Source organism: Lotus japonicus, chromosome 5 (genome assembly GCF_012489685.1).
Source record: "Lotus japonicus ecotype B-129 chromosome 5, LjGifu_v1.2".
Classification (NCBI taxonomy): domain Eukaryota; kingdom Viridiplantae; phylum Streptophyta; class Magnoliopsida; order Fabales; family Fabaceae; genus Lotus; species Lotus japonicus.
Genome location: NC_080045.1, coordinates 46205585 through 46334493, shown reverse-complemented (window position 1 = coordinate 46334493; position 128909 = coordinate 46205585). Strand labels below are relative to the sequence as shown.

The window sequence follows — 128909 nt, the reverse complement described above, 5'->3', positions numbered from 1 at the left end:
TGTGATATTTGTTTTAACACTCACTGTGTGGGTTATTGTCCTTTTCAGGAAGTACAGGTATCACCACCACCATATCAATCATATTGTTCCCCATAACAGGATATGATTGCTATGCTTGAGGATACCTTGGTCCAATTCATGCAGATTTCAATAGTTAACCAAAAGAATACCGAGACTTCCATCAAGAACCTAGAAAAACAAGTGGGGCAGCTTGCAACACAACTAGCTGAATATGATAAGGTGGTTGTGGAAACAAAAGAAAATGAGGAAGAAAGTGAGGAAGAAGAGAAAAAATCACAAAAAGAAGAAAATGGTCCGACCCTTCACCACTTACCGACTCCTTCAAGCCCTCCAAAGGTAAAACATGAAGTGGATGAGGTAAGCTTTGAAGATTTTGATAGTGTATCACATCACCAATGCAATGATGAAATCATTAATGTTGAGCATATAGGCTTTGTGTTCGGTGATAGGTTTGATGAGCATATTGCATCAAATTCATCGAAGAATTGTAAATTTGCAGTCATTCATATGCATGTAAATAGCTTGGCATGTGATTTGAATGTAGGTGAATTGAGTTGGACCGTGAAAAGAAAGAAAATGAATGAATTTTTGATGGCTTGGAAGGCTTTTGGTAGAAAATTAGATGAAGTCCAAGTCAAACGACCTAAGAAGCGGAAGGGGTTATATTATAACCCTTGTTTGTGGTCACCATTATAGTGTTTGCGTCAAGCTAATGACGTTAAACAAGCGCTTCTTGGGAGGCAACCCAGTGTTTTTATTGCTTTTATTGTGTTTTTGGTTTTATGTGTGTTTTTAGAACTAGGTTAGTGATTTTGTGAAGCTTTGTTTAACTGTGTGTTTTAATGTGCTTCACAAGCTTTGATAGATATATTGAGTGTGTTCATAGGCTTTGGAAGCAATGAAAATGTTAAACTTGAAAATTGAGGGTGTGACTTGTGAAAATGCATGAAAATTGAGTGAAAAATTGGAACTCGTGATATTTCTTTGAAAAACCTGAGTTTAAGAGTTGCTACAGGTCCAATTTGATGTTTAGCACGCATATGGATGATTGGTTTGTATGGTTTGAGTGTTTTGAAAATTTGGGATATGAGGTTGTGAGTTTCAAGTGAAAAACTAGTCCCTCCTACCCATTTTCTGCTTAAACAATGAGATTATTCATTCCAATCCTTTGAACAAGCTCTATTAAGCATTTTCATGTTGATTTGTAAGTGTTAGAATAGTCTTATGTTCAACTTGGTGAGTTTTGAGGTCCCCTTGTGCGATAATTCTTGAGTTAGTGCGATTCTTGATCATGAGTGGTGATTTAAGGGAATTGTGTACTATAATGTATTCTAAGGTCTTAAACAAGTTTTAAATGATGTTAATACATTACTTTGAGGCCTAGCATGAAAGAAATGTAAGATGCTCTAATAATGAGGAATTGAGTTGTGAAAATAGTGCAAATTGAACCTTTAATGGAACCTCAAGTGACTTTTGTGCTAGATGTGTTTGAATTGTCAATTTTTAGCTATGCACAAGATTCTTAGGGTATTTGTGTGTGTTTGAACTAAGTGGCATGTGCTATAAGTGAATATATCAAATTATGGCCTGTCAAGTTGTGAAAAAACATGGAAACTTGTCTTTGAAGACTTGGATTGTAAATCTTTGATGAATTATGCTTGATTGTTAAATTTTAGGGCTTGGACAAGTTTTAAATGATATATGAATGTGAGTGAATCAATTGGCATGATCGGGAAGTGTAGAACTCAAAATTGGACCGATCGAGTTGTGGGTTTTGAGTTTATTTGAGTTTTTACACTGCACAGGGCGCCCAGTGCCCATCTGATAGGGCTCAGCGGCCTCAAACTCTGATGCCGACCGCTCAGCGCTATGCAGAGGCCGCTCAGCGCCACCCCCTTATCAGCAATTCACTCTTTTATTCAAATGAGCATAACTTCTTCATTTCTTATTGGATTTAAGCCAATGACCACTCTTTGGAAAGCTCTTGAAATCTATTTTCATATGGACTAGGATTTGACTTGTTTTAATGCTTTTATCTTCTCATTTATCCCTTGTACTAAACATGTTTTTCAAGTGACTGTTAGGCAAATTAACAGGAAAAACATACAGTTTGGCCTGAGGACAGTCCAATTATCATGGAGGGGGGGGAGAGATCAAGTACTTTAGTAAAGAGCTTGGATTCAAAGAATTAACATCACAAGGGAGTCCACTTCACCTTGGTTTTAGTTTCTTTTTGATAGTATAGTTTATATATAGCACTTGTGTCCCGATTTTCATGATTCTCTGACTGTTTTCAATACTAGCATGACTATTGTGAGAACTGCTTGATATGTGCTATAAAAACTGAATGATTCCAAGAGTGAAATTGTGATTGCACTCATTGATACCATGACTTGATATGATTGCATGATTTATTTGTAATTCTTGAAGCATACATGAAAATTACTTGAAATCAGGGAAATTTGAAACTTTTTAGCCTGTGAGGGAGTGTTCCTATACACTGTGAGTTGAGAGAACATCACTGAATTATATGGTTAACTTTGTTTGAGTCTCTTACGAACATTGGTTGCATGGAATTTCTGGGAAAGGATCAAGGCATATTTTGTTATGTACAAATAGCTACTTAGCCAAATAGCCTACCTATGTCAATTAAAATCCATTTGCTACCCCTTTGAGCATGAAAGTTGAAGATTTGTGTTTTGTTCATGATTATAACCCTAAACCTAAAAGAAAAACAATGACTTTCCTAAGCTTGATAGGCTAAGAGAGCATTTATTAGTGAGAGTTTTATGCAAGTTGGGGGGAGAAGGCTATTATGGTTTGTATATTGTGTCAATCTCTTTGTAAGTACTTTGAAAAATGTTCATGTTTATATGCTTCAAAATAAATCAAAAAGAAAAAGAAAAGGAAAAGGAGAACAAAAATGAAAAAAAGAACAAAAAAGAGAATAAAGAAGAGATTGATGAAAGATAAGGGTTAAGTTCAATTGAAAATGGTGAATGAGAGTTAGTTTAAAGCAAGTTGAGGGGAGTGAATATCATGAAAGTAAAGTGTGATTGCTCTCTTTCCTTGTTGAGTTTCTTTGCATATCCTGAAAAACCAAACTCTTTGAAGCCTAGCATCATTACAACCCTATAAAGACCTTAGTGACCTTGATTGAACATGTAGCTTTGATGATTGTGGAGACAAGTAACAATCTTGACTTCTGTGATTCAGTGATGTACATGAGCGAAACACTGACCTTGCCTGATTTACATGTTATATCTTGGCTTGATTGAGTGATTCCCTGATCAAGAGTAATTGATTGTATGTCTATTGAATTCCAGGTTGAATAAGTAGTTGTATTAATGTTTTGCATTCTCTTGTGGGCATCATGTTTCTCTTTTGGATCATTGATTCAATCTTTGTGAGATCTTGCAAATTGAGCTTTGAAAAAGTTTTAGTCATGCTTGTTTGATTAAAGTCTTTACCTTTTGTTTGAGGAAAAACAAAGTGCTAAGTTGGGGGGAGTTGATAAGTGCCATTTTTACGTATATTTGAATTCATTTTAGGCACTTATCTTAAGTGATTCATGAGAAATCCTTATTAGTTCTCCTCATCTTGATTGGAATTTGTTATTTGATTGAGAATTAAGCTCAAATGTGTTTTATGATTGATTATATTCTCAAATTTTGATGTAGGGTCTAAGTTCTCAAGGAAAAATGTATATTTTCATGAGACTTGAAGAATTTTTGGATCATCAAGGTGCCCAGCGCTTGTCAGTGGCCGCCCAGCGCCTATGGCGGTTCCAGAAACCCAACCTTGAAGTAACTGGGCGCCCAGCGCCCATAAAGGGGCGCCCAGCACTCTGCACAGATGCAGAAATCATTATAAAAGGATTTTTCTTCAGTTTCAAAAGGGGACTCGATTTTGGAGACTTAGAACATAACCCAAAAACAGAGAGAACTTGAAGGAGATCATCAAGGAAGGTCTAGGAGGCTAGAGAGAAGGCTTTGGAGCCGGTTTCATCGCCGGGGAACCGTCACGGATTCGGTTTTTCATCGTTCTTCTTCTCTTTTATGATTGTAAAGCTATCCATGGAAATGGATAGCTAATTTCTCATTTGTTGGGATTAGAACTAGTTGTTTTGATGCTCATGTAATCTATTTGATTTCCTTTCATGCAAATTTGATGTTTCTATGTTAAAGAATCAATGGTTTTCTCTTTTGCTTCATGCTATATCTTAGGTTGATCCCCTTGGGTATTTTGATTGATTCAAACTTGTGTAGGGAACTCACACGTTCTTGAGTCTGAACTAGAGTTAATCATATGTATCTTTACCATGATTCAATGATTTTACCTTGTGCTTTATGCTTGTTTTGGATTGATCACCTAGAACATGAATTTAGGTTTAATAGGATGGTGGGAACTAGCTATTTAAACCTGAAATAGGTAAAATCATCTAATGATTCTAAGGTCTAGGGATAGGGTTAGATCATTAGTCCATTCAAACATCCATGCTTAATGCTACTCACTATTGTTAATCGATCAAGGGATTGAGGGTTAATATAGCTGAGTTGATAATCTTCTACGCCAGGGGACTGGGTAGTAAGATAAGAAATGGTGGGAGGAATCAATTTCATAGAACTATATTTGTATGTGAATCAATAGAATACATAGAGGTCAGACAACGAAACTCTAATCTCAGCAAAACTATCTACCTTGGTGAATCCAACTCTCAGTGTTATCAGACTCGGACCGGTGATCGACTCGGTCGAGGCACTGGGTCAATGAGTCAATGGTTCAACCACTGGGTCACTGGTTGAACCGTTTGACTCGGTCGACACTAAAAAAATTAAAAAAATTCATAATACCATATGAAAATGTCACAAATACCATACACACAAAAGCAACAAGGAATGTTTTACCACAACAAAATGTCACAATTCACAAATAACTTTAGTGTAATTGAATTTTATTTATATATTATTTTGATAGTGTTACAATTAAATCTATTACATAAAATAATAATGATAGTATTACAGCTTATTGTAACTAACTTGATGTAATTATTTTGATAGTGTTACCATTAAATTTTACTTATTTAAACTAACTTGATGTAACTAAAAGAGTATATATGTATCCACATAAAATTTAGACAATATACGTTATATAACATATTTTAAAAGCACAACAATGGATTTTTTTTTACTCTGCATACATCTTTTTTGTCAATTTTTTTACCGTATATGGGTGTATATTTACTCACAAATATGTATGTATTATATCATTTGTTTGCTTAATTGAAAGAAAAAAAATCAATTGTTTTTGCTTTGACCCAGCCCATGGAGTACGCAGCCTACTAGGCCGTAAAAAATGGCCAAGGGCATTAGTTTTTTCTTTAAAAAATTTCAAAACCCTAAATACTCTCTTATCCTTTCTCTTGCTCTATTTTTCTTCCAGCGCCGTGATTCTTCTCCACAGCACCTCTTTCAGTTTTCTAACTCTCTTCTGCACAGCACCACAAATCATCTCCCCATGTCCCTGCTTCCTCTCTCTCTCTCTCTCTCTCTCTCTCTCTCTCTCTCTCTCTCTCTCTCTCTCCCCCAAAATGCCCATACGACGTTCAAAAGTGTTCCTGCGAACGAGCGGCCTTACTCTCATTTGAAGACGGAGCCAGCCACGGAGCACGGGCAAGTGCCCAGGGTCACCGGGCGGTGGCTCCGCCACTGTTCTTGAGATCACCTCTTTGTTCACTGATGATGGAACCAAGTGAAACATCATTGACAAACAAGCTTTGGTAGCGGAAGCCCCAAACTGAGTTCCACTGTGCATTGTTCTGGATTTTTTTTTCAACTTTCCGGTCCAACCGTAGCTCCGGGTCACCGGTTTTTATACCGACCCGGACGGTTCAATCCAGTTCAAGGCGAGCCGATTGCATGCCCGATCCGTTGCTCGACTCGAACCGGTCAGGGGTCCGGTTCCCGGTTCAACCGGTCGAACCGGCCGGTTCGAGCCGAGTTTAATAACACTGCCAACTCTTTTTATCTTCTTGATTTATGTTTTTATGTTCTTAAACAAACAGTCAATCTCTTTGTAAACCATTATTTGAGTTTGTTAGCTATTGAACGGCATAAGTATTACACCTCCCTGTGGATACGACAAAACCCTTTACTATACTACAATTGAGTCTTGAGAGATTCAACGTAGAGTGGTAAAAAATCTTTCAACACCTACGCCTAGGTAGGAGTGCCGGGGGATCTCCCCGAGGAGGGTTGCCCACCAACTGAGATTTTACTAACCCTAGAAGGATTCGAACCATCGACCAATGAGGATGTGAGTTGAACACGGAACATGAAGCAAGTTGTGTCAACTCGTGAATAATAACAACAAAAGAACCTCTCAAAAAAAGCTAGACACAGAGGCTTGATTACTCAGTTTTCATTGGAAATTCTCAAGTACCTTGGGCTTGATTACTCAGTTTTCATTTGAAATTCTCAAGTACCTTGGGAAATCTCGAGTTTCCAAAGTTGACACCATGACAAAACAACTTTTCCTTGCAACTCGAGCTTTGCCCATGGAAACTCGTTTTCCAAGCATATTTGCCTAGGTTTGTCTTGGTAAAATCATTCTTGCATGAGAACTCATGGTTGCCCCATGGAAGCTCGGTTTTAGGCACCATGGCATGCCATGTCAACGCAACTTTTCTGTGAAACTCAAGCTTTGACCCCTAGAAACACATTTTTTCCATGCATATTTGGCTAGGTTTGCCTTAGAAAAATCATTTTTGGTGCATGAACTCTCAACTTTTAATATGAGAACTCATGGTTTCCCCATGGAAGCTCGGCTTTTGGAGAAATGGCATGGCATGGTAAATCAACTTTTCCTTGCAACTCGAGTTTTGCCAATGAAATCTTCTTTTCCATGCATATTTGTCAAGGTTTGCCATAGGAAAATCATTCTTGATGCATGAATTCTCAACTTTTCACATAAGAACTAATTATTGCCCCATGGAAGCTTATTATTGGGCACCATGGCAAGACATGACAAAGCAACTTCTCATTGCAACTCCAGTTTTGCCCATGGAAAATATGCATATTTGCATAGGTTAGCCTTGGGAAAATCATTTTTTGTGCATGAGTTCTCAACTTTTTCACATGGGAGCTCATGGTTGCCCCATGGAAGCTCAGCTTTGGGAACCATGTCATGGCAAAGAAACTTTTCTGGTAAACTAGTTTTCCATGCATATTTGTCTAGGTTTGCCTTGGGAAATTCATTCTTGGTGCATTAATTCTCAACTTTTCACATGAGAACTCATTTTGCCTCACTGCTGGCATGGCATGGCCAAGCAACTTTTAACCTCTTTTCTTAAAAACTGGGTGATCTAAGTAATCAAGCTTCCGTGACTAGCTTTCCTCGTGGAAACTTGGATTTTTCACGTGAAATCTAGGTAATCAAGAGTCTGTGACTAGTTTTCCTCGTGAAACCTAGGATATTTCACATGGCAACTCAAGATTTCTCAAGGTACTCGAGAATTTCCAATGAAACTTGGTTAATCAAGCCTCCATGTCTAGCTTTCCTCGTGAAAACTAGGATATTTCACGTGGTTTTACAAGGAAATGTGAAATTGTCCCTACAATTTTAGTGGTCGTCAATTATAGCCCATGTAAAATTGATCATACCTAAAATGGTACCACTTCAACTTATGCTCCCAACAAAATTAAATTAACAAACTCAATCAAAATCATCTTATTGTGTTCTAAGTTTAGAAAACAAAGATTGTAAAAAAGTACTAATACTCTTAAAAGGGGAAAAATGACTTTTTTTTCAGGACCAAAACTATTTCAGTATAAAATAAATGGGGAAAACGTATTCACCTCTTTCAAAATTATAGCTTTTAATAAATATTCTGCATCTTCAAATAAATTAGCGGGTGACTCTATACACCTGCTTGCCCTACGCATTGTTGCACAGCACAATACAACACACTTTTCTCCCTCTCTCCAAAACTAAACCTATTGCACACAGCTCTGCTGCACATTATCATCATCAGTAAATATCATTTAAAATATTACCTTCTCTACCTGTCGTGCTTGCACTGCACATCACGCTCTTGCTACCCCAAAACCTGCGGCACATCATCATCATCACCTACTCCCTTTCTCTATTTGTCTCTCATTCCTCTGTCACCCTCCTCTACCTCCTTCCCTTCCCCATCAAGCCTCTGCCACCACTTTTAATCATCTTCTCCTTCATCACTCGACCAAATGAAGAAAAACAACCTATCAAGCTCGCACATTCACGAACCGCAACCACCATTCACGACTCGCATCTTTCTCTCTGCTCCTACACACCCCACCCGCACCAAAACCGCTTCGCTTCATGGTTTGAAGGTACACACAATATATGGTTTTTTGTCACAAACATGTTGAACGAGATTTGAGTCAATTAGGGCTGAGATTTAGTCCTCACTTTAACTCCCCATCTCATTCATGCACTTTCATGTTTCACTCACTTTCAAATAACTTGGTCGCCACTTTGTCTCATTTTATTTACTATTTGTTCAAGTTTATTCCCTCACTTTGTCTCTGTTTGTTAATTCTTGTTCCAATTTGGTCTTTTTCCCTAACCTTGCTACTGTCCTTTCGAAAAATAAGAAACTGTTCTCTTAGAAAAACTCTAGTTTCCACGTGAAATATCCTAGTTTTCATGAGGAAAGCTAGTCACGGAGGTTTCATTACACCTTTTTCATTGGAAATTCTCAAGTTTCCACGTGAAATATCCTATTTTCACGAGGAAAGCTAGACACAGAGGCTTGATTACCAAGTTTTCATTGGAAATTCTCGAGTTCCCTTGGAAAATTTTGAATTTTTACGTCAAAAATCCTAGTTTCTACATGAAAAATTCTAGTTTCCGCATGGAAAGTTAGTCACAGATGCTTGATTACCTATATTACCCATTTTTGGGAAATTAGGTTAAAATTTGGTTGGCCATGCCATGCCATGGAGCAACCATGAGTTCCAATTTGAAAGGTTGAGAACTCATGCACCAAGTATGATTTTCCAAGGTAAAGATTGGCAAATATGCATGGAAAACAAGTTTTCAGAGGAAAAGCCTGAGTTTCACGGAAAAGTTGTTTTGCCATGCCATGGTGCGCAAAACCGAGCTTCCATGGGGCCACACTCAAAAATCTGATTGATTGATTTGTAAAAATGTTTTATACCATGGTCCTTCGGATGAAAGATGGAGCAGAATCATTCAAGTTTGTTATGGGCCTCACTCCTACGTGCTTGTTGCTCCCTCTCTTCTGTTAGCGAGTTTGGGTTCAAGGAGTTTGGCTGGTCCGGGAACCATCTCTCGCTTGTTTCCGCTTCCTGCGGGTGTGAGGTTTGGGTTTGGGCTTTCGGAGGGCGCTGAGGCTGTTGATTTGGTCGCCTCAGTTAATGATGATGTTGCAGTACATGATCCTTCGCTTCAGCCGCTGTTTTTGCCGGTGCCTCCTCTTCCCCCGGGTTTGGCTGCTGGGGGGGCGGAGGACGCTGGTTCGGCGTTTGAGAAGGGGCTTGCTGTGGTGGTTCCTGCTCTTCAAACCCGTCGGTGCGGGCGTCCTAAAAAGGATCCCCCTGCTTGCCGGAGGATCCGTGTTCGGTCATCGGCTTGTGAGGAGGTTCGGGGTGAACTTGAGGTAGTTCTCTCTTCTTCTCCCTTGTCGTTGTCGGGTTCGGATCATGGTAGTGGTGGGCGTTACTTCACGCGGTCGAAAAAGACGTGGTTAGTTGGAAAAGTCTTGGGGTTAGAGTTTGAGGGAAGCGATTTTGAAGCTATTCGAGGTTTGGAGAAGGTTTATGAAGAACACTTCAAAACTTGATTTCTTGTTTATGTCTCCCGGATGTGGTTGGTTAGTCCTTGGGTGTCCTTGCTTTTGTCTTGGATGGGGTTTTTCGGCATTTTGAGGTTTTTTGTGTGGTAGTCGGGTGCCTCGTTTTATTTTTTGGGGTCTTCCTTGCTCCATAAGGGTTTGTCCTTATGGGTTTTTTTGTGGATAATAATATACAATCATTTATTTTTCAAAAAAAAAATGTTTTATACCATCAGTGCGTAAAGTTAATCTCATATCTTTTTTATAAGCTCGATTAAAATCGATTAAAAATATTAAAAAGAAAGACAACATAAAATGCGTGCGAGGGTGAATGAGGTAGAAATGCAACGACGAGTTCAACTAAAATTAAACGAGATAGAGAAAGTGGAAACCGATCTAAAACTATCTTGGACCTCTCTTTCCTCTCTATTTATCTATCTACTGAATACAAGAAGAAATGAAAATGGAAAGAAAAGAAACTGCTTAGAATTCAGATACATACATAGATCTAACTAATACCTACAAAACACGCTTCCTCCCTTCCACCTTCCACCACCTTTTTTGTCGTCGCATTTTCTACTTAGCTCCCATGTTAAAAGTTGAGAATTCTTGCACCAATAATTATTTTCCCTAAGCAAACTTAGACAAATATGCATGGAAAACAAGTTTTCATGGGCAAAGCTCGAGTTGCAAGGAAAAGTCATTTTGCCATGCCATTTCGCCCAAAACCGAGCTTCAATGGGGAAATCATGAGTGTCCATGTGAAAAGTTGAGAATTCATGCACCAAGAATTATTTTCCCAAGAAAAACTTGGCAAATATGCATGGAAAATAAGTTTTCATGGGCAAAACTCGAGTTGCAAGGAAACGTTGCTTTGACATGCCATGTCATGATGCCAAAAACTGAGCTTCCAGGGGGCAACCATGAGTTCCCATGTGAAAATTTGAGAATTCATGTACCAATAATGATTTTCCCAAGGAAAACCTAAGCAAATATGCATGGAAAACATGTTTTTAGGGGAAAAGCTCGAGTTGCAAGGAAAAAGTCATTTCTATGTCATGCCATGGTGCCCAAAACCGAGCTTCCATGGGGCAACCATGAGGTCTCATGTGAAGAGTTGAGAATTCATACACTAAGTATGATTTTCCCAAGGAAAACCTAGTAAAATATGCTTGGAAAATGAGTTTTCATGGGTAAAGCTCGAGTTGCAAGAAAAAGTTGCTTGACCATGTAATGTCATGGTTCCCGAGACCGAGCTTCTATGAGGAAACCATGAGACATGTTAAAAATTTAGAATTCATACATTAACTATGATTTTCCTAAGGAAAACCTAGGAGAATATGCTTGGAAAACGAGTTTTCATGGGCAAAGTTCGAGTTGCAAGGAAAATTTATTTTGCCATGGTGCCCAAAGCCAAGCTTCCATGGGGCAACCATGAGTTCCCATGTGAAACATTTTGAGAATTCATGTACAAAGAATTATTTTCCCAAGGCAAACTTAGGAAAATATGCATGGAAAACTAGTTTCCATGGGGAAAGCTCGAGTTTTAAAGAGAAGTTGTTTTGCCATGTCTTGCTCTGGTAGGGATGGCAATATGGGCTCAGCCCACCCCGCCACTGTTTTGGAGCAGGTTAGGCTGAAAAATGTAGCCCAAAAAATGTTAACCCCCCCCCCCCCCGTTTTGGCCCGCAATTTAACGGGTTGAAGGAGGGCTCGCCCGCTGGTTTCGTTTGTTTTTTTCCCCTGGTGTGGTGAGGGGTATGGTTGCAGTTGTTGGGCTGATTTTTTTTCTCTTTGTCATAAAAATTATCCTATGCCCACAACCCAAAACAAAGTGCAAGTAAGAACACTAAGAAAAATCAATGAATAATCAATAGAAAAAATTAAAACAATATAATAAATGATAGAATGAGCTAATGAGGCTACGTGGATGGTTCAGGGTTCTAATTTTCTTCTACTCTGTCTTTGTCTCATAACATGATAAGTTAAAAAACCTAATCTTACGATATGAAAAAGGAAAGCAGTTGAGGAGAAGTGAAAACGCACTATTGTCCGCTGTCATTGCGTGTTGTCGTCGTCCACTATTTGCCGTCATCGTGTACCGTCTGCCGTTATCGTTGGTGCTCCCTTCATCGAGTGTGTTTGTAAGTGTTAAAAATTCTAATGCTACTTTCACTAATCTAACATGAATAACTCTCTTTTATTTTTTATTATTTTACGAAAGGTCCATAATTTTGGGTAAACTTTTGTGCATAACTAGCATCTATACAAATAATTTTTCTTGGTGTAAATCCACTACACCGCCTCTTTGTTTCTGGAACTGTATAAATCGCATGGTACTGGCTAAGAAAGCATTCGCAACTGGATCTAGAGTTGTGGTGTCACTTTGCATTTCATTCATAATTAACTCAATTAGGCCCTGGATTTCAGCAAATTTGATTTGTGGGTTCCCCTTCTTAAAGAATTAAAGATACTTGTTTTATACTTTTATGAAAGCTGATATTGTTCGCTTCTTTCATGTGCAATTGGTCTACAGAAATAGAAAAACAGCATGGCCTTATCATATTTTAATATACAAGTATGTCTAGCCAAGAAATAACTGGCGTGCATTTCTATTTTAATATGCAAGTAACAGTATGTCTAGCCAAGAAATAATTTATTTATGTCATGACTCCACGGTTCTATATATAGTTCATACGATTTCTGGTGTATTTAAGTGGCTTTCCCTTTTGTTTTTCCATTTCTCCTTGCTCTGTTTCTCTACTATGCACCTATTTCTTGGTGTTTTGTTATTGTACTTTGTTCTTTCTTGGGCACTTCTTGTGCTTTTAATAAAATTTAGCTTATATCACTTTGTTCTTGTACCTATCTGAAGAGTTTTGTTGTTAACTTTGAAGTTATGCGTACTTGTAGGTACTGTGAAATGGAAGAACTTAATATTCCATTAGCTTTGCATGGGAAAAGTGAATATTTTAACGTTGATGATGACGATGATGATGATGATGACGATTATGATATGGATGACAATGAAGATGAAGTTCATGAACCTAGTAAGAAAAAGCCTAAAACACGATTTAGTGTTTGGAAACACGAAGTTAGAACCAACAAAAGAAGATGGAATTGATAGGGTAAAATGTGTTGAATGTGGACAAATATACAAGGGTGGTGGTAAAGCTTATGATACTTCACATTTAAATCGTCATGTTGTTAGGTGTGTGAAACTCCACCATGAAAATTTTGATCAGATTATGGAATATATGCAAGGGAAATTGAAATCAAGAAAGATTGATCCAATGGTGTCACGTGAGATGTGTGTTAGGGCAATAATAGAGCATGATTTGCTTTTTAAGTTTGTTGAGTTTAGGAGAATCAGAAATTGGATAAGGTACATGAATCCTGAAGAAGTTCATATCTCTAGGAACACTTGCAAGGGTGATGTCTTAAAAAATTTCATGATAGAGAAAGAGAAACTTAAAGGAGAAATGTCCAAGATTAATTTTAGGATATCTTTGACCTCTGATTTGTGGACATCATGTACTACGGAGGGATATATTACTTTGACTGCTCATTATGTTGACACTAATTGGAAGTTAACTAGCAAAATTCTCAACTTTTTCCATATGCCTCCTCCTCACAATGGACATGAGTTGACTAAGAAGATTCTTCATTTTTTAAGTGATTGGGGCATAGAGAAGAAGATTTTCTCTATTATTTTAGATAATGCATATGCCAATGATAAATTGCAAGGTGATTTGAAAAAACAACTTTGTCTCAAGAAGTGGCTCTTGTGTGACGGGCAATTCTTTCATGTTTGTTGTCTAGCACATATTTTAAATCTGATAGTTCAAGATGGGTTGACAGTGACTAATTCTACATTACAAAAGATTAGAGAGAGCGTCAAATGTGTGAGGGGTTCAGAAGGTAGAATGCTAAACTTCAAGAAATGCATTGAGGAGGTTGGTGGTGTTCAAACATCGGCGGGCCTGTGTCTTGATGTTTCTACTAGGTGGAACTCAACATACATGATGCTTGATCGTGCTCTTAAATATAAACGTGCATTTGAAAATTTTGGAGGGTATGAAAGAGATAATGACTCTTGTCCCACAGAAGAAGAGTGGGAAAGAGGAGCAAAAATTTCTCAAGTCTTATTGCCTTTTTATAAGACTACCACCTTGATTTCTGGAACATCATATCCTACATCCAACTTGTACTTTATGCAAGTTTGGAAGATTCAATGTGTAAGACCCAAGATTTTAGAATTAAATAAATAATTAATTTCCAACTCACGCATAGGATTCTGTGTAAGCGTGAGGGGAACTTGACTTGTGTTTAATGTTTGGATTAACGTTATGAAGAAGAAAGTTCAGGAAATGGTTAAGAATAGTTCTATAGTCGCTATAGGTTATAGCACGAGTTTCATTCACTTCTGCCTTTGGGCGAAAACGTTAGTAAAGGGCTAATCTGCTCTTAAAGCACTGTAGAAACGAATTCAAAAATAATTAGAGGAATATAAGAATTTCTCTTATTCCTTACCACGACAAGTGTTTCGACACGAAACCCTGGAATGTACGAATGATCGATTTCAATCCTCGAAAGTTTTCCGAAACTGAATCCCTGATAGCTCAAGAACCTTAAAGTAAACTGTTGATGAAGACTTTTTTCTATTCGGAGCTTCAAATGAAGATTCCACACGCGTACACCCATTTCTTTCGATGTTTCCAATCTTTCTTCAGAAGGAAGTTTTCTCATCCGACATCAACTGCAAAAAGTAACTTTTCGGGTTAAATCGATTAACACCGTTAGTGAATCGTTTGCTTAAATTCTGAGAAACCTGTTTCGAGTTCTGGAATTCTGCCGCCGGATTCTATCTTATAATTCACAGAGGAATGTGCAGGAAAAATCTGAATCACGAAATTTTCATTTTCCCGCGTTTTCCACTTCCTATAAATAGGTGAAGAATAAAAAATTCTTCACCATTCAAGCACCAAACCCGCGGCCAAGGAGGAGAGAAAGGGAGGAGAGACTTTCGCCAATTCTTGCCTGATCGTCGCACTGTTCATTGATATACGTAGGCCTCGAGGTACTGATGCTTTTCCTTACCTCTGATCGTAAATTATGTCGCTTTTCTCTATGTCTTTTTGTGCTCAAAGTTTTGAGTTTTTTGTAAAACTGTCTAAATAACTTGATTTCTCTGTCTAAACTTATTCCCTGCATGCCCATGAGCATGTTTAGCGGATTACATTTCCTGAATCTCGTCGAATCGCTGCAGAACTTCAATTCTGCTCAAAATACCCATTTTATGCTGAGGTTCCGCTTTTTGAATCAAAAACTCTCGACTGAGCTTAGCGTCAGTAGGATTAGTCGTCATAAACGTCGTTGGTATCAACCTCATCCAATTTATTTTTCGAAATTCCGATTTTGAGTTTCCGAGCTAAAAATCTTGACCAAAATACCCCTGTTCTAGTTTTCGATCCGATAATTTTTCTGAGAGTTTCCCTGGCCTAGATATCGCCTAAGAATACCTATGAATTAATATAGATCGAAGAAAAAGTTCGGAAACCCTATTTTGAGAAGTGGCCGAAACTTAGTGTTATGGTACCTTGTCCAAAAATAATTTTTGGGTTTGTATGGCCTGAGCTATAGCGTAGCTCTTTCGATTGTTGAAATTTTGGCTTTGGTTTCGTGTCATTCCGAGTTCTGTAGCTCAAGTTATGCGCGTTTTAGCAAACAAAGTTCTGTTGTCAATTCGTGCCAAAATAGGAACTCTGAAGCTTTAAAAGCTTTCTTTCCGGTTTCAATTAGTGTTATTAGATTGATTACTTCTAGTAGGTCTTGTGTTGATGATTGTGTTTCCTTGTTCTAGGTTCGCAACTTCCATGCACAACTTCTACTCACGAAGGTAAGGGTAACTCAGTTTTAAAGTGTCTTTGAGTCTTGCCTGCTTTTATCGCACTGCCTGCGTTTGAGATGAAGATGTTTATATTGATTGGCATTGGATTATGATTATTATGCTAAACTGGGAAAATGTTTTATGGAGGCTTCGGCCGAGTGAACTTATTGAGACGTGTGTCTCCGTTTTCTGAGAGGCTTCGACCGTTTATTGGTTTCTGTCATTGAACTGAGTTGATATGCAATTGAGTTACTCTGAATTGATCATTTGCTGGGCATTGTTGTTGACTGACTTGGCATATAGGCTTTGGTCCTTAAGGGCAATGAGGTGGGTGTGGTCCCGCGTGATTGTCCCGTCTTTCGAGGCGTTATAAAGTGGCAATGAGGTGGGTGTGGTCCCGCGGGATTGTCCCATCTTTCGAGATGTTCTAAAGAGGCGATGAAGTGGGTGTGGCCCCACGCGATTGTCCCGTCCGTAGTGGGGCTAAGTGGCGATGAGGTGGGGGTGGTCCCGCGTGATTGTCCCGTCTTGTGAGACGATATTGATCGATCCATTTTGGTAGAAGCATATAGTCGCATTATAGGACACTAACATTCGATGGTATTGATGTTTGATTTGATGCTATATTGTTCAATGAATCGTCATTTAACTTGATATATGATGTTAGTTTAATTATCACGTTATATGATTAAGTTCGAATAACATGTTTTCTCTTTCATATATGGTAATGGCATGGAGTTAACATTTTCTATTTGCTACTTGTTGTTTAGGCGCTTAACGCTATTAGGCGATGGAGATCCTTCCGCCGAAGCTTAGCTGCTCGAGTTGGAGATCGGGTTGTAGGCGGTGGAGTAGAGGTGTAAGAAGCAGCTTTACTTCTCTTATTGTGGACTATGTTTGAGTCTCCTTTTCTATATGAGAACTCTGTTATTAATGCTTTCGCCACTGTTAAAGTGCGCATGTTTATTCTGAACCTTACTTATGGTATTGTAAACTATTATTATTGTATATTGGGAAACAAGTTATTTAAATAAAGTTATGATGTGTTTCCAACCCTATGGTATTTAGTCATTTTCAAAAAAAGAATACCCTTGGATTTTAGGGATTGCAGAATAGTCCTTAGACTTTGTTAGGTTACTTAATGTGATTCCTCAGTTGAGAAATTTGGGCGTTATACAATGTGTCATATATGATTGTTTAAGAGATGAAGATGAAGTCATAAAAAAGATGGCTAAAAAGATGAATGAAAAGTTTTTGAAATATTGGGAAGAGTATACTGTTGTGCTTGCATTGGGAGCTGTTCTTGATCCAAGGGAGAAACTTGATACATTGAGTTATTGTTATAGTAAAGTTGAAGCTAGGGCTTCTACTTGCGAAGAAAAGATGGATTTGGTGAAGAGAAACTTGTACATGCTATTTGATAAGTATTCTAGCAAAGTGACTTCTTTGGAATCTTCTCAAACTCCAACATCTACTTCTAGGGTGTCTCAAGAATCAAAGACTTCACTTCACGACCTATCCTACGTGTTTAATGTAAGTTATATGTATTTTGAACTTGTAATGTAATTATTTAATATTATGTAATTTACTTGTTCTTCGCATGGTTTACTTATTACATATGATAGAAACTTGATAGGCAAAAGAAACAACAACGCTCTAGGATTGGAAAGTCTGAACTTGATACTTATTTGGATGAAGCAACATTGGATTTTGGTGGAGGAGGTATGGATGTGCTCAAATGGTGGAAGGATAATACGAGTCGATTTTCAAATCTATCAATAATGGCTCGTGATTTTATAAGCATTCCAATTACTACAGTGGCTTATGAATCTTCATTTAGCATTGGCTCACATGTCCTTAACAAGTATAGAAATCGACATTTATCAAATAAATGTGGAAGCTTTGATATGTACTCGCAATTGCTTGCTTGGTTTTGCTGGTGAAGGTAACCTATCTAATTTGAATATAATTATTTGGCTTAGTTTATTATTTTTATATAAGTTTTTAAATTTTATTTATTTTTGTAATTTTAATTTCTAGATGGTGATGATGGTGATCATGATGGAAGAGTGGAACCACCCAAGGCGACGACATTCAATCCTAATGATGTGGAAGATAATGAATGATTTTCTCATAGTTTAGATTGTTGAATGTGGTTGTTTGTGAACTTTGTACTTTTTGGCTTGTACTTTATGGATGGGGTGTGGAGTGGAGTTAAGTCATGGAGACATGAATTATGATTTGTGTTGTCCGTTTTGTATCTTTTGGTTTGTACTTTGTGAACTATGGTGTGTGGAGTCATGTCATGGAAGCGAGGACTATAATTTGTTAACTTTAATTTATGATGATGGTTGGATTTGGGATATTAAATATGGATGATATTAAAACTTTGACAAGTTCTTATTCTTTGTTGGTGTGTCAATATGTATCCTTGACTTGAATTGTTTTTAAATACATTTTTTCCCAGGTTCTAATCTTTGCATTCTATGTTATTGCTTTGTTGGTGAGCATAGTTGTGCCTATGCTCTATATACATTCTTTCTTTTTGCAGGTTTTTATTATTTGCATTCTTTTTTATATATTTATAGTTGTATCTATTCAATTGTCAAAAAGATTTTTTTATTCTTTGTTACACTGTTATTATTTGCATTCTCTCCTATTATTTAGAAAAAACAAAACACAACAATTATTTAAGATTTTTCTACTAAAATGATTGCTTTTTGTTTCCTTAACATAGTGGCCCATGGGCTGGCCCGCGAGCCCGCCCTTTGTCATCCCTATGCTCTGGTGCCCAAAACCGAGCAACCATGGGGCAGCCATGAGTTCCCATTTGAAAAGTTGTGAATTCTTGCACCAAAAATGATTTTCTCAAGGTAAACTTAGGCAAATATGAATGGAAAACGAGTTTCCAGGAGCAAAGCTCGAGTTTCACATAAAAGTTCATTTGCTATGCCATGCCTTGGTGCCCAAAACCGAGCTTCCATGGGTGGGGGGGGGCAACCATGAGTTCCGTGTGAAAAGTTGAGAATTCTTGCACTAAGAATGATTTTCCCAAAGGAAAACCTAGGCAAATATGCATGGAAAATGAGTTTCCATGGGCAATGCTCGAGTTGTAAGGAAAAGTTGCTTTTTCATGCAATGTCATTGTGCCAAAATTCGAGCTTCCATGGGGCAACCATGAGTTCCCATGTGAAAAGTTGAGAATTCATGCACCAAGAATTATTTTCTCAAGGATAACCTAGGCAAATATGCATGGAAAAGCGAGTTTCCATGAGCAAAGCTCGAGTTGTATGGAAAAGTTGCTTTTCCATACCATGTCATTGTGTCCAAATTCGAGCTTCCATGGGGCAACCATGAGTTCCCATGTGAAAAGTTGTGAATTCATGCATCAAGAATGATTTTCCCAAGGTACACTTAGGCAAATATGAAAGGAAAACGAGTTTCCATGGGCAAAGCTCGATTTCACAGAAAAATTCCTTTGCCATGCCATGCAATGATGCCCAAAATCGAGCTTCCACGAGTGGCAACCATGAGTTCCATGTGAAACGTTGAGAATTCATGGACCAAGAATGATTTTCCCTAGGAAAACACAGGTAAATATGCATGGAAAAAAGTTTTCATGGGCAAAGCTCGAGTTGCAAGGAAAAGTTACTTTTCCATGCCATGCCACTGTGCACAAGTTCGAGCTTCCATGGGGCAATCATGAGTTCCGATGTGAAAATTTAAGAATTCATGCACCAAGAATGATTTTTCCAAGGAAAACCTAGACAAATATGCATGGAAAACGAGTTTCCATGGGTAAAGCTCGAGTTGCAAGGAAAAGTTGCTTTGCCATGGGGTCAACTTTGGTTTCTACATGTCACTGGATTCAGTCAAAAAATCATATAAAATACTCTCGGTGTACATATCCAATGAATCTTTGGTGGAAATTTTTAAAATATGCTCCTTGACGTGCACCTAAAGTTCCATGGCAAATGAGTTATCCCAAGATATTTTCTTGCTAGATTTACCTTTATAATGTATTTGGCTTTATAAATATATATAATTATCTATTTTAGATGTTAACTTTATAATAGGTGAATTTGGTAATTTATTTTTCAACCCACATGTCACCCTGAAATGACATCTTATGTGTAATTTAAAATCCTAACCACATGGGTAGTCATGTCGAGTTAAAATCTCATTTTTGTTATTCCTTTAACCATTTGCTTCCCATTTCGCATCATTTCTACAATTACCCTAATTTGACTCTCTTCAAATGCACAATTTGTGCACACACTCATTGTGTGGAGGGCTATGTAAATTTGTGTGGACTGGTTACGACGGCGCGCCCTAAGGTTGGTGCCACTGCCCTTTTCTCAAGATCTGAGATCGCAACATGAGCAGGAGGAAGACAGACTTGGAGAGTTAGAGTAAAGACGCACTTCGTCCTCATGCTTTGGACTCGGCGTCTTGCAGCCATATGGACTGGTTAGGGCATCACGTCCTAAAGTTGGCACCACGCCCCTTGCTTGGAGGGACTATAGGTCGCTTGACGGCACCTTGTTAGGGACTAGGGTGATCTGTTAAAGTCTGGGTCGGACCTGACTTATGACCCATTAAGCTATTGTAAGGCTCATTTTGTAATAGGATTAGGGTTAAGGTAATTGCCCCTCTATAAAAGGCAAGACATATTCATAATAAATCAGGTTCTCTCTTCAGCTTAAAAATGGCTACACAAAACCCTAGATCTAGGATATACAAGTCCATGAAAGAACAATGTGGTTGTTTCATACTGTAGAGCTGTGCATAGTTGGTCTCTTTGGAAATCTCGCGTGTGTAGATGAGATATGTTATTGTGATTAAATTTTTCTAAGCTTGTAACTAAGATGGGTGTGCAGACCATGGGGAGTGATTTTTTTCACACTTTGGAAATCAGACCGGACCAAACGTCCGACTGATTGGATGAGGAATTGATCATGTCACTAATTCATTTGAAGAAAAAAAAAATGATAGGTCTCAAAATCAATCAAAATCCGGTACTATTGAACCGGCCAAAACCGGTTTGGACAGTCAATTTTTTAAAAAATTCTAAATAATTTATAAAAAATATGTTATTCGAATCAGATTCAAACCAACTGAGCAATTGAACTAAACTCGGTTTTAAAACCTGTTTTGAACCACATATTTTTAATTGACGTAACATCATTTCATTTGGTGGGATAGAAATGAGATCAATTTGAGAACAAAGGATCTAAATCTTATTTCAACACCTCTTAAGCAGTCCATTTGACCGGTGAATGCATTATGATTATGTCATTCACCAAAAATTAAAATAATGGAAAGAAATAAGACGAGGGAGGGAACATAAATAAATTGAAATTTGAGTAAAAACAAGGTACATTTTTATTTCATTCCACGAAGTTTGACTTAAACGTTCTTCTCAATAAAACTCACTCTAGTATGACTAATGGAAAGAAATGTCAAGGATAATTTATCACCATGAGAAACTCCCAAGAGATGGCGAACACTTGGGAACGTGAGCCCAGTGGCACGGCATCACGTCTTTTTCTTGGATCATTGATCAAAGAACAAAACGAAAATAACTGGAACCATAATTTCTGACAATGTAGCCTTCTATATGATCCCCCATTAAACAGAGACCAAAAATGGTCACCTGTGTTTAGAGCGAAACGACTTACACAAATAGACCAAGAGGCAGAATAGTCCTTGGCTAGAACTTCAGCTTACAACCATGTTGAACTCAGCTTTAGAATAGGTTGCTTCAAATTTTCGGATCGGAAAGAAGAACCAATTGTCTAATGCTAATGAAATCCACATAACACAGCCATCCCATTGCAACAACTTAAAAAATCATATATTTTATTCTTCATCCGTGCTTGAAGGAAAATCCACATGAAGAAACAAGGCATACGCAAAACAAACAAGTTAGTTCTTCCTGGGGAGAGAGGTTTTAGGCTTTGTGATTCTTTGCCATCTCATCAACATCAAGTTCCACTTCCAACACTGGTGAATCCTTTGGCATGCTGTAATGACTGCCAATGGAGTAGAATATATCAATAAAAACAATAAATAAAAAAATCCATCCACGTTTGTGCGTAATAAATTAGCCTCAGAAATCTAGGTCACCTGTTCTGTACTCGACCATGGTCTACTGCGTTACGCAGGCAGTAAATGACTCTGCCCACAATGTCTGTCATCTGAACCGGACCAAACGTTCGACTATCATTTGCTTCCTGCCATTTGGGTTGGAAGCATTAAACAAAATTATTCCTTGTTCTACAAGCAATCAAGGAGTTGAAAGCACTACAAAAATATAACACCAGATTCTACGAGCATTTGTGGAAACAATCACTTCAAGGCTAAGAGGTACCAGTTACTTAGAAAATTTCAAAGCTGTAAACCACTAAAGAGATATCAAGGAAAAAGGACTTAAAATATCATCCAAAATGAATTACATTCTCTGTTGTTGGTTCCTAGTTCCTACTTATAAGTCACTTTTAACTAATTCACACAGATTACGAAAATTAGTTAAGATTAGTTATTACTTGGTCTCAAATTAAAATTGTTAATTTTCCTAAGTTAGCCTTTATTGAAAAACTAAGAATTTATTGGTAAGGGTCAGATAATTGAATATAGCGCATTAAATGTTAAGGGGTAAAATTGAAAAAAAAAAACTATTTAATGTTTCATTGATTTTTAAAGTGGCTTATATTTAGAGACATGAAAAGCTTAAGATATGTGACTTATAAATTGGATCAGATGGAGTAGTAAAATCTAGACACAAAAATCATTAGAAGAAGAGTTATTATATCTATTACATTGAAGACGCTATTCTGGTACTACAAACAAAGTGATAACAGGTTATGAAAGAACCAAAATATGAGTTATCCACTTGAGGAACCAAAGTCACAAGCATCTATAGACCATCAGCAGTATCATATTCATAAGCCGAATTCTAAAAGCTGCTAGAGTGAATTTCCATGCCAAGCTAGGGTCTATTTCATTTTTCTGTCTTGAAACGGGGGGTTTAATGGCAACTGAAGTCCAGATTTTGTCAATAGTGTCGGGATCTATTGACACAAGTTAAGAATTGGCTCACACAATCTAAAAAGTAAAAACTCATTACAAATGAACATGTAAACCTTAAATACTTGCATATCAGTGATAATTAATTGCTTGACTACATGATATTTTAATCTAAACTTTATATTTCGACCGGTTGTTAATGGAAGATGGCAGAAAGCCAAAAACAGGCCATATTTGACCACACTGAGGACAGATGGTGGATTGTGGCGGATGGCGGCTTGCTGGAATTCCGCCATGGCACCGCTATGGCCGATATTTGACAACACTGATTTTGTCATGTATACAATCAGTGTTTCAAATTATGAGACATTCATAGTGATCCACTTAAAGATAGCACAATGATAATAGTAAACAATCCATGTAAATCTTATGATTAGTTTATGAAAATAGTAAGTCATCCATACCTTGGGTTTGAACTTTTCATTTTCAGCAACTACCCAGCACTGATCCTTCTCAAGAACAAATGGTTCGTCCTTTTCGTCAGTAGAAGCCATTTCATAACCCTCAACTGCAGCTAATCTTCTAACTAAGTAGTTATCTGGTTTCCAAGGGTCCTTCAAGACCACAACATCTCCTACAAAAACACGCCTGTCAAAGAAACATGTCTATCACTAACAAAAAAGTGGAGATGGGAATACAATAAATAATGAGATCCAGATGAAATGTCAATTGCCACTCAATCACTTATTAACTTTTGTAGAATGCTAAAGAATAACAACAAAAAGGAGCAAGATCTAATTTCCAAATTTTTAAGTTGACACAGTAAGTTGGCAATCTTTTTGCGGGGGGAACAATCATGCTTAGACCATCCATAAGCTTCAAGGTCAACCTCTAAATAATTTCAAAAAGTAGATTCTCTATCAAAAAGGGGGAAAACCTACAGAAGCACTGCACATGATGAGAATGAAGTTTGTCACACCGTTATCTGCTAAAACCAAACAAGTCTCTGGAAATGATCTTGAGGAGTGCTACCAACATACTCTTTTTAGGACACACTCCAACACACTCATTGTGATTGGTTTATTGTTTGAAAAGTCAATACATTTCGCTCCTAAAAAAATGTTTTAACTTTTTTAAAAAATAAATCAATCATTATGAGTGTGTTGGAGTGTGTCCTTAAGTCCATTTAAGGAGTGTGTTGCTAGCATTTCTCAATGATCTTTACCACATTCAATGTATAACATGTCACAGAATCACAGATAAGAACCAGCTAAGAATTTCAAATTCAACTGACAAATCCTGGTAAACTAGCACTCGGTTTAAGTCACAGTAGCAGTCTCTTAAAATGAAAGAATTTTAATAAGCTTTACAAAGAGTCAAATTCATAGTTAATTACTAGTGAAATAGTCAAATCGGTAATGTCGTTCATACTGTTACGACAAAAAGGTAGACAGCCAGCCATAAACTGTAGACAATGGAGTATAGAAGCAATTATGATGATATATTTTCCAACCACTCAAGAATGATTCTGTGAACAGAAACAGCCACTCTGAGGAACTAATCTACATGTCTCACTTATCAAGAAGAAACCATTATCTGAACAGGACCAGAATCAACATTTAAGAGTTCCTCATAATATCCACTTACTAAAGAGAGTGGCCTCGTACACATGGCTCAAAATATTCTAGGGTCCAGGAAGGGTTAGATGTACGCAATTTTAATTCTAACCATATGAGCAGAAAGGGTGTTTCCACAACTAGCACCTAACCTATAGGCTACAAGGAAGCAATCTTACAGTTGCACCACCTACCAAGACTCACCCTTGTGTGTTATTGATTACAACAACAACAACAACAAACAAAACCTTCTGCTAGATGAGAATCTGTCATACTTTTTATCATGGGAGCTACCTCAACTTCTCTAATGATTTCATTTCTAGCCTAATAACTTCTTGTGTGATTACTAATCATAACATTTTCATCTCTGTATCACTGACCTTACCACAAAACATAATTAGCAAAATATAATGGAAATGGAAAAAGTTCAAACCAAGAATTACCACATCACAAGGAAGGGATGGAATCAATATCTACAAATTTTTCATGAGTAATCAGGATTATAACAAAGATTGAAAAATTTGGATGACAAAGTAAAAGCTTTCATGAAGCATAAAAATGAACTGCTATAGCATGTAAAACTTGAGCAAAAGCATTCATGGAGCATAAAAAATGAACTTCTATAGCATGTAAAACTTGAGATAATAAACTGAAAACGTCACACTTTCAGGCATAACTTAAGTCATTAAAAAATCATAAAACATTTATAACCAATGAAGCACAGACAGACACAAATACATCAAATTCTAAAATCTGTGCAACATGGACACGGGAAAAGATTCACAATTCTTACTATCATATATATAAGCTTCGAGATTTACCATATCTTCATATACTTTAAATGTTCAAAAATGAAATACAAAATTGGCGCAAATGCAGTTAAATTATGTCAAAAGCACCCTTGCATAACTTTTTTATCAACACTGCTATCTGGTACGATTAAAGTATTAACGAAACACACTGCTATGAGGTTTACATGCTATTCGAAGTTGTCTAGACAAAGTGGGTAGCAGAAACCAAACAAATAGATGGTTAGATAGTGACAGCAAACCACAAGGAGTAACAAAAAATTTATAACGAGAAAATGGCTGTCATCATAACACACATATTTCAAGTAGTTATATAGAGAAAATATTGACATGTGTAAAGATCTCCTCTTCAAGTGTACACTCCGTTCCACTTTAAGAGTCTGCTAAGGCAAATATATGATGGGTAAGTAGTAAAAAATATCAGTCTATCTCAAAACACATAACAAAGAAAACAAGTGACAAAAAGAATTTCCAAACAAGGTTTACATAGCCATCCAAGAAGGGTTGATAACACAAACAGGAGAGTCTTAAAGAGTACATAAAAGCAAGTAGAAGTTTTTGAATAAAGCATCTTTGTTGTATCTCTAGCTTTAGCAGGCCCATAAAAAAAACTTGCAAAGAAGTCAATAGATTTGCGCATGAGTGTGCGTTATATTAGATAAATATGATTACGTTGGATCTGCATTTGGTAATTTCCGAACAAGAAGAGTGGCTACTTTTCCAGCAATAGTAGGGGCCATCTCCTCTCCTTGATTCCAGTGCAAGTAGGTCAACTTTCCTTGAAAGAAGTTCTTCCAAACAAGATCACGTACCTCTCCTTCTCCAATTTGACCTCGTTTGTAGTTCTGTTCGCATTACAAAATTGAATCAGTCAGAAAACACTTCAAAAGAGGGGCTTTGAAGTGCTTACAATGTGATACACATGAAAAATAGTACTACAGGAAAACAGGTAAAGCATGCACTGGCACAGTTGTGCAACTTATACTATAGATCCCATTGCTAAGTTGATAACTTCAGCATTACACATATCCAATTGTCTTAAATTGAGGGTCTACATTAAAGCTTACTCAAAGGTAGGCCTTAAGGAGCTATCCCACCTTCTATGTTCAAGCTCAAATATGCTCTCCACACATTTATGTGTCAAATACTCAAATGTCCCCTCAAATAATCATCTTAACTTCAAACAGTAGAAACTCAACGAACATAATGAAAAACGAGAAAATAGAGAATACATTTCCATAGGACTCAGAATAATTTTTATCTTGTGATGCAAGACATTGACCTAATACTCCTAAGTTAAAATTATGTGTCAAATACAATTGAAGTATAACTAGAACTGTCAAGCTCATCACAGTAACACTTCAAGTTCTAAGGCAATAGTAATCCTAATAATCTAACATATCTCAAGGAACCAATTGCTTTTCTATTTAATATATGTCCAACAAAAGAAGAGAAAGAGAAAGCCCACAATCAAAACACTATGACCTCAAGAGCACAAGATTAAAGGACGAAATGATTAACAAAAAATTAAGAAATAAAATTAAAATAACAGGTGTTTGAAATGTTATGACCTCTGATCCAAGGCTGCTAAGACATACAGTTAGTCAGTTAGACATATCCACTTCGCTAACAATAAATATAAATATATTCAAAGGGATACTAGAGAATGAAAAATTCTCAGATTTAATATCTGAACCACCATTCCAATGCCATGAGAACTCCAAATATGATCATAGACTATTTCAAGCTACAACTCAGCTCTTGATTTGATGACAAGCTTCATAGGGTTTTAAATAACTACATTTAGCAATATCTTATCCCCATATTTAGAAAACCTACAAGCTATAGTGCCTATTGACTAAATTTAGTAAGGTTGCATGTTGAGCAAGAACTTTTGTACCAAGAGCAACAATCTCAATGAAAATAAATAAAGAAGACCTATTATCAAACTTCTATGAGGTGTTAGTGAATATTTTAGTTCGTAATGTAATTCTTCCAGTGTTGCCAAATATCCACCATGGCCCATTCTCATGGCGAAATACTAGCAAGCCGCCATGGCCGACATTCCGCCATAATCTGCCAAACTCCGCCATCTGCCACCGTCTTTGTCAAATATGGCTTGTTTTTGGCTTTCCGCCATTAAAAACACTGAATTCTTCTATGCCAGCTGTATCTACAGCTGTTATTCTCTGTTAGAGGAGGTCACTATTAGTTCCTAGTCGAATAGTTAGTTGCTTAGCTAGTTAGCATATCCTCTCTTGTAAGCTGATTACTTTGCTCTTTTATATAAGAGCACTTCTTTGAAAATTACATAATTTTATTATCATCATTGCTATTTGAATACTTCAAAGTGAAACAGTTTAAAATTTACTCGTGACATTTAGGTTTGTATTACAATCACAAAAAATTATCACCCGTGAAATGTACTCTAATCTTCGAGATGAGAGATTCAATCATCCAGTATAAAAATGTCCATACAAACTCGCATATGGGATACAAGAGCCAATCTATGCTAAATAAAGTATTAAGCTTTTCTCCCAAAAGACATACAAAAATAACCCATCCCAGCATTCTCCAACAAGAACATCGAGCATGATCTGCACGACTATGCCTAAAACGAAACTATACCAAATACTCTACGCAGATCATCAAAACATTCGACAACCAAGCAAATTCCAATCTTGCTTCCAATTTCCTCATTATAAAACCCAGATATTTCAAATTGAATCCAACCCAGAAATCGAATTCCTCCACCGAATAAAATAAGCACATCTGAGTGTACTTATTTAAACACACAAAAATGCCTTCTTTTTTAGCTGGGATAGTATAAATTCCACACCTACTTATGCTTAAGAATTAAAAACCCCACCCCAGCAACAAAATGTAAATGATTACCATTCACAATTATCAGCAAATTCAAACCAGATAACAAATCACACAAAACACGAGTGTATCAACATGAAGAAATGGGAGCTGAATAAAATCGAAAATTACCCAAATTTCTTCAATCAGAGAAACTTGCCCAGAAATGAAAATTGAAAATTGAAAATTGAATAAAAAAAAAAGAGGGTTGGATTGGAGGGTGAAAAGGAAAAGCAAAGGAAGAGAAACCGACCTTCCAGCTGAGAGAGACGGAGTATTCAAGCTTGTAGCCAATGTACCGGAACCATGTTGATAGCGAAACCATTGCAGGGTGCAGAGAAAGAAAGAAAGAGAGCAATACAGTACAGTCGTGTCTGCACAGAAACCCCACACCCTTAAACCCCCACAAAATGTTGTTCTCCTCGCTCTGTTTTTGCTCCCGATTCTTGTGAGGGCTTTTGTGATTTGTGGAAACAAGTTTCTTCCTTATTAATGAAAATGTAAAAATAAATAAATTGGTGTGTAATAAAAATGCTGAAAAATGTAGGTATATTTTCATTATAGACAATATTTATTAGTTTTGAAGTTAAAATATGTTTTTGGACCTTTATTTGGAATGAGTTCAGAATTTGGTCCTCTCACGATAAAGTTGCAATTTCGTCTCTACGATTACATACAGAGTTGTTTGATATTAGTTCTCGCATCATAATGAGATGTTTGTGTGTCCAATGAGATGTGATGTGACATGGAACATGTGTATAAGTGAGCTTATACGCCATCTACGTGTTTTTAAGTCACTTACACTTCACATAATTAAAACCCTTAATCCCCTAATTCACATTCTCAAACTTAAACTAACCTAAATCTTTCTCTAATTCATTTTAGTTTTCAATTTTAGGCTTTCATCTCTTAATGTGTAAGTGTGTCATGAATGGTAACATTGTTCAGATTATGGGTGTCATCGGTGGCGGACCTTAAGGTTGACATAGGGGAGCTGTAGCTCCCCCTCAAATTTGGCAAAAAAAAATTTTAGTATATAGGATATATATTATAGTGTATAAAATCATATATATAATATCTAACAAGTGTAAGTTGCAGTGGTAAAAAATTGTTGTTAAATTATATGTTGAGTCTTTGATCCTTAGAAGCCCCATTTTTGAAAATATATTTAACTTTCACCACACACGGGTTAAAATTGTGAGAGTAATTTAATACACACACAAAAAAATTAAAACTAATAAAACTTATGTCAATGTCACCGACTCAAGTACCAAATTCTTTATAAAAAACGTCATAGACTCATAGTACCAGAAAAAGGAGAAAAAGTAGGAGACTTACCCAACAAGGGCAAGTTTATAAAAAAAATAAAATACTAATATTTTAGTACTTTCTGAATACAATTGGCAAAAGCTCACTTTAACTTTACTTTTTGGATTTGCACTTTTAAAACTTCATCTTTCTCACTTCTCACGGCTCATAGTCATTAGCTCAAGACTTTGATTATGCTACTTTATGTAAGGAAATTCAGTTATTTCATTATGGTTAGCAACACTTTATGTGAATTGGATTTTAGTATATGATATCAATATATAAATTAAAATACTTATGTACTTAGACTAAATGACTTTTGATTCACTATGAAATACTTTTTTCCTGTTAACAAAATATTTCAAAATTTATATATTTAAATTTATTTGAGCTCCCCCAGTAATTTTGTTGAAGTTCCGCCACTGAGTACATACCTCCGGCATATGGACATTCAAAACTTAGTTAGTTGTTTGTAATCGTTACGGCTCAACAGACAAACTACCATGAAAAAATGTACATCATATACCCGCAGTGGCGGACCTTAAGGTTGACATAGGGGAGCTGTAGCTCCCCCTCAAATTTGGCCAAAATTTTTTTTAGTATATAGGATATATATTATAGTGTATAAAATCATATATATAATATCTAACAAGTGTAAGTTGCAGTGGTAAAAAGTTGTTGTTAAATTATATGTTGAGTCTTTGATCCTTAGAAGCCCCATTTTTGAAAATATATTTAACTTTCACCACACACGGGTTAAAATTGTGAGAGTAATTTAATACACACAAAAAAAAATTAAAACTAATAAAACTTATGTCAATGTCACCGACTCAAGTACCAAATTCTTTAAAAAAAACGTCATAGACTCATAGTACCAGAAAAATGAGAAAAGGTAGGAGACTCACCCAACAAGGGAAAGTTTATAAAAAAAATAAAATACTAATATTTTAGTACTTTCTGAATACAATTGGCAAAAGCTCACTTTAACTTTACTTTTTGGATTTGCACTTTTAAAACTTCATCTTTCTCACTTCTCACGGCTCATAGTCATTGGCTCAAGACTTTGATTATGCTACTTTATGTAAGGAAATTCAGTTATTTCATTATGGTTAGCAACACTTTATGTGATTTGGATTTTAGTATATGATATCAATATATAAATTAAAATACTTATGTTCTTAGACTAAATGACTTTTGATTCACTATGAAATACTTTTTTCCTGTTAACAAAATATTTCGAAATTTATATATTTAAATTTATTTGAGCTCCCCCAGTAATTTTGTTGAAGTTCCGCCACTGGGTGTCATTGTTGTTGTGGGATGCCTTTAACTTTGGTTTTCACCATTTCGGGTATTTTATGCAAGAGGCTTACTTGCATTACAGTCGAGGTGAGGTTCTTGTTGTTCATGCATTGGATATAGATAGGTGGCCCTTTTTTGTGTGAGCTAGGTAAATGGCCTAGGTTGTACGGGGAAGTAGGGTTGTCCATAGGTCGGGTTCAGTCGGATTTGGGACTAACCTTCGGTTTTGGTCGGGTGAAAACCACAAAATCACCAGAACCACCACCGTCCGAACACACCCTTCGGGTAGCTTGGGTTCGAATTCTACAGATCACAAATTTATCAGTTCGGATTTGTCGGTTTGTTAAGGAGAAGGAAATTAAAGAAAAACAAGAGGATGAGGAAAAATAATGTAGAAACCAAGACTAAATCTTAACATAAATAATTTTTCATTACAAAGCTTTAATTCAAATATATAATAACATCCAAATACAATCAGATCTGGAAAAATCTCAACAAAAATTAAAAATCTCCAGCATAAACCATGGAGGATGGCAGTGAACACGTTGATGAGGTGAGAAGTGCCATTGTCAACGAGATCTGAGGTGAAGAACGAGATCTGAGGCGAAGAACAACATATTAGAACATGCGACAATGGTTTCCTTTAGTTTGAGACAAGAGAAGAGGCGGCGTGAATCATGTTTTTTGGTGTGAATCTTGGAAGATGTTACATCGGAGAACGAGGATTGTGGTTGTTGTTGAGAGGTTGGGATTTGAAGCGGAAGAAGAAAAGGTCGGCGGCGCCAGAAGCTTGGAGAGCGGAGGAGGTGAGGAAATCGAGGGAGAGGAAGTGGTTGTCGAAAGATGAGCGTGGTGAGGATGAGACTTGATTGTGAGCCTCCAGCGTCGCGAGAGAAGGCAGACAGTGGTGGGTGGTGGGTGGTGGGTGGCGGTTGTTGGCTTCTTGCTAGGGTTGAGTTTAGAGGTTGAGGGTTAAGGGAGGTTATATGTGGTATGGACGAGACTAGGGTTGGGTGGGGTATTGGGCTGGACCATAAGTTTTTTTTCTTCCTTATACCTGATTCGTTCAGTTAAGAGTCCAAACTGAAATCGACCGGTCGAACCTATATGAACCCTAAAAATAAACCAGTTAGACCCGCTACCGAACCAAATTGAATTGTTTGCGAAACAAATGGCAGTTTGCTCGGGTCCGATTTAGTTCGGGTGGCTTTGGACAACCCTACAGGGAAGTTCAAAATATCGTGGAGAGTGAATAAGGAAGTTGCTGAGAACAAGTTTGTTTAGTGTTAATGATGTTATGGTATTGGACTATTGACTACATATGCCTCATATAACAGGTGTGAAGTTTCTATCTTTTGTGGAAAATCAAGTTAAGTCCACAATGCTCCTACTAGATTCCTTTACCAGCCCCACACATAGAAGAAAGTGTAACCCAAAGTGAAAGCTTGAGTTATGATTTTGATAGCAAGGGAGGGCGTTAAAAAAAATAGAAGGCCAGAGGTAATACATGACAATGGACAACATCTTAACCAACGATATCTTTCTGACTTTCTCTACAAAGGACAATTGCATTAAAGAGAACAAGAGGTACATAAGAATCACCATTACATTTTAACCTTCCTTATACCAAAACTTTTGTATAGATAATTGATTTTCAGAAAAACAAATGCCTAAGGTCCCAACCCAACCCTATCACCACCTTCTTCAAAATTTCAATATCAAGCTTTCTTTGAAGAACATTGATCTTTATGTTCATTCCTTTCCACCGTTGTCAGGATTTCACATGAATTCAAATTCTTCTTCCTCATGTTACTCAATATACGCGGGCTCCTCTCAACCCACTAGAAAAATTGCACAATTTTGCTCTTTGCATAAAAAACAAAAACAACATTTCAATATCAAGTTTAACAAACAAAACAAGAACGAGAGTTAGAATGAAAAGTCATATTAGAAGTTAGAAGGAGAAGTTGTAAGCTTTACATCCTAGTTTCTACTACTCAAGAACCTTCTCTCAAAATTCTTTGTTCTCGTCCATGTCAGAATGATGACCCTCTCGCCAAAAGCACATTCTCTTAATCGCAAAATGGAAGAAGCTAGAAGATGAAGTCTTGGACAATGATTGTCACTTCATGGGGATACATATGCAAAAAGAAAGGGACAAAAATGGAAGAAAGGGGTGATAGAAGTTATTTCATATTTATGTGGGGCTCTCCTACTACCTCCTCCCATAAAGTGATGACGAATTACCTAAATCTACATCTCCTACAAACCCGTTTATAAGAAGTTTTTAAACTTTTTGATTACATAGACGTTGTGTCGTTAATTAATTCCCTAAAATTCATTTACTATTTAGTATAATTTATTGATACTTTTTTACTCTATTTATTTCACTTTATTTTCATAAACATTTTCTTTTGTAAATGAGGACAATATGGGTCTGTTTGTTTGCAAAACAGTTTTCAGTTTTTAAAATCTGATAACATGTTTGTTACGACTTGCTTTCAAAAACTGTTTTTGAAAACAGTTCTCATTTTCAGTTTTTAAAACTAAGAAACCGAAATAGCTAAAAGATGTTTTCAGTTTCAGTTTTTAGTTTTTAGATATCAGTTTTCTAAATGTTGGAAAACTTGTCATTCAAACTGTTTTCTTCTTCTGAAAACTGTTTTTAAAAATTGTTTATGAAAATTGTTTTAAAAACTGAAAACTAAAACTGCAATCAAACTGGCCCAATATATACATATATCATAGTATAATATGACAGAGTGATGGAGTCATGGTAGTAATAATCTAGTGTGACCTCGAGAGTTACTCGCCCTAAGTACATCATGTCATGAGTACACCATACAAACAAAGTAGACATAGAGTCATCAAATAGGTAGAAAAGTCACAACCACGATCAATACATGAAATATTAACATCATAATCTTTCTGAAACTGAAAAAAGGAAAATTTCCGATGAGATGTTCGTCGGAGAATATGGTGACAGACGATGGTGGTTCTTGCAGGAGATGAATGAAACACGAGACGATACAAATAGTTTCTTATTATGCAATAAGCACTTAAATAAAGCTAATAGGTCATAACAGGTAGGGGTTTTCATCGGGTCAGATCGATTCGATGAAACCGATGAACCGAACCGAACTAAAGCAACCAGCTTGGTTTTTTTTTTGTTATTCGGTTAAAAACCGATAAAAACCAATGAAGATTGGTTCAGTTCACGGTTTGAAAAATTAAAAACCAATGAACCGATGATATATATTTATTTATAAAATATATATATGTATTTATTAAAGAAATGATGTTTTTTTAACGAATATTGTTAATGTTAGATTTTTTATGTTTGTTAGACATATTATGTTTTTGTTTTCTATTATTAATTTGTAATGGTACTAAAATTAAACACTAATTTAAGCATTTCTACATTGTTAAGTACTTGAGTTATTGATTATGAATTATGAATTTGTGATTAAACTATGATTGAGTTATTGATTTGCCATTTTTATGCATTGTTAAGTTGTGAAACATATGTGTTTGCTATATATTTAAAGTTGTGAAATTGATATTTACCAAAAAAAAAGTTGTGAAACTAATGAACCGAACCGATTCAAACCGTTCATCATCGGATCAGTTCGGTTTTGAATTTTTTTTTGCTAACAATCGATCGAAACCGAACCAAAGAATTTTAATTAGATCGGTTTTTGGTTTACTTAAAATCGGTCCAAACCGAACCACAAACCCCCTAATAACCGGGTAACCATACAAGAAAACTATACCAAACATCGAAAAAAGCCTATAAATTTTGTAACACACCACACCATAGATATATATATGAAAAACCCATATTAACTCGACATTATTTCCACCATTACCTTACCTCTCCTCCCCCTTCTCATTTCTCAACGTGGATGAGTAAATGAACCCGTAAAATTAGTGAAAAAAGCGCTCTAGACTCGAAGGCCGAAGACGATTAGTGTGCTACTCTTCAGTCTTCACTCTTCACGGTCCCAACTTGCCAATTTGATCACCACAAGTTCACATTTCACAATCATTGACAACATAACCCACTCTTTCCCCAATTCCCCTCCCGCCAAAATTTCTCAACACCAAAACCCTAACCCACTCTCTCCGTTCACAATTCAGTTTAGGGTTCCGTCGCAGCCACCAAGCCATGCCGTCGCTACTCTCGCCGGGGAAAATCCACCGGCTAGAAATGGAGAATTTCAAATCCTACAAAGGCTTCCAAGTTATCGGTCCCTTCTACGACTTCACCGCCATCATCGGCCCCAACGGCGCCGGAAAATCCAACCTCATGGACGCCATAAGCTTCGTTCTCGGCGTCAGAACCGGCCAGCTCCGCGGCGCGCAACTCAAGGACCTCATCTACGCCTTCGACGACAGGGAGAAGGAGCAGAGAGGACGCAGAGCCTTCGTCCGCTTGGTCTACCAGCTCGCTAACAACTCCGAGATCCAGTTCACCCGAACCATCACCTCCGCCGGCGCTAGCGAGTACCGCATCGACGGTAACCTTGTCAACTGGGATATCTACAACGCCAAGCTCAAATCACTCGGTATTCTTGTCAAGGCTCGCAATTTCCTCGTCTTTCAGGTTCTCTTGCGTTCTTATTGTTTGATTGATTTGATGCTAATGTCGTAAATCGTAAACTAGCTTGCTTGTTTTGTTCAATGTGTGACGGTTTTGTGATGTTAATGTAGGGTGATGTTGAATCTATTGCGTCGAAGAATCCGAAAGAGCTAACCGGCCTTATCGAGCAGATATCTGGCTCTGACGAGCTCAAGAGGGACTATGAGCAGTTTGAAGAAGAAAAAGGCGCTGCTGAGGAGAAATCGGCGCTTATTTACCAGAAGAAGAAGACGGTGGTTATGGAGAGGAAGCAGAAGAAGGAACAGAAGGAGGAGGCAGAGAAACATCTCCGCCTGCAGGAGCAGCTGGTTGGTAACTGTATACGTTTCTTTTTATGTTTGTTTGTGCATTCTATATGTCCTCAGTACATGTGTAATTTCGAGTCGTAACTTGTATGTGCCACCTCATGTGTGTTATTGGCCGCTTTTAATTTGGTTAGTTCTGTCCATAGTTTCCAAATTCGCTTATGCCCCCCATGTATCGCGTTCCGTTTCGTGCGTACCGCTACCGGTTAGTGGTACGTTTGCGTTTTGGTACTCTCCAATTCGCTGATATTAGCGTTGCGAAAGCTATGAAATCATGGAAGCAGAGGATGAAGGCGCATGTAGGCGCCATGGAAGCCATACAAATTGTCTACATTAGCTGCATGTAGCAAGCCAATCAAAAAGGAAAAAAAAAGTTGAAGACAGAGTGTTCAGGTTGCTGTGCGGAGGTAGACTGATGGCATTTAGGTCTTAGGGTTTTAACTAAAGTAGGGCCATTTTTTACAATGGGCCAACCGTCCAATAACTTTTATTTGTACATCCTTTTTTTCTGCACAAGCCAGTGTTGTTAATCGCAGATTGCGGACTATAGAGGTAAGACAAAAATCCGCTATTTCCAGCCTCTTAAAGCGGAAAATAGCGGTAAAAGTGGCAAATAACGGGTAATAGCGGAGTAGCGGTATGCCAAAAAGCGCTCCGCTATAGCGCTATAGTTCTGCGATAATCACTATTTGACAACACTGGCACAAGCCAAATTTATAACTAAAACAATTGGGCCTACTATTTCAATTTTACATAACCTATATAAATAAAGACAAAAAAATCGATATAAATAAAAATGATATAAGAATTTAACAGAATTGAAAATATTTAAGAAAAATTAATAATTAAAATAAATATTATAAGTATTTTGTTATATCTCTATAGAAATAATTTTAATGTAAATTTAATTAGATCAAACTGCATGTGAACTGACTATGTATATCCCCCTCGTACCGCATACTCTATAGGTCAGGTACCGTGTACCCGTTCCCATACCACTTACCGGAGCGTATGGCGAACTCTGTAACTATGGTTCTGTCTGCTTCTTCAATGTCTTAGGATTATGTTTCATTCTCCTTTCTTTGCCATGTGCTTGATTGGATGATGACAGGTGGGATCCCTACAAGGAAATTAAGCAGGTTCATGCCCTTTTAATTCTGGAGATTGTATCTTAGATTCTTAATAAAGGGACTGCCTCTGTTGCACATGGCAGTCCCTCATTTTTATTGTCTCGACTCTCAAAGTTATTCCTGCTCTTTTTTTAACTCTAGCTATTGCGTGCTGCTTTTTGGAATTTTTTTCTTAAAAATAAGAATAATATTATAATGTTTTTTTTTTTCCCATATATTGATAAAAGTAACCTCATTAACTCTCTATTTCATTTGCAATCGTCATATTTTCCCATCAGTCAAAGCTGACTATTCACCTCGACTTTCATATTGCCGTCCTTAGTCCTTACCTCAATTCTTTCAGTGTCACTGCTCTTTTGATTTCTGCCTTTCCACCATTTGTGCTTCTGCCCTGAGGAAGGTCAGTTGGTTCTTCTCACTTCCATTGCTTCACATGTAACTGGTTTGGTTCTTGAAGATAGAGATAGTAGATTGACATCCACTCTTGAAGGTCCATAGGCTATGAACAAATTTAAGATGTCCCTTTGTGATCACTGTTTCTGTTGTGTTCCCCTTTCTTTGGAATAGCTTAAGCTGATAGTGAGTCTGACTGTCTGAGTCATGCTTTTGCTTGGCTTCTAAGTTATTTTATAATAAGGTTTCAACCAGATGGTTTTCACAACCCCTTGAAGCGGCTTGATTTGTTAGCATAATCATACCATTATACCACTACACCATGTTCCGTCAAGTATCTGCTGATATATTATTTAACTCCAATATAAGGAAAGATAGGATTACTTTGCTGGACAGCGTTTTCTGCTTCATCTTTCAACTAGAAGTTACTTGTGTAACTATCATTGTTCGATACATTTTCTCTCTTGATTTTGATCAGAATGCTACTGGTGAAGTTCTCAATCATCCTTTTTTTGTTTGCAGAAATCTGTGAAGAAGGAACATTTCTTGTGGCAGTTGTTCAATATAGAAAATGATATTACGAAAACAACTGAGGATCTTGAAGATGAGACCAAAAGTCGTCTAGCTGTTATTGAAGAGCTGGGAAATTTTGAAAATGAAGCAAGTAAAAAGAAAAAAGAGCAGGCCAAATATCTTAAAGAAATTGCGCTACGTGAAAAGAAAATTACTGAGAAAAGCAACAAACTTGACAAGAGTGTGAGTATTTTTTCTACATTTTGGATTGTGTGTCGGAAATTAATTGCTTTATTATCAACTCCAGCTATTGGACTTTTTGCATAGGTTGATTCTATGCTTTACTCTTTGCACTTGTTGCTTTTGGTAATATTTGATGTGAAGAAACCGGGTTGAAAATTTTAGTGTCCAGGTTCCGGAAATGGCTTTGTTAATCTGGTAATAATGTGAATACCTTAGTAGTCCTCCCTCTCCTAGCTAGCGGTGCCCAACTCTTTCAGACACGACAAAGAAATAAGGAGCTAAGAGTACATGGGATGAAATCTTCGTTAGCTCTTTAAGATTTGTTACTTTTGTTTATTATTTGTGATGCTCGTTATGTTTATGGAATTGTTTTTCTGGTTTAACATCCTCCTTGCAGCAACCTGAGCTTCTGAAGTTAAAGGAGGAAATGACTCGTATCAATTCAAAAATAAAAAAAGGGAAGAAGGAACTTGATAAAAAAAGGGAAGAACGGAGGAGGCATGCTGCTGATATAGCGGAGCTACAAAGGGGGATCCAGGATCTTGCAGCGAAAATGGCAGACTTACAGGAAAAGAGTCGAGGTGTTGGCAATGAGCTTGAGTTAGATGGCGATGACTTGGAAGAATATTTTAGAATGTGAGTGGTTATTTGCTGTAGCTGTTTTCTGTCAGTATATCTTTTGTTCCATCTATTTTTTTTGAAAAAAGAAACAGATTTCTTGCGTTGTGCTCAGAGTAAGCTTCAATAACCCTTAACAATCTAACAAGATCTTGCCAGCGTAATCAAATAGCATAATTGGGTGCATAAAACATAAGAATCACCCTCTTCATTTTTTGGTTCCCAAACTTCTCTTTTTCTAATTTTTTCTTTCTACATTTTTTATTCTGCTTTCCCCCCTCCAATTCTCTTCATAGATTGCGCCATGTCATTTTCTTACACTTTTTTTTTGGTTGATTTGTGTAGTGGTTCCTGTCTTGTCCGTTCAGCAATGTCATTCTCTTCTTAGATTTATAGTTTTCTATAATTCACACTATTGTTCTTGACATGAATTATTAGTTCTTATTTTATTATATTATGTAGTTTTTCTAGATATTATATTTTTATTATTGGCTTCCATGCTTCCGCCAAATGTGGTGGGTTAACCGCCATCTACCATCGATAGCATTGCTCCTGATGGGCAATGCAAATATTCTTTTACATAAATTTGCACTGCATTCCGTTATTACTGCTATATTCTGGCAGCCCAATTCATTACACCGAAGTAAAAATATGCCAGCACTTCGTAGGTATAATGCATATTGACTTTCATTTGTTTAAATTCTCCTTTTTTTTGTTTTTTCTGTTTTGGAACTTGTGATGATAATGTTGCTATTACAGCAAAGAGGAAGCTGGGATGAAAACTGCAAAGCTTAGGGAGGAAAAAGAGCTTCTAGATAGGCAGCAACATGCTGATAGTGAAGCTCAAAAAAATTCGGAAGAAAATCTTCAACAGTTACGAAACAGGGAGTCTGAATTGAATTCACAGGAAGAACAGATGCAGGCAAGGCTTAAAAAAATTGTTGATAGTTCTGCAAAAAATAAGGATGGACTTGCAAACTTGAAGAAAGAGCTGCGTGTGATGCAGGACAAACATCGTGATTCCAAGTAAATTAACTTGTTATTCAACATTCTTTTTAATTGTTAAATCATCTCTCTGTATTGGTTCTTTGCTGAGGACATTTGTGAAATGGTGTTTGCAACTTTGATCTGCAGGAAAAAATATGAAAATTTGAAGTTGAAAATCGGTGAATTAGAAAATCAACTACGTGAACTAAAGGCTGATAGACATGAAAATGAGCGAGATGCTAAACTATCTCAGGCTGTGGAGACTCTGAAACGCCTGTTTCAAGGAGTCCATGGTCGCATAACTGAACTTTGTAGGCCAACACAGAAGAAGTATAACCTAGCCGTTACTGTTGCTATGGGTAAATTTATGGATGCAGTTGTAGTTGAGGATGAAAAGACTGGGAAGGAATGCATCAAGGTCCTGATGAGATTTTCCAATACCCTGTTTTGTGCCATTCTTTTAATTTTATGATTGTCTAAGTTTAATTTTTGAGCTCACAGTTCTTTCTACCAAACTCAATAGTTTCTTTTTGCTGTTGATGGCCTTCTGTATTTTCTGTCTGATTTGAATACCCGTATTGGTGATTACACAGGTGAATACTAGATAAACAAAGAGAAAAACAAAGAAGCCTAAGCACCATTATTTTGTATGTTGATGTGTTCATATAGGAACACTAGTTCAGCACAGAAATATAAGAAAGATATTAAATTATGGACTTCAGAAATAGGAAAGATAGCTTGTGCTGCACAAATCTTGTGAACTGAAGCCCTTAACCTAGCTTGTTTCCTTTTCATCCTTAAACTTGTTGCTTCTAGCATTCCTGTTGAATTTATGTATGACACATATGTTACTTCCTATTTTCTTTGTTTCCTTTACGAGATTTATGGGCCTATTTGGTTTGTATTTTTTTGTTTGTTTGTTTTTTGTTTTAATTACTAAATAGCCATCTCATTTTCATTTTGTTTCCTTTTCAAAACTTTCAAAACAGGAAACTGAAAATAGAAATGGAAAATGAAAGAATAGAAACCAATCAGCCCCTATAGTTGCTGAAAGCTAAAACTTAGGTGTTAACGTGTGTAGTTTTACCTGTTTGAACTTAAAGTTCTTTGATCTTGATTGAGTTGATTTTATTTTATGTATTGATTGGAGAAATGTTTTCTTTGCTTCTCTGCAGTATTTAAAAGACCAGAGGCTTCCTCCGCAGACATTTATTCCTCTGCAATCTATTCGTGTGAAGCCAATAATGGAAAGATTGCGGGCATTAGGGGGTACAGCAAAACTGGTTTTTGATGTGATTCAATATCCTTTTTTCAATAGTGGCTTCTTTGAAAAATCTGGTTGTTGAAGTGTTTGCAAGAGCTTCAAATGTTGCTGTTTGAATTTGCTCTAATGAAATTGAGAACTTCTTTAGCTCTGCCTTGAAGTAACCTTCTACAGCTTGCTTGTCTCTCATGATTCTATTGTTTTGAAAAATTAACCGTCCCACTTTGTAAAGACTTTGGTTATTTTTTCCAGTGATTTTGTTCTGATAAAGTGATAATTGTTTTTGGTTGCTTCCCGCTGCATTTAAATCGTATTTTCAAATGCTGATAAACAAATAGTGTTTTCAAATATTAAAGGATTATGCATTCTCTTAAAAAAGAAACTTTATAACTGTTTCTGTGGGTGGAGTTACGCTGTCTGTCATTGTGACGTGTAAAGCTTCAGTCATCATTACATTTATCTAAGTTTGTTGATCTCAGTAATCTTGTGATGCAGTGAATTATGCTTTAGCTGCTGTATCCGTGCTGTTTCTCCATAGATCACTAAAATTGAATCTTCTCTCAGTGAAAAGATAGTTTTTTCCTGATGCAGCATATTGTGTTCAGTGATTTCCTTTCATCAAAATGCTATTGTATGTTCTTTAATTTTTATGAATTCCTATGAAGACAAATACTCATTAACACAGTATTTGAATTAAACTAGGTGGTCTACATCTTTTAAAATTGAGCATAACTCATTCTCGTTTTTTCTCTACTTTCCCTCTACATAAATACCCCATCATGAATTTTTTATTTATGTTCATGCTTTTTGTTAATTACGTTTTGAACTTAACTTGCGCAAGTTTGATCCCTCCTTGGAGAAGGCAATTCTCTTTGCTGTTGGGAATACTCTTGTTTGTGATGGTCTTGATGAGGCCAAAGATTTAAGCTGGAAAGGCGAGAGATTTAAAGGTAACAATGCCTTCCTTCTTTCTGTATCATTATACTGACATATGTCATTTGAATTTAAATGGGGTTACTTGGATGTCCCTTTTTGATCCCCTGTTTGTTTTTTCCTGTGGCTTGTTATGATTTCTTTCTGGGCGCTTAAATTTATCTTTTACATGACCAAATGATCTTTCCACCTTGAGTTTATATGTTGTTTTGTTGCTTATGTAACAAACTTTTTGACTTCTCTTAATTTAGTGTTTACTTTTAATGCATGTGATGCATTCCTAGTACCTTGTCAGAATGCATAATTTGTAAAATTTCCATATGTAATTTGGTCAGTTGTAACTGTGGATGGAATTCTGCTTACAAAATCCGGCACAATGACTGGTGGCACTAGTGGTGGAATGGAAGCAAGGTCAAATAAGTGGGATGACAAGAAAATTGAAGGTTTTTATCAATTTTTTTATTAATGTTTTTCTAATTTTGTTGAAAGTATTTTCTCTTGCAATAAACATAATATTTTTTCAGGACTTAATAAAAAGAAAGAGCAGTATGAATCAGAGTTAGATGAGCTAGGATCAATCAGAGATATGCACCTTAAAGAGTCTGAAGCATCTGGAAAAATTAGTGGACTGGAGAAGAAAATTCAATATGCTGAGATTGAAAAGGTAAACTGTTAGGACCCAATTGCAAGGTATGGGACTTGAGTCCCACATTGGAAGTATGGGATTCTAATGTGGGGTTCATAAGGCCTTGGGCTCTCCAACTACAACAGCTAGCTTTTGTGGTGTGGTTCTCCCAAGGTTCTTATCATAAACTCTTATGAGTTTAGCCATTTTTCTTGGCAATAATCAAAATTATCAGTTGATTGGGCGTGCAAGTTGCCAGCCTTAGAAGTTTTTATTTTTGATACTATCAAGCTTGCGATGCTTATTTCATTTTTTGATATGGTTTCATAATTCTCTTTTACACCATAGTTATCAATCCCTGTCCTCCCGGATAGCAGCTGACCCCAAAAACACTAAAGTGAGATAACTCCTATTCTATTTTTTTTACGGTAGAAATGATTTTTACTATATACCTATAAATATTCAAATTAAAAGTGACTTAGAATCCATGACTTATTCATAATTACCAATAAAAATTAAGGTTGATTCTAGTAAATAAGTTATAAGTTGAGGAAATAAACATACAACAGACTCACTATGAGATGATGAAAATATAAACCAGTCTCAGATTAGAGAGACTAAATAATACACTTAGAACAGAAACTCAGAGATCTTCAACATGGACAAAATAAAATGGGAGGAAAGGGTTGTTAGTGCTGTAGCGGTCATACAGCCCCTGGCCTCCTAGTTGTAGCGTATCCGTAGCAGTGTAGTTAAGTATGAGATGTCAGACATAGTTATAGAAATTTGTTGTTGTTAGGATCCAATTGCAAGGTATTAGACTAAGGTCCACAGCAGAAGTATGAGATTCTAATTTGGGGTTTAAAGGCCTTAGGAATAGGATGTCCAAGAACAATGACTACTTTTATGGTATCGTTCCTCCAAGGTTCTTATCAATTGAATCTTGATAATGCTTGAAAATGTACCTTTTGTGCATCTGTAGGTAGATAAGTACTAGTTTTGGCTGAGCATGGATGGGAGATTGGTGAATTTCTGTCTTCTGTTCCATATGGAATATTTTAATTTATTATTTTATGATTTACACTTTTGACTTTTTCCAGCGAAGCATTGAAGACAAACTTTCAAATTTGAACCAAGAAAAAGAGACCATGAAAAAACAAATTGAACGTATCACTCCAGACCTCCAGAAGGTGACATTGCCAATTCCCTTGTTCAGGCATAGTGGCATTATTGTATACCTAACTGGTTACTCGGTGTTTATGCTTTACAGTTAAATGGCACTGTTGACAAAAGGAATGCAGAATTGCGTAAGCTTGAGAAGAGAATTAATGAAATCACTGATCGGATATACAAAGACTTTAGCAAGTCAGTTGGGGTTTCAAACATCCGTGAGTATGAAGAAAATCGACTCAAGGATGCTCAAAATGTAGCAGAGGAGAGGCTGAACCTGAGTAGCCAACTTTCAAAATTAAAATATCAGTCTGTTCCTTCTTCCTTTTAATCTAAATCGTAGCTCCTTTTATATGTTTGGAAGTTTTCAATTATGTTGGATTATTGATAAATGTAAAAATCAAAGTAAAAGAAAGAAGGTATTTAGAGTTTTATTTGCACTCTAGTTGGTTATCCTTGAATTAGTTTCTGCATTCATCTATTAATAACCTTAATTGAAATTGTTTTATAGGTTGGAGTATGAGCAAAATCGTGACATGAGTTCACGAATTCAAGAACTGGAATATTCTCTTAGTGCTTTAGAGAATGACTTAAAACGGGTACAAAACAAAGAGGCTGAAGCAAAGTTAGCAGCTGAGAATGCTACTGAAGAGATTGATCAGTTTAAGGATGAAGTTAAAGGTATATTTGGTACAACTTGTATGTGCTTTGTAATAATATAGAGAACCACATCATATAATTGTTTTTTCTTTGAATTTTCTCTTTTTTATCCTTCCTCTTTGGTGCTACCGGGGTGAAGGTTTGGTTATCTGGGTACTGCTTTGCTGTTTAACATCTGAAATTGATGGGAACACAATTGGGTTGATCTTGAAAGAAGCAGATTGCATACCCACCGTCACTTGATTTTGTTTATTTTTCTGCCTTGAGACTTGGGAGTCTTATGCTTTTCTATGTTCTCTTTCTACTCTTGTAGAGTGGAGATCAAAGTCAGAGGATTGTGAAAAGGAAATCCAAGAATGGAAGAAGAAGGCTTCTTTATCCACAACAAACTTATCCAAACTTAATCGTCTGATAAACTCCAAGGTTAGATGTTCAAAATTTCTTTTCTCGTGTTATTTCATTCATAATGTATAGATTGCCAACACCTTTTTATATGTTTTTACAGGAGACACAGATTGATCAGTTGGTGGTGCAAAAGCAGGAAATATTAGAGAAGTGTGAACTGGAGCAGATTAGCCTTCCGACCATATCAGATTCTATGGATACTGGTAGCTCCACACCAGGTCCAGTTTTTGACTTTGATCAGCTCAGTAGGCCACTGAAAGATAGGAGACCCTCTGACAGGGATAAAATTGAGGTAGAATTTAAGCAAAAAATGGGTACGCTAATATCTGAGATTGAAAGAACAGCACCAAATTTGAAGGCATTGGACCAGTATGAGGCTCTGCTAGAAAAAGAAAGAGGTGTATTGGAAGAGTTTGAAGCTGTCAGGAAAGAGGAGAAGGAAAAAGCGGATAGATTCAATGCTGTTAAACAGAGGAGGTAAAAGTTATTTTTCTTCAATTCATCATTGCTTGTCTTATTTAAAATATCAGTTGTACTTGTACATAGCCATTAGTTAGTGTGCATGGTTTAAGTGGACTCACAAAAGAGTCTTTATATAAAATTCACATTAGAAAACATGAAAAGAAACCCAAGACACCATATGGGTACAATATGACACTGATATGATGCGGATGCAGGGATATGGAAAATTCTTAAAAACTCCAGACTAGACCAGATCACATGTCTGATTAAAAATAATTCTGTCACATCGAATATGTTATGGAGGCTAGATACTTAATATGATGCGAGTATGATTTGATGCGTATATATTCGCTGTAGTTACAATCGTGACTTGCCTCGTCATGATCTTATGATTTTTTGATGTGCCCATCAGTCCAGATCCGAGCTTGGAACACAATTTGGTGAAATCAAGTTGGATTGATGAGATAAACCATGAATTCTGTTAGAAATATAATAGAAAATCATTCATGTGTCTTCACCCAATAGCTTAAGCTTTTTGGCTAGCTGGTTCATTACATGATATCTGAGCCTCAATGACTAAAAGGTCTGAAGTTTGATACTTGTTTTACCGGTGCCTCCAAAAGTCTTTTCTGTACATGTCCATACCATGTTAACTGATTTCCCGTCAGCTTGTCATCGTTAAGTGTCACCCCAATATCTCCTCTTGTACAATCATTGCGTATCCTACCCTTTCTAGTGTGGTCTGGTCATTCATCCATCTTAATTCTTAACTTTATCATTTCTGCTGCTTCATTTTTTTTTTCTCATGTTGTCTGTTAAAGCCCAACATTCGCTACCATAGAGGATAGCCGGTCTTATAGTGATTCGGTCAATCTTTCTTTGAGCTCGGTCATAGATAAGTTCTTTAAGATTTTACTTCCCATCCCAAATATGACGTGTTCTTCTTAATTAACTTTATATCTTCTAATGAATAGATAATATATTTGTTTAATGTATTTGGTGAGGTAGTAGTTTATATTGAGATACATGGCAGTTTACTTTTGTTGCATATCATGTCTTTTTGTGAAGCAAAAGTTTGTGTTGAATGCAGGTATGAGTTGTTCATGGATGCTTTCAACCATATATCTGGTAATATAGATAAAATTTACAAACAGCTTACAAAGAGCCACACACATCCTCTGGGTGGAACAGCATACCTAAATTTGGAAAATGAAGATGATCCATTTCTACATGGCATCAAGTACACTGCTATGCCCCCAACAAAGCGCTTCCGTGATATGGATCAGCTATCTGGTGGGGAAAAGACTGTTGCTGCACTTGCGTTGCTATTCTCCATCCACAGGTAGATTTGTTTGTACTTGTAAAATTAATTCATCTCCTATATTCAAAAGGTGCATGTTTAGATATGTCTTAAGTTTTTTTTTTTTTGAAACTAATATGGATCTTAAGTTTCTGAACCATTTTCTGAAACTTAGATTTGAGCATATATGTTCCATTAACATGGTCTCTGTTGCTTGTGGTTTCAGCTATAAGCCGTCGCCGTTTTTTATATTGGATGAAGTTGATGCTGCATTGGACAACTTGAATGTCGCTAAGGTTGCTGGCTTTATTCGTTCAAAATCTTGTGAAGGAAGGGCTAGCCAGGATACTGATGGTGGAAGTGGTTTTCAAAGTATTGTGATTTCACTGAAAGACAGCTTTTATGACAAAGCTGAGGCGCTAGTTGGGGTCTACAGGGATTCTGATGGAGGGTAAATTTCTTCACATCATTAATTAATTTAACCTATTATCTTTTCCTTTTATTTTCCGTATATTGATGGCATATATCCTCCACTCTTATGCAGTTGTTCGAAAACTCTCACGTTTGATCTAACTAACTATCGGGAGTCCTGAAATTCATCCATTGGGCGCAGTTGATAAGCGGCCTGCCATGTATAGAGCTTGGTTGCATTTCTATTTCTTGTTTAAAGGTGTCCTAGCTTTGTATCTGTATCTAGTTACCATTGTCTTGTGTGTTAAAGTTACGAATTGGGTTCTTTTTTTAAAAATTGTTGTAAATACTAAATAGGTATTCCTCAGAGTCACAGGTGACTAGATGCCCTTTCTAGCACTGGAAATGCAATGTAGAATACTATAGCTAGATGTCCAAATGTTCGTTCTTGAATCATTGAACTTTTTTCTCTGCCGAGCTTTGATTTCATATCGGAGAAGTAAAAGGGGCGTAAGAATTGAAGCGTATTTTTCTATGAACGAAGATCATGTTTGCTTTTTCATTTCGCTCAATGCAAATGGGAACACACATTCAAACGCACAGGTGGTAAAGTAAGATTTGTCACGTTAAATTAATGTGGATCGACTAAAGTTTTATGGAAATTTAAACACTCTAGAGTCAACAAGAAAGGAAGTCCCTTGCAATTTTCTAAAGTCATGTCTTGTAAAATTCTTTTTAATGACATCACTTATTCTTGTGCATTTTCACGTAGCTTTCATTTAAACAAGATAAAGGTATAATTAATAAAATAATTATTTCAAAACGATTACAATTAGTGTGTAGATAAATATTAAAAATATAATAATTGATTAATTTTACTCTAATGCATCTAATTTTTGGTTTTTTTATTATTTGAGACATGCGTTCTCCTTAAGAGACAATCCTGTTCGAGTCGGAAACGCCCACATCATGATGAGGCTAGCTCTCTCAGTAATTCATTAATTCTAAATTTACGCATTGTGATGTTATTCTTTCTTGAAATCGTCTCTGAGGGTTAATTCAAGCGGTGAAAGTTAGGAGATATAAAGGTTGAGTGAGATAAAAGTTGAAGCGTTCAGGGTTCGAACCTTGAGAAGACACTAATTTACTAACATTACTGACAACTAACATTAGCCTATAAAAAAATTCTTTTTTGAAATCTATAAAAAAAAGAGAAAAAAAAAAAAACAAAAAGCTGCATCAATTTTTTGTTTGAAAACTGATCCAACCGCGAACAGCCGCACCTCGCAGTATGCCAACATACGCCACCGCAGGCACAAAGAGCAACTACTCCTCTATATTTGGCGCCACTCAATTACCAACGGTTCAGAAAAATCCTCAATTCAAGGTTCATTATCTCACCTCTTCATGTGATGTATGCTTCTTTCTCTCTCCTCTCCCCTCCTCTCTCTACCTCAGTTTTCCGGCAACCCCTCGCTGCCGGAAAATCTGATCGCGGAGAAGGAGGAGGAGGAGACACCACAACCACAACCTCCGTCATGAACGACACCGATCAATGCATATGCAATGACGAAAACGCCAAAACCCTGGTTCTCGGGGTTCCCCTTGTTTTCATTGAAAACCAGAAGAAGAAGAAAATTCCCAATGATGAAAACCTAGAAGAGCACGATCACGATCATGATCATGATTATCAGGATCAGGAAGATGGACGGACACAAACCCCTGCTGAAATCAAGCTCAAGATCAAGAAATCGCTGCTGGAGTTTCGATGCAAGGTTGAGGACGCAATTCTCGGGAACTATCTGTTAGGGGGGCCTGATGTGAATCTCACAAAAGGGGAATTCGCGGCGGCGAAGGCGAATCTCAGAGAGATTACCCTCTGGGGTGTGCCTTTGTTACCCAGCAAGGCACATGAGGGGACTGACATTGTGTTAAGGAAGTTTCTGAAGGCGAAGGATTGCAAGGTGAATGAGGCCTTTGAGATGCTGCAGAAGACATTGATTTGGAGATTGAGGAACAATGTTGATGGGATTCTTGATGAGGATTTTGATCCTGAGGTTGAGAATGTTGGGTTTTTAGATGGTAGGGATAGGGAGGGTCGACCGGTTTCGTTCATGGTTTGTGGGGTTTTAAGAGATAAGAACTTGTATAAGAAAGTGTTTGGAACACACCAGAAATGTGATAGGTTTTTCAGGTGGAGGATTCAGTTGATGGAAAGGGCTGTGAAGAAGCTAGAGTTTAGAGAAGGAGGGGTGGATTCGATAATTCAGATTTATGATTTGAAGAACACGCCGAGCAAAGGAATGAAGGAGCTTCATGCTCTTAATGAAAGAGCTTTGATGCTGTTTCAGAACTACTACCCTGAGCTCACTCACAAAAATGTTGGTATATAGAACTAGAACATAGTGATTCTGGAGTTTGATCAAAATTTAGATTATAGATAGGTTGGTGTTTGATACCTTCATTTTTTTTTGTTGGGTTTGCAGGTAGTAATATATGCTCCATTTTGGTTCTACACATCTCAAGTGTTGTTCTCAAGAATCATGAACCAGAGAAATAAAAAGAAGTTCATCTTAGCTAGATCACAAAAGACCACAAAGACACTTCTCAAGTGAGTGTGCTTAGCTTGAAACTAAAGGATTTTTTATTCCCTTATCAGTTTCCTAATCTTAAAAATTATTTTCTGAAACAATTTTTCAATCCTGTTTTTGAAAAGAAGAAAAGAAACGAAAAACTGTTTGAACAAGATGTTTTACTTTTACATGCCAAACGGGTTTTTATCTTTTTCTGTTTTTAAGAGTTAATAACTGTTTTACAAAATAGTAATCGAACGTGCACTCAGTTTACCTTTAATCTTATCTACCTAACATTGGGACCTATACAGTTTCGTAACCCCAGAGCTTCTTCCAGCTGAATATGGTGGTCTAAAGCGGGACAGTGACAAAGATTTTTCACCTGCTGACAAGGTTTTAGAGCTTAAAATCAAACCAAGTTCGGTTTCCGCAGTTGAGTTTCCGATCAATGAGGTGCCCAACAAGAAATTTTGTCCTTTTTGTTTGAAATTGATTAATGCACCTTACTATATTCCATGTTGCACTTTGATTTTATCTAATTTGAGTTTGTGATGTGTGTAGCCTGGTGTGACAGTGATATGGGATGTAACTGTGGTGGGATGGGATGTGTCCTACAAAGAGGAGTTCATTCCAGATGATGAGTGCTCCTACAATATACTATTGCAAAACCAAAGTATTGTGGGTGACAGCACTAGGAACTCTTTTTACATCAGTGAACCTGGGAAGATAGTGATAACAGTCGAAAATGCGACATTCAAGAAGAAGAAAATGTACTATAGATCAAAAACCAGAACAACGGTTCCAATGTTCATCTTGCTATCATAACAAATGATACTTCTTGGCTTCCGAATTCGACATGTCGTGTGTTCTTCAGACTCAATCAGCTAGAAGATGTACGCGGGAGATTTCTGGCAGAATAGATCCATTTTACTTGCTGATGAAGATTCACAAGCTAGTTCATGATGGCTAGAATTGATTTTCTATGTATGTATATCCACTTGTTTCTAATGTTTTTATTTTTTTATTTGTTTATATCTGTGTTTTTTCAACATGTGAACATGAAAGCCATGAATTAACAGAATAGAAAATTAATTTTATAGCCAGTTGTAATGTATAGTTCAGCCCTATTGTGTTTGATTTACTTTGGAATTCTCCTACCCTGAGTTTTTACACTACCTTCATATCCTTCTTTTATGCTAGAAAACAGAGAGGGGTGTGAGATTTGTGAAAACTTAAAAAGGTTTAAAGCAATCACTTTCCTCTATTTTAAGTGTGTGACTACCAGCTGGGTGCAATGTGAACAAACTTTCATCCCAGTCAACAGAAAGTTCTATGTTGGCTTCTTCGTCTAAGTGAGTGCTAACATATACCAACCTCTGTCAGCTGATCCATGTGCTAAGTCGTGGAGTACATGAATAACAATTGATTTATATTCATGTAAAATACTGGATTAAGAAATTTTAATCATGAAAGTAATATGAATACATAACAAAAAATATTCAAATATCAAAGACGAATCTAAGATAATTGTTCAAATGATTTTTCTTCCCAACTCAGTACTAAGCTCAACCAAAATTCACTGTGATCCAAACAAAACACCTTGATCCAATGCCTGTGTCAAAAGCTCAAGCCAAGAAATTAAATCAAATCAATCTTCCAAATAAAATCCCAGGATGCAGCACAAAGCATAATCACAATTCACAATACTGTTTCTAAAAAATAGAATAGAAGAAACTTTGGCTATCATATTTTGGAGTTGGCTGTCCCTGCAAAACAATCTCTTTAAGTTAGCTAATGCTTGGCCACTGACAAGAAACAAAATGGAAATTAGAAGACTCAAATAATCACTTTTCTAAGTTGTTTTCCATTTATTGTTGATTCTTCAGTACCCTCATCTTCAGTACATCCTTAAGCTCATGAATCAGCTGAATTTTCAGTTGAACATTTTTCAGCCTCTCTATGGTGGTAATGGTCAAGGATTTCATGCTTAGGGGTAGCAGATCAGATACGTCTGAGGTAGAGGCAGGGGCTTTATTCAATGAAAATGTGTGTTCTAAGTTTGAAGCTTCTGTCTACTATAACACATTCATGTCCTAACAATGCATTGTTTGTAGAGAATAACATGAGTATAGTAGGTGTGATGAACCCACATTTGAACCCATATTACTATATGTAAGTTTTATCCGAGTAAAATTAAAGGCTAGCTCATAGAGAAAGGGTACATAAAGCCATATATGCTTTTATTATTCAAAAACAACCGAAACCGATGCTGTTACAAGTTACAACTAGAGCCAAAACTTATTTTTTTTATTATTCTTAGATGGCTAGCCATCTCATCTCAGTAACATTATTACATTGATCATAATTTTCAAGCAACCTTAGCAAGGACGTTGTCTCGTGATCGAGATTGGGTATTATCAGGGTTGATCAGAGGGCCCCAGTTTCCGCTGAACTTGAGATCACTAACATCACGCTGGCGAATGCCGAAGGCATTGGCAAGAACCTGAGCAGGGGTGGCCCTGAACACCTGCTTGACATGGCTCACGGCAGCTCTAGCATTGGTCTTGAACACCACATACTCGAATCCTTCATCTTGTGCTTGTTGCGCCACCACGAAGTTCTGTGGCACCACCAGCAATTGTCCCTTCCTGAGCTCGTCATTGAACACTGCTTGCCCCTGGCAGTTCACTATGCGAACCCTTCCTCGGCCTCTCACCACGTAAATGATGCTGTTTGCATTGATGTTCCAGTGTGGACCATAGATTCCATTCTGCACATGCATGCATGGATATCATATAAAGATTAATGTCACCTTATACATACAATGAACTTTATTATATAGTAAATAATCATTGTATATATATACCTGGTAGAGATTTACGTATTCAGCACTGAGACCTAAAAAGCGGAGGATTGGGAGGGTGAGGCTGTTGATGTCACTGATGCGACCTGCGCGTGGATTGTAGAGGTCAGCGCGTGAAGGGCGGTTGATGTTCTCGTGAATCTTCAAGGTGCAGAAATTTTCCTCAAGACCATTGCGAGTTCTGCATTCTCCCCTTCCCCTGCTCTCTCTCCTAGATGGAATTGTCCGGCGTGATTCTTCTTCTTCCTCTTCTTCTTCCCTCTGCCAATGCTTTCCTCGTCCTCGTGGTCCACGTTCTTCACGCTCTTCTTCTTCTTCCCTCTCGAAATGTCTTTGTCTTTCTCCACGTCCACGACCTCCTTGTCTCTCTTCTTCATCTTCATCCTCATCTTCCTCCTCCTCTCTGCTGTGCCTTCTTGTTCTTCGTCCCGAGTGACGTGAGCGGCGTCCATGTTGCTGTTCATCTTCTTCATCTTCATCCTCATCTTCGTCCTCCTCCCTGCTGGGTCTTCTAGTTCTTCGTCCGGAGGGACGTGAGTGGCGTCCATGTTGCTCTTGATCTTCATCTTCATCTTCTTCATCTTCGTCTTCGTCTGCACTTTCGGGGCTAATAAAGCTGAGATCATCGCCCTCCACCTTCACAATTTGCCTCCTCTGATCATCTGGGGATTGGAGTTGCTTTGCGGTGTCATGGTCGATGTTGAAAACTTGTTGCAAAAACTCTGCGCCGAAGCCGCTGAGGATGCTGCCACCTTCTTCCTCCTCCTGCTCAGACTCCTGGTGGTGCTGGCCATGCCTGCGTCCACCGGGGGACTCACGGCGTGGTTGCCTCTGGCTCTGCTGGGTCTCTGGGTGCTCTATCGCTGGATTTCCGGCAAGATAAAACACCTGCATGCAATAATTAATGGATTCAAGCACACACGATATAATTTAGTTGATCCACATGGTGCATAATATATAATGCATACTCTTGGGGTTTGATCAAGCTGGTTTGCAAAGTTGGAGGTGTCAATGAGACTGATGGCAATGGCAGGTTCATTGCCGTAGTTGTAAGTCCAGTAAGGGATTCCAGGTGGAATGGCAATGATATCACCGGGACTGAAGTGACGAATCTTCTGGTGCCTGTCTCTTTGCTGCCGTGAGCTTCCTCCCCTTCTTCCTTGTCTTGATTGTGATTGTGGCTCTTCATACGTCTCAGGACACCCAGGAATTGCAATTCCTAAAGCACCCCTCCCTGGATATATAAATTAATTTAGTTACCAAACAAAACAAAGCAATTAATATTAATTAGTCATATATTAGATTGGAAATAATATTATAAGAAAAGAATTATATATGAACCTACCTTGGATGACCATAATCAGCTGTGGAGAAGGAGTGAAGGATGGCAAGTGGAGTCCTTTGGGTTGGATGGTGCATCGGACGACAGACACCCCAGCGCATTGTAGCTCGGGGCTCTGTCTGGGGCTCCATGTCTCAATCAAGCCAGCTTCAGACTCAACGCGATTGTCAGGCTCCAACGCGTTGATTCTGTCAAGCTGGCATTGACTGAATCGGTCGGACCAATCAGAGGACCGAGCTAAGCAGGTGCTCGTGAAGAGAAGTAAGCAAAGGGAGAGTATGAAAGGCTTGGCCATTGTGATTGAGGAATGTTAGTGTTTGTTCCTTGCTGTGGTGAAGCGGAGAACCTGAGGCGTGGTGATTTATAGGAAGGAGAGAAGGTTCATGGAGGGACACGTCATTGCTGTGGTGATGACACTCTTCAGCTTGCATGGATTCCTAACCCTAATTTTGTTACACCTCATGAGGTTTGTAAGAGCAGGTGGCTTCACGCTTCACATAATGATCCAAAGTATGACATTGTTTGTATATATGCCTGCATGCTTTATTTCATTTCTGGAACTCTGCAGCTAAATGAATTGTGCATGCATTGGGGACCACTTCTGCAGTTCTCCGCATCTCATCAAGAGTTTAATTTCAAAAGGAAATTTCAGTGTCCATATATAATCCCCTCTCAACTTCTACGTCTTCAATTCGAAAATGCTTGGTGTGCAGCTCTTGGGTGTAAATCATAGAGATAGAGAGATAAGGAATAAATATTATATTTGATGCTTCCTTTTTTATAAGGTAAAAGATGCATTAATAATACTATAATAGGGAGTATAAGAGCATCTCTAATGATGAGATCTTATTTTAGCACTTAACTCATATTTTGTGGGTCCAGACTGCCACATGGGATTTTAGACACTCATAAGGTCCTCATGCACATTTCACTATAGTGGTTGAGATCTTATTTTACTTTTGACTGGACCCACGATACCCAATATATTTATATTATTTATTTCCCTCCCTATATTTATATTATAGTATTGAAGGAGAGAATTTTTTTTTTAATATCCCAGATTTGAGAGTACATGAGTTAAGGTACAAATCTTTACAAAAGCTAAGATCTCATGTCATGTAGGATAACTCCAATGGTGGGATCTAATAAGATCCAGATCTTATTTTAAGATTTCAAAATAAGGACTTCATTGGAGATGCTCTAAGGGCACTATAATCCAGCATATGAATTTATTTTATATATTTAAAAGGTAAATTGCACTCTTCATGGATTAACCCTAGATCTCTCCACCCAACCTATATATCTTCTAACTCTTACCATTTGAGCTATCATTCGGAGACCCCAACATATGAATAAATATTACATATAATGTGATGGAGAGAGATAGAACAAAATGATGTCTCAATGTATGTATTATGCTGTGTTCTATAAATAATTTATCCTTTCAATTACTCTGTAATGTTCCTAAAGGTTGGCTTTAGTGGTAAAAGGTAGGGGACATAAGGGTTGGGTGAGATGAAGGGTGAAGGTCCATGGTTCGATCCCTGAGGAGGAACTGATTTATTAACATTACTAACAACTAACATTTGACTATAAAAAATTTGGCTTAAATATGTTGGAGGTCCCTCTAAAATAGGGGTCCTTTGGTTAAGACCCCTACAAATTTTTTTGGGTGGAATAAGCCCCTAATGCGAAAATAATATATAGTGATAAGCCCCTGCCGTGAGGTTACGTTATATTTCTGATGATTTTGCAAACGATTATATTTTGTGAAAATTATTCAATTAAAGAGGGTGTCATGACGTAAGTAAATGAGGGTTGAAAAAAATCAAAATAAAATAAAAACCCAAAGTAAAAAACCCAAGTACGTTTGGAGATTTTACTTGGTTTTTTGCTTTGGGTTTTTATTTCTTTTATTTTTTTAACCCTAATTTACTTACGTGGCATCCTCTTTAATTGAATAATTTTCACAAAATATAATCCACATCAACGCCGTTTGCAGAATCATCAGAAATTAAACAGAACCTCAAGACAAGGCTTATCACTATATATTACTTTCACATTAGGGGCTTATTCCACTCAAAAAATTTTGTAGGGCCTTAATCAAAGGACCCCTATTTTAGGGAGACCTCCAACATATTTAAGCCTAAAAAAATTACTCTATAATTTAAAACAAGTTAAGATCTTATTTGTAAAGCCTCTTGCCTCTCAATGGTTGTAACTAATATGTATTAACTTTAGGCAAAGATTAGGCCGGAATGTTTTTGTCCCCACGTGGACCACCCAAAATGATTTGTGTAATTTCCATCTCCATCGCCAACCCCTTTCTCTTCTCTCTTACTGTATTGAAGAAATCCAAGTCGTGTCACCTCCTTAGCAAGAATCAACACACGTCAGAGTTGACACTTGTTGCGCGCCCTCACCCGCAAGCACCCTCAAAGGGTCTTGAATGTTTGTGTTGCCCATATGCTATCGCCCCGCTTCTAGGACTGCACAATTCACCACCAACTCTGCGACCTTGGTCATCGTCGCGATGGGTGTTCTACTTATAGCTTGCAGCCATCAGAGAGTGTTGTTGCAGCTATCACTTCCTTCTCTCATCAGATTGCAGCCACCACCACTTAGAGCTTCTATGATGTTGACGATAGTGAGTGGTGGAGCTCTGTCAAGACTTATTAATTACAAAAAGTTCTTAGATTAAGAGTGAAGAGTTACAATTTTACAATTTTATCTGAATTCAAACCACTCATTTAAAGAGTATTCTATAGGGTGTTTAATTAAGGTCCACCGGTAAAAAAAAATCCACATTATTCTTTGCTTTAACTTTTAGATGTGTTTCAATTTTATGATGTGACTATTATGTATAAATATTTGCAGTGTTATTTTGAAAAACTTAATTTTATATATAAGTATCAAAAAAGAAAGAATAAAATAAAATGTTTGAATCTCTATTGGGAGAATACATTAATTTCAAAATAATTTTATAATGCCCTTTATTTGGTATCATTAATTATAGAAACACGGAGGAGAAGATGATTTCTCATCATAGTGGCTACAAAGTAGGGACTGTACGTAATGACTAGTTTGGTACGTTGTATTAGGTATGATTATATAAATTTAATACAATACATTATAGACTTATCTACTGTTTGGTGCTCATATTGTATTGTATAAGCTTATATATTAATCTCTTCTTATATATTAAAATGATGAATTATTTAATCAACCCAATAGATAATGATAAGGTATGATAAGAGTGTGGTGTATAAGCTACTTATATATATGCAATCAACCGCCACCACAGCCACCATCACTATCGCCACTACCGCCGTCACCGCTGCCACCACCACCATCGCCGCTGCCACCACCACCACAGTCGCCGCCACCACCACCACTGCCACCACCGTTGATACTGTCATCGTTATCGCCACTACTACCATCACACCCCTCCACCACCACCGCCGCCATCTCCACCACCACCGCCACCACCACAGACACCATCGTTGGTACCATCATCACCCTGACCCCACCGCCACCGCTACCACCACTCTTCACCACCGCCGCCGCCATCCTCCACCACCACTACCATCGCCGCTACCGCCACCATCATGATCTTCCAATACGACCACTACCACCACCACCACTATCGCAGCCAAATCATATAGTGTATGACCAAACATTGTAGGCTTTATCCTATCAGACCTAATGCAATCAGACATTCCACTATCAGACCTTATACTATACAACATACCAAACGAGCCATAAATAAACACTCATGGTGATTTTTTATTGTTACAAAGTTGTAAATAAAAGAAAAAATAATAAATTTTCACTTTAAATCAGAAACCAACGCAAAGTTAAAATTAAATGTTTAAACATGGTAATCATTTTCGTTCTTCAATGTGCATGGCTATCACATACCATTTACTCAAACATAGTGCACTAGGCTAGTGTAAATACACATGGTGCAATTAGGGATGTCCATACTGGACCGGACCAAATCAAACCTAAGCAAAGCCGATTCGGTTCTATTGTAGGGTTAACCGGTACAGGTCAACTTCTGTAAGATCCAGATTTCTGACTTGGATTAAATAATTATTTTTCTGACTCACGCATAGGGTCGGTGTAAGCGGGAAAGGACCCTGCACAAGAAAATGTTGTTTTGGGATATATTAATGAAGAAGGAAGTCCAGGAAATGATTGAGGATAGTACTATTGACAGTATGAGAGTTAGCACGAGCCATTTGCACACCCGCCTTAGGGCGAGGGTGCCCGAAAAAGGCTATTTCCGCTCTTAAAGCACTATTTAAGCGAAATTAAAAATCTTTAGAAAAATAAGAACCTCTCTCTATTTTTCCCATGACCAGTGTTTCGATACGAAACTCTGAACTGTACGCACGATAGGTTTTACGTCTCGGAAGTCCGACGAAGCTAAATTCTATCTTCTAAAGGACTTTAATTTAAGCCCTGGATGAAGACTTTTCTATTCGGAGCTTCTAACAAAGTTTCCATCCGCAATGCCTGATTTCATTCGACGATTTCAACCTTTCTTCTGAAGGAAATTTTCTCATCCGACATTCGCTGCAAAAAGTAGTTTTTCGGGGCATTTTAACTCGCACCGCTTTTGGATCGTTTTATTCAAATTCAAGGAACCTGTTTTGAGTTATGGAATTCTGTCGCCAAAAACTCGCTTAAAATCCACAGATAAATGTACTGCAAAAATCGGAATCGCGAAATATTCATTTTCCCCCGATTTCTCTCTCCTATAAATAGCAAAAAAACAAACAAAATATCTTACCTATATTCATCACACAACTCGCGGCCTAGAGAGAGAGAGAGAGAGAGAAGGATGAGAACTTCTTTGATTCTTGACGGATCTTTGTGTTGTTCGTTGCTACTTTGACATCGAGGTATTCTTGCTTATTCTTACCTCTGATCATCTTTTATATCGCGTTTCTTCATCTCTTTCTGAGCTCCTAGTTTTGAGCTTTTTGTAAAATTGTCCGATTACTTCGATTTTTCTTTTGATCTACCTTCTACTACAACCCAACAAGCTAGATCACTCGTCGATGCGCGCCGATTTCGATCGAGTCACCGTAGATCTAAGAAATGGCATAAAAACCCATTTTCTTCACATGTGCTTACTTTCTGATTAAAAAGTCGCAATCAAACTTAGTGCCATGAGATTAATTGCTATAAACGTCGTTGTGAACAACCTCATCTATTTTGTTTTTCAAAATTTCAACTTTGAGTTTTTGAGCCTAAAATCTTGACCAAATTTCCCCTATGTGCAGTTCAATTTCTAAAATTTTTCCGAGCATTGTTTTACCCTAGTTATGACCTAAGATTACCTAGGAATTAAATTAGATCGAAGAAAAAGCGCCGAAACGCTAAAATTGAGTAGTGGCCGAGACTTACATGTTTTAGGACCGGGGGGAACTCAAATCAGGGCAAGTTTGGCCTTAGGCTTACCGTAGCCCTTTAAGTCGCCGAAATATTGTCTTTGGTTTCGTGTTATTCCGAGTTCTGTAGCTCGAGTTATGCGCGTTTTAGTGAGCAAAGGTAAATACTAGAATTTTCTAGTTTGGTTTCACGTGTCAAAACTCACCCATTCGGGGAAACTCTTCCATTCGTGCTTAAATGTTGTACTCTGAAGCTTATGACGCTTTTTCCTACGTTAGTTAGCATTGTCTAGATTGAATTGTTTCTTAGTAGCTAAGAAATGTTGTTTTTGCTTAAGGTTCCGACTTAGCTGAACCAAGAGGAGCTGATTTGGAGCAAGCAGAGCATTTCCAAGACGGAACAGAACATACCAGAGGTGAAGGCAGCTTACTCTACTATATAATGATTTAGGCGTCGATAACTTCGACTTGGTTATTTGACTGTTTGATATTGATTGAGCTGAATTGGAAAATGTTTTTCTGGGGCTTCGGCCGACATATGTGTTCATGATTTGACTGTTTCTGTGATTGATGTTGACTGAATCACATGATATATATGTGCTAAGTGGCTAATCATAGGATGTGTTGATATCTGTGAATATGCTTTGTTGAATTGTACTAACTGAATTGTGCAACTATTTATATATATTTGTGGATCATCGGAGTGTGGTGAAACGCGAATTTAGGCCATACTAGAGACTGGGTTTGGAGAATGTTGTGTAGGTTCTGACCTGAGGTCTGAGGCATTATTGTGTTTAGGATCGAGACCTTCTCGGGGAAATTCTTGGGAGTATCAGGATCTTTTGACTTATAGAGTTTTGGAACAAAAGAGAAATGAAACTTGACTTCATAAATGAAATTCATAATGCATTAACCAAAGATAGAACACCTTCAAATAGTAATAATAATTTCTTGGAAAAGACTTAGGATATGAAATGCGTTTGGAAAACGGGAAGGGTCGACAATCTAAGTGTGAGGAAAATCCTTGAGTGCGATAGCGCCTTCTGCTCTTTGAGCAATTTATCAAACCATCCAAAGGACGAGTCAGGGGAATCTTCACAGAGGCGGAAGACTTCGTGAAAATGGAAAACTTCACTGAAGCGGAAGACTTCGTTAAAACGGGAAACTTCATTGAAGCGGAAGATTTCGTGAAAGCGTGAGACTCCATTGAAGTGTGAGGCTTCATGGAAGCGTGAGAACCCATCGACGTTTACCCTAGGGCAAACGACAGGGACAATATTCTTAGTTAGACACTTGTGCGTTGGAAGGACGATACGTTGTTTGACTAACCTTATTACATGTCATACCATACACCTGATTATTTTGATGATTTGATATTGATGAATATTGTTAACTGCGACATGATGACGTGATAATCATATGCTTATGATAAGCCTTATCGAACCTATATATCTACCCCCTTATTCATCACATGTTGCTTGTATTATCTATTATATTCTGTGAGTTGACCCTCGCGCCTTGGCCTTGTGTGTATGTTTGTGTTTGGGTGGTCGGCCTGCTGCCACACATCCAACAACTCATTCGAGATGGTTCATCACTCGGGAAGGATTAGAAGCGTAATGACTACTACTGAACCTTTCGACGAGGACCCGGACTTCATGCGTGATCATATGAGGGTCGATGATAGTGGTGTAGGGCATGGGTGTTTTAGAGTCTAGTGACATTGGGTGTTATTGTCATAACTCTGATTCGTTATTTTTATTTTGGGACAGGGTAAGTTTTGGACACATTACTTCTGTGTGGTTCTCTGTCGCGGGAATCGCAGGAGTAGTCAGACGTAGGAAGTCTGAGGAGGCCGTTTTGGGCTGACTCTCCCACTTTGAGGACATGTACTTATAACTTTGTCACTCTAATCACTGGATCGGTACGTATTGCCTTCGGGCTTACTTATGTCACTTCTGCTACTTATGGTTACAGCAGGGCTGTATATCTATGTTGCACATTAGTTATGTTGTGCAATGTTGGGTTGAGTCTTTAGTTTGAAAAGTCTTTTACTTTAAAAAGAAAGCGAAAAAAATTACCTGCATTTTCCACTTTATTTTATTTTTGAGTTACTAAGTGACACCTGAAAATCGGGATGTTACAACTTCGGTTTGGGCTCCAGCCTAACTAAACTAAGTCTTAGAAAAAAAATCATCTCAAGCTCAAGCTACACCTAGTCTAAGACCAAATGAATACTTATTTCTTCTCTTCATATAAACCCTAGTCGGCTGTAACCCCACCATCCTCTCCTTTCTTCTCTTTCTCTCAACCCAGCGCTGCCTCCACCTCCTCTTTCGCTTAACCCTTGCCACAATCCCACCACTTCCTTCATCCTCTCAACCCAGTGTCGCGCGTCCGCCAACACCCCTCTTAACCCAGTGCTACTCTCACCATCTTCGTCTTACTCTCACTTGTCACCACTACCATCGCAAACTTCTCTCACCACTGCCACTGCACCTCAACACCACCACCGAAACCACTGCCGTTGGTCGTCCCTAACCTCTGCCACCCACTAGGGCCAATCCCCACAGAGATTAAGTCTCTCCTTCGACACAAGTCTTCTAATTCTCTTCTCCCACTCTTCTACTTCATCGCTGTAACGACGTTCTTGAAGAATAAGGTGAAGCTATTTTGCATGACGTTCGAGATCGAAGAATTCGACACCAATGGCCCAAAACCGGCCGATGGACAACTCTAGTGTCGATTGATATATATACACACACACACACCATACTTCTGTTTCATATTTTTTTTCCTTTTTCATATCATATATTAAACTAGACATTTATTTCGATTATTTGTGAGTGTATTTAATGTGAACACATAATTTTTTGGGTCAATTTTGTTCGAATGGATCAATGTTTCTTGCTTTATTTATATTATGTGTGAGTGTAATGTGAACACATAGTTTTTCAAGTCGATTTTGTTCGGATGGATTAGTGTTTCTTGCTATCTAAATTTGTTTGGAGTCAAGATCTATCAGCTGTCGTACGAAGATAAGGAAAGGCAAGCAAAGAATCCTAGTTTCACGGAGTAAACAATTAGTCCCAAAAGGATAGCTCAAGTGGTAAGAGCTCGGGACATAAGGGTTGGGTGGGATATGATGAATGGTGAAGGGTCCAGGGTTCGAACCCTGAAGAAGATTAATTTACTAACAACTAACATTTGCCTATAAAAAAATCGGAGTAAACAATTTAAAAAAAGCCAATTAGAGAGGGGAGAAATCCCTCGCAAAACAGTAAAACTGTCCTCGCTAAATAATTAGCGATAGAACTTATTTATGGTAGAAAGTGGCGTCGCAGAAAGTTTTGTGAGAGATTTTGTATTCCGCCATAAATGGAGACGGAAAAAAACCTTTGCAAAATAATTCAATGTTTGTCACTAAATCATCAAATGTTATGTTTGAAAGTCAAATTCCGTTCAATTATAGCAATGGAATATATACCCTATCTCATTCAGCGAGGGGTTTATTTCCATCACTATAATAATTTGAAATTTAAATAGATTATTTTCGGTCGCCAAATCTGCAAGCCCCTCTAGAAGTTTTATGTGTACACCTACTAGTAATAACTACAAATTTTACTTTTAGAGAAAAAAAATCCCTCTCTGCGACTTGACAGATACGTTTCTAGATTTTTTTCACAAAGACATTTATTTTTATTTTATATTTTTAAACCTTGAAAATAGAAAGCTAATACTAATTCAAATTCTAAGTTAAACTTTTATTTTATTTTAATATGTTGAATATTTAGAAGCATACTCATGTGGAAATAAAATTAGTTAGCAGCAAGCTGGGTTTGACGTGAATGGGGTGCTCTTTCGTGAAGGAAATTCATATCTCCAGTTGAAGGATTTGTTATATGATGCGGGGATCGCGTGTTTGAAATGTTTTTTGCCTAGAGAATATTCGTCTTCCTCACCATCAGGTTTCCTCCAATATTGCAGTCTTGGCGGCATATATCAATACAACGTTTGGCGGCATATATCAATACAACGTTTGCACCCCCTTTGAATGCTTCTCAGGGGACTCCGTGCCTTGTTAAATGGCTCCCGCGGAGATTAGAGAGTGTTGTTGAGAATGAGGATTGCATTGTGTGTGGTTCTCTTATTGGTGGCTGCTTCCGGACATGTTCTGGCGAGTGGAAGGGTGGATTCTTTGGCTCTGTCAATGATCTACATATTCTCCAACTCGAGCTTTAGGCGATTTATCATGGCCTTTCTCTTGCTTGGGGTTGTGATATCAGGTAGTGGAATGCCAATCTAGATGCAACAATCTTGTGAAGGGAAACCCTGCGTCGAGACATTTATATGCTGTAGTGGTTTGGGACATTAAGGATCTGTTGAATAGAGCTTGGAGGGTGGAGCTACATCACTCCTTGAGAGAGGGCAATGCTTGTGCGGATTATATGGCTAAATTTGGAGCTAGTCAGGATGAAGCTTTGGTGGTTGTTGAGACCCCGCTGGTGGGTTTGAGTCAACTTTTGGTGGCGGATGCATTGGGTATCACCTCCCTGAGGCATTAGTCTGGGGTTCCCCATGGAAATAGAATGCTCAACTTCTAAGAAGAGAGATGAGAGGAGAAATAGATAAGAGTAATAATCGTACTCATACTTTTACTAGCTGTCTTTTTTATTAAGCTGCGTCTAAAGTTATTTTCTTAACAACAAAAACTTACTAGTGTTTCATTAATATTGATATATTAAGATGGAAAGAGTCTTAGAATTATGGGATGAAAGCATTGCAAAGGATAGGGTTTTCCATTGGTTGGTTACGGATGGATTCGGGCCCAAACACCAGTTTTGGTCGGGTGAAATTACACCAAACTTCCAGCCCGCCTAGTAGAATTGGGTTTGACGGGCTCAGTTTGGTCGGGTTGCACAATTTTTGATCTAGGAAAAAATCACAAGAATGAGAGGATGCGAGGAGGAGTTATAGACTAAATATAGAAAATAACATTCAAAATACATAAAATTTCAGACTTTCTTGACAAATCAACTGAGAAGATAAATGAATACCTCCAAAATACAAAAAATAAAGATATTTAGAAATAATTTATGAAGAATAAGAAATCAATCAAGATCTTCGTTGTGGTGCTGCATGCTTTCCCACCGACAATCGTCTTCACCGTCGATGTTGAGATCTACCACTGCATGCTTTCCAACACATATGAGAGAGGGGATAAGAGGAAAAAGAAGAGAAGGAGGCCGGGCTTGGTGCTGGTGGCTGACGATGGATATGACTTTCATGAGAAGAGAAGCGACGACAGAACCAGAGGAGGAGGTGAACGCCTCTGCAACCACCATGATGGGAACCCCTCCACAGCGACGAGATTGCTTCCGCCGTGATGAGATCGCTTCCTCCACCTCAGAGAAGGAGAAGAAGGTGGAGTCGTGGAGGTGCAGACTGCGGTGTGATGGAACATGATGGTTGGAGGCTAGGGTTGAGGCTTGAGAGGTGGTGGCGGCTTGAGGCTAGGGTTTCTGAATTTGTTTTTTTGGATAAGTCAATTATATATATAAATAGAGTAAAGGCACAAGTAGTGCTATCAATGTACATGGACAGACCCTAGGGTTTCTGAGTAAATTGTAATGTATTTATATGGTAGACTAGGGTTAGTGGGTGTGGGTGGTGGGGTTGGGCTGTAAACTTTTTTTTCTAAGAGTTTGTTCGGTCGGTTCAAATCCCAAACTGAACCAGATCAAATAAAATCATTTTTTGCATATGCCTGAGATGACTTTTTTTTGTAGTAGGCCGAACGGTTTCGAACGGGCCAAAAAAATTGGACAGGCCTAGCAAGGAATTATCATACAGTACATGCCTAAACCTATTCATACCGTTACAACCTTATTTCGCAAGGGTATTAACAAACCCATTAATTTCTCTCTAAATGCCATTTTCACCCAAACATTTAGTTTCTAACAGCAACATGCCAATCTGATTAGAAACTTAAGCAACTTCCATGCATGGCTTGAATTTTCCTTGGTTTACCCAACCTACACCAATGTAGAATCACTTCCAATTGAGACATTGAAAACTTAATTCCTAGCAATATATTAGAGCTTGCAAAATTGCATGAATCTCGGGCTCATAAGTTCATTCAATACCAACAGCTTTGGAGAAACATTCCAATACAACAACTTTATAACTTTGTTGTTACACAGAAGGACACCATTTCACACGGTAGCAAGTTACCTTTTCATGCCTCGTCTACGTTGAATTTTTAAAGTATATAAATTTAAGGAAATCCAACTTCCTTGACAAGACTTCTTCAACATGACATGCTTCCTTACTGACTCTAGTTTTCTTCAATTATCCCGATAGAATAAGGATAATTATCCCAGCCTGCCTAATAGCCTTGAACCAGAGGAAAAACCAAAAGGAAGCAAAATATGCAAAGTTAAAGACCTATACCAGAAGAAGTACCAAAAAGAAATGGAGACCCTAGCATTTATGGCGGCCACCACTCCATCAAACGTCAAGCTGAAAAATTTGCCAACAAGCCACGTCTTCTTGGACAGCGTCTAGTAACCACCACTCGGAGTACTCCCCCGAACTAACGAAGCAAGAGGAACCAAGGGCGTGACCGCATCAGATATAGAGTCGCCACCATCAATAAAAAATGAATCCATACAAGTGTTGGGGTATTTGGAGCGGCTCGCGACTTCTCTTGGCAATTTTTGGACTCTCCTTCCCACGAGGAAGACAAGAAAAAGGGGCTTCAGACAAAGAAGATTCCCCGCTCTCAAACATGCTACCACTAACGAGTGAAGAAATCTGTGAAAGTGAAACAAAAAACTCCTTCACAGCCCTAGCCACAACGCAATGCCCTAAAGCAAGAAAAGAAGAGCCCACGACTAATAACGGCTCAAACAAAAAGGAAAGGGATACCTCATAAGAGACGAAGCCCATAGAAATCATCAATAAACAAACCTCGAACAAGATTGGCGCAAAGCACCATCGCACCTCCCACACACCGCACCTGCTAAGACAGAGTGGTCCTATAAAAAACGCCATAAAAGAACAAAGAATAATCTTGGGAACCAATAACTAACACAACAAGATTAGAAAAAAACCCGCTCAAGCCCACCCTTTCTTCATCTAGCTGCACCATGTCAACATCAACACTCCTCCTATGGCCCAAATTCTCTACCAACATCCAAGAAATGCATCCCCTATTTTTGGAATCTAAACCTGTCTCTGACAGCTCACCCTCCACACACACCTTAAGTTAAAAAAGTGAGATCTCAAGGAAAAGAAACTCCATCGGAGCCCAAGGTAGGAAGTTGTAGAAACAAGATTTCTCCGCAACTATCCCCTCCTCATCTTGAGATAAAAATACCTTGCTTGACACCTTTGGGCTCCCAACGAGAACATCTCTCCATGAAGGGGTAGACATTGTCGAAACTGACCCCTTAGCCTTCACTCCTTAATTAGCCTCTCTTCCCCACCTCTTTGTCAAAACATCAAAGCCAGCATGACTCCTCAAAGAACAGACCCGGATGCACACAGATTTGGGAATTGTGTCATCTTCACTACCAAATAGACACCACCAGTTTGGCTACATCCAATAATTTAATCGTTGACTTTGCAAACGCCAAAGAAGAAAATCAAACGAAACCAAACCTCCGCCACGTTCTCTTCTTCTTTTCGCTTTGGACAAAAACCTTTGCTGGTTTCCAATATTGAGAATACAATTCCTAATTTGATTGTTGCTCACCATCTCTGAGATTCCATCAATAACAAGAGTGTCATAGCCCTGTAAAAAACCTTCACAACCTTCCCTTACTTCAGCGGTACCGTCTTGTTCACACTACTTCACCATTGAGATTTTGTATTTTTCTACCAATCTAAGAGCCATCTTAATGAGCCTAAGACACTGAGAAGTTGCTCCGCCTTCCTTCTCTGTTTCCCCTCCACCCTCATCGTCCCCCTCCTTGGCCAGAGTCGATTCCTTTCATTTCACCACTGAGTTAGATGCTTGTCGTCGTCACTTTCCTTGCTCCGAGATGAGTGTCACAAGAGTTGGAAAGGGCATGCTTAGCAAGGAAAACAAAGGTTCGAAGATGAATAGAGAGGAAATAGAACTAGCTAGCTTGAAGCAAGGCGCGGGCAAAGAAGTAGCAAGGCCTGTCGTTGAGGAAAGCTCAAGGCCAAGCCTCCCTCGCCGTTGTGAAGGATGGTAGGAAGATTAGAAAAGAAGCAGATCCAGCTAGCTCGAAGCAAGACTCAGGCTAAGAAGAAGCAAGGCTCGCGAGAGCAACGTCCCCGCCAAGGAAAACAAAATATAAAGACTCCCATGCGGCCATGAAGGATGGCGACAAGTTTTTGTGAAACCCTAGAAACCTAGCAGTACAGAGATCTCCATTCCATTGCGGTCATGTGGGAAGATTTTAAAACGATTTGACAGGAACCAACCCTTGCCCCATCGGATTGGTAGAGGTAACAATCGGTCTGTGAATCTTGACCACGAATGTCCAATGTTTCATTTTGCTAGGCACATATTATTTATAATATGTTTTTTATATGTCAAAATTAATTTACAGATGTTGAGTATTTTGCTTAGTGATTGGCTGCATTGTTATCTAAGTGTTGTGTGTTGTAACTTGGTGTGATAAACAACATGTGTTTGTCTGATGTGCGACCAAATGTTCTAGCATTATGTATAACATTGTGCAACTGGTTTCTGTTTGGTTACTGAACGTATTTACGTGATGAATTTAGTCAGACGATTTTGTGGTGATCTCACGCGTTTTTCGCTGTACATATGTTATGTGTTTTTGAGAAAATTAATCTATTTTGGAAATATGATTAATTCCGTGTGAACCAAGCAATCTGGAAGATTTGGTTCCGTTTTGTTATTGGTGGAAGAAATTCTTGTTAAGATTTGTTCCTGATTTACTACATGGACTTGTTGATGCTCAACCCGTTGAAGATCAAGGCCCGGAGAATATCTATTTAAATGTTGCAAGAAACCCTAGCTGCTACACGGATTGTTGATTGTATTAGGGTTTACTTTTTGAGTCCATCTTGTGCTTTTTGTAATCAACTCAAGTGCTGTCGTTCCATTCACAAGCATTGAGTTGTTAGTATTTAGTTGAGTTTCAAATCTCTACATCTTTATTGTAACTTGTGATTCAATCACTATGGTGAGTGATTGAGAGAAAGTGAGAGAGGCTCTCATACTTAGGGGGAGTACTAAGTAGAAATACACTGGGTAGCGTTTAGGTTGTAAGGCTTATGAAAAATGAGTTTTCTTGTAAGACCGGTTGTTCCTAAACTACTAATTATGGATTTCCTTTTCTGGGTGAAAACCCTCTAGACGTTGTTGATGTTGCACCGAACTGAGTTACCAATTTCTTGTGTTATTTTGTTACATTGTTTGTTTACTTTATAGCAAGTTTAATTATGTATGTTGTTGTTTGCATGTCCTACACAATGTCCTGAACATTGTGTAACATATCCTACACAATGTCCTGAACATTGTGTAACATATGCGTCCAAGGTGAATCAGAATTTCAACAGAAAAATAAATTTAACTTGTAAACCTAATCTTACATGATTAATATATAGCAGGGTTAGTCCTAATGAACACGCTTGATACAATGGAGAAATGCGGGTTTGATTGGGTAAACGGGTCAATGATGAATTTTATTACAATCCAATCATCTTCGGATCGGATATCAGATTTAATAACAATGCACCCAACCCAACCCGAAATCCAAACATACAATAATAATATAATATTTAATACATATTATTAATAATTTTACTTAATTTAAAATTTATTTCATAGTTACATTTTCACATTCTTCACTCTTTGTTTCAATTTTATTTGGCCTGTTGGAGAATGGAGACATCTAAGTGCTAAATGTCATGTCATTAACATATTGATTAACTTGATTCCTTCGTCATACTTATTTTTCATGGTATTTGGTTATATGTCATTTATGTGGTATTATTTCATGCTATTTAGTGCAATATTTGTGTTTTTTAATGTTATTTGGTACTATAATAAATTTATCAATTTTTTTTTGATTTTTTCATATTTTTTATATTTGTTCAATATTCTTAATTTATTAATATTTTGATGTAATGATTCGATTCGATAAACCCACCAGACATTGTCTGTTTGGTTGGTTTGAGTTCAAATGTGAATACTCGCTACATCCAACCCAACCCAATCCAACCCGAATTTTGATTGGTTTCAATTCCAATTGATTTAAAAATTCATCGAACTAAACTCATGTGCGTTAATTAATACTTCATCCGTTCCATAAAGATTGTTGTTTAAAGTTGTGGCACAAAGAGTAAAATGACAATTATTAATAGGGGTTAAGCATCATATTAGTCACTGTCTTTGAGTCGCCGTCTGATCTAAGTTCCTCGCCGGAAAAATTATTGTAAATGGTCCTCGTCTTTGAATTTTTTTTGGAGCAGATCCTCGTCGGAGATCGGAGCTCCGGCGAGTACTTAAATAGCATGTTGTCTGGGATAAAAATGCTTACGTGGATTATAAAAATAAATTAAATTCATAATTTTTTTTTTAAAATTCAAGAAAGGAAAATCATTTACCCAAGTTGAAATGAAACATTTTAACATTTTCCAAAGGAAATGTCATGTAAATAATTTCAATCATCAAGTGCTGCAGCTGACTCCAGACTCCAGGAGCATGATACAAACATGAAAAGGCAAAGGGCATTAGTTTTAACACCCCCTCAATTAATCCCCCACCCTCCTTTATGCACCAAAATGTCTCAAATACCCTTAAAATTTAATTTCATTCCAAACATATCCTTTTTCCTACCTTATCACTACCATCATCTTTGTTTGTCACACCACCATGCACTTTTACTCTCATCTCATAGTTTTCTTCGTTGCCACTTTTCACACTTAATATATGTGAAAACATTTCATACTTTGTAAGTGTGAACCGATGTATGTTGATTCTCTCTTCACCTTCTTTCTTTCGTATTAAGTGTTTCACACTCAATGAGTGTGAAAATGTTTCACAATCAATGAGTGTGAAAATGTTTCACAATTAGTAAGTGTGAAAATTTCATTTTATCACTGTTGTTCGTATTTCACACTTTAGAGTGTGAATTTGGTTTGTAGTTCACACTTTCGAGTGGGAAATAGTTGCTCCGTTCACACTCAAAAGTGTGAAATTTACTTGTTTGCGAATTTTTCTTTTTGATTCTTACTCTTTTCCATTTTAGGATAGCTAATCTTGTCTCCTGTGCTCATTGAGAAAGTCGATAATGTGGCTGAAGGGGATTATATCAAGGTGGATCATGTGAAAGAAGTAGACAATGAAGTGGATGATATGAAAGAATGGGGTCACATATTGAAGGAGGATGAAGATTTAATGAATGCAATAGATGACATGAATGCGTTATCTCCTGTTGTTATGGCAGATTGTACAGAAGCCTTCATCACTGATAAGATTCACATATCTCATGTGCTTAATATGATATATACAATTTATTGACTTTATTAAATAATAAGCTAACCGTGTTTGTTGTTTCTAGAAATTCCAAAATCGGCATGAAAGTCTTTGATTGGGCTCAGTTGGTGGGGAAGGACAATGGCTTTGTTGTTGTTATGATAAGGTCTGACTATGGAACCTTAAACAGGAAGGAAAGTTTGACATTAGGGTGTGAGCAGGTGGTAAATTCAAACCATACAAGGAAAAGTTTGACACTTGGGTGTGAGCTTGCATTTTTCGCACTCTTGAATGTAAAATTTAATTATAAAAAAAATAAAATATTTAAAATTAAAAATAAAATTCTTAACAGTTGGTTCCTTCACACCCTTGAGGGTGAAATTTGAAAATATTTCACACTCTTGAGTGTGAAATGAAAATATAAAAAAAACAAAAATTATTTTTAAAAATAAAATTATTAACAGTTCAATAACTCACTCTTGAGTGTGAAATTTGAAAATGTTTCACACACTTGAGTGTGAAATTTAATTATTAAAAATAAAATTCTTAACAGTTGGTTCCTTCGCACTCTTGAGTGTGAAATTTGAAAAGATTTCACTCTCTTGAGTGTGAAATGAAAATATAAAAAAACAAAAAAAAATATTTTTAAAAATAAAATTATTAACAGTTCAATAACTCACACTCTTGAGTGTGAAATTTGAAAATGTTTCACACACTTGAGTTTGAAATCTAATTCTAAATAAACTAAAAATTTAAAATTGAAAATAAAATTCTCAATAGGTGGTCCATTCACATTCCTGGTCTTGAGTGCGAAACTGAATTGTGTTTCACACCCTTGAGTGTGAAACACAATTGTATGAATCGAGTATGTTCATTCTCTCTTCACTTTCTTCCTTTCGTTTTAAGCGTTTCACACTTAGTGAGTGTGAACAGTTAGTAGGTGTAAAAATGTTTTCACAGTTAGTAGGTATGAAAATACTATCACACTTTGATTATCTCTTTATAGAAGAGGGTATTAAGGGAATTTAGAAAATAAAAGAGGGTGTGGAATTAATAAGAGGGTGTTAAAACTAATGCCCAAAGGCAAATACCAGAATAAACATCCTCAATCATAACAAATCCTCACATCCTAGTCTAAATTACAAGAAAAACTAATTGCATTATTTGAAAAAGACACATCATCTACCGGTCCAGAAAATAGGGCTGTCCAGCTGTCGGCTTTGGTCGGTTTCGGGCCGAAATGTCGGTTACGTTCGGTGAAATTCATCAAACCTTCAGGTCCGCCGCCGACCGTTCATCGGCGACGGGTGGTTCGGGTCCGGTTTCGTCGGACGGCGGTTTTGACGGTCGGTTAGCATTTAACCGTGAGATATAGCACCAGAAAAAAAAAATTGCAGAGGAAGGGGAAGAGAAGGAAAAGATGCAATTTTTTCACTAATATTTCATATTGCAATACAAAAATTGAACACTAATTTAAACGAGAACCAGATCCAAGAAGAAAAATAAAAACTTTAATCATCTAACAACGCTAAAAAAACTGAAGAGATGAGCAAAGTAAGAAAAAAGGACAGAAAGCCAAAAAATAAATAGGAACACCGCAACTTCGATCTTTCAGAGAAGCACAAAAATCGTTGATGATGCGAGTTGAAGCCATGAGAGGAGGGGCTTTCAGATCTCGACAAGAGAGAAGAAGTGGTGGTGGTAGCGACGGCTCGTCGGATCCATTTCGATGAGGGGAAAAGAGAAGTCATCGTGGTGGCTGTGGCTCATGGGAAGAGAGGAATGGTGGTCGGGGATGATTGGCCTTGTGAGAAATGGTGGCGGCGGCTGGGTGGTGGCGGAAGTGAGAGAGGAAGATGGAGTGGTGGCGGCTGCTGTGAGAGTGAGGAATATCAGAGTGATTTAGGGTTTGTAAGTTGAGGGAGGTTGTGTTATTAGGCTTAGGTTTTGGGCTGTTTTTGTTGGGCTGGACAGGGATGGGCTACGAATGTTTTTTTTTTAATTTAGACCTGGTTCGGTCGGTTAGCAGCCCAAACCGAAACCGACCGAAATAAACCACCTAAAACCAAAAATCCTCACCGGTTGAACCCGTGGACGAACCGAACCGGCCCAATGGAGCAAAAAGGCCTTCGGGCCGGTCGGTTTGGGCCGGTTCTAATTTGTTTGGACAGCCCTACCAGAAAGCACCATCAACTAGATATTTTTCCAATTATTAGACATAGGGTGCAGATTAATTAAACCTAGAAATATTTTCCAGAAATTAATCACATCATCTCCAACTCCTTCATCTCCTCCTCCTTTATCTTCTTCTTCTACTCCAACCAGAACCCCAAGACCCAACCCCACCCCCACCCCCACCTGCAACCTCCACCTCCACTCCCACCCCAACCCCCACCTGCAATCGAAACCCTAACCCCAACCCCACACCCAACCGCAAACGCTTATGCTAGTGCAGATCCATCAAATCCACCCAAAAACGAAAACGCCAGTGCAGATCCATCAAACGCCAAACATCAATTCCACCCCCAAATCAATCAGATCCATCAAACACCAAACATCAAACTCACCCCCAAATCCATCAAATCCGAGTCACAACCCAGTGCAGATCCCTGCTGACGAAAATGCCCATGGTCCTCGCGCAACAGAGAGCATAGGGGAAGATGCAGAGGAGGCACTTGAAGGAACTGAGGACCGCATGAGAGGGTGGTCGATCTCGACGGCTTGATCCTGTTAGAGAGATTGTTCAAGTTTTCTGCTTTAGCAAAGGCATTGGTTCTATTCCTCTTCCTCATCATCTGATTCTTCTTTCTTTTCCTCTAATTTTTTCCCACTGCTTGCAGCGTTAGGTAGTTGCTTGAAGACGTGCATTGGTGAACATCGATCCAAGAATCTCAGAGGAAAAAGGAAACTCACAAGGAGGTGGAAAACGCGGTGGACTGGGTGTGCTTGTGGCGTTTGTGGACGGTGGAGGAGGAAGTGGTTGACGACGGTGGTTGTGGCGTTGAAGAACACATCTGCAGGTGGGTGAGGTGCAGCAAGAGAGAAGAAGGGATTTGCTTAACGTTTTCTAGATTAATTTGGGATTTTGGGTTGATTTGGTGTTTTTTAATGTAAATGTTATTTAAATTATTGATTTAATAATTATTTATTAAAATAAAATTAAAAATATTTTACACCTGTTATTTATTATTTATTTTTAAATCCACGTCAGCTGACTTAACACAGTCAACATGTCATTTAAGCACTCGCCGGAGTTCCGACCTCCGGCCGCTCCAAAAAAAATTCAAAGACGAGGACCATTTACAATAATTTTCTGGCGAGGGACCTAGATCAGACGACGACTCAAAGACAGGGACTAATAGTATAATGTTACTTAAGTGCCCTTATTTAATTTTACTAGTATCATGTGCAACTATTAATTATACTTAGATAGAGAAGAATGTTTGTAGTTTAAGGTTGTGGCACAAAGAGTAAGAAAACAATTAATGATAGTATAATTTGACTAGATTGTCCTTATTTAATTTTACTAGTATGATGTGCAACTATTAAATTATACTTAGATAGAGAAGATTGTAATTAATAGAGAAAAGTTGTGGTTGGTTAATATGAAAGATGATAAGTGAGAGAAAATGTATTAAATGAGGGCATAGGTGGAAAAAATTAACAAAAAATGCATTGACTTTCTAAAACAACAAACATTTTGGAATATTGAAAGAAGGTCCAAAACAACAAATTAAACTTTCTGGAACAGAGGAAGTAGTTAATAGAGAAAAGAGTTGTAGTTGGTTAATATGAAATGTGATAAATGAGAGAAAATGTATTAAATAAGGATAAAGGTGGAAAAAATTCACAAAAAATCATTGATTTTCTATAAAAAAAACATTTTGGAATATTGAAATTTGAAAGAATATGTCCAAAATAACAATTTTTGTGAAATGGAGGGAGTAGTAAAATCAGAATAGAGGAGGTTTGGTCATGATTCCACCTGTGACCCTATGCTTCTTTGTTTGTCTTTGCTTATCTTGATATACCTCAGCGCTTATAGATTTTGAAGAATCCAAACACAATTAGATAGCTAGAAACACGAGTAATGATATATACACACCTCATTTTTTAAACACTTCATTTCCACCTTTTTTTTATTTCTATCTCTCTCATCTTATCATCTATCACATATCATATTTTCTCTCTCTTACATTTTTTTTTCTTCCTATCTCTCTCATCATTCCATCTCTCCACCTCAAAAAAGAGGTGTGGATGAAACATTACCCCTAGAAACACCGATCCTCCGATACGCACAAAATCGACACCGCATCACATGCATGTACTTCCTGTACTGTATAGCTAGCTGTAATCCACTAGCCTAAATCTGATGATGCACTACGTTCAGTACTGAAGAATGGCTACCCCGTGTACGCATGCTCATGATCTTCTCCTACGTGTCTCTCGTCCTTAGCAACCTTTATCGACTGCCCTACTTATTTATTTAGATATCATGCACACACATGTAAAGAAAAAGAAAACACTATATCTCATTTTATATTTTATTTATTTTTTAAAAATAGCATTGCAAGATATATGATTTCTCCGGCCTCTACCCATTTACAAATAGATGAGTCTTATACCATTTTCTCCTAATGTGTACATCTTATGAAATAATTTTTTATAGGGTTAATCATCAAATTGACCCCTGTCTTTGTAAGGTCGTTTGAGTTTGGTCCCTCGCCGAAAAATATTGTGATTATCGTCCCAACGATTGCAACATGTTTGCATTTAGTCTTTGTCGGAGGGCAGAGTTTTTGCGAAGTGGCAAGCCGGAGCTGAGGTCATTTTTAATTATATTTTAGATGACATGGATAGTTAATTTTTCTTTTAGTTTGAACAAATAAACATGGATAATTAATGATAATTAAAATAAAATAAAAAATTAAAATAAAAAATCCACAATAAACTAATAATCTTCTGTAAAAAAAAAACTCAAATCTTCTGTAACCTGAAAAAACTAATAATCTTCACCATCCTAATCCTGAACTTCATCATCATCTTCTTCAACCTCCACCCCAACCCAACAATCCCAACATCCACAAACCCATCAATCATTATCCCTTCTCTTAAAAATGAAACATTTACACATAAGATCGAAGCTGATTGGGGCATATCGGAGCAGATCCACATCACGACGCTCTTCTTCTCTTCACAGTGGCTCATGGAGGTTGGACTTTCGACACTCCTCCTTGCTTCGTATGTTTTCGGGTTGAGGTCTCGTATAGGGGTGGGGATCAGCTCGGGTTGAGGTTGCGGGTAGGGGCTGGGGTTTCGGTTGGGGGTGGGGTTGAAGTTGAGGATGCGGGTGGGGGTGGGGGTTGAGTGTTGGGGTTTCAGTTGGGGGTGGGGTGGGGTGGGGTTGAGGTAGCAAGTGGGGGTTGGCGTCGCTGGGTTTAGGGTGTTTTGGTGATGTTTCTAAGTTGGTTTTTTCTGAGAAGGATTTAAGGTCAGAATTTATGAGAAGGATTTAAGGTTGTAGGTAATGCCTGGGCTTGATTTTCTCCCACTCTTTCCCAACCTGCTTCTCTTCTCCCCCTGCCTTTCCTCTTATCCCAACTGAATACCCTATCCCCTCGTTCTTCTTCTCCCTCCCACATGGCATTTGTTTGTGGAATCCCCTTAATTACACATCTGAATTTCCTTCAGTTTCCTCTCGCCACCTTACTTTGCCACTAAGATCCAATGAACCCGCCGATCCAATGAAGAAAATGCGGGTTGGATTGGGAAAACGGGTCAATCGGATGGATTTTATTACAATCCAATCAACTTCGGATCAAATATCGGATTTAATAACAATCCACCCAACCCAACCCGAAATCCAAACATACAATAATAATATATTATTTAATATATATTTTTAAATAATTTTACCTAAACTACATGTAAATTCTATAACACTAATTTTATTTAACATTTTCACTTTTCACATTCTTCACTCTTTCTTTCAATTTTATTAGCATGCTGGAGAATAGAAACATCTCAATTCTAAGTGTCATGCCATTGTCGTATTAATTAACTTGATTCTATTGTCGTAGTTGTTTTTCATGGTATTTGGCTATATGTCATTTATGTAATACTATTTCATGTTATTTAGTACAATGTTATGAGTCCCTTTTATGCTATTTGGTATCATAACATATTTACAATTTTTTCTAATTATTTTTCAAATTTTTAATGTTTTTTCAATATTTCAGATTTATTATTATTTTAATATAGCGATCCAATCAACCCATCCAAACCAACCCGAAGATCGTCAGATTGGGTTGGTTCGGGTCCGAAGGTGAAAATTTGTAAAATCCAACCCAACCCAACCCAAACAATTTTGATTGGTTCGGATCCTGATTAGCTTAAAAAGTCATCCAACCCAACCCATGTGCACCCCTACTTCCCACATGGACCAGTATTGGGGTGCTTAACATTAGGGGTTTTGAGCTATTGAGTGGTAATGGCTTCTCAATTCTGGAAATGGAAATAATGAAACTCGAAATGTTGAAAGAAGAAGATGAAGATGAGATTGAAGATGAACTAGATGAATATTAAGTGTTTTTTTAGTGAATGAAATTTCAGTTTTTGAAAATTTTCAATTTTTAGTAATATTTTTAATAAGTTTTTTATTTTATTTTAATTAATATTAAATATCCATATTTAATTAAAAATGACGTGACTAAAGCCACGCCAGCTCCGGCTTGCGACTAAGCCACTTCGCCGGAGCTCCGCCCTCCGGTGAGGACTAAATACAAACGTGCTGCAATTGTGGGGACGATAATCACAATATTTTCTGATGAGGGACCAATCTCAAACGACCTTATAACGACAGGAACCAATTTGATGATTAACCCTTTTTTATAAACAAGACCTAAGACCTAAAGGTATAGTTCTTTTAATAAAAGTACAGGAGCAATGTCTTATACTTAATAGTTAAATTAAAAAATAATTGGTAAACTTATAAATATATTGGCAAACACCTTACACATGTAATTTGTGGTGGTCTTGAACTATCACTTGCAATTTGTGACGGCAATTTGTGACGGTTAATGATAACACTTGTACTGTAAAAAAACGATACACATCTAAATGTAATTAGACCACTACATATTGTTTACAAAGTATTGTCATACTTGTACTATCTTATATACAATTTTCGGCCTTTAAAAAATAATACAAGTATTGAGAGGCAAGGCTTTACGAATTGAATCGATCTTAATTTAATTTGTTTCAAACCATATAGTAAATTGAAAATGTAGAAGTTGGGCGGGGGTTCTGGAGACAGTAAATTTCCTTTTGAAATTAAAGTGATGAGATGCGGAGAACAGCAGTGGTGGTCCCCCATGCATGCACATTCATTTAGCAGCTAGCAAAGTTCCAAAATGAAATAAAGCATATACATATGTACAAACAATGTCATACTTTGGATCATTATGTGAAGCGTGAAGCCACCTCCTCTTACAAACCTCATGAGGTGTAACAAAATTAGGGTTTTGAAGCCATGCAAGATGAAGAATGTCATCACCAGAGCAATGACGTGTCCCTCCATGAACCTTCTCTCCTTCCTATAAATCACCACGCCTCAGGTTCTCCGCTTCACCACAGCAAGGAACAAACAACATTCCTCAATAATAACAATGGCCAAACCTTTCGTGCTCTCTCTTTGCTTACTGCTCTTCACGAGCACCTGCTTAGCTCGGTCCTTTGATTGGTCCGACCGGTTTAGTCAATGCCAGCTTGACAGAATTAACGTGTTGGAGCCTGACAACCGCGTTGAGTCTGAAGCTGGCTTGATTGAGACATGGAGCCCCAGCCAGAGCCCCGAGCTACAATGCGCCGGGGTGTCTGTTGTCCGACGCACTATCCAACCCAAAGGACTCCACTTGCCATCCTTCACTCCTTCTCCACAGCTGATTATGATCGTCCAAGGTTGATTAATATATAATTCTCTTATATTATAATTTCCACTCTCATATATAATTAATTGATATTAATTGTTTTATGCGGTAATTATATATAACTTAATTAATTTATATATGCAGGAAGGGGTGCTTTAGGAATTGCAATTCCTGGGTGTCCTGAGACGTATGAAGAGCCACAATCACAATCAAGACAAGGAAGAAGGGGAGGAAGCTCACGGCAGCAAAGAGACAGGCACCAGAAGATTCGTCACTTCAGTCCCGGTGATATCATTGCCATTCCACCTGGAATCCCTTACTGGACTTACAACTACGGCAATGAACCTGCCATTGCCATCAGTCTCATTGACACCTCCAACTTTGCAAACCAGCTTGATCAAACCCCAAGAGTATGCATTATATATTATGCACCATGTGGATCAACTAAATTATATCGTGTGTGCTTGAATCCATTAATTATTGCATGCAGGTGTTTTATCTTGCCGGAAATCCAGCGATAGAGCACCCAGAGACCCAGCAGAGCCAGAGGCAACCACGCCGTGAGTCCCCCGGTGGACGCAGGCATGGCCAGCACCACCAGGAGTCTGAGCAGGAGGAGGAAGAAGGTGGCAGTATCCTCAGCGGCTTCGGCGCAGAGTTTTTGCAACAAGTTTTCAACATCGACCATGACACCGCAAAGCAACTCCAATCCTCAGATGATCAGAGGAGGCAAATTGTGAAGGTGGAGGGCGATGATCTCAGCTTTATTAGCCCCGAAAGTGCAGACGAAGACGAAGATGAAGAAGATGAAGATGAAGATCAAGAGCAACATGGACGCCACTCACGTCCCTCCGGACGAAGAACTAGAAGACCCAGCAGGGAGGAGGACGAAGATGAGGATGAAGATGAAGAAGAGAGACAAGGAGGAGGACGTGGACGTGGAGAAAGACAAAGACATTTCGAGAGGGAAGAAGAAGAAGAGCGTGAAGAACGTGGACCACGAGGACGAGGAAAGCATTGGCAGAGGGAAGAAGAAGAGGAAGAAGAAGAATCACGCCGGACAATTCCATCTAGGAGAGAGAGCAGGGGAAGGGGAGGATGCAGAACTAGCAATGGTCTTGAGGAAAACTTCTGCACCTTGAAGATTCACGAGAACATCAACCGCCCTTCACGCGCCGATCTCTACAATCCACGCGCCGGTCGCATCAGTGACATCAACAGCCTCACCCTCCCAATCCTCCGCTTTTTAGGTCTCAGTGCTGAATACGTAAATCTCTACCAGGTATATATATACAATGATTATTTACTATATAATAAAGTTCATTGTATGTATAAGGTGACATTAATCTTTATATGATATCCATGCATGCATCTGCAGAATGGAATCTATGGTCCACACTGGAACATCAATGCAAACAGCATCATTTACGTGGTGAGAGGCCGAGGAAGGGTTCGCATAGTGAACTGCCAGGGGCAAGCAGTGTTCAATGACGAGCTCAGGAAGGGACAATTGCTGGTGGTGCCACAGAACTTCGTGGTGGCGCAACAAGCACAAGATGAAGGATTCGAGTATGTGGTGTTCAAGACCAATGCTAGAGCTGCCGTGAGCCATGTCAAGCAGGTGTTCAGGGCCACCCCTGCCGAGGTTCTCTCCAACGCCTTCGGTATTCGCCAGCGTGATATCAGTGATCTCAAGTTCAGCGGAAACTGGGGCCCTCTGGTCAACCCTGACAATACCCAATCTCGATCACGAGACAGTGTCATTGCTAAGGTTGCATGAAAGTTAAAATCGAGGATGTAATAATGTTACCGAGATGAGATGGCTAGCCATCTTAGAATAATAAAAAAATAAGTTCCGGCTCTAGTTGTAACTTGTAACACCTTCGGTTCCACTTGTTTTTGAATAATAAAAGCAAATATGGCTTTATGTACCGTTTTCTCTATGAGCTAGCCTTTAATTTTAATCGGATAAAACTTACATAGCCTTTCTCTATGGGTACTATGTAAGAATTATTTATTAATTCTTGTGGGCTTCAATCAATTGCAATTTTTGTTTTAATAAAAACTGGCTAATTCATGATCCAGAGAAGTGCATATGTAAGCCAACTTAATCAGTTAAGTGGTCTATTTATTTGGGCTTGGATATCTGTATTGATTAGTGTGGACTACAGTGTAGGCCTTAACCTATAGGCCCATGATGGGAAGGGACTAGGGTTAAATATATGTTGGCTAGGTCCCCTCTGTAATCACTAATCTAATCTGACTCCACAGCTTGCCCCATTGTTGGCTGTGAAAGGGAGTGTGAGATACAGAGGAAGCCCTAGTCATTTTCAGTCACTTGACTGTCACAAGATCCGGTGATGAAAACAAGAATTCTTATTCCATTCATGATTTGTCAGGTACACAATCTATCTCATTCTATTTGGTGTTCTATAATCATGTATGGATTCCAATTTATGCTTACATGTGGTATCAGAGCTATCATATATGATTTTAGGACCCAATTTTTATGAACCGTCTTGTATGAATTCCAAAGGTTTCTTATTGTATGTGATTTGAGGATTTTCTAATAGATGTGGTTTCAAGTCAATTATAGCAGGGCTTCGAGACCCAATTTTAGGTGTTTGTACCTATAGTTAGCACAATTTGATTCCGCTATGCTAGATACATTGTTTTTCTTTGGCTGCGAGTTTGATACTCACATATTGGTTTTGACACCTTATAGAATTTTCTATTGTCTGATATGTGTTCATTCTTAAACCAGAATTTTAGAAGTCTTACCTGCAAATTGAAAATTTAAAGTTGTTCGTTTTGGTAAATCCAACAATAAGAATTTGATCGACACAGATTTACTATCTAATCATGATCAATATAATCAGATTTTGTGTGTTGAAAAGCGTGCAAAACCTTTTCCTATTTGAGTTTTAAAAAAAAAAAGGGAGGATCAAAGCCTGAACGTTAAGAACAAGTTAATTTTGTATACCATTATGTTATATGGATGGATTATTCATATTTATTTATATTGAATCATGAACTACCTATTTGTTATGTATTCTGTTTGATCCTAACAAGATGTTTATGAGCCATGGCTTCTGCAATGTGTTCGTAGAATTTATTATATATCCAAAATCCAAATCTATTAGACTTAACAAACTACGCTGATACATCAGCACTAGTTTCATATTCTTCATCCTTGATATAATATATAGTATATTGGATTCTATCTTATGAAACTTGATTAGAATCCTACAACAATTGAAAAGTTTTATGAACATGACAATAGTGAGTAAGGACATATTCAATCTATTTTTAAGAATGAGGAAGAGAATGTCCAGATCATGGAAATCAGTTTAATTTCCAGTCCTTTGAGATGTACATTTCATCTGGTTGTAGCCTCCTACAGTGGGTCGGGCATTCTTATCTTTTTGAGAATTTTGTACAGTTTTATTTGTCAAAGTGTTTTTAATTGCACTAACTTATAGAAAATTTTCTTTCTGAATAGATTCTCACTAAATTTCATGAAATGAATCATATAGGATTAATATTAGGCATGTCCTACATTCTCTGCCCAAAGGGGAGATGCAGTGATATGTTATGGTATTCTCCTTAATTCAATAAATGATATATAATGAATGATTAAATTCTCATGTTTGTGATTTATTAGTGGTGAAGAATTTGGAATAGTCATCTTTGATGTATATGAATTTTTTTATGTTCAGTTTTAAGGGACATGAAACATGCATTTTAGAATATTGATCTGCGGTGTTATATGATATTGTTAAACTTGAAAATATAATGTCTTCCATAAATCTCTTTCTAATATTTTTTTTTTCCGCTGCGTTCTTGAATATTTCTTTTAAAGAAATATTTAGAGTTAGCATATCATGTGCCTCATACTATTTTATCCTACCAATTTTTTAAGGATTTAAATAGAGCTAGTATATCTTCCAATGTCATAGTGATCATTGTTTGAAAGAGTGGGAGCACATGTATAAACAATGCATTTATTTGTTCAATAAGGTCACCACTATAGTTATATAACAATGTTGTAATGTTATGACATTGGCTTCAATTTTGATTCGATTTACTTTTGAGACTTGAGCAAATTATACGTCGTGAAAAGTCTTGGAATGACCTCATCATTTAAAAGTATTTGGCACAAGGGTAAAATATTTTACCTATTCCTTTCATTGAGGTACGTTTTATCCGTAAACTTATTCATATTTTATGATAATGAGAATTCACATGGAGAGTAATAAAAGGTGAATCATTTTATTTATTTTCCAGCTGATATTTTGAAAATAATATTCTGGATAAATAATATGTCATGTACTTGATTTGATTAAGTGGTGAAACTGAGTTCTATTAGCCCATTTGATGTTGCATGGTTTGCAATTTTATTGGGTTGTGGGCTTCTGTTTAAACTATGCAAGTACAAAATTTATTTAGAATGCTATTTGAATTCATGACCCATAATGTTTATTTATGGATACACATTGGCTTGAACTGGGTCATGATTTTGGCAAGAAAAAAAAAATATTTCCTATGCAAGAACTTTATAAATTATTATGTGTGATGCCACCAAAGTGAGATTACTCATTTTAGTTTATATAGTTTGAGGAATATTTTCAATCATTTCATGTAGTTGCCTGCCCAAAAGGCGTAATTGTATGTAGTGATTGATTGAGTTTGACTAATGTATGAAGCTATTGGGGGTACATTGGTCAAGGAGGTCTATCCGCCCAAAGGGGGTAGATTTCTAAACCCAATGTATGCTCATTGAGTAGCATATCCTTAAAATTTATGAATGAAGTTATTGGGGGTGCATTGGCTTAGAGGATTTATCTTCCCAAAGGGGATGAATTTTCGAATCCAGTGTATGCTCATTGAGTAACTTCATTTGAGGTTCTGGCCTTGGTGTACACTTTCTGCCCAAAGGGGAATGTGTACTCATGTTTGCCTCATTAAGATAGCTTATGTTGATTAAAGTTATATGTCTTGATGTGCTTATTCTAATGCATTCCTTATTAGCCATTGATGGTGATCTTTGGTAAATGATTACTACTTCAATTAAGGATTTGACTTGAATTGGTTGAATCACATGTTATATTTGATCACTTATTTGAATATGTTATTTTTATTGAGATTGTGGTATATTGCATGATTTATCAAGTTAGACATTGCCCTTAGTTTGTTTGACATTGTGCTATGATATATCTCTTGTTTTTCTCTAAATTGTTACATATGACTGCTTCTCCAAAGAGGGCTATCATGTGTCATGATTTAGGTGAATTTTTATTTTAGCACTTGCAAGGAGATGAAGAGTTTAACGAGTTTTCTGCTTCTGAATGATAATATGTAGTAGTTGAGTTTGCTTCAACTTGATATAAAAGATCTTGAAACTCGGTGTTTTCAGAACCATCGTGCCCATGGTTGAAACCAGAATGGTGTTTGGGGCATACTAAATATTTGGAGCTTGGCGTCATTTGGGACCTCTGTGCCGGTGGTCGACGCTAGTTTGGAGCTGAGGCATATCGGGACTCGGTGTTTTTTTGGACCACCATGCTCGTGGTTGACACCAGTTGGGAGTCTGAGACATATTGGAACTCTATGTTGTTGGACCATCATGCCTATGGTCGACATTAGAGTTCGAGGCATAATTATAATTTTGAGCTCGGTGTCGTTGGGACCACTACGCCGGTGGTCGACACTAGATCGGAGCTGAGGCATAATGGTTTTAAGAACCATACAATTTCTTTAGCTCTAATGCATTTGAGAGAAATTGATATTTTAGCTCGACGTCAATGAGACCTCTGTGCCAGTGGTCGACGTCAGTTTGGAGCTTAGGCATGATGGTTCTAAGAACCATACGATTTCTTTGGCTTTAAGGCATTTGAGAGAAATCGGTAGGACCGACAAAGAAAATAGCAGTTTGGTTGTTGGATCACATTGGCATGTTATTTTCTTACTACACTCCACCACGCTAATGACTAGTCGACAGAGTCGGTGATGTTTGTAACCATGGAAGGTCTTATACCAATAAATGTTATGATGACCGCCATGATTCGATATTACTTTACTTTAGTTGGACAGAGTCTCAGATATCGCACATTGGATCATGTGTTTTCAAAATGTGGCCACATAACAAAATTAGTCATTAGCCCGAGAGTCGTTTTTCAAAATATAAATTATGCAATTGATTTTGCCCAAGTGGGAGAATGTAAGAATTATTTATTAATTCTTGTGGGCTTCAATCAATTGCAATTTTTTTTTTAATAAAAACTGGCTAATTCATGATCCAGAGAAGTGCATATGTAAGCCAACTTAATCAGTTAAGTGGTCTATTTATTTGGGCTTGGATATCTGTATTGATTAGTGTGGACTACAGTGTAGGCCTTAACCTATAGGCCCATGATGGGAAGGGACTAGGGTTAAATATATGTTGGCTAGGTCCCCTCTGTAATCACTAATCTAATCTGACTCCACAGCTTGCCCCATTGTTGGCTGTGAAAGGGAGTGTGAGATACAGAGGAAGCCCTAGTCATTTTCAGTCACTTGACTGTCACAAGATCCGGTGATGAAAACAAGAATTCTTATTCCATTCATGATTTGTCAGGTACACAATCTATCTCATTCTATTTGGTGTTCTATAATCATGTATGGATTCCAATTTATGCTTACATACTATTGTGTTCTTGCCTGATGAAAAGTTCAGATTCTCAAACAACTATGGGAGTGATTAAAGAATTGGAGAGGGTCCTGGGGAGGATATTTGCAAGGGAAGGAGGTTTGGAATTTTGGAAGGGAGGGGGGCTCTGTGGAGACGGGTGATTTGTGCCAAATATGGAGTTTTGAAGCAGTTTGTTTTCTTTCAAATAGAGGGTATTGGAACACAGAAATTCTCATGGCTGGTTGCTGACATTTTCACCATGTTGAGGGATTCGTCCTTGGTGGCAGCGGAATTTGAATCTGGAATGGCCTGCAAGGTAGTCGATTTTTTGACTGGGGGTAGGAGCAGTACCACGAGACGAGTCCACGGCTAATGGGGTTTGTGCTGCGCGCGGCTGAAGATAAATGGTTCTTGCAATCATCTTGGGTTGTGCCTGGTCAGATTTCAAAAGCAATTCCTAAAATGGTAGCGCTATTTGTTTGGCAGGTAAAAAAAACAAGGTTGCAAGTTGCAACCTAATCTTCATGTACGTGGAGTTGTAATGGAAGATGGTGGCAAATTTGTGTGATGACTACGTTAATCTACATATATACCATTTGTACCTGCATTGTCTTGTTGTCTGGTCTCTGGTAGAGGGTTACATGCTTAATGAGCTTCTATAAATACATCTTTTATGAGCCTCAAGTTACTAGGCCAAATATAATTAGTTAATATTATTTCTATGTTTATTTCTAGTTTGTTATTTCTAGAAAATTGACAAAGTTTTATTTTATCTTCTTTTCTTAGTTTTCTTTTCATTTTCTTCCTTTAATTTTACTTGGTAGAGTTTCTCTCTACCAATTTGGTGCTTTCATCACTGATCTCTCCCTTCCGTTGCATCATGGTGCTCAGCTATGATGTATTATCATCCATCCTCTCCGCACAACGTGATCCCCGATCCATCTTCTACGCCCATTCTTCACCTTCCTGTCCCGCCATTAATGGTGGATTTTCAGGGCCAGTATCTGAAGATCCTTGGTTCATGGACCAAGTAGCATACCAGCACATCCACCCACCTTCAATCCCACCACAACCCCCACCACCACAATATTTTATCCCATATGAAGCTGCCAACTACACACAGCCTTCCTCACCGTACCCACACAGCAACCCACATGGAGTTTCTTCCACAGCTTCAGTTTTCCCACCCATATCAGAACCAACGCCCCCACCTTTTCACCCTCACCACCAAAATTTCACCCGTCACATTCCAGAACCCACTTCTTTTCACCAAGCCTCACAACGTTCAACCCAAACTGTCCACTATTCCCACAAGCCCCAAACGAATTTTCCCCCCACCCAACCATGTTACACAGCCACACCTCCTGGTTCCCACCCTCTAAAGCTTTACATGTTCAAAGGAGAAAACCCCACTGATTGGCTTTTCAACACTGAATGTTATTTCATTTTGAATAACATTTCTCCAGATCTGCAATTGCCACTTGCTACCCTTCATTTGGGTGTGGAAGCACTCCCCTGGTTCATGGGAAAGAGATCCCAATTTAAAAAATGGGAAGATTTCAGAATTGCTTTCCAATTACATTTTCAGAAACCTTTGGCTGTTTCGATTGACCCTGAGAATTCCCCACCTGAGGACATACATGAAGATGAAGTGCCTGCAACAGTGGCTGACACAGTTTGCTACAGTACGTATCAAACTGCAGTCGAGGTTCCCACTCTACCAATGGATGACTCAAGGCACAATTCTACCTCCGAGGTTCCATTAGTAGCGGATAACTGGGAGGGGTTGCCTAGCCACCACTTGGGATTATCTTCTTCTGCACAATCCAAGACTGTGGTGATTCCACATCAGGTTATATCTGAGACGGATCCAAAAGCCTATATCTATTTTGAGACACCACCAACAAAGAGGCCTCTGGGTATTTCTACTCACTGTACCCAGGTTATTTCCACACCTCCACTGATCAGGTCTGATTGTATTCCCAACTCATTTACCCCTGATGCAGTTTTCTGAAAAAAAGACTATGTTTCTACACACCCTCCCCAACTATTTGATAAAATGCATGAGAGAAAACTTTTTGACAACATGCATGAGTCTGAAGATAAAGAGAAACAAGTTGGCTCTACTTATGCTCTTGACTCTCTGTTATTTAAGTTCTTGGCTAATACTGGCTTATTCATAATCTCTTTTGATCCTGGAATTTGTACTCACACTCCTAAGCTAGCATGTGGGGCCTTGACTAAATGTGTTGCTGGAGACTTCATATTAAGCCACCATGTGTTTGACAATAGCTCTGAGCGGATTTATAAAGAGCAGCAGGTTAACATTGAACAATTTCTAATGCATTCCATCATGCCTAGGACTCCTAACCTTGATTCATTGGTTCTTGCATCTTTAATTGGAACTTCTCTACCTGCTTTACTTGGCTTCATTATTACTTCCTTTGATCCTGGTATTTGCAATGCTATTTTTTCTCTATCCTATGGTGACTTCTCTAAATGTGTTTATGGAGATTCAAGGTTGAGTTACCTAGGTCTTATTCTGTTGCTAACTGTTGCTAAGTATGCTACACATAAAGAGCTGAAATGCAATGCTACAATTGCACTATCATGGTACAATTGCATGCACCAACAGTTTCATACTCGGGAGAAATTTAAGGAGGAATTCAGATTGCAGTTTGTAGCATCTAGATCTGCCACACTTGAAGTGAAGAGCACTGACATCTTATCTGTAAACTCTGTTGGAGCACAGTTTGAAACTTCAACAGTGGTGGAAACCCCATTCAGATCTCAAGAAATTGCTATACCAGAAATTGGTTTGCACAGTTAAACTACCATGGTGGTAGGATCTGAATCAAGGGATATACAGAACTGCGTTGCTGCTCATTTTGACATGCTGTTATAAAAGTGCTTCAACCTCAGTTTACTAGAATGGAAGATGATGAGACCAGTGATTTTATTTTCAGAAATTAAACTGTCTCAGTTATATGGAAAAGTAATTTCCCTTTTTGATCCTGGTATTCTAGCTGCTACATCTATTCTATCATATGGTAACTTTTCTATGCAGTGTATAGGAGATTCATGTTTGAGTTTCCTAGGTTATGTTATAGTGGCCTGTGAAGATCATTACCACTCTACTTTATCTAGTTCAGCCCTGAGTCTTCAAGCATCGCACCAAAGGTCCTGCTTTGTCACGGCTGCAAGAGCTCTTTTGGTCATGCCCTACTTCTGTCACTCCTCAGATGGTACTTCTCCTAGAATACAAACCATCAAGGACTCAGTGAGTGTGGGAAACTGCAACAAGATACAAGAGGCTGTTATGTGTCCGTTTACAAGTCCGAATTCAAAGCTAGATACAGCAGCAAAGTCCTATGCTATTATTGCTCATGTTTTACAGCAATATGAATCTCAACAATTTGGCCTAGGCCACCTATATTTATGGATCATGGATTATTATTCTGATGGATTGGGTCCTTCTTCACTACAGCTCTTTCTCCAACAAAGCTTGCTAGCGTGGCATTGGTTCAACACATATATGGTCTCTCTTGGGCAATGTCATCCTACTGGAAATAGCTTTTTATGGCATAACATTGTTGATGACAAGTTCATTAGAGCACCTTTGGCAATAGGACGTGGCATTGGGACTTGTTTCTCTGAAATGGAATTAGACAATACATATTTAGTTTGTTCCATGCCAGAGTTCACTTCACAGACTTTGTACTCCTTTCATGGGCTTTGGCATAGCACTACACTTCTTGAGTGGATTCTTATTATTGCTTGGATAGTCTATTTCTCATCCTTGAGGACAAGGATGTTTTCAAGGGGATGGTAATGGTAGAGGGTTGCATGCTTAATGAGCTTCTATAAATACATCCTTTATGGGCCTCAAGTTACTAGGCCAAATATAATTAGTTAATATTATTTCTATGTTTATTTCTAGTTTGTTATTTAGATCATGTTCTAGAGTATTCTACTTTCTATGATGGTGCCACTTGTAAGGTCACCTTTCATCCCTTAGAGTGGATAGTTAGTATAAGTTGTATGGCTTCCATTATGAAATATTAACAAGAAAATTGACAAAGTTTTATTTTATCTTCTTTTCTTAGTTTTCTTTTCATTTTCTTCCTTTGATTTTACTTGGTAGAGTTTCTCTCTACCAGTCTCTTTGGTGCAGAATTTTGTCGAGGGAAAGAGTGTTGTGTTCCATGCCATGATCGTTTGGGGACTTTCTTACCGCGAGGGGAAATTTGCACGCAAAAACAGACAAATTAATTTGGGATTTGATACCTTTATGTTGGTATGTACTAGGATGGTACCCGTGCGGGAGGCTTCATCTTCATGTGTAGTTTTTTTTTTATAAATTTATGGCTAATCAAAATTTATAGCATCTAATTGCGCATACGTTCATAGATGTGGGCAATATCTTCAATATTTGTGAGCTTTATTTTAGACAACTTTTGAACGCTTCATAATTATTCTCATAGGCAACAACTTTAGAATGAAAAAATCAACACCAACACAACGGCACAAAAAAACCGTAAAGTACATTCATCAACAAACCAACCACAGACGGATTTTTAATTTTATGACAAAGAGACGACACATTTTAGTGACAGATGACTACAACTTTAAATGTAGGATTATACCCGTGCGATGCACAAAGCTTTAATCTCTAATTTTGTTTGCTTAACAAAAATAATTAATGCGATTGGAATTGACAATGCAAGAACTTAACCATATCAAAATATTTATCTATTGCTATTCTAATACATGTTAAAGTAACTTTTATTTTTTTATATAGGATTTAGATATATAGTAATATTATTCTAATATATGATTTAGATACATACATTTTAAGAATTCTAAGTAAAGTAATTAAGTCGATTAAATTTGTTCTCAACTGAACTTTCAAATTTGTCCTTCACTCACTTTTCTTAATTTCTATGCATCGCTAATGCTTAGGAGAGTGGAAAGAGAGAGAAAGTTCAATTAAATAATGATTCTTGTCAAAAATTAATTAATGTAACACATACTTCAAGTTAATATTTATAAAAACTAACAAAGTAAACCTCTCATTTAGTTTTTAGAAATAGCATCATAGATAGTATTGCTAACCATTTTTTAGTTTTATAACATTTTTTAATAAGCATTTTTCTGGTGAACATATTTTAATAAGCATTGAGAGCAAAAAATCTCTTTTTACAATCTTATAAATACGCTTATCAGTAAAACGTCATTTACATTTCATGGTGGTTCCAGTGCTACTACAATTAATGGACTTCAAAATTATGAAATACCAATTGGCCTAGCAATGCAGGGTATTGATCCAAAGTTCTTGTTATGTATTTTATAGCTCTTAGAAGACTACAAATTATGAACTATGAAAAACTCACTTGATGTATGAATGCTGCACAAAGCGCAAGAGTTCCTCTTAGAGATATTCTTAAGTTAAATTCTGTAGGATCTCTGTGACCTAGTTTTAAACTATTTTTGGCTTCAAACATGATTAACTATATGGTGCCAAAGCAGTTTTAAGAATTTAAAATTCCTCAGCAGAAAAATCATAACATGATAATGACATTTATCACAATAATTGAATTAAACATCATAGCCTAGGGTAAATGATTTTATTTAATATATTAATAAATTTATCTTCAAACCTTTTACTTTCAAAGGAAAACCCTTAATGAAAGCTAAGTGAATGACGACTTTGTAATGAGAGAAGAAACTTTACCAAAAGGGAAAAGGATCACATAGAAGAAGGATAATATACATCAAAAAGAAAAATAAAGACAACAATACTAATGCTGAAGAGCTCCACTCTGAAAGACTGAAACCAACTATGTCCGCAAAGTAGGATACTTGGTTAAATTCTCCAAAATCAATGAATGTCATAATCCTTTGCCAGCCAACATCTTTCTACATGAGCACAGGCAAAGATCTCTTTGAGTTCTCCTTGCTTCTGGAAGCAATTTCCTTCATCCTGCTAGCTTTAAACTGCTCAAGTCTTTCAACTTCCACTTCAGCCTTTATGAAGAAAAAAAAAACCATTAGTTAGCACCATTTTAGGAGCTCAAATCTGATAAATTCACAAGATCTCTTAGGAATTTCTTGAAAAGATACATGGAACATATTGCAGCAGAAAATCATAGTATGTGAAAATTAATAATACTTGAAAGCATATTAAGTTAAACAATCTTGACAAAAATTAATAATAATCAAGGAAATAAAAAATTTTTCTTAATTAATTACTTTGTGCAGCCTCTACTTTTTATCTTCTTTTAGTGTCCAAATCAATATTGCAATCAGACCCTCAAAGTGTCCGCTAAGTGAATGAAATCAAGTAGTCTTTTCAAATTTGGTACCAACTGATACTTTATTGGAGACTAAAACAAAATTACCTAATCCTATTGATGATCTTGGCACTCAGATTGATGTTCATCGAACTTCTTCAAGAAAGGCCAGACTTATCAACAACAGGTAAAAAATCATTAAGGTTCAAGTTCTCAGCTAACTCTCCACAAAGTTTTTTATCTGTGAGTGTACATCAGAGAACTCTTGTATTCTTTCTTCCTTTTGTTGCCATAACTGTTCAAGTACTGGTACTTTAGTTTCAAGTTGTTCCTCATAGTTCCTGAGATGTCCTTAGGCTGTGGAAGAAGAAAAAACAAATGCATACCAAATAAGTTTGCCACTTTATTATCAAAATACATCACAAAGCTATGCCTGTAGTTGTTCTGTTAAATACGGGCAATGTAAAAATATAGTTAAGCAGTTACCAACATTTCCAGCAAAGCTCTTTTCACCAAGAGTTGGTAGAAGAGTAGAAAGCTCAAGCTTAGCATCAGATAAGGCTTGAAGTAGTTGTACCCTATATTTGGCAGCATGCTCAACCTTTCTCATGTACACATCCAAGCATTGCTACTCTTACTAAAGAAGCATCTTTTCTCGTTCCTCATCACTCTCACCAACCACATCCCATATTGGCTACGATGAATGAAGATAATCTAATCTCACTATTCTTTACACCATGTACATCACCAGTGACAAAGGTGAATTGATGAATGAAGTTACGTACAGCTTCTTCAGCAAAGAACCACAAGTGTTTTCTCCAATAAGTGGATTTTGAGCTTCAGCCATTGACATTGACCTTCCAAAACAACCAAGTCTGCAACGCACACAAAAAATCAATGTAATCCCCTTCTCACAACATCGAAAAAAATGTTGTTTGGATGCTCCTTCTTGTAATGCTCTATGAACTTCGACATGCAACAATCACAAATTGTTTACCATAAAAAAACCCAAAAACCAACAAATGAAGAAGAGTCTAATAATTTACTTTATTATTCCTTGTGTACAATCAAACACTAACTCATTTTAGAAAAATATATAATAATTTGCACAAAAACAGAGATGCATCCATGAGGGCATTGATGAATCAATAGTAACATTGAAAAATTGGAAAGAAATAATTTCTAGTAGAAATTTGTCCAGAATTATAAAAGTTCAGCACTTGTCAGAGGTTGCATATATGTGTTTGAAAGTTGTATGAGAAGAAAATATGGTAGAGCGGGAGAAGCTATACATATAGGTGAATAAAAACAAAAATACACTTTACATTTTGTAGAAGGAGAAACAAAAGAAGTCTAATAATAGTCAACTTTTTAGTCAAAAATAAAAATCAAATGGTAGTCACCTTTATTTTGTGTCCAATTTCCTATTTCTTATTTCTTGTGACAGTGGAAGGACTACCATAGTACCATGTTATTGTTTTTCTCCTACTCTAGCTCAAAGGATGAACTACCATTTAGATCCTAGAACATTACTAAGAGAAGGAAAGTCAAATTAAAAGTAAAACAGGGTCGTCTTACAACCATAAAAGACTACCATAGTATCAATGCCTCATTTTATAAAAGAAAAAGCTACATCTCAGATGAAAAGAACTATATAATGCCCTTATTGATTGGTTTAAAACATAACAAATACAAAAAAGTCATGAAAGACTACCATGTGATTGTTTTTCTCCTAATGTGAAGAAGAGTAATTCGAATTCATGGACCAATAATTAAATGAAAAGCTGACCTGACCATTGGACATTTGTTGCTTGCTAATATTTGTAGTAATAATAATGGTACTATAAGTGTTGGTTTGGTGCACAAAAGATACTGCATAATGAAATAGTTTGTCTCTGACCCTCTGGTTGAAGTTTTAGTATTTGTCTGCCATCCTCTTCTTTTGCATTGCTTTGTCACCCTAGTCTAAAATTCATGACATATTATTGCTTAATGTGAGAGACTGTAGTGAGGAAGGCTAATCATATTCTCAACCAATGTCTATTTAATTACTATGTATTTTACTACTTTGCACTGATCCTACCCAGCTGAGTAAAGTCCTGTTGCAATTTGATATGCTTCATGTGATGGATAAAACAAAGGAGCACATACTGATCAAACCAAGCAAATGGATGTCCATGAAATTCTTCATGAGAGAGGGGGTAGAGAGCTAACCCAAAAATTAGAAAATCAGAAAGTTTACAAAATGTCTTCCACACTAAAGATACTGCATAATGAGCCCACCTAGTTCTAATATCTAAACTAATAAAATAGAGATACTGCATAAATGAAACCTATATGTGTGGCACCAGAGTATATATTTTTCTTCACTCCCTCCTCAGCACTCACTATAAAAAAAAAGTAAAAAGAAAAAAAGCAAAAGTTTGAAAGTAGAAGAGAATTTCTTACAAGTTAGGATAAAATAACCCAATATAACATCAGCACATAAGGAGATAATAAAATTAAATCTAGTACAGGGAAGATAAGTAAATTGAACCAGTGATTATTGTTGGGAAATAAGTAAATTATTCAAAGAGTAGCATTTAAGGAAACGAAATCTTTGCTGGTCAAATAGTGAGTAAAAGAAAGGACATATGCCAAAGAAAGAAAGAAAAAAACGACAATGTAGACATCACTGGTTTACTTCACCACCTTATGAACATTCAAATTTTACATATCATGTATGGATTAAGATTGCAGTACAATATATGGGGGAAAGTACTAACCACGGGTAACTGATCATTCACCAAACAGCATATTGGAAATTCCTCTACAAATAATTCTAAACCGGAAACAATTCCGGAGAGAAACTTGTCTGAGTAGCTTCGGCATCAGAATTGATTCTGATGAATAATAAGTTGACTCAATGTCCAAACATGTTATAAGTAGAAAACTGAAATAAATTGCTATAATTACATATCATGTATAGATTGCAGTACTATATAGTATATGGGGGTGGGGGTTGCTAACTGATCAACCACCTAATAACATGTTTAGAAATCCTTCTACCATTGAATCTAGATCAGAGTTGTTTTATCCTAAGAACATTGAATGGGGGTAGAGTACCCAAAGTGTGAGGAAAGTGATATGAGTGTTTTAGAGAGAGAAGTTCTAACCGCTAGAGAGAGAGAGAATAACTGAATTTCAATCTGAATATTTCTCAAATGAGCCAAGAGTCCTTTACAATTGGTAACCGTCCCCTATTTATAGGTGTTGAGTTGGGCTTGGCGCCTCTATTGTACCTTAATGGGCTAGTTGGGCCTTGGGGAGAGAAGCCCAAACCCCTGGCGCGCTCCCTGCCTAAGGCCGATGCCCTTGGGCGAGAGACCCTGGGGTCTCGCCCAGTCCAAGAGTAGAATTACGGGGAGAAGCTTGTGCGTGCCATAATTGATTATGTGAAATAATAAGCTGATCCAAACATGTTATAAGTAGCAAATATTGGCCTACTTGTCTTGAATAAAACAACATCCCACACCCTCCTAACATCCAACCATGGTTGACAAAATGCTTCAAAGAATTTTAATAGTTCCTCTACAGAATTTAACATCCCATTTTCCAACTTTGACTCCTTCTCACTTTACTAATAGGCAAACAAAATCATCAAGCCCTGACTCAACGGTTATGAAGAGGGCCTGTTGCATCAGGAACTTTCCTCTTCTGTTGTGAGAAGTAAACAACACCAAATGGGTGACTTGGACCCTGCTTTCGATTCTGCTTCTGCCTCTGTTCCTTCTCTGGCACACTTTGTGGCTGGAGGTAGCTGAAGCAAACAACTGAAAGCTCTTTTACTCACTATTTTACTCAGTCCTATTTTCTATCTTTTCCACATCTGAACGAAAACCAAAGCAATTGGGTTATACACATTGAGCAAGAATATAGAATGGAAATATGGAAGGGGTGAGGATAAAGGAAATGAGCAAGCAATTTGGAACATAACAATTACCTTACTTTGAAGCCTTTTACCCTTTACCAATGAAACAAAATATACATGAGTCAAATTAAAATTCCAGACAACATGGAAAGAAGATCAAAGGGAGAATCCATGACAAAACTGGAAAAAATGGAGTAAACAAATTAGTCAATACACATTAACACTGAACAAGTAAACAAATTAAGACTCAATAGATCAACAAACTTGTTGTTACTTTTGGTTGTCTGCATTTTTTCAAAAACAACCTGATGTCGAAGCAGATGTTGTAACATCGTGCTGTGACATTTGTCCTGCGGATCTGCTGTGTGTTTGGCTGATTTTTCTAGAAGCTTTGGATGGCTTTCGTGATAATCAAGTTAAGGTTATTGAAGAAGCTTCTATTTGTTATCTGGAATATAATATAGTGGAATCAAATCTGTTGAAGAAGATTTGATTTGGTTTAAATTGTGAAAGATGTTATCTTTTGTTCAAATCTTATTTGATAAGATTTGTTACTGGTTTAAAAGATTTGTTCCAGATCTGTTTTATGGACTCTATTTTCGTGCAAGCCCATTGAAGATCAAGACCAGAAGAAAGCCTATTTAAGGAGGCTTAACCCTAGTTGCAAAGTGTGCCTTGGGCACCCAAGGATTGGGTTTTTAGGGTTTTGTTTTGTGAGTCCTTGTTCTGTTATTTTGTACACCACTCTACTGCCTCCATTGATAATCATATGGCTTAGAGTTGGTTTGTTTAGTTGAGTTGTAATCTCTTCAAATATGTGTTTGATCTTGAGATCGTTTATACTCCTGTGTGTAAGAGACCAATCACTGTGGCAGTGACTGTGAGAGAAAGTGAGAGGGGGTTCTCATACTTAGGGGGAGACCTAAGTAATAAACCACGGGTAGGAATAGGTAGAAAGGCTGGGAACTGGGGCAGTTCTGTTAAGACCTTTTTGTACTTGATTCTCTATAATAGTGGATTATCTTTCTCTTGGGTGGAAGCCCTCCAGATGTAGGTGATGTTGCACCGAACTGGGTTACCAATCCTCTGTGTTCTTTATTGTTATATTGTTGCTACTGTGCTGTTTCTACTGTATTAAACATTGTGGCTTAATTTCTGTACTGTTGTGCAATTGTCGAACTGATTGTCCCAACATCGCGTTCGACATCTGTCCTGTGCACGAACCAGAATTTCAAAACTGGTTGAAACACTATATAACCAAACCCACATACAGAGATGAAAGAACTACAAAATGTAAGCAACAACTGAAACACACCCCATTTATAAGGGGACTGCGTGCAACTGGAGCCAGATAGCATGGAGAGAAGGAGAGGAAGCTACGAAACTATGTGCGGGAATCCAGCTGAGGAAGCTACGAAACAGAGCATATGTAGCTGTGCCAATGACGCAAATTGTAGGTCTGTAAGTGCTAGCAGGAGGAGGAAGAAAAGAAATCTATCGTGCAGCCTAGAAAGGGATGAACAGAGAATAGGATTGCTGGGTAATGCAGTGCTAGGGTGTAGATCATAGATCACTGTAGAGTGCATCGAAGCTAGAATCATGCAAGGAAATAGGTGAACTTTCGAAGGTTAAAGCTAGAGAAAAGTATAGCCGATCTAGGGGTCCATGGCGTAGGCACTTAGATCTGCAGCGTGAACCGTGGCTACGCGAGAAGGAAGATGACGATATGCCTACGCGAAGAGGAACAACAGAGGCGAATGAATAACAGTGAAAGGGGCCAACATATTACTCAATAGGCCCAGCCCACTACTCTCCCATACCAAAAAAAAAGTTGGTGCATGAACAGTGATCTCAAATCCTTCAATTGTAGGATAGAAGATGACGAGTTGTATAAATGACCCGTGTGAGTTATTAATCCACAACTCAATGGATAAATATGATTTTTTATAAATTAATCAATAAATAAAATATAAAAATTCTAATTCACTTAACTTCAATGTTATTGAACAATGAGTTATTTAACCCAAACTTTCTCATGATGAGTAATTTAAACAACCCCATGTATGGCTTGAGATCGATAAATGTTGTTGTCTTTAATCATAAAGGTAGAGAACACAGAATGAGACTCATCCTTGCGGGATAGAAATTTTACCCATGTCCAGCGGCTATAGTCATCAACAATGACCATCCCATATCTTTTGCCACCTATAGACTCAGTTTTCACTGGTCCAAAAAGGTCGATATGCAGAAGTTCCAACGACCTTGAGGTGGAAACAACATTCTTTGCCTTGAAGGAGACTTTTGTAAATTTGCCTTTCTGACATGCTTCACAAAGAGCATCTGAAGAGAACTTCAGAGTGGGTAAGCCCCTGACAAGGTCAAGCTTACTCAGCTGAGAAATCTTTCTCATACTGACATGCCCTAACCGTCTATGCCATACCCATTGCTCTTCATTAACAGACAGAAGGCACTTTACCTTCTGAGTCTCCAACTCAGATAGTCTGATCTTATAAGTGTTGTTCCTCCTCTTGCTGTTAAACAGAACAGAGCCATTGATCTGACTTACAGCCCTGCAAGACTTTTGATTGAAGATTATATCATAACCCTTGTCAGCTAATTGACTTATAGACAATAAGTTATGATTTAAGTCATCTACCAACAGAACATTATCAATGCATGGACTATTATCAACACCAATAGTACCAGAACCAACAATTTTACCCTTCTCATTGCCTTCAAAGCCAACTTCGCCTCCAGGCTTAAGTTTTAGCTCTTGGAACATACGCCTTTCTCCCGTCATGTGACGCGAGCATCCACTGTCCAGATACCATGATTGGTGTTTCAGTGGAGCGATCAAGGATATCTGCAACATAAATAATCTTATCCTTAGGTACCCATTTTCTGGGTCCTTTCTTGTTAGTTACCCCAGAGGTTCTGATGACCTTGAGTTTCTCAACATGATAATATAAAGGGATTTGAGCATGAAATTTAAGCATAGAAGGAGTTCCCTTTTTACAAGAGGGTTTAACAACTTTAGCAGGCAATGATTCAGGCAAAATAGTACCAGAGGGTACAAAATGTTCATGCAGAGGTTTGACCTTAGGCATAGGAAGCTCATTTCTACTTGATCCAGAATAGCCAATGCTACTCATTCCATTTCTGCTTACGCCAAAGATCATTGAAGCCATCAAGCTTCTATCTACGCTAGAATAGCCAATGCCACTCATTCCATTTCTGCTTACGCCATAGATCATTGAAGCCACTACCACTGCCACTACCACTACCACTACAACTACCACTACCACTACCACTACAACTACTACTATATTTTTGTAAAGGAATGTATTCTCAATTCATGAAGCAGAAGTCAATGTTTGAAAGGTTTTAACAATTTGTAAATTATTTGGTATAGCCTGAGACCTAAACATGTTCATCACCATTATTATACTCTATTACTCTATTATCACCACTACCTCCTCCACCACCACCACCACTACCACTATCACCACCGCTACTAGCAACCACCTCTACTATCACCACCAGTGTCCACCACCATAGTTACTATCGACCACCACTACTATCACCACCACCACCATTACTATCGACCACCACCATTACTATCACCACCATCGTTACTACCCACCACCACCACTATGACCACCGTCTACCACCATCACCACTACTTACTTTTAATTATGTATTTATTTATTTATTATAGTTCTTTTAACATAATTCAATTTCCATTTCTTTTGTATACATCTTTTTTTTAAATGCTCTTCGATTCATATTCATTTAACATTGACTTCCACGACAACTTTCACATACATATTTATCTTTGTTGCTTAATTTTTGGTGGTCCATATTGGTTGACCTATGTTTTTTTTTAAATAGTCAGGGAAACAATGCTAAATGAACGGATAATTAAATTGGAATTGGAATAATGGTCACCAGAAGGAACTCTATGATGAAGGCTTTCAAATTGAAGAGGAATCTTATAAGGTTGCCCCCATTCTACCACCCACCAGATAATAAGCCCCAAATAGATTCAACTTTATCATTCTCCTTTGCATCCTATTCTCCCTTTTCTTCATTGATTGCTATGGCTAGGAAAGGAAAATTGAAAAGAAGGGGTGGCATGAGAAAACAACCATATTCGAGAGACTGTGAGTCATTTACATCTCCTGATAACAGACAAGGTGGTGGAAAAGGTAGCCCTAACAGTCAACAAAAAGAGAAGCAACATTCAGTCATCGTCCATCTCACCACCGTAAGTTTTAGATTGAATACATCCTTATCATTTCATTTAATCTGGAAGAAAATGTCAAAATTTTGTAATTTTTCTGTGTGCAAAAAACATGTGAATATATCTGAAATTAATCTGGAAGAAAATGTCATTCCATATTGCTTTCTTACTATTAATCTGATGATCTCCCTTTATTTATGCATATCGAACATTGAAAACAAAATTCTTGTTCTTGATGCATGGGTTATTCATTAGGCATTACTTTTTTTATTATCAATGACTATTATTTTGTTTTTCCAATCTAGCTATATCTATAATATTTCCTTTTGGTTTTTCAAAAAAAAAATGTTCAACTTTCTTTTTCTAGATTTTCAGGATGTTACTGATCAATTCAACGCTTTGAACTCAAATATGGAAAAAGTCATCATTGTTGTTGGTGTGTTGAGTCAAGCTTGGTTAAGAAATTCTCACCAAAATACTCCGTATGACACGCCTACTTGTGACATTGAAAGGATGGCTGAAACTGAAGCTATTCTTCAAAAGTTTATGAACTCTGGGAGTGACCAAAGAAGACTGTTTACTGGGACTGATGACATAACTATGGAAAAAGATAAAAGATTGGTTAAGAAACTATTCACTCCTCCTGAAACAGCACCTGAAGACTCATTTTGGGCTCCTGAAGTATGTATTTTTTTCAATCAGTTTTGTTATTAAACTATTATGTTTATTGTTACCTTTATGCTCCAACCCATACACATGAGCACCCTATTATTTTTTGTAGTGGTTAATTAACTGCAATGTTTGGACCAAGAAATATTTTCGCTTTGAACTGTACTGAAGCAGCTGTGGCCTTATACATTTTTAAGACAACAAACATTGATTAATCTGACATGTAAGTCTATTATTAAGAGCTAACATTGTACATAATTTTTTTGTTGTTTTTAATTTCAATAATGTTCAACAATATGTAGGCTGAAGTTATTCATCAAACCGTTGAGTGGTAAAACTTTTGGGACTCGAAAGAATATGATGTGCTTAAAAACAAGGGGTCTTGTTGAACAGGAGGTGAGAATTTTAAATAAATTGTAATATATGAATTCATGATTTGTAATTTTAATTGTTATCCAGTAGATTCTTAATTTAGTTGTGTGCATGTTGACACACGATGAGCGGTTGAACCATCAATACCCATCTGATTGGTTTCTACCAACTACATTTGCTGTAAGTTCTACTTTCTGAATTTAATTACAACTCTACTTTTTCTTAAACTTGAAAAATTTTGAAACTATTTTTTTGCTATGTTTTCCACAGAAATTTGTACTATCTTGGAATGCACCTCCAACTAGTCTGAAACAGAATGACCAACAAGATTATATGGGGAAACTTGACTTCGTTACCAAGGTGAGATCAACTATGGAGAATTCTATAGGGTGGGTTGAATCAAGAGACAAAAGATTGTGGAAGCTGATCAACGAGCTAAATCAAATTGATATATTGATGATCGAAAGAAGTCAATTGTCTGGGAATAAGACATACCTACAAGGAAGGTAACACTGTTGCAGATTCTCTAGCAAATAAGGGGTGTGAAATCACCGATTCTATTTGGGTGCTTTTAGAGGAGAGGAGGGTCGATGATTGAGGATGTTAATTGAGACTAGCTGTCTGCGTTTTTTTACAGGGATGTAATACCCTGCCTCGGTTTTATAATACCATGACTTAATTAAACATTGTATTTGGTTGTTTCTGTCTTGAGCTTGCCTATAGGCTCATGATCTGCCTTTCTTTTCTAGTCTGTACCATGACTGCTTATTCTAATAATATTTAATATTTCAAAAAAAAAAACTATGGAGAATTCTAAACCCTAAATACTTTCAAAATTAATCTGCTTTAACAAATTTCTCACAATAATTAATTTACCATATTTTGTAGATTTTTTTGCCAGTAAATAATGATAATATGCACTGGTACCTTCTTGTGGTGGACCTTTTGAGGAAATAATTGGTTTTCCTGGATTCATTTCCAACTCCTGACATAATTGACATAAGGGTTTTCCAAATCAAAATTCTGGTATTTATAATCATAATAAATATGTTTATTAAACCATACCAATAAAATTATCATTCTAAGTCTAATCATTTTGTAACCCATGCTGTGTATCTACAACTGATGTTTTCTGACCAGTCTTAGTATGAGTACGAAACATCAGCACGACAAAAAATTTTTGAGTTCAAAATTGTGGTTCTTGATAGTGTAGGCTTGCAAAAGGATGGCAGGTAATTTTAAAATTTTCAAACATGCTTGACGTATATAATTTCCAACCAAAATTGGACATATATGATTGCTTACCTCAATTTTCTGACATTATTTTAGAAATGACTGTGGTATATGGGTTGCTCAATGGATGGAAAATAAAGGGAGAAGTGGATACAAAATTGAGGTAGAATACAACAATCCGTAACTAGTTACATAGTTTATGCTTAAATGTAGTGCACATCAAATTGTTTATAACAATTTCAGGTTCAACCGGATGCGAGATTGAAGCTTGCATTGGATTTGGCCCTTCATCCCTCCAACACAGCAAAGAATGATCTTATTAAAAAATCAATGAATTTTATTAAGAAGTGCAGATATCCTTGAAACTAGAAGGTATAGAGTTTACTATTGTTTTTATTTTGCGCATAATGGGTTTCTTTTTTATGCCATGTTTGGTTGACAATCTTAAGTACTATTGACCATTTTGTTTGCGGGTCATATTTAAATTTTAGTTTGCGCTATTTCAGTTTATGCTTGTACCTTAAGTACTATTGACCATTTTGTTTGCGGGTCATTTTTTAAATTTAGTTTGATCTATTTTGGTTTATGCCTGCACCTTAATTACAATATATGATGGTCTTTTAAATTATGGCTCATATTTAAGTATAAGTTATTTTCTTTTGATTTAAATATTATATTTGCTTTTGGAATCTTACCAATTAATCCTAAAGGATAATTGTTTTTGGTGTTTAGCTATTTTTGTTTGACATAACAAAAATTGAATGGCTAATGAATGATTTTTTGGTGCTATGCTTAATGGATGATGAAAAGCAGCGTAAAGAACCTATTGTAGAGAATTAGAAGCATTAAAACTGGGAAAGGTTTTTGAAGGCAACATCTTTTTTGTTATTTTAAAGGCATCATCATTATTTTGCCTTATTCTTACTTAAATGTATCATCTATTTTGTTTTTTTCACATAATTAAATAAAGTAGTAAGTTAAAAGCATAAAACCTAGACAACTAGTACAAATAAACAAAAAACAATAATGATGGAATCAACTAAAACCAAATTCACGTTCAAAAAATAAAAACTAAAGCCAAATTCAAGTCTCCTTCATATATCAGCTTAAGTACTTAAGAATCCAGTCAAACATGATAGCAAATTTTCAACCTTTACTCTCCCACATGAGAGGCTTAGTACCAAAATTTTCGAACTTTACTCTCCCACATATGATATGGTTGTGTTTCCTCTTGCGCTTAGCTTAGCCTCTGCTGTAATTAACTTCTTCTTTGATATGCATGTGTTTCCTCTTGTATACATACCAATATTATGAAATTGTCAGCTTAAGCCAAAGAATTAATATTTTATTCCTACACGTAACTGTAAATCTAAAACTTTTGAACACAAAATTAAAACAACTATCTCAAATCACAATTTCATTAAGTCTGAACAACTTTGCAATCTCCAAATTCACACCAATAGCATCGGGATTAAATTGCATTTTAATAACCAACAATAAACACATAAAAATAACTAGTACAAGGATTCCTAAAACAACAATCAATGTGATTTTCTCCCTTATGTTGATTTCAGCAACAATCAAGTGGATCAGTTCCTACCTCGCTTCTTCAGTCATACTACTTCTATCCTCACTTTGTATCCCAACATAACCTCCACTACCTTGAATCATTTATTGGTTAGGACCATTATATCAATTGCGTACAGGTCCTTCAATAAAGCAAAGATATCAGGAAAAATTATACTAATAAGCACTTCATAGTCCATAAATAGCACGCAAACTTTAGGCCATTTTGTGGTTGATTTTTCGCAAAAGCTTCTTCCCATAATTGATTTTGACTCTACAATCAATCTTAGAATAATTTTTGAAACATGCACTACTAAATATAGTATTTTCTGAATTCACCCTAAACATTTTTTAAAATAACAACTCACCATAAACAAGGCAAGTGGCAATTCGATTTGAGGATCAAGCCATCAATGTAATCATGGAAGGTGAAGGTTTGGGTCAAACTGATGAACAATTGAAAAACTTGCTTTGGAGCGCGGATTGCTCAAGCAATGGAACTCCGAATGTGTCCCCTGCATCCGAGGGAACTGTCGTGGAGGAATCCGATGGTGTAAGGGATGATGTTTGGCCGGAGCAGGAGTCGTCGGAAGCTTTGTAAGCGGGGACGCCACCTTGTCAGGAGATAGAGACCTTTGCAACTGAAAGCACGCTGTGCAGAGATGGGACAGTTGGCGGGTGGACCAATAATACAGCCTTGGGAAATTTTTTTGAACTTGGGCAGAAGGAAAATGACGCTCATTGGTGCAAATTGGACAACGAGCAGATAATTATAAAATCAGGGGATAACAATAAGCTTTTTTCAGTTCTGATTGGACTGGGAAGACTCTGGACTAGTTTCTCATCAGACTTTAAGGTTATTCTTGGGGGAGCACGTGACCTTGAAATAAGCTTTAAGGGGACAGGGATCTTTAGGCTGGTGGGAAGGGAACAAAGTCAACCTTTGGCTATTCCTGGAAACGATATTAGGAACTGGAGCATTATTGGGCCAGGCCAAAGGGTCTGCGAGCCATTTACCCAACAAAGAACATATTTCATTGGGCCACTACCAACATGGGCTCCAATCTCTGGTGGTGACTCCCCATCTAGTCATGCCCTTTCTACACCCGTTCCCTCAAACGTGGGTGATTTGGAATCCTCAACTATTTCACCAAAGAAGAAAAGGGGGAGACCCAGGAAAGTGAGAAACACCAACCTGGTGGCACAACCTTCGAAGGAAGTGTCTTGCGCGCAACCCACATCAAAGAGAAGTGGTAGGAAACCTAAGACTCCTTCTTCAGGCACAACTCCAGTGGAGGCACGCAAGGATTGTTCTGAGGGAAGTAGGGGCCCTGGTCGCTACCTGACGAGGAGTTCAAAGGTTTGGTTACTGGGCAAAGTTCTTGGCTTGGAGTTTGAGGGACCTGATGAGGAGCGATTTCCTCGCTGGAAAATGATCTTGGAGCATTTCTCCCCGTAGCTGAACCTAGATATGGAGCGGAAGTGGATCTCTTGGAATGTCAGGGGATTGGGCAGTGCAGAGAAGAGACGGGAAGTCAAGGAATTTGTGAAGAAGGCACAACCAGAATTAGTACTGATGCAGGAAACAAAACTGGATCCCCAGAAGGAGAAGCTAGCTCTTAATTTTTCCAAAGCTTTGAATTTTTAGTTTGTTGTGGTTCCGACAAGAGGATCAGCAGGGGGCCTCTTAACGCTGTGGAAACCGTCAGCCTTTACCCTACTACAAACAATTAAAGGTGAAAGGTATGTAATTATTGTGGTTAGAGATAAAAATATCAATGCCACGGTGGTGATTGGGAACATTTATGGGCCAAATACTGAATTGGAAAGAGAAACATTGTTTCTGGAATTGGGGACTATTCTCAGCAATTCGGACTGTGGTTGGGTAATAGGAGGGGATTTCAATGCTACCCTGAACTCAGAAGATAGGAGTGGAAGACTGGGAGGAAATGATGCTTCATTCTCCAATTTTGTAAATGATTGGCACTTGATAGATCTACCTCTACAGAACTCAGATTTTACTTGGTTCAGTTCAAGGAACGGTGGAGTCTGGAGCAGGATTGATTGCTGGTTGCTGAATGAAGATTCCTGGACATCTTTTGAGGAACCTACACAGCGAGTAGAAAGTTGGGGCCTCTTCGATCACAGAGCAGTCGTTTTAGCCTTGGGGCAGTACAATGCAGGACCGAAACCCTTCATGTTCTATAACAATTGGCTGCTTGACAATGATTTTGATAGATTGATCCATGGATGGTGGAATTCCAATGCTGTTCAGGGTTGGTCAGGGTACATATTACAAAACAAGTTCAAAGAACTGAAAAAGAAAATTAAATAGTGGAAATGACACTCCTCCACTCACACTGAAGAAAAGATCAAGGCTCTGGAATGTGAACTACAATCCATCATGGAAAAGATTGAGACGGAAGGCATGTCTGATGAGGTGCGAACTAAGAGGAGTCAAGTTTTAAGCGGTTTGTGGGAAGGGTACAGAATAGAAGAATCCAGATGGATGCAGAAATCAAGAGTAAAGTGAACAAGATGACAAGCAATTAGAGCTCTTATGCCATGCCTTGTTTGCCTTTCTTTTTGCCTCGGGTTTGAGACTAAATATGGATAAATCAGTGCTCATTGGATGCAATGTGGATCCTTCTGAGGTAACAAGAGCAGCACAAGTATATGGATGGTCAGTGGGAGCTTTACCAATCACCTATCTAGGAGCACCCCTAGGTGGGAACCCAAGAAGACTGTCTTTTTGGGAGCCAATGATTGAAAATCTGAGGAAGAAAGGAAGATCCTACAACTCTAAATATATATCTTTAAGTGGAAGATTGACCATCCTAAAGGCTGCCCTTAACTCTATTCCAGTGTTTTGGATGAGTTTGTTTAAAGCACCAAAAGGCATCATATTGGAAGTGGAGAAAATATACAGAGCATTCCTATGGGGGAGAGAAGAGAGAGGAAAGAAAATGGTTTGGGTTCCTTGGGACTTAGTATGCAAATCAAAAGACAAAGGTGGCCTTGGATTAGGGCACTTAGACTGGAAAAACAAAGCACTTCTATTAAAATGGGCATGGAGATATGGTTCAGAAGTTAATTGCCTGTGGAGAAGAGTAATTGCAAGGAAATACAACTAGGACAGCAAAAGATTATTTCTACACACTGTAATGGAAGAGGAAGGTATGCTTTCAGCTATCATGAAAGACATTGGGGCTGTACTCAAGGAAGATTCTTTGATAACTATAGGTTTCAAAGATCAACTAATGTGTGGGGTGGGTGATGGAACTAACATCAGTTTCTGGCTGGACCCCTGGACTGGAGACAAGCCGCTGTCTTTCCAATTCCCACGAATTTTTGCATTGTGTACAAACAAAACAGCATACATAGCAGAAGTTGGTTTGTTTGTGAGGGATAAATGGCATTGGGATATTCCTTTCAGAAGGAATTTTCTGGGCTGGGAGTTAGAAGCCTACTATGAGTTCATGAATATGATTAATGCCAGAATTCCTGCAACAAATTCAGCAGATATAATAATCTGGTGTGGGAGCGGGAATGGTTTTTTCACTGTCAAAGGTCTATGTTACTGGGTTGCTGAAAATGTTCAAGAAGAGGTGGAATTCAAAGTTCTAGATCAGATCAGAAAACTAGTACCACCAAAGGTTAGTCTACTGGGATGGCAAGCCTGCCACAATAAGCTGGCCACGAAGATGAACCTATGGAAGAGAGGAGTAGTCCCCGAAGACACCACATTCTGCTGCTTTTGCAATATGGAGATGGAAACAACTGATCATATCTTCATTCAATGTCCACAGGTAAGCAGAATTTGGTACAATATTTTTAGAAGAGAAGGTATTTCCTGGTCAATACCAAACTCGCTGCTGGTTCTGTTTGATGAATGGAATTACATAGCCTCAGGGGTGGACAAAATAATATGGTCTATCTTTCCTTATGCCATTGTATGGTCATTATGGCTGGAAAGGAACAACATCATCTTCAGAGGTAAAAGGGTGCAAATGCAAGAGGTTGAAGACATGTTCATGATGAGAACCACATGGTGGATAAAAAACTCTTGGCCAAGTTGTCCTCTTAACGCAGATCATCTTGCAAGGAACTTGGGAACTTTTAAAATCCCTTCACCTCCTACTGTACCTCGGCTTGTATCATGGATACCTCCAGACATCGGGATATTAAAATGTAACGTTGATGGCGCATCCAAAGGGAACCCCGGTATCAGTGGGATAGGTGGTGTAGTCAGGGATTCAAACAAGAAATTCTTGGGGTACTTTGCACTTGGAATTGGCTATGGCTGGGCCTATGAGGCAGAGGTAAAAGCGATTCTTCATGGGCTAATATTCTGTCAACAATTCTTCTTCAGAAATGTGATCATTGAGAGTGATGCCACAGTTGCAATAGGGTGGGTCGAATCAAGAGAGAAAAGACCATGGAAGCTTATCAATGAACTAAACCAAATCGATATCCTGATGAAAGAAGTAAATTGCCTGGGAATAAGATACACTTATAGGGAAGGTAACACTGAGGCAGATTCTTTAGCAAACAAGGGGTGTGAAATCTCTGATCCTATTTGGGTGCTTTTAGAGGAGAGGAGGGGCGATGTTTGAGTGTGTTTTTTGAGAATAGCTCTTGTGCCTGTACTTGGGATGCTTATCTCAGTCTCTATATCTCATTTTGGCTGCTCATTGAGCTTGTAGGTGTTTGTTGCGGTCTTGAACTTGCTTGGAGGTTCTTGATCTGTTTTTATCCAAGTCTGTAACTTGACTTATATTTATATTAACATTTCATTTTTCCAAAAAAAAAACAAGTATTAGAAAAGCTAAGTAAGGAAAAACTGATCAAGAAGCAAAAGGAGACACAACGAGGACAAACTCCAGTGTTAACTAACAAAAGGCAATGGAGGAAACAATGTTGGAAATACTCTATCACAATTATTCATGTTCTTAATTGGATTGACTTTCTCAACAATTAATGGAATTGAAATTGTTTGTGGATCTTAATTATGGTTCCAGATGAACAAAGCAACGATTATTGACAATGCAATCACTTATGTCAAGGAGTTGCAACATCAAGTTGAGAGCCTCACCCGAGAGCTACTTCAGGAGACGGAAGTAGCCTCAAAAGAAGTAACAAAGCCAAAGATAGATGATTTTGATCCTGTAGAATAGATGAAGAAATGAAGAGTACAAGTTATCTACAATTTTTTTCTTTCATTAACTGAATGAAATTCCTATATAAATGCAAGTATTAGTAAACTTGTTTCTATTTCTTTATACAGGAAAAGTTACATGTGACAAAAATTAATAGGAATAAAATGTGGGTCAAGATGATCATCGAGAGCAAGAGGGGGAGTTTCAAAAAATTGGTGGAGTCTTTGGATAATTATGGCATTGCACTGATAGACACCAATCTCACGAACATGAAAGGAGCTTTACTTATAACAACTTGCATATAGGTAACATACCTCACTGGTAACTAAAATATCATAACATGAGAGTAGATTATGTTGTATGCCCTCAAACCATTAGAAGAAACTAAAAGATGAACTTTTATTTATCTTTTCAATGTAGCTTACAAAATACATACATATTATGTGCTTTAATTTGAGAAACTTGGAGATTTTTATTTACAAGTTGATTATGAGTTTGTTATTTTTCAGAGCATGAATGGCCAAACACTTGAAGTTGGTCAAACCAGACATTGGTTTCTTGTTATTTTAAGAGCCATTTAGAGTCCATCAAATTGAAATGGATATTAGTTTATTTTATTGTAGGATCAACTAATGTTTTCCATTTGATTCTGATTAATAAGAATAAAAGTTCAATTGTAAGGGTCACTGTCTAAAAGGAGCAGCACAATGGTTCCAGTAAGCAAATCAGGTCCAGAACCACACTTCAATTAATAGAATTGGTAAAGACTTTGCAGCAAAATACATAGATGTTGAGTTCATCAAGATTGATGTGGAGGAGTTATTCGTACTTCACTCATTCCTCAAAAACTAATATGTTCTCTCAAAAACTCATGGGGATGAAACAAAACTAATATGTTCTCTAAAAAACTAGGGAAAGAATAATTAGGGATGAAACAAAATTAATTAACCATGACATGTTATCTAACAAAATTGAAGAAATAGAGAAACCAACAATCAAATTAGGGTTTCAAAATTTCCCCAAATTCGAATTTTCCCAAATCCTAACAATTAGGGTTATAAAAGTCGAATTTCCCATCAAAATCAAACAAAAAAAGAAGACAAACATACCTGTAGATGTCAAACATAAATGGAAGAAGAGGGAGCACGGCGCTGAACGACGAAGACAAGGAAGGAAACGACTGAACGCAAACCACAAGGAAGAACGAACAAATCTTCACGGTGTGCACACAGGGAAGAACCAACACAACCCACGAATTTGATGGACACCCTAATCTCAATACATGGTAAGACGTTATATTAATAGTGGTAAAACATACATACATAATTATTAAAAAGGGTGAGGGCAAATTTAGCAAGCTATAATTCAGCTAGGGTCATATCATGAATAATGTAAAAAATGACCTAGTCAACACTTGTCATATTAAGTGTTCATATATTATTGGTTCACCTCACTCCTGTAGCATACACTCACTTGAATTTACGGGCACCCAAGCATGCACCATGAATTAATGGGAAGCACAAGAAGTGCCCTAACCATTTACAAATGACAAAAGCTTTATAAGAAGCATACATATATAACAATTGTACAAAAAAATGTAAATATGTGCTTAAAATTGTACCGCATATGGAATTATCATGTGAGTCGTTGGATTTGGTGGGTGAAGAGTGTATGGACCGTTTTTCCTTATAGTATGGAGCAATTTGTCATTGAATTTGATAACATAAGAATATCAAGGACTATACCTGCGCGCAAAAACATTAGTTGGGTTCCCCGTTTAGTGTTATTTTTATATTTAACGTTGATGGAGCGTCCATAAAGGAAATCCGACGATAAGTAGTCATATATGGGTTTAGGGGTAGGTGGTTGTCTTTAGGAGTTGGTTGGTTTGTTTCCGGTGTTGCTGTTTTTTTATCTCTTTGGGGACGGTTGTATTTCTTTGTCATTTTCCCCATCAATATATCTTTTATTTTGGGAAAAAAAATGGGTACATGAGTCCAAAAGAGTGGCTAGGGGCTGGAGGAGAAGGTGAACCCAAAAACCTTAAGACGATTGATCTAGCAAATCTCCAGATTATAAACCATTTAATTTGTCTCCAATATAGCAATGTGAAACTTCTTCATTATATTTTCATCAATTTAAATTATAAACTGAAAACCCAAAAACAAAAAGTCACGATTATTAACTTTGTGAAAACTAAAGGTTTGGCACTATGAAAACTTTAATTGTCATAACTCTGCTTTTTACCAAACAAAACTAACGAACAAATACAAATCCCAATTTATAACTGAAAATTTTGAAAAAACAAACAGGCACGTGTTGTTACTTTGTTGTCTTGCATTTTGTAAAAAACAACCTGATGTCGGAGCAGATGCCTTGGCATCTGATTTCGTGAAGCTAGGACATCAGTCCTTTGCTTGGAGCGTGATTGTGGACCCTTGAAGATCTTATGAAGATATGTTATTATAAGTTACTTGAGGTTAAAGTAGCTGTAGCTTAAGGGTTTTAATTGTGGGTTGTTATTTGTTGAAACAATCTTTGATAAAAGATTTGTTTCTATCTTTACATGGGAAAAACGCAACAAGATCTTTGGAGATTCAGTTTTGATTTGATGGTTGTTGCAATTTGTTACTTCAGCCCATGCTAACCCTAGTGTCTATGCTGCTGCTGCTGAAGTATATAAAAGGATGAAGACCTAAAACATGTAGACCACTGAAGCTAATGGAGAGAGATCAAGTGTTTTAGGGGTTGCTCATTGTTCTTTATCCTTGTTTACTTGTGAACAAACTTTGCTCACTGTTTCTATAAAGCAAAGTTGTGTTCTGTATTCTTTGATTCTACAAACTTTGATTGTTGATTGTTTGTTACCAATCACTGTGGCAGTGATTGAGAGAAAGGGAGAGGGTCTCTCATACTTAGGTTGAGATACTAAGTAGAAATACACTGGGTAGATTAGGAAGTGAACTATGAAATGTGGTGTTCATGAGTGTTTGTAATTTATGAATCTTGAGATAGTGGATTTCCTTTCTTTGGGTGCAAACCCTCCAGACGTAGGTAAAGTTTCACCGAACTAGGTTACCAATCCTCTGTGTTCTTCTTTATTATTTTGATGGTTTTGTTACTGTTAGTCAGTTGTCGAACCGGTTGTCCCAGCATCGTGTAGAACATCTGTCATGTGCGAGAGCCGGAATTACAATTGGTATCAGAGCAGGCACCCTATTCTGTTGGGTGAGCTCCAGGGAATATATTCTTTTCTCAAGTACAACATTATGGATGGAAGAAGATCAATCGATATGCCACCAATTTTGGATGGTACAAATTATGACTACTAGAAGGCTCGAATGATGGTGTTTCTCTATTCTATGGACAGTATAACATGGAAGGCAATAGTCAAGGGGTGGAAACATCCTGTGATAGCATCCACAACTGAATTGAAGCCTGAAGAAAAGTGGACAAAGAAAGAAGATGGTGAAGCTCTTGGAAACTCCAAAGCCTTAAATGCTATTTTTAATGGAGTTGACAAAAATATGTTCAGGTTAATCAACACATGTACTGTGGCTAAAGAAGCATGGGAGATTCTCAAGACTGTCCATGAAGGAACATCAAGAGTTCGTATGTCAAAGCTTCAGCTTCTTACTACTCAGTTTGAAACTATGAAGATGAATGAGGATGAATCCATATATGAGTTCCACGTGCGTATAAGGGATCTAGCAACTCTTATTTTTCCCTAGGGGAACCCATGTCTGAAGAAACGTTAGCAAGAAAGATTCTCAGGTCTCTTCCCAAGAGGTTTGATATGAAGGTAACTGCCATTGAAGAAGCCCAAGACATCAGTAACATCAAGGTTGATGAACTCATTGGTTCCTTGCAAACCTTTGAGATGTCTCTTAATGATAAATATGAGAAGAAGACGAAGAGTATAACTTTTGTGTCCAACACTGAAGAAGATGAAGATCAGAAGGAGAAGGATAATGATGCAAGTATTGCAAAAGCTATATAATTTCTTAACAAAGCGTTGAAGAGTTTGGGCAGAACGTCAGATACAAATGTCCTGGACAATGTGTCGGACAATGTGAAGAATATTGAATTTCAACTCAAGGGCAAACATGAGAATGATACAACCAAGGATATTCATGTAAAGGCTCTCATTGGAAAGTACTATTTTGATGCTGAGTCAAGTGATGGAGATGAGTTTATCTCAAATGAAGAACTAGTTGAAACCTACAAATTGTTGCTGGCTAAGTGGAAGGAATCATGTACGTATGGTGAGAAAATGAGAAAAGAAGTCAACGATTTGGTTGCTGAGAAGAAGAAGTAAAGAACGTCAATAATCTACTTGCGGAAAAGAAGCAACTTCTAATCATCAATGGTAGCTTACAAGAGGAAGTTACTCTTTTGAACTCCAAGCTTGAAGGTATGAAAAAGTCTATTCGTATGATGAATAATAGTACTAATGTGTTAGAGGAGATTCTGGAATTTTGGAAAACATTTGGAGATATGGAAGGGATAGGCTTCAGCTACAAGAATTCAAATACGTCTGCTTCATCTTAAAAGCAAACTAAGCAACCAATGTCAGACCCAATGTTGCATCATTCTGTACGACATGTGTACCCTCAGTTCAGAAAATCCAAGAAATCTACTTGGAGATGTCATCACTGTGGTAAACTTGGTCATATAAGGCCCTACTGTTACAAGCTATATGGATATCCTCAGTCTCATGATCAACCAAGGACTAATCCACAAGTAGCTCCTACAAGGAAAGGGTGGAGACATAAAGATGGAGTTAGAGTCAAGTGAAGGTATGAAAAATGATAGAAAGGGGGGGGGGTTTGAATAGCGTTTTCAACTAAAAACTTTTCCCTCTTGAGATTTAGATAAATCTCTCGAATAAACAACACAAGGTGTAAAGATAAGAGATGAAGAGAAGCACACAAGTATTTTATCCTGGTTCACTTGATAATCACTCAATCTAGTCCAGTCCACTCGTTAAGGTGATTTCTTCCTTCTTAGAATGAAGGCAATCCACTATTCAATGTTTGTTACAACTGCACTAGCAACCTGCTCAGTGACTAACAATACAGTGAACTATCAAACACTAAGATTCACTCTCTTAGTCTTCTCAAGGAGCTGACCAACCTTGGTCCCTTAAGGAAATCAAACTAACTGTTTGAGGGTTTTGGGTTTACAATGAGTGCTTCTGAGAAAGCTAAGGTAAACACAGTAAGAACTATTGAAGAAAGATTGCTAAGAGAATATTGAATGGTTGCTTAAGCTTGTACAAAGTTTCTTAGCCGCTTCTTCCATCTTCAGCCTCTATTTATACTCCAAGGATTAGGGTTGTATTCGCTGTTTGAAATGCTACCGTTGGAGGGAAAATCCAGAACTTCCAGATTCTTCTGTAGCTGAACATCTTAGGTAAGGTCGTCAGGATAGTACAATTGTTTTTGTACTTGGACAGCGACGTGAGCCTTATCCTAGTTGACTTCTGATCAGACGACGCTTCATGTTGGAACTTGTGAAGCTTGGTGATCAGAGTCAGAGGGAAGCTTGGATCTTCTGACCTTCGTATCTTCAGCTTCTGGACATTAGAGTTTGGAAGTACTTGGTCTTCAGAGTCAGCTTAGCTTCTAGACCTTCAGAGCCTCTTGGACTTCAGAATCTTCACTTCTTAGCTTCTAGACCTTCAGAGCCTCTGGACCTTCAGAGCTTCTGGTCTTCAGACCTTTAAGTGATTTGAATCCACATCAGAGCTTATCATCTTCAGAACTTCTGAAGCATATACTACTGTTCAATCAGAACATAGTGAGTGCGAAAGCGTTGTGTTGGTTACTCTTGGGCTAAATGCTTCTGATAATTGTGATTATTGACCAGAGTCAGAGCCTATCATTTAAACACTCAGAAAACAATGTTAAAGTACCATAATTGTTCATACACAATAGTTATCATGTAATCATCAAAACATAGAGTTGTACTACATGACCAAATCTTGGTCTTACATCAAGTTCTTCGCGCGAGGAAGAGATGTCTCCACAACCATCTATGGTGAATAGATCATATTCAAAGGATGTTGCTCTTCTTAAATCTCAGAGTTCTGGTGTAGATGTTATGAAGGAGTGGAGGAAGAAATTTGTTGCTGCAAGTTCTCTTGAAGTCTCAAATACACCAGCAATTGTTCATGCAAGCATAGGTGAATCTGTAAGTGCAGATCCTAATGCTATTGTGCCTAGTGTGATTCATGAGATATCAGTTGAATCTGTTTTTGTTCCCAATGTTGAACCCCATGTTGAGACATTAGTTGAGACTACTTCAGATGTGAATATGGAACTGATGAGGACAAGGACAAGGACAAGGGTCATGGAGCACTATAAGGACTTGGAGGACCAATGACAAGGGCTAGAGCTAAAAAGGCCAAAGAGACTCTTCAGCAAGTAGTGGCAACCATTCTTGAAGACAAAGTGGTAGAAGAGATGGAACCAAAAATCATGATGATCATTCAGGCCCAAGAAGAAGAGCCAACCCACGCATAGGGGCTGCCATGTGATGCTTTGTTTTATTTTATTTCAATAAAGATGCAAATGACCAATTGAATAAGTTGGATCCAAATGCATTATGTTGCTTAATTTTATTTTAGTGTGTTTAATCCACTTCAAGTGGTGTGTGTGTGCATGGGGCGCATGAAGAGCTTAAAGGGAGGGACCCATTCCTTTCTTAAAACTCTTTGAATGTGTTTGAATTTGAATAAGTTCTGAATGGAGGAGTTACATCAACAAAGTCAAAGGATTGAAGAGCTTTCAAAGCCAAGAATGGAGTTACAAAGACAAGGAAATTAAGTGCATAAAGAGCATTGAATGCTATGTTCCCTGGTCAGAATAACAATCAAGAAAGGGAGTTACATGAAGCAATCAGCCACTAAATACACGTTCAGGGCTGAAGCATATCACTATCTTCCTCTTTTAATTTGTAACTCCTAGCCTAGGATTCTTCTAGAGAAATTACACCTCATCATTTTTTGTAACTATGCTGAATTTCCTTCTTCTTTATAAGGACCACTCCTTCTATGTAATAGACAGATTATGAATGAATTAGTATTTTTTTTTCTGAGTGATTCAGATTTGTGAGAGTGATTCTCATAGTTCTTGAGTGATTCAAGAATTAGGCTTATCAAAGGTTTGCCACCACCTTTGTGTGAAGTCTTCATCTTCCATTTCACTAAAACTTCCCCTCTTTTCTGTCCATTTCCCTTCTATCACGAAATTCTTCAACTTCTTTCTCACATTTCAGACCTCTCATCATCCAAGATAAATCCTAGACGATCCATTTCAGCCCTTGCATCAACTTGGGGCATATCATTTGGTATCAGAGCTCCGGTTCTAGGATTTTGGTTTCTTTTCTTATCTGGAATTCTGGTTAGCAACTCTTTGTCATTTCTTGTTACCTTGATTTTAGTTTTTGTTGCTTTTGGCTGAACCATTGCAAAAGTTAAGCCTTGTTAATTGTTCAGAATGAAAAACAAATTACCAAACGAAAATTCAAAAAAAAAAAAAACGAAAATTCAAAAAAAAAATGGCTGAATGGTTCTTGTTTAATTAGCCAAATTCAATTGTTCAAGGTAATTTTGTTGCTAGCATTCCAATTTATTTTCTTCTTTCTATTTGTTCTTGAATTCTTCTTTAGTCTCTAAATAGTTTGAGTCCTTTCCATTTCTGTTGTGATTTGTCTTGTCTTCTTTTGTTTCATCTCCTAAAAGTCTATCCTAATCCTTGAGACTTTGCACAAATTGGTGGGTGTTCCTTTGTGTGTCTTAACTTTGATTTACTCAAGAGATTGTGAGAATTTTTGAGTGGAAAAAAAAGCAAGAGTGCACATCACAGAAAAGCCAATTTGAGGGAAAACACGAGTGAAGTGAGGTAAACACTAACATTTGTTTGTTCTACTTGAATCTTTTCATTTGTCAAAGATGTCAGGAGAAGAGGAGGAGCAACCAGCAGTGCGACTTTCGACCATCGAAATGCGGGCTCTTACACAACATCTGGAAAACTAAATGAGAAGGCAAACTGAAGAGATCCACGAAAGGCTGGATCAAATGGAGTACCGGAACAATAGTGACAGTGAAGGCGGGAGGCCACGACGAATTCATGAAAATCCTAGACCTGCTAGGATTGAAGGAGTCAAATTCCAAATTCCTCCTTTTAAGGGAAAGAGTGATCCAGAGGCATACTTGGAGTGGGAACTCAAAATAGAGCATGTCTTTGCTTGCAACAACTATGAGGAGGACCAAAAGGTGAAACTTGCAGCTGCTCACTTTTCAGACTATGCTCTTGTTTGGTGGAATAAGTTTGCAAAAGAGAGATTGAGAAATGAGGAGCCAGCGGTGGAAACATGGGCTGAAATGAAACGAATCATGAGGAAAAGATATGTCCCTTCAAGCCATGCTAGGGATGTAAAATTTAAACTTCAAAAACTTACCCAAGGCAGCAAGAGTGTTGAGGAGTATTACAAAGAACTTGAGGTGCTTATGTTGCAAGCCAATCTTGAGGAGGATGAAGAGGTAACCATGATTCGATTTATTAATGGTTTATCTAATGATGTTAGAGATATTGTAGAACTTCAGGAATATGTAGACATGGAGGAATTGTTGCACAAGGCCACTAAAGTTGAGCAACAACTCAAAAGGAAAGGGCTTGCAAGGAAGAGTTCTACCAATTCCAATTCATCTTGGAGAGACAGAATGAAGAATGAAGGGCCGAGAACCCTTATCAAACCAGCCACCAAATCACAAGCTTCAGCTTCTTCAAAACCTCTTGAACAACCATCCAAAAAGAGCAAAGAGGTCAAGTGCTTCAAATGCCAAGGTATGGGACATTATGCTTATGAATGTGCCTCCAAAAAGACCATGATTCTTAAGGATGATGGAGACTACACCAGTGAGTCCGAAGGAGAACAAAGTGAAGAAGAAGAGGAGGCAGCCATGAATGGTGAACTGTTGATGATCCGGAGAATGCTTGGTAGCCAACAAAAGCCAAAGAAAGAAAGCCAAAGAGAGAATATCTTTCACACAAGATGTTCTGTCAATGGGCAGATTTGCTTGATGATTGTTGATGGCGGGAGCTGTACTAATGTGGCTAGTGAAAGAATGGTGGAGAAGCTGAACCTGGTCACAAAACCACATCCTTGGCCATACAAACTTCAATGGCTCAGCCACTATGGAGAAATACAAGTAAGTAAGCAAGTTGAAGTTGACTTTTCCATTGGCAAATACAGGGATAAGGTTCTTTGTGATGTTGTTCCCATGGAGGCTAGTCACATACTGTTGGGAAGACCATGGCAATATGACACCAACTCTGATCATAATGGCAGCACCAACAAGATCTCATTCCAACATCATGGCCAGAAAATTACGCTCAAACCTATGAGCCCTAGGGAGGTGCGTGAGGATCAAAAGAAAATGAGAGAAAAGATTGAACAAGAGAGAAAAGAAAAGAGTGAGACACTTGAGAGAAAGCAAAAAGAAAAGAGTGAAACACTTGAGAGAGAGCAAAAAGAAAAGAGTGAAATACTTGAGAGAAAAGAAATTTGTTTGATCAAAAAGAGAGAGGTGAAAAGGATGATAGCTTCAAAACAGATCCTATACTTGATGTTTTGCAAAAATCAGATTTTGAACACTAACACTTTTGAAAATTTTGAGCTGCCTTCTAGTGTTAAATCTCTTTTGCAGGTTTATGAGGATGTGTTTCCAACAAGTGTTCCAAGAGGTCTACCACCACTGAGAGGAATTGAGCATCAAATTGATCTCATTCCGGGAGCTTCTTTGCCTAATAGGCCAGCATATAGAAGCAACCCGCAAGAAACCACTGAAATTCAAAGACAAGTGGAAGAACTCTTGAACAAAGGGTGGGTAAGAAATAACATGAGTCCTTGTGCTGTACCGGTGATTTTGGTACCAAAGAAAGATGGGACTTGGAGAATGTGCTCTGATTGTAGAGCCTTGAATAACATCACCATTAAGTATAGGCACCCTATTCCTAGACTTGATGATTTGCTTGATGAATTGCATGGAGCATGTTATTTTTCTAAAATTGATTTGAAAAGTGGTTACAATCAAATAAGGATTAAAGAAGGGGATGAATGGAAAACTGCTTTCAAAACTAAATATGGTTTGTACGAATGGTTGGTTATGCCTTTTGGTTTAACTAATGCACCTAGTACTTTTATGAGACTAATGAACCATGTTTTGAGGGAATTCATTGGGAAATTTGTGGTTGTGTACTTTGATGATATTTTGGTCTATAGCACTACTCTTGAGCTGCATGTTGAGCACTTAAGATCTGTCTTGAGTATGCTTAGAAAGGAACAATTGTTTGTCAATCTTGAGAAATGCACTTTTTGCACTGACCATGTTGTGTTTCTTGGTTTTGTTGTGAGTTCGAAAGGAGTGCAGGTTGATGAGGAAAAGATCAAAGCCATTCAAGAGTGGCCCACTCCTAAATCCGTGGGTGATGTAAGAAGTTTTCATGGCTTGGCCAGTTTCTACAGGAGGTTTGTAAAGGACTTTAGTACCTTGGCAGCACCCCTGAATGAAGTGGTGAAAAAGAATGTGGGTTTTCATTGGGGAAAGAATCAAGAAGAGGCCTTTGCTGCCCTAAAGCATAAGCTTACCCATGCACCTATACTTGCTTTACCTAACTTTGCTAAATCTTTTGAACTTGAATGTGATGCTTCAAATGTAGGTATTGGTGCTGTGTTGCTTCAAGAATGCCACCCAATTGCTTATTTTAGTGAAAAGTTAAGCGGAGCTGCCCTTAACTATTCTACTTATGATAAGGAATTGTATGCTTTGGTGAGAGCTTTGAAGACTTGGCAGCATTATCTTTTTCCCAAGGAATTCGTGATCCATAGTGATCATGAGTCCCTGAAATACTTGAAGGGGCAAGGTAAGTTGAACAAAAGGCATGCCAAATGGGTTGAATTTTTGGAACAATTTCCCTATGTCATAAAACACAAAAAGGGGACAAGTAACATTGTGGCTGATGCTTTATCCAGGAGACACGTGTTGCTTTCCATGTTAGAGACTAAATTGCTAGGACTTGAACATGTGAAAGAAATGTATGAAAAAGATGATAACTTTGCTGAAATTTTTGTGGCTTGTGAGAAAGTTTCTCAAAATGGATTTTATAGGCACAATGGATTTTTATTTAAGGAAAACAGGTTGTGTGTGCCTAAAAGTTCCATTAGAGAACTGCTTGTTAAAGAATCCCATGCTGGGGGATTAATGGGTCATTTTGGAGTCCAAAAGACTCTAGAAACTTTACAGGAACATTTCTATTGGCCCAAAATGAAACATGATGTGATCAAGTTTTGTGAACATTGCATTGTTTGCAAGAAGGCTAAGTCTAAGGTGATGCCACATGGTGTGTATACTCCTTTGCCAATCCCTGAATACCCTTGGGTTGACTTGTCTATGGACTTTGTTTTAGGCCTCCCTAGAACAAAGAATGGTAAGGATTCAATTTTTGTGGTTGTTGATAGGTTTTCAAAAATGGCTCACTTTATTCCTTGCAGGAAAGCTGATGATGCTTGTCACGTTGCTGATTTAATCTTTAAAGAAGTTGTAAGACTTCATGGGATGCCTAGAAGCATAGTTAGTGATAGGGACACCAAGTTCCTAAGTCACTTCTGGAGGACTTTATGGGGGGAAGTTAGGCACTAAACTTTTGTTCTCTACCACTTGCCACCCACAAACTGATGGGCAAACTGAGGTGGTTAATAGGACCCTAGGCACCTTGCTTAGGACTGTCCTTAAGGCCAATTTAAAGGCTTGGGAGGCGTGTTTGCCTCATGTTGAATTTGCTTACAATAGGGCTGTCCATAGCACTACCAATTGCTCTCCATTTGAAGTAGTGTATGGATTTAACCCTTTGACTCCTCTTGATTTGTTGCCTATGCCTAGCATTTCTGTTTTCAAGCACAAGGAAGGACATGGCAAAGCTGAATATGTCAAGAAGATGCATGAGCGTGTGAAAGCTCAAATTGAGAGAAAGAATGAGAGTTATGCTAGGCAAGCTAACAAGGGAAGAAAGGAGGTGGTGTTCCAACCCGGAGATTGGGTTTGGGTGCACATGAGGAAGGAAAGGTTTCCAGAACAAAGGAAATCCAAACTCCAACCTAGAGGGGATGGACCTTTTCAAGTGCTTGAGAGAGTCAATAACAATGCCTACAAAATAGAGCTTCCAGGTGAGTATAACATCAGCTCAACCTTTAATGTCTCTGATTTATCTCTCTTCGATGCAGATGGAGGAGAATTTGATTTGAGGTCAAATCCTTTTCAAGAGGGAGGGAATGATGAGGACAAGGACAAGGACAAGGGTCATGGAGCACTAAAAGGACTTGGAGGACCAATGACAAGGGCTAGAGCTAAAAAGGCCAAAGAGACTCTTCAGCAAGTAGTGGCAACCATTCTTGAAGACAAAGTGGTAGAAGAGATGGAACCAAAAATCATGATGATCATTCAGGCCCAAGAAGAAGAGCCAACCCACGCATAGGGGCTGCCATGTGATGCTTTGTTTTATTTTATTTCAATAAAGATGCAAATGACCAATTGAATAAGTTGGATCCAAATGCATTATGTTGCTGAATTTTATTTTAGTGTGTTTAATCCACTTCAAGTGGTGTGTGTGTGCATGGGGCGCATGAAGGGCTTAAAGGGAGGGACCCATTCCTTTCTTAAAACTCTTTGAATGTGTTTGAATTTGAATAAGTTCTGAATGGAGGAGTTACATCAGCAAAGTCAAAGGATTGAAGAGCTTTCAAAGCCAAGAATGGAGTTACAAAGACAAGGAAATTAAGTGCATAAAGAGCATTGAATGCTATGTTCCCTGGTCAGAATAACAATCAAGAAAGGGAGTTACATGAAGCAATCAACCACTAAATACACGTTCAGGGCTGAAGCATATCACTATCTTCCTCTTTTAATTTGTAACTCCTAGCCTAGGATTCTTCTAGAGAAATTACACCTCATCATTTTTTGTAACTAGGCTGAATTTCCTTCTTCTTTATAAGGACCACTCCTTCAATGTAATAGACAGATTATGAATGAATTAGTATTTTTTTTTTCTGAGTGATTCAGATTTGTGAGAGTGATTCTCATAGTTCTTGAGTGATTCAAGAATTAGGCTTATCAAAGGTTTGCCACCACCTTTGTGTGAAGTCTTCATCTTCCATTTCACTAAAACTTCCCCTCTTTTCTGTCCATTTCCCTTCTATCACGAAATTCTTCTTCTTCTTTCTCACATTTCAGAGTTCTCATCATCCAAGATCAATCCTAGACGATCCATTTCAGCCCTTGCATCAACTTGGGGCATATCAGGAACCCTCTGCTGGAAATGCAAACCCCATTGTTGACACATCTGAACTTGATCTCCAAATCCATCAATCTACCCTGGGTTCCGAACCATCTACCAGTTGTAAGAAGTCAGTTATTGAAAATGTTCATGAATTGTTGTCATTCTGGTCTTAGTAGTGATGGTTTGTTTATGCTGAAGACCCTTTTGCAAAATATATGTTAAAAAGGGGGAGTAGTTTGGTCAAGAATCTGTGTTGTTTCTGTTGCTGTGAATGTTTTCCTACTTGGTAACTTTGGTCTGTAATAATTTGAAGACACTTTCAAGACAAGGCAAGTAACTGGTTGTGTAGTACTCCAAGCTGCTACTGTTTTATGTTCAAGTTGCTACTGGTTTACTGGTTTGCTTTTGTTGGATAGTTAGTGTGTTTTGCTGCTATGTTCTTTGTTCCAACTATGCCTTTTGGAGTATGATTGTTGTTAGTATGGATGCATCATTTGAGGGGGAGTTCTGCTGCTAAGGGGGAGCTTTGGTTCTCTATGTTTACCCTCTTTGATGTGTGAGTTGTTTTAGACAAAATTTGACAAAGGGGGAGATTGTTGTTACTTTGTTGTCTTGCATTTTGTCAAAAACAACCTGATGTCGAAGCAGATGCCTTGGCATCTGATTTCGTGAAGCTAGGGCATCAGTCATTTGCTCGGAACGTGATTGTGGGCCCTTGAAGATCTTATGAAGATATGTTTTTATAAGTTACTTGAGGTTCAAGTAGCTGTACCATAAGGGTTTTAATTGTGGGTTGTTATTTGTTGAAACAATCTTTGATAAAAGATTTGTTTTTATCTTTACTTGGGAAAACGCAACAAGATCTTTGGAGATAGATTCAGTTTTGATTTGATGGTTGTTGCAATCTGTTACTTCAGCCCATGCTAACCCTAGTTCCTATGTTGCTGCTGCTACTGAAGTATATAAAAGGATGAAGACCTAAAACATGTAGACCACTGAAGCTAATGGAGAGAGATCAATTGTTTTAGGGTTGTTCATTGTTCTTTATCCTTGTTTACTTGTGAACAAACTTTGCTCGCTGATTCTATAAAGCAAAGTTGTGTTATGTGTTCTTTGATTCTACAAACTTTGATTGTTGATTGTTTGTTACCAATCACTGTGGCAGTGATTGAGAGAAAGGGAGAGGGGCTCTCATACTTAGGTTGAGATACTAAGTAGAAATACACTGGGTAGATTAGGAATTGAACTATGAACTGTGGTTTTCATGAGTGTTTGTAATTCCTGAATCTTGAGATAGTGGATTTCCTTTCTTTGGGTGCAAACCCTCCAGACGTAGGTGAAGTTTCACCGAACTGGGTTACCAATCCTCTGTGTTCTTCTTTATTATTTTGCTAGTTTTGTTACTGTTAGTCAGTTGTCGAACCGGTCGTCCCAGCATCGCGTAGAACATCTGTCCTGTGCGAGAACTGGAATTACAGCACATATTGTATAATTTTTTAAAAAAATATTATTTAATCGCAAACAGTTCACCATAGTTCAACTAAGGTTTAACTATTAAACCTTAGAGAAATGTTTATATCATTTGTCTATCATACCATGTTCTCAAGGCCAGAAGGAGGTTTGTTATTTAAGATTGATTTTGTAAAGGCTTATGATAATGTTGAGTGAGGTTTTATGTTGGAGCTTCTGCAAGAGATGGGTTTTGGGGGAAGATGGATTCGATGGATGCAAAATTGTGTCTCAACAGCTTTTTTGGCAGTTTTGGTTAACGGGTCGCCATCTGATTTTTTTACCATTCAGAAGGGCTTGCGACAGGGTGATCTTTTATCGCCTCTTCTCTTTAATAATGTGGCGAATGAGATGTCATGTATGCTGAACCAGTTACTAGAGGGGGATGCCCATGTGGGGTGGAAGTGGCACCAGGGCTTCGTCTTAATCATTTACAGTTTGCAGATGCTGCTTTGTTTTTATGCAGATTGTGATCAAAACCAGTATCAGACCTTGGCTTTGGTGGTGGAAGTCTACTTGTTATGTTCAGGTCTAAAAGTTAATTTCAGTAAGTCAGCAGTGTATGGGGTAAATGCCCTCCCTTCCACGGTACAAGAGACAGCAAATTGGTGGAATTTTCAGGTGGGTTCGCTACCTTTTATGTAATCCTTGGAGGTTGTCTTTTTGGAATCCGGTCTTGGAGCAAATGGTAGCAAAATTGGGTTTCTAGAGTTCCTGATTTTTGTCTTTAAGTGGGCGCTTGGTGCTTGTCAAATCTGTTCTAAATGTTGTTCCGTTGTATTATATGGCACTTTATAGAGCACCGAAGGGGATAATCTTGTGAATGGAGAAGATTATGCGTCACTTTTTGTGGGGAGGCACTTCTGGTGAAAATAAAATAATGTGGGTGGCTTGGGAAGATTTGTCTAAGGGGTCTCGGTATGGTGGTTTAGGAGTTGGGTTTCTAGAATAGAAAAATAAGGCTATGCTCTTGAAATGGGTTTGGCATTTTAGGCGGGGGAAATATGCATTGTGGCGGGAGGTGGTGTGTAAAAAATATGGGTTATCTATGGAGCTGATATCTTTTAATCTGGACTCTTTTATTCATAAAAAGTTATATAAACCTCTGGAAGATGTGTGTGAAGTGTGGTGTGAAAGTAGGCCGGTAGGGAGTGTGATCAGGGATGCTTTAGCGTGTCAGGTTAGGAGGGGGGCTGGTTTGTTATTTTGGATAGATCATTGGACAGGTTTAGGCCCTTTCAGGCTTGTATTTCCTCGCGTTTTTTCCTTGGCATCACATAAGCGGGCAACGGTAATGGAGTGTGGTACGGTTGAAGGCCATCTGTGGGTGTGGAATATAGTCTTTTTGCGTGATTTTTTGGGGTGGGAACGTCAGCAGTATGATGAATTTCAGGTGCTTCTTCAGCAGTTGGTTCCTAAGCAGGGTGAAATGGCGGATGCTGACTTGATAATTTGGAAATATGATAATATGGGGTTGTATAGTGTTAAATCATTGTGTGCGGTAGTTAAGGCTCGGTGGTTCTCGGAGGATGGGTGGTCGGTACCAAACATATTAAGGCCAATTTTACCTTCAAAGATTGCTTTGTTTTTAGGTTTAAATACTATGGAGGTCCCTGAAATTGTCTGCCGTACAAAAATAAGTCCCTGAAAAAAAAATTCCAATTCCGAATCCCTAGAAATTTTTTTAAATCAGAATAAGTCCCTACTCGTGTTTCGAGCTTATGTGGCTCAACTTTTGTTGAGTCATTTATTCCACGTGACTTTTCTATTTTTTTAAATACACATGAATTTAAAAAATAAAATTAAAAATATAAATTTAAAATTAAAATCATATTAACCTAACTAATTAGATTAATTAGGTTAATAAGATTTTAATTTTAATTAGGTTAATAAGATTTTAATTTTAAATTTAAATGTTTAATTTTATTTTTTCAATCCAAGTGTATTTAAAAAAATAGAAAAGCCACGTGGAATAAATGACTCACCAAAAATTGAGCCACATAAGCTGGAAACACGAGTAAGGACTTATTCTGGTTAATTTTTTTTCACAGGGATTCAGAATCAGAAAAAAAAAATTCAGAGACTTATTTTCGTACGACAAACAATGTTAGGGACCTCCAGAGTATTTTAGCCTTGTTTTTATGGAAGGTTCAGAAAACAGGATTGCTACAAAGGCGAATTTGGTGCATCGGGGAGTGGCTTTAGAAGATGGTGTGGTCTGTGTTTTTTGTTTCACTGATATAGAGACAGTAGCGCATCTCTTCTTACATTTCCCGAAGGTCTGGCATCTATGGGCTGTTGTGTTGTATAGGGAGAGTCGTTTGTGGATAGTTACAGAATCAATTCCGGCGTGCTTGGCAGAATGGGGAACCTTACGCCTGAGTACTTTAAAATTTTTGTGAGAATTGATTCCGTATGCGATATGTTGGGTGGTGTGGACGGCCCGGAATAATGTGCTTTTTAATGAAAAACCTCTTGATGCAGAAACAGTTTGGGAGTCTCATATGTTCTTGTTGTTTACTTGGATAAAAGCTTGGTAGAAGGAATGTCCTTGTGGAGCAGATCAATTTGCAAGGGGCTTCATAAAAATTAATGTTGATGGAAATGTTGGTGTTCAGCCTGTTGTGCCTTGGAAACCTCCACACGGTATGAATTTAAAATTTAATGTGGATGATTCATTTCAATCTGGGAGTGCTGGTATTGGGGGTATCTTGAGGAATAGTGCGGGGGAAGTGTTGGGAAAATTTTCAAGGAAAGTGGATGTTCAGCGAGCATATGAGGCTCCGGTATTGGCCATCTTGTATGTTCTCTTGTTTTGTCAAAAATTTATGGTACTTTCAATGGAGATTGAAAGTAATTCCACTCTTGCTGTTGGATGGGTAAGTGGGGAGAAAAGTAGGCCTTGGAAGCTTACAAATGAGTTGAATATGATTGATTATTTGATACCGGTGGTGGCTTGTTGCGGGTTGAATCATATTTTGAGAGAAGGGAATGCGGAGGTGGATGTATTGGCAAAGGAAGGTTGTTCTCGGTTGGAGCCGATTTGGGTAATGTATGAATATGAGAGCAGGGTTCTGTTGTTTGGTTTTGTTTTATTTGTTTGCAAGCAAAGTTTTCACTTCGTTGGTTGTTCTTTTTCATCTATTGCTGCTGTTTGCTGTTGGTGTTTCTTGCTGGTGTTATTTGTTGTTGCTGCCGCTATTGCTGTCGCTGTTTACTGTTACTGTTTTTGTTGCTGATTTCTGCTGTTTTGGTTTACTGTTGCTGGTGCTATTTGCTGGTTTTTTGTTGATTTCCATTTTGTTGGTGCTGTTAATTTCGAGTTGATTACTGTTACTGTCGCTATTGCTGATTTGTGTTGTTGTTGCTGTTAAATTCGAGCTGTTTGCTGCTGGGGCTGGTTATAAATTGAGGACGACCAAGTTTTGAACTATTGGATTTTATAATGAGATTAAAGGATGATATGTCTATGCATTCAGGTGCAAAATGGCTATCCTAAGAATGTGGTAGTCTTTTTCCTTGCTAGATTTTTATTCCATTGGATTTTTCTTAGCAAGGTTTTAATGAGGCTCATTCTGAGGATTTCGTTTTAAGTCATTCTGCGTACACGTCCGAAGGGGTGGTGGTGGGTTTTTCTCTTCAGACTCTTGTACCCTGTTCTTGCCTTGAGTTGCTTTTTGCTCAGACTTTTTATATTAATAATATCCATTTCATTTTCAAAAAAAATAATATTCGATATCTCATAAATTGGGATCATGATTTTCAATAGACATTCATCCAACCAACACATGCATTTGTTTCTACCAAATGACTCACGGTTCCAATTTTTAAGTGCATGTTTGGTTTACCACTAATGCCAAAATCATCATTCCATTGTAGTATTCACAGAAGGAGAATAAGAGATCCAAACTTTGCTATAGATTAAAAAAACAAAGACTCTTTTGAAAACTCTTCAGCTCTTATTTAAACATTTCCCAAAAGTCCATGTTATGGAAACTGGATATTGGAGAGAATGGAGACTGGAAATTCAGGTCAGTAACACCAATGTCGGGATTACCCTCATCACCTGATAGAAATTCAGACCAAAATTCATCACCCTGAGGTTCAACATTGTTATTCATCAACATGTCATGATCCTTATTAACATTATTATTATTAGCAACAATTAAGTTATTGTTCCGCTCGTTGTTGCTATCACTAATGGTGAAGATAGACATGTCCATGTTCGAGTCCTGTTTAGAAGATGTTGGCAATGACAATGGTTGTGTCAATGGCAATGGCATTTCATCTCTGCCTGCAACTTTGATCACATGATCATGATGAGTGGAGAAATTGAAATTCATCACAGGTTGTTGTTGTTGTTGTTCCTTCTGTGTTGGCTCTTGGTTGTCAAATTTTTGGGACTCCATACTTTGGTCTGCATTTTGTTCTCTATTTTGGCTCTGCTTCGACTGTGTGTGTTGTGGTGGCAGCCTCTTCTTCAAGTAGGCGTGCCACACATTCTTTATCTCGTTATCTGTGCGTCCTGGTAATTTTGCTGCAATAGCTGACCATCTGCAAGGTTGCTCAAATTTAAAATTAATGCTTGGTTAATTGGATATAATATTTCTCCTTAATTTTTGTAGAAAAATTATCAGTAGACATCAACATCCAGCAAAAGACACTTGCAGTGAGAAAAAAAGAGAAAAGCGACAAATAACTAATGTGATATATGTTATAAGAACTAGATAATACGAAAAATGGGATGTATGTTTGAGTAATTTGCATATTAACAACAACGTGAAGAAGAGAAAGATAGCAAGAAAAATTATTGACTGTCAAGGTAAAGAGAGAACATTCATTAAAAGATGTTTGTTTACCTGTTTCCCCACATCTCATGCAATTTGATGATGGTTTCCTCTTCTTCACGGGTGAAATTACCCCGTTTGATATCTGGCCTCAAATAATTGGCCCACCGGAGTCTGCAACTCTTTCCACCCCTCAACAACCCTATAAGTAAAGTGAAAAGAAAAAAAAATAGAGTTTAGTTAATTTCCTCATATTAGATCAGGGTATGAACTATAATTATTGGGTTAATTCATTGTGCACTAATAGTTATGTTATCTGTACAACTCATTTCCACCAAAAACACTCAGAATGGAAAAAAATGTGAGAGGAATGAAAGTTGTAGTAAGTGGTGTGGCAGAACAGAAAAAAAAACATCAAAATTATAACTAATTTGGTTGTACAATACCAGCTTGTTGAGGCACAACACGCCAATTTGTGTGACCATGTCTTTGGATATGGTTGATGAGGATGAGATCTTCCTCTCGCGTCCATAGTCCTTTCTTCAACTCCATTTTATCGGAGCAACGAGCTATCGCCATATTTTATGTGACAAAATTTTCAGCCTGCCAAAGCCAAGTAATATTGTTTCAGATGTTTCAAACCTTGAGCAAAGCTCTGTCTTATTTATTTGCAAAAAGATACATGCTTTAAAATTGAAACTTTAAGAGTTGACACTACTTAATTTTAGTTTTAAAACTAAAAAAATAAAATTAATAAAACTCACTAAGATTTCAAAAATCATTTACTAAAAAAAAAACTCCAAATCGTTTATTATGGATCATTCTATCA

General features: G+C 37.6%; 8 protein-coding genes and 2 long non-coding RNA genes across 11 annotated transcripts; 5 read left to right on the top strand and 5 right to left on the bottom strand.

The window, feature by feature from the left end:
- Positions 1 to 21110: 21110 nt before the first annotated feature.
- On the bottom strand, positions 21111 to 28541 carry LOC130718689 (mitochondrial ATP-independent inner membrane protease subunit 2-like). Its single transcript, XM_057569314.1, has 5 exons — positions 28319 to 28541; positions 25876 to 26048; positions 23243 to 23426; positions 21879 to 21985; positions 21111 to 21784 (listed from the first exon to the last, which is right to left on the bottom strand). The coding sequence occupies exons 1-5, from the start codon at positions 28388 to 28390 to the stop codon at positions 21703 to 21705; spliced, it is 618 nt and encodes a 205-aa protein (XP_057425297.1). The 5' UTR covers positions 28391 to 28541; the 3' UTR covers positions 21111 to 21702.
- A 5984-nt stretch (positions 28542 to 34525) lies between these two features.
- LOC130720738 (structural maintenance of chromosomes protein 1) lies at positions 34526 to 47192 on the top strand. Its single transcript, XM_057571428.1, has 18 exons — positions 34526 to 35281; positions 35389 to 35625; positions 37668 to 37901; positions 38299 to 38537; positions 39279 to 39545; positions 39654 to 39924; positions 40682 to 40806; positions 41611 to 41720; positions 42039 to 42146; positions 42228 to 42367; positions 43429 to 43518; positions 43599 to 43807; positions 44010 to 44179; positions 44472 to 44581; positions 44664 to 45040; positions 46116 to 46367; positions 46552 to 46776; positions 46870 to 47192. Exons 1-18 carry the CDS (start codon positions 34844 to 34846, stop codon positions 46916 to 46918), a joined length of 3651 nt encoding a protein of 1216 aa, XP_057427411.1. The 5' UTR covers positions 34526 to 34843; the 3' UTR covers positions 46919 to 47192.
- Positions 47193 to 47970: 778 nt separating this feature from the next.
- On the top strand, positions 47971 to 50406 carry LOC130720815 (patellin-4-like). The gene is made up of 4 exons (XM_057571518.1): positions 47971 to 49117; positions 49223 to 49347; positions 49621 to 49762; positions 49871 to 50406. The coding sequence occupies exons 1-4, from the start codon at positions 48149 to 48151 to the stop codon at positions 50132 to 50134; spliced, it is 1500 nt and encodes a 499-aa protein (XP_057427501.1). The 5' UTR covers positions 47971 to 48148; the 3' UTR covers positions 50135 to 50406.
- Positions 50407 to 51677: 1271 nt separating this feature from the next.
- Positions 51678 to 53812, bottom strand: LOC130718673 (legumin type B-like). Its single transcript, XM_057569293.1, has 4 exons — positions 53518 to 53812; positions 53141 to 53406; positions 52176 to 53060; positions 51678 to 52079 (listed from the first exon to the last, which is right to left on the bottom strand). Exons 1-4 carry the CDS (start codon positions 53807 to 53809, stop codon positions 51678 to 51680), a joined length of 1845 nt encoding a protein of 614 aa, XP_057425276.1. The 5' UTR covers positions 53810 to 53812.
- A 24256-nt stretch (positions 53813 to 78068) lies between these two features.
- Positions 78069 to 80272, top strand: LOC130720103 (legumin type B-like). The gene is made up of 4 exons (XM_057570711.1): positions 78069 to 78360; positions 78474 to 78739; positions 78820 to 79611; positions 79708 to 80272. Exons 1-4 carry the CDS (start codon positions 78069 to 78071, stop codon positions 80107 to 80109), a joined length of 1752 nt encoding a protein of 583 aa, XP_057426694.1. The 3' UTR covers positions 80110 to 80272.
- A 14109-nt stretch (positions 80273 to 94381) lies between these two features.
- Positions 94382 to 101475, bottom strand: LOC130718669 (uncharacterized). Its single transcript, XR_009012758.1, has 3 exons — positions 101414 to 101475; positions 95275 to 95382; positions 94382 to 95160 (listed from the first exon to the last, which is right to left on the bottom strand). It is a non-coding gene; the product is annotated as an uncharacterized LOC130718669 (long non-coding RNA).
- Positions 99123 to 101243, top strand: LOC130718667 (uncharacterized). Of its 2 annotated transcripts, none has more exons than XR_009012756.1 (5): positions 99123 to 99469; positions 99813 to 100126; positions 100227 to 100337; positions 100417 to 100666; positions 100757 to 101243. XR_009012756.1 is itself a non-coding variant. In XM_057569290.1 (5 exons), exons 1-3 carry the CDS (start codon positions 99143 to 99145, stop codon positions 100281 to 100283), a joined length of 690 nt encoding a protein of 229 aa, XP_057425273.1. In that variant the 5' UTR covers positions 99123 to 99142; the 3' UTR covers positions 100284 to 100337; positions 100417 to 100666; positions 100757 to 101243. The 2 variants fall into 2 exon arrangements, 1 of the variants encoding a protein (XP_057425273.1); XM_057569290.1 differs by having other exon boundaries at positions 99821 to 100126.
- A 6682-nt stretch (positions 101476 to 108157) lies between the features above and the next one.
- On the bottom strand, positions 108158 to 109968 carry LOC130718668 (uncharacterized). The gene is made up of 2 exons (XR_009012757.1): positions 109554 to 109968; positions 108158 to 108451 (listed from the first exon to the last, which is right to left on the bottom strand). It is a non-coding gene; the product is annotated as an uncharacterized LOC130718668 (long non-coding RNA).
- A 4581-nt stretch (positions 109969 to 114549) lies between these two features.
- On the top strand, positions 114550 to 121957 carry LOC130720912 (uncharacterized). Its single transcript, XM_057571619.1, has 2 exons — positions 114550 to 114770; positions 121813 to 121957. The coding sequence occupies exons 1-2, from the start codon at positions 114550 to 114552 to the stop codon at positions 121955 to 121957; spliced, it is 366 nt and encodes a 121-aa protein (XP_057427602.1).
- Positions 121958 to 127252: 5295 nt separating this feature from the next.
- Positions 127253 to 128659, bottom strand: LOC130719654 (transcription factor MYB13-like). Its single transcript, XM_057570265.1, has 3 exons — positions 128527 to 128659; positions 128153 to 128282; positions 127253 to 127847 (listed from the first exon to the last, which is right to left on the bottom strand). The coding sequence occupies exons 1-3, from the start codon at positions 128657 to 128659 to the stop codon at positions 127253 to 127255; spliced, it is 858 nt and encodes a 285-aa protein (XP_057426248.1).
- Positions 128660 to 128909: the final 250 nt, after the last annotated feature.

Excerpts from the sequence above, each read along its gene's own strand:
- LOC130719654 (XM_057570265.1), bottom strand. The coding sequence starts at position 128,659 with ATGGCGATAGCTCGTTGCTCCGATAAAATGGAGTTGAAGAAAGGACTA. Across the intron at positions 128,283-128,526 it reads TGTTGTGCCTCAACAAGCTG|GGTTGTTGAGGGGTGGAAAG; the intron begins GTATTGTACAAC and ends CTTTACTTATAG. Across the intron at positions 127,848-128,152 it reads CATGAGATGTGGGGAAACAG|ATGGTCAGCTATTGCAGCAA; the intron begins GTAAACAAACAT and ends GCAACCTTGCAG.
- LOC130718689 (XM_057569314.1), bottom strand. The coding sequence starts at position 28,390 with ATGGTTTCGCTATCAACATGGTTCCGGTACATTGGCTACAAGCTTGAA. Across the intron at positions 23,427-25,875 it reads TTACCAAATGCAGATCCAAC|GCGTGTTTTTGTAGGAGATG; the intron begins GTAATCATATTT and ends TTTCTTTGACAG. Across the intron at positions 21,986-23,242 it reads ATGAAAAGTTCAAACCCAAG|GAAGCAAATGATAGTCGAAC; the intron begins GTATGGATGACT and ends CCCAAATGGCAG.
- LOC130720815 (XM_057571518.1), top strand. The coding sequence starts at position 48,149 with ATGTATGCTTCTTTCTCTCTCCTCTCCCCTCCTCTCTCTACCTCAGTT. Across the intron at positions 49,118-49,222 it reads CTGAGCTCACTCACAAAAAT|GTAGTAATATATGCTCCATT; the intron begins GTTGGTATATAG and ends TTGGGTTTGCAG. Across the intron at positions 49,348-49,620 it reads ACCACAAAGACACTTCTCAA|TTTCGTAACCCCAGAGCTTC; the intron begins GTGAGTGTGCTT and ends GGACCTATACAG.
- LOC130718673 (XM_057569293.1), bottom strand. The coding sequence starts at position 53,809 with ATGGCCAAGCCTTTCATACTCTCCCTTTGCTTACTTCTCTTCACGAGC. Across the intron at positions 53,407-53,517 it reads GCTGATTATGGTCATCCAAG|GGAGGGGTGCTTTAGGAATT; the intron begins GTAGGTTCATAT and ends TTATATATCCAG. Across the intron at positions 52,080-52,175 it reads AATACGTAAATCTCTACCAG|AATGGAATCTATGGTCCACA; the intron begins GTATATATATAC and ends ATGCATGTGCAG.
- LOC130720912 (XM_057571619.1), top strand. The coding sequence starts at position 114,550 with ATGAAGGAGTGGAGGAAGAAATTTGTTGCTGCAAGTTCTCTTGAAGTC. Across the intron at positions 114,771-121,812 it reads TCAGATGTGAATATGGAACT|CTCTGCTGGAAATGCAAACC; the intron begins GATGAGGACAAG and ends ATATCAGGAACC.
- LOC130720103 (XM_057570711.1), top strand. The coding sequence starts at position 78,069 with ATGGCCAAACCTTTCGTGCTCTCTCTTTGCTTACTGCTCTTCACGAGC. Across the intron at positions 78,361-78,473 it reads GCTGATTATGATCGTCCAAG|GAAGGGGTGCTTTAGGAATT; the intron begins GTTGATTAATAT and ends TTATATATGCAG. Across the intron at positions 78,740-78,819 it reads AGCTTGATCAAACCCCAAGA|GTGTTTTATCTTGCCGGAAA; the intron begins GTATGCATTATA and ends TATTGCATGCAG.
- LOC130720738 (XM_057571428.1), top strand. The coding sequence starts at position 34,844 with ATGCCGTCGCTACTCTCGCCGGGGAAAATCCACCGGCTAGAAATGGAG. Across the intron at positions 35,282-35,388 it reads GCAATTTCCTCGTCTTTCAG|GGTGATGTTGAATCTATTGC; the intron begins GTTCTCTTGCGT and ends ATGTTAATGTAG. Across the intron at positions 46,777-46,869 it reads TACAGGGATTCTGATGGAGG|TTGTTCGAAAACTCTCACGT; the intron begins GTAAATTTCTTC and ends ACTCTTATGCAG.
- LOC130718667 (XM_057569290.1), top strand. The coding sequence starts at position 99,143 with ATGGTCACCAGAAGGAACTCTATGATGAAGGCTTTCAAATTGAAGAGG. Across the intron at positions 99,470-99,820 it reads TCATCGTCCATCTCACCACC|GATGTTACTGATCAATTCAA; the intron begins GTAAGTTTTAGA and ends CTAGATTTTCAG. Across the intron at positions 100,127-100,226 it reads ACTCATTTTGGGCTCCTGAA|TGGTTAATTAACTGCAATGT; the intron begins GTATGTATTTTT and ends TATTTTTTGTAG.